The following is a 121,896-nucleotide window of genomic DNA, read 5'->3' as shown; positions in this document are numbered from 1 at the left end:
AGTCCAATAAAGACTGCTTTTTAATTTTTATTTTTTTCAAAAAAAAAAAAAAAATTCTCAACCTTGAGGTATCTTTCAAGTTTTCAGTGTCAAAATGGAGAACAAAAGCTGGCACCTGATGTATGTTTAAGTAAATTAGGACTATTTAGATATATATTAAGCATCAAAAAAATAAAAATCTATACATTTGTTCTTTTGGAGAGGAAATTCCTGCCTTCAGTCATTTATCTTATTTCTTTGAGCTTTGGTAGGAATTTAATGGGGGAAGGGGCTACTATAACTGATTCTGTTGTAACCACTTATATTTTTTTTTATTATTAAAAATTTTTTTTTTCACTGAAAAAATAAATAAGTGCACTCCCCTCAGTAGTAACTTCACTCATCATGTACATTCTTTAAAAAGCTTAAACGCAAACAGATCACTGTTAAAATATTTCAAAGCTCAAAGGAGATTTTAACCAGTTTTGTCGCTGTCTAAATAAGGAAGGAATGGGAAAAAAATATTATGTATGTAAATATTGGAGGCATCTGCCATTTATTTTATTATATGTTTTGAGCATTCAAATACTCCCAGACAGCGGGGGGAAATACATTTACAATGCTTCTTTGACTACTTATGCTGTGTAATAGGCAAATGCACATTTTCCACTTAAATCTTTAAAAAAAGAACATTAAAAATCCCCAATAAATTAGAATAAAAAAAAAAGAAAAAAAAAATTAAAAAAATAAGAATAAAATCTCCCCTAGTAAAAAATAAGCTGTGTCAAACAGACCAATAGTGTTATTGTGGTTGCATGGTTACATTAACAGTATTCTTACGATACTTTTATTTAACAATAATTTAATTAAAAAAAATACTCTTGTTTTCTTTTTCTTCTTGCTCAATAGTTTTCTTATTTTAAGCTCTCCTTTTAGAGTTAAAATAAAATAATAACAATAATAATAAAAAAAAATATATTAATAATCGTTGCAGTCTCCCTGCTCCCTTGGTTTTCAGTGAGGACAGCATGAAACTTGCATGCATCAGAGTGATATTATGAACAAACAAAGGCGTTCCTATACAGTTCTCAAGGACACAAGACTCTACAAAATACCTATATGTAGGTCATTCTTCCGTTATACTATTGTTAAAATACAGACTACGACAAAAGGACATGCGTTCCTAAAGATGGTAGGAGGGAGATTAAGAGAACAGAAGAGTGCACTTATTTGGATGCTTGCAAGGTGAGCTAAGCAATGGGTCGCTCAATTCCAGCGGAATGAAATATGCCTTGGGCGATCTCCTCCCTCTTTTACCAGTGGCTTATGGAACTCCCGGCCAGCACGTGAGTGGATAGCAGCCCAGCAATATTCACAGTAATACTGCAGACAGGTAACGTTCGCACAGAAGAACGGAGCAAATTTGCCACTACAACGAGCCCCCTGACACTCGTCACACAGCTGGTCATCCAAAACATATGGCTTCACTTCCACCTGAAAAATGCGGAAATTGGGAGCAATGGTCACAAAATGACTTTTGTCTTTTTATATTCTATATTGTAATAGCAGTAAAATGGTAAAACAAGAAAGTGGAAAAGAAACATTAAATATCTTCTAAAAGATAGATAGTTATATACATTAATATATATACACACACACACATCTCTCTTTATATATATATATATATATATATATATATATATATATATAATTGTTTAGTGAATAAGCGAGTGCGCTGGATTCTGTATTTTGTAAATATATATAGATATATATATATATATATACACACACACACACATATATATATATATATATATATATATATATATATATACACACATACACACACACACATATACATATGGAAGGCTGGGCCTGTAGTTGTTGGAGGGGCCTGATTTCCCTACTTAAGGACCGCCAGACCCCTCCTCATTACCATTGTTGGTCTGGCAATTTATCCCTCCCACCGCTCCCTTTAATAACAATAATACTCTGGGTGGGCCTTCTTTATTATGTTATCATAAGGTATAAGTTATATACTGTCATTACAGCTTTCTATGCCCTGAACACATATGCAAAATTATATCTATATCTATATTCAACTTTACATAAAACAAAAATATCAAAGTATTTAACCAAGGCTCAAATTAGCTTTTGATAATTCTCAAGAACATACTTGGGTCGAGTTGTTCACGCTTAGTTCTCATGCTGTCTACCTTCAAAGGATGAAAGGTTGAGCTGACCTTGCCAAGAGCCTCTGATATATAAAGCTAGAGCACCTATATAGAACTGCATGAGAGCAACTAGAGAGTTGTGTCTCGACATAAATCTGCTTTATCAACTTATTTAGAGCAGTATCTTTACATTGACAGACCTTATGTTAATTATAAATAATGAAAACACTAGTGTGGACGCACAATGAAACGTAAATAGCAGGGGCCAGACAAGTCCTAGTGAATCTGCAAGCTTCACTTACCTTTCATAAGAAGCTACTCCCTTTAACCTCCCATATTATGGATTTCTGGGTCAATAAAACTACAATGTTACTATTTATGTCAAGGCAGCTTCATAAACTTGTTGCCATAGCATACGTGGACTTCTGAAAAATATTCAGTGACTCACCCGTTTATCTATTTCTCCATGCTGAAGTTGGACAAAGCGGGCGCTTATAGCAGCTATGTAACTTTGTTGATTGGAAAAGGCAACCCGCCCGGCTCCTTTTGGATATTTTAACTCCGGGTCTGTATCTATGCCAGCGTAGCATACTCCACCATACAGACGATCCATTATCATCGCTAACTCAACTGAAACACAAAGTCAGAAAGACTTGGTTAGAAATGTTGTGTAATTCTCACATGATCAAGTAGACATGTATAGGAAAATAAAATATCTTAACTTTGAGTCTCAAGTTCTTAATTAGTAACTCAATGCAATTAGTAACTTACATGCTTCAAATTTTATCATATCTCATTGCAATAAACAAAAGGCCAGTTGTGAAGAAGAAGCATCTAGCAGCAACAACCATATGTTTAATCAGTTACTACAGAGATCCAAACTACTGGAAACATTAGAACACAAGGTATGCATCTGAAGCTACATGAAGTTTCCATGGCTGGGCAGCTGTACACAAGTGCCATATCAACATGCGCAGAGCAGAGCATTGGCTTGAATAGTGTAAAGAAAGTCTACACTGCTATGGAGCAGTAGAAACCTGTTCCTTTTTTATTTTTTTATTTTAAATCAGTGATCGACCATACTTCACGATCTAGCAGTCTGATGAAAGAATCTGGGTTGGATGAATTGGAATTCAGATTGTGAGCCAGTCCAACATCAGTAGCTGACCTCACAAATGCTCTTTTGGCTGAATTGGCTCACGTTCCCACAGATACAATACAAAATAGCCTTTCCCGAAGAGTGGCAGCTGTTTTAAAAGAAACACAATAGTCCCATCTTTATCTTTCTTATCCCCCAAATAGCAGGTCCAGGTGTTTTAGATTGCAGCATTTCCTTTTTAATAATAATTAAAAAACAAAAACAAAAAGGCAAATTGACCCGTTACTCACCTGGAATCCAGTACGGACGCAGCTTCTTCTGGGAAGCCTGATCCGCCTCTCTGAAGTTATGATGATTAAAGACATTTTCACCCGTCAAATGTTTCTGAAGAGCCAGATTTGACTAGGTTCTCTCTACAGAGGCATCCTCTAATGGCTGTCCGTGTTAACAGCCACAAGGTGTGTTTTTAGCCCCACAATGTAAACATTGCCAACATTTTCAAAACAGTAGTGCCGGTGCACTCAGACTACTTCATTGAGATGAAGTGGTCTCTGTGTTTATAGTGGTTCTTTAATGCTCATGGTTTTGGAATAAGATCTCAGATCACAGACTTTTGGCTGTACAGTGCATGGGTACGCAATGGTTGGCACACCTGGTTTTGTAGACTACATCTCCCATAATGCTTTTACAGCATCAAGGGAGATGTACTCCACAACATCTGGAGTGCCGAAAGTTGCTTACCCCAGGTACAGTGTGTAAATAACGTCTGGCGTGAGTATAGTTTGCATGCATTAAAAGAAGAGAGATGTTTCCCATCTGTCATTAATCAGCTAGTAGTACTATTTTGTGAAAATGTGTCACCACTCAAGATGAAGTGGTTTTAGCCCTTGAGCTAATTGAATAGATAGAGGGTGGTGGTGAAAAATCAGTTCTGAAACTAAAATTTAACTAAAATACGTAGGGTCGAGTAGTCTGGATAAATCTTAGACCATAACAGGGACCAATCAGCACTTGCACCCTCTCTGCAGCCTAGAACTCAAGATACTATATGCACATAGACTTAGGGGATCCCCATACCCTACCAACCTAAGAATTTATCATTATTATGTTTTATAATTATTGCTCTGACAGAAATCTAATCACCAGATAACAGCCTTTAGACTGAACTACTCAGCAATATTTGGTGAGTCATTGAGTACTTTATTAGATACTGCAACTTTTGAGAGCCTCTACCAACAGTTATAGCTTGTCTCTAATATATACAGTATCTAAGTTAAGAGTATCAATGTTCAGTATTATTGTTATTTTTTTTTGTTCTGTTTGAGTATATACACTCTTAATTTTGCATCATTGTTCTAAAATCCCAACACTTGGGAATATGAAATTTTTAAATCTGAGAAATAAACGTAAATTTTTAATTTCACAACTGATGTTTCACCACCACTCTCTATCTATAGTTTACATGTTGTATAATTGATAACTAGCAACAATCTATTTCCGTTAGGAGCCTCTAGTGGCTGTCTGTTAGACAGCAAGTAGTAGGCATAAAACAGCAAAATGTAAACACTGCAGTTTCTTAGAAATGTCACTAATTGAATTTGAAAAGCTGAGAAGAAATTATTTTGCTGTTTAGACTGTCCCTTTAAACAACATATGTGCATATAATTTGGGCCTGTAAATGCTTAGTACAAGTGCAGTACCATTTTTACCATCTGTACACCAGCCTAAAGAGCAAGTAGAGTGAATTTGTTAATTTCCATATGACCAGGCACATCTACAAAAGATAAAAACAACCTTCACTCAGGAAGTCCCATTGTTTTAGGAAATTCATCAGATCGATTGACTCTTTCAATTAATCATGGGGCTTATTTAATATTTGATGAGGGTATTTTATTTCCTATTCTGAGTTCAATGGATGGTGACATAGTGCTCTTTTCCATTACTTTGTACATACAGGATCATTTGTAAACGGTATGTGACACACAATTTGCCTAAACTCTTGCAGATGCTGTATTATTACTAATAATAGCAGGAATTATACTGCACATCGCCTACTAAATATTTTCTATATCTCTTGTTTGTCTCTCAAACAATGTCTCAGATCTTTAATTCATTTGCACTTCTTTGTGGATTATTCTCTCATTGTTCTCCTTTTTAAAATTTTCACAAAAGGGTTCTTATTGCTTTTACAATATTACAGAAATATGCAGCTGGAGTTTATTCTTCTAAAACGAATGTATGTATGAATAAAAACACATATTGTATATACAAAATATATAGCCACACATCCAAACCACCCAATGATTTATCACCCATCATGCACCCTCTCTCTTTCTCGGTGCGCCACAATGCAGCCATTTTTCCCATGTGTTGTTCTCACCCCATTTTCTCCATATACAGCCACATCTCCCCAAATGCCCTCTAGTTTCACAACTATTCACTCGCACTATGATAATGCTTCAGATGTCCAAAGTATCTCACTTATAGTAATAACGTAGGCAAAAATAATAAGTACACATTCATATAGAATGCATGGGTCTTGTGGAACTTAAAATGTAAAGTCATGCACTGTCCAAAGAACTAACCTGAGCAAAACCATTATCTATTTTCTTTTATTAATTTTTTATTACGCTGTTTTTGTTCGAAGTATGAAGAAAATGGGTGTTCTTATTTATGTACATGACAATGCTAATGAATCTGTTGCATGAGTCGCTACATAATGCCAAGAAAAACATACCAGCTCGCAAGGGTCGTGGGACGCCTCCAACAAATATAGTTTTCCGTGGGTCAAGAGGCTGTGAACCATCCATCACAAAGTCACTGTCACTAAGGTTCCAGGGCCGAATCTGAACCTGCAAAACAAGCAAGTAAAGTTAATTATGCACCAATCAAAATAGATCACAAAAATAAACATAACTGAGCCACGTTTGGCTTGCTGTGTTTATTGCAATAAATACATTTCTAATTATCAGTTGTCTAAATTTCTGCATTACAACAGTGTCACATTTATTTTAGTGTGTGTGCGCTAGATACACATCTTGCAAACATGCAGATTCACAGACATTTTAAAAATCCATTTTCCCCAAGGCCAGCTCCAGTGTATGACCGCACATAAATTCAGTTATCACTTCACCTCGCATACTGTCATTTGTCCTCGAATGCTTTACTCTTGGAAAAGGTCTCAGAAAATGCTGCCTGAGATGCATAGTGAGCATGTATATGCTGAATTGTGACACTATATAGTTTGTATTTCTTTTTGTTTTGACACCAATAAAATGCCTTTAATATATTCTCCTATATTGGTTCTGCTGTTGCTCCAATATGTTTGTCACACTTTTGCAAAGCATTAGGTGGTATCCTAGATCCTACCTTATGCTAGTAAGGGTATTATGCTTTTCAAATAATTTTTATTAAAGTTTTTACAGCAAATGGTAACGAATAGTCAAAGATACTATTCGGGGTAGGAAAGGAAAGGGGATCCATATTAGTAAACACATGAAATAATGTACAAAGCATTAGCTATACATGGTTAAGCTTAACAAAATATATATTCTATAAACAGTAGTATATACTCGTGTATAAGTCGATCTCATGTATAAGTCGAGTGCAGTTTTGTGGCCAACAATTGTGAAATATGCTATGAAATTCTGTGATTTTTATAATTTTATATACACACACACTGCATTATATATACACACACTCCTACAAACACACACTCTGTGTGTATATAATGCAGAGTGTGTGTGTGTGTTTGTATGAGTGTGTGTGTATATAATGCAGAGTGTGTGTGTGTGTGTGTATATAATGCAGTGTGTGTGTGTGTGTGTGTGTGTGTGTGTGTATATAATGCAGAGTGTGTGTGTGTGTGTGTGTATATATAATGCAGTGTGTGTGTGTGTGTGTGTGTATATAATGCAGAGTGTGTGTGTGTGTGTATATAATGCAGAGTGTGTGTGTGTGTGTATATAATGCAGAGTGTGTGTGTGTGTGTGTGTATATAATGCAGAGTGTGTGTGTGTGTGTGTGTGTATATAATGCAGAGTGTGTATATAATGCAGAGTGTGTATATAATGCAGAGTGTGTGTGTGTGTGTGTGTGTGTGTGTGTGTATAATGCAGAGTGTGTGTGTGTATGAGTGTATATAATGCAGTGTGTGTGTGTGTGTGTGTGTGTGTGTGTGTGAGAACTGGGTGCGGGGAGAGCAGTTTTATTATTTTCAATTTTTTTATTTTACTATTTAAAAATATATATTTTAATATTTTTTAAAAAAATATTTAAGTATTATTTTTTTTAATTTTATTATTGAATTTTTTTCATTTTAATAATTAAAAACATTTTTATTGTAATATTTTTTTTAATTTTTTTTTAATTTTCGGCCCCCCGCCCTGCTTGTTAGATGGCCAGGGAGGGGGGCTCTCATTCCCTGGTGGTCCCGTGGATGGGCTGTGTAGGAGGGGGCTGCAGAGAGCTATAACTTACCTTCACAGCAGCTCCTGTCAGCTCCCTTCTCTCACCTCCGGTCCGGTCAGCTCCTCTGTCAGCTCCCACTATAAGTCTCTCGTGGCTCTCGCGAGACTTACAGTGGGAGCTGACCGGACCGGAGGTGAGAGAAGGAAACTGACAGGAGCTGCTGTGAAGGTAAGTTACAGCTAGCTGCAAGCCCCCAACAGGACCGCCGGACTTGTAATGAGCCTGGCGGTCCTTGTCTGTATTATGGCAATGTAAGTTGCCATAATACAGACATTAACTTGAGTATACGTCGAGTTGGGGTTTTTCAGCACAAAAAATGTGCTGAAAAACTCGACTTATACTCGAGTATATACGGTAATTTTTTTTTAATATCTTCTTCCCATTTGTCCCAAATATGTTGAAGGTTTGCAAATAAATGTGTGTTTTTTTTCTATGACATTTAATTTGCCTTATTGTCTAAAACCATGTTCAAAACTTCTTTACGTATAGGTAGATTTTGGGAAATCCAGTATCGAAGTAAACATTAAGGAGCTGCGATTAGGATGGGGCCTATTATTATTCTATCGATTTCCATAACAGACTCCGGGAATTTCATAAATAGTGCTAGCTCTGATGTCAAGATACTTTTAGCCTTATCCACTTTAATGATCAAATCATGGATAATTTTCCAGTATCTAGCTAATTTTGGACAAAGCCACCGTGTGTGCCATATTCCCTGTACCTCCACAATCCCTCCAACACAGGTCTGAATACGCATGGTTCATGTTGTGTAGTCTAGATGGAGCCAGGTACCAATGATATAAAATCTTATAGCGGTTTTCAAAATTGTCAGTACAGTACGAAATTCCCTTAAGTGCAGTAAAAAAAACAAACCATTCTTCCAAACTATACTGTGTACCTAGCTCCGTCCCCCACGATAGCATGTGTTTCAACTTACTTGTTTAAAGGTTTAACATTATAAACTGAGTAACACAGAGAAATTATGCCTTTCCTTCACGGACCCAACAGTCAGCTGAGTGCTCTGGCAGCGAGTAGCCAGGTTTTGTGTCCAAATTGCGCCAAGTACCGCAAGTATTTGGCTTAATAATTAGATTTCTTAAAGAAGTTCCAGACATATGCAACTAGCTTGGTTGGCTGTCAGGGTCCCTGCAGTGACATTCCGTGTATAAGACGACCCCCCAATTTAAGACTAACATTTTTTAGAAAAAAAAAAAAGTCTTATACATGGAAAAATACTGTATTCACTAATTCCTAAATTGTAGTGAACTGTACTCCAAATGTAAAAATCTAGGTTAAAATGGCTTATTTTGGGGGGAAAAACAAACCAGAGGAAGTCCAAACAAAAGCTCAACATTTGGACTTGTAGGTCTTAAATATTTGCATGCTTTGCCTGGTACACAGATTAAAATTACCTAAACTATAAAGAATAAAAAAAAAATGCATTTTGCATATCCATTAGCTAACTTTAGAGATCTTGTGGTGTTAAAATAAATTAAATGACTTAAATGGAAAATGTCACTCCCTTGATCAAATGACCTGAGCAGTCTTTAGATAAAAATATTTTTATTGTTTATTTCGCAGGCGTTACCTGTACCAAATGTGCAAATAACTGCAAAGAGGATTTTGCATACGGTATTAAACATATACTACATATATAGATACAGTGCTAACTCACCGGTTTGTCTTTGATAGTAGGACTTGACACACATAGGTAGAGCTTGCCGTCCTCTTCAATGCAAGCATCAATTAGAGCCTGAACAGAGCTTTCATCTTGAAACAGCAAAAATGCATAACCTGGATTGAAGCAGAATGTAATATTATAACACATGGAATGGAAGATCATAACACAATACTACGAGTCGCGAGGAATATTTAAAATTACAATTGTGTTACTATTCTTTGCCATGTATGTAACTGTGTAATACAGGGATATAATGAAACCAATTGCTAAAGAAATGCATGTTAAAATCATGTATTAAAGTTTGGAAATATTTTTCAGGTTGATAAGTTACCACTCACAGGTAAATATTCTTCTAAGATATAGATTCATAGCAATGAGGTGGGTTCCAGAATGGACAAAAAGAGGGGATATGATAAACTTATAATATATTCAGGGCTAGTGCAAACAACTCGTGTAACCTGTTGATTAATAAGATTGAACAAAGGACAAGAAGCCAACCATTTACACTAGAAAAACAGTGTTCGTGTTTTATAGCTGAAAAGGGTCTTTACAGTAAAAACAATATGTGATGTGGAAATAGTTTTGTGTTGTTTTTTTGTATTCCACACAGATTTTTAAAAATGTGTAGCTGTTTGGGGATTTTTTTTCCTGTGAAATAAATAAAATCAGACAGAAGCCTCTTTTTCGGGTCTACGTAGGTCTCTCTTTAACCCTTAAACCCCTGTCTAGCTAAAGAACAACATTTCCATAGTCCGCTACCAATGTAGTTAAGAACTCACCTTTGGGAGGAAAATACGATTTGCTTTCAGCCTTATGGGGCCAATCCACAATCAAGGGGCCAAAGCGCCGAAAACTAGCTGTGATCTCATCTAAGATATAAAAGGAAAATAAACATTTAGTTGGTTCATCCATAAACAATTTATAAAAAGCAGCAAGTTAGAAATGGATTCAGTAACAAGTTGAATTGTAAACATATCAGTGGAAACCAAATAATGAGGCTTAAATTGACAACTCAGGCTGGATGTTGCACACATTTTTAATTATACAGAACTAAATTAAAAATAAATAAATACAAAGAAAAAAAAAAAAGGAATACTCTCCTTTTAAGTTCCTCTATTTGCAGCAAATGGCCAGCTTTTGACACATTAGCTGGGGACTTAAAGGGACACTATAGTCACCAGAACTACAGCTTATTGTAATTGTTCCGGTGAGTATAGTCAGTCCCTGTAGGCTTTTTATTGTAAACACTGCCTTTTCAAAGAAAAGGCAGTATTTACATTGCTGCCTAGGAAAACCTCTAGTGGTCACTCCGCAGACGGGAGTGCTGCACAAATGTCTCCAAGCTCTGCACAGAGACCCTGAATTTCCCCCCGTAAAGATTGATTCAATGCATCTCTATTAGGAGATGCTGATTGGCCAGGGTGGCATTTGGATCCGTCCCCTACCCCACCTACTTGGGTGAGGTCGGCAGAATTTACAATCTCATCCAATCCAATACTTTCATATAGGAAAGCATTGTGATTGGCTGAGAGCATCAATTCTGACCTGGGGGCGGAACAAGTGCCGGTGGACCAGCATGGCCCTGGAAATAAGGTTTTCTAGTTATTTAGAACATTTGTGTTCCTGATCCCTATAGTGTTCCTTTAATTTAGTAACTCAGCTATTCCTAAAACACCCATTTTATTTTTAAAGAATAGCGAATAATTGAGAATAGTGGTTTACGGCAAATGTAGGTAGACACGCGGCACCCCAAAGCATTCTATTAGCCTTCATGCACATATGAGGACACATAAGCACATTCTATATTGCCACGCCAGCATCTGCTCTGTAGCAGTGAGTTGCTTCTTATTCTTTATAGAACACGAGAACAACATGTATGATGCATAGAATGCAAAAGCAGCTTCTAGGATCTTGTTTTAAAGTTGTGCAGCTTTCGGTGTAATGATCTCCTTGTAATTAATCTAGGTGCATAGTCAGCACACCCTTAGAAAGAGATGGCCATGCCACTTTTAGACTGGAGAGAGCTTTCTGCAGAAACTACAATTCATTCACAACCTGGCTGCAGACAGTCAGAGAAACTATGAACAGGAAGCGATATCCTTAACTATATGTCTCCCTGGGTGTCCTCCATCTAATGCAGGTTGCTTTGTAGTTAAAAGGATAATATAGGCACCCAGATCACTTCATCTCATTGGGGGTGCCATTCGATTGCATTGGTGCCTTGAGTGTCCTCTTTCTGCTTACTGCAGTGGAAGCTACAACTCTGTATAAATATTACCACTTATCACAGTAGACTTTGATGTTTCAAAGACGGCCTTTGCCGTCAAACGCATACTCTGAAATTAATACAGTGTACTCAAATATGCCACACCCTGCCACTCAAAACAGAGGAAACCGCTTTACATAATGTGATCAGTCACCTTGCACTTGTCTTCTATAGACATGAATGATACAGCTGTGTTTATGCAGCAGTTCTCTGATTGGCCACTTGTTTTTTCTCAATATATAATATGTCATAGTAAAAATGCAATGCTCACAATTATCTCACAAACATTACATAACAATGCCTGAGGTTTTTTTAGAGTGGGCGATGGGATATGTTTAAAACCTCTCAATTAGATTGTCCATGTTTTATTCCTTTGCAAAAAAAAAGTAAAAAAAAAAGTGTAGCCATTAAACACTAAGACAACGGTCTAACTTCATAGCCTAAACAAAACCTAGCATTCTGATAAATGCTTTCTCAACTGTGATTTTCCGCTTTTGTATTCAAGTAACACAACAGGCACCATAACCACTACAGCTTGTTGCAGTGTAATGGTGTCATGAGTGCCCTGGCATCCTCCTTGTAATTTGAAAGTTTGGACAAAGGCAGGATAAATATTTTTTTATGAGTTATGTGCCAATCTGAAAAATCTGAATTGTGTGCTTTTTTTTTGGTAAAGCTGTAATTATTTTAAAAATGCAAGCATAATGTGCAGTTTTAAAATATTTCTAAACTTAAGCCTCCCACACTATTATGGACGATTTACATTATGGAAATAAGCACCACAAAATTCAATTTATTTTTTTACAGAGCTTTCTTTAAAACATTAAAATTAAAGGCAAATTAAACTAAAAAGGTTAAATACTATATCAGAGATCATTAGCTGTCCTGTTTACACTATTTAGTTTACATCCTGATTTTAGCACTGAATAACTGACTTTTTAAATCCTAGAAAGCATAGATAAGTAAATGTTATGAAAGGAGTTTTTTCTGCCAAATAGTTTAAGCAGTTGTGATATATAAGTAATGAATTTATGCAATTGCCCCTCAAACGACGTTTCACAACTCCAAGTCCTCATATGCCCTGTTCGGACCAAGCATGTGTTTTGAGCGTGACCCATTAATTAGGTGATGGGTGTTAGTGTGTGCAAACATTAAGAAAGGATTTGGAAGAAAAATATGCAAGTAAGGTTCTAAGATCAGGCAAAAAAAATTGTTGGATTTTAAACGAACACTCGAGTCTGTATATGGCGATTTAGGTTTCTGGATGGTTTGCATCCCCTTATACATCTACCATGGCTGCAAAATATAAGGTTAGGATAGGATGTATATCAAAAGTTCCACTGAAATTGATTATGTTTCTTTACAGGGACACTCCAGCCCATTGGAGTGGTATGGGTGCCAACTCCCACTACCCTTAACCCTGCAAGTGTATTCAGGGTTGCAGGGTTAACTCCTCTACTAGTGGCTGTCTACTTCCTGGTTTATAGCACAGGTTTTCTGTGCTATAGCGTCGCTGGACGTCCTCACGCTATGTGAGGACCTCCAGCGTCGCTAATATCCCCATAGGAAAGCATTGAAAGCATTTTCAATGCTTTCCTATGGGGAGGTCACCCCTTCAGCAACATGGGATGGGGGGTGGGAGGGAGAGGAGACCTGCAGTGCCAGGAAAACTGATTGTTCTTGGCACAAGAGTGTCCCTTTAACATCTAGTCAAACAAGAGGTGAAACCTGTTTTTAAACAAGCTTTGTCTTGTACTTTTCGTTGCCAGCGTGTCAGTTTTGTTCCCCGAGAGATATGCAAATTCCATTAAAGCGAACAAATTAGATTTTGAAATCTCTGGATACCTTAGTAAAGTGATTTCTAGCCACTGCTAATCAAGTCCTGCTAGCATAGTCTTTGGAAACAGACACAAAAGCCATTCTAACGTTTACTTTGCAGAGCTGTAGGTGGGGGTAATGTTAGTGATTCTTCACTATAGAAAGAAATGGGGATCCTGAAAGGAGCCAATGTTTTGTGTAACCGCGCTAACAACCTAAAAGCATTTCAGAGCAGCCCATTCATGACAGACACTGGAAAAGACACAGTGATTAAAGGTGTAGCCTCACTTAATCGTATACACAAAAGAACATTTTAAATGAAATCATCAAACCTGCCTGAGGTTTCAGATCTTGCCATTAACACAATTAATATATATAGCTGGTACTCCACATTCCAATGCATTAAAAAGCTTTATCCTTAAACAATTATTACATGCTGGTCTTCTACAGGTGCTCATAAGCAATTTCAATCAAAATTGCTATAAATAGGGTCTATTGTGCCCTATAAGAAATATAATGGCTTTTCTAAAACATTTAAAAAAGGCCACTTGGGGGGCGGGGCACTGCGGTCATGGTGGAGAGACATGCTTTAAATGTGTTCCTCTCCTATATAACCTGAAACAGCGGCTTACAGCCACATCAAGCTTGTATAAAACCTATTCTAGCGAGTTACCTGATCTCTAACCTGGCTGGTGTGACCTGCTGGAGTTGGAGAGGTATTTGAGGCTTGTTTACTACACCGTTGGAATCATGTGGGGCCCGGTGCGCACCAGATGGGAGAGGAGGCTGTTCTCCTGGTCGGAGATGCCCAGCCGCTGTCAGCATTGTGCAAGCGCCCTGTGTTATAAACCTGGTTTGCATAGGCTGACATGAGCTCCTGGGAAGGGCCAGAAAGGACCTGTGGCCATCCATTCTAGCCTCTCAATATTGCTTAAGTGGGGAGATATCAGGGCCCAACATGCAAGTACCCCCCCTCTACTACCTTTGAGTTTTAGTTAACCTTATACACCATGTTATGCTTTTAATCAGCTGAGGACCTCCTAGGAGACCACTCCTGTCAGTTCAGGTTTGCTTAATTCATACTTTTGTTTCTCCACAATAATCATTTTTATTGTAAGCTTGTATTGTCTCAAACTACATGTTAGCCTTCTCCGCTCACAAGTTTAGTACCTGACTTCACTGTAGACATGTCAAACTAGCCTGTTTCAGCCTTCTATTCATATACCTTAAGCTTGAATAACATGGATTTAAAAGTCTGTGTTTTAGTTCTGACATGTATGCCTAACCTGTTATTGTTTATTTTCCAAAACACAAGGTAAAGCCAATCGACTATACTCCATTACAATATATACAGTTTTATCATATTGTACTAATTTTAACTCGTCGCCTTAGCCTAACCTAGAATATATTTACTACCAAATACAGTAGCAGTTTAGTAGGTTAGCAATTTCCTTGTTGTATTATATTTAAATAAAAAAAAAAAAAATCTGTGCAATTTCTATGCCATACCAATGCATGCTCCTGTATGTCTTTACTAACCTTGCTAATGCTGTTGTGGTCTTGCAGGCAAGTTTGTTCACTTGCGCACAGTGAAAAATAAAGTATATTTAAAATAAAAAAATAAAAAGCCACTTGCCTCTTGAATTTAGGGATAAGCTATCTCCAAAAGCAATTGTGGAGAGACTGCAAACTTTGGATTAGAAGATATTAGATATACTAGGCTCCATAAATTGATGCAATTTCACTCACCCCCAAAGGACTAAGAGGCAATCATTTTTATGATACCAGTGTCACAGCTGTTTAACTGTATAGTAAATGTGTTTAGTTTATAAGTGTTCACAGTGTGTGAAAATTGTGCCTTGTTTACACGTAGCTTTTAAGGTTTCCATCCTAGAAATTTCTGCTGATAGCCCAACCCTTAAATGAATCTTCTAAATAGAATACTTAGCAGGATTTCAGAAACGTGTCCAGGATATGAAAAATGTAGCCACTCCTCTGTATATTTAGAAAGAATGAAGCATTAGTGATGTTTGCATTACTACTTTAAACATGGTGTCACTGTTTAAAATAGTTAAAGGGACATCATCTCAATTAAGTTATCTGGGTGCAGTGGCCTTATCCTTCTAACCCTGCTATGTAAAACAAGGCAGTCTTTTAGGAACCGTAGAGTTTAAATTGTAGGGTTAGATACACAGTTAGTTGTTGTCTCCCTGACAGTCACTAAAGGGGTTTCCACAGTCACGTGACTTGGAAGCCAAAAGGAAAGCATTTAATGCAATGCTTTCCTATGGTGAAGCTGGGATGCGCACTTGACCCTCATCGCACATGCAAGTCACCAATGATCCTTCTGTAAGAAGCATTGGATTGGACAATTGAGGAGGAGGTCAAGCACGATGACATTGCAGAGGCAGAAGGATGAGCTGCACTGAAAAAGCTTTGGCACGGGGAAAAAGGTTAGTAAAACTTTGATGTCAATTTTTATGGCACATGGAGAGGAGGGGGAAATCTACTTAGGATTATACCATATCTCTGTTACCAATGCTATAGTGTTCCTTTAATTTACTCACAAAGAGGACATGGGAAAATTACTGCCAGTTAATATTTTCAGCTATATCATTTCTGATTTATCTATTCTGTATGAGAAGTGTCAAGGTATTGAAACCTATAATAAACACTACTATATCATTCAAAACAAACCATGATGCCCGGTAAGTAAAATTCCTCTAATATGTTGTTTCTTCCCACATTCCAGCTTTTACATTTCTTCATTGTTGCACCAAAAGTGATATGTTAGACAACTTACCTTCATCAATATCTGGTGGAAGACCTCCAACAAATACTTTGCGTGAATACCGTTCCACTCTTTCTCCATTTGGATGTGGGAAGCAGTGAGGTGACCCCAAGCCACTGTGCAAAGTCTGCTCATTTCGACCATCATCCAGGAAACCATCTTCCATAGGGAACAGAGAGGATTGACCTACAAAAAGCAATAAATATTACACATGGAATGTATGCAGTAGAGGGGAAAAAAATGTACTGACACAAATTAGATGGCCTCTAAAAATGCATTCATTTTCAGATATAAACCTTAAAACCTTTGCAATGTTTGTTTATGAATTTAAAGCCTTATATGATGAGCTGTCTATCCTATACACCACACTGTCCTTTAAAGGCTACCATGAAGCTGGGGGGTACGTTCAGAATAAGAAACACTAGTGCATATTAAAATAGACATAAAAAATGTAATTATCCCAGGCACAAACAATGTATACTTTAAACTGCCGAAAACCTACAGTTATTTTATGAATACAGAAGACATTGCAGCATTTACAACGTAAGACGTTACTGAATGATTAGCTGGTTTGCAAATGCCCTTGTTAGTCAGAGTGGCCCTTTTACACCCCCATTGTTTGATAGTTTTGTAAATTAACAGGAGAGATGAGAAAAAGACCCAGGCACATTTGTGAATTTGATCCAGGAAAATTATAGGGGAACAGTCACTTCCCTGTATTTTGTTTAGATTACGTATGTTTAATTAGCCCTTGTATTTAACAAAAACGAATATATGAACATTTTGTGAAGTGTGAAAAACCACTCCTTATCCTGCAAATGGAAACCTCAACACAGAACACCATCATGAAAATGATCTTTATAAGGATACTGAAACTCTGTGCCATGTTAGAACCTATGGAACAGTCTCATAAATAATCTCAATTTGATGAAACCCATGAATTATGAACAATCAGGTGGTAATTTCACCCATGACTTGCACTCAGACTGTTCCAACATTACTTTTATAAATACTAGAAAATATTGGAGCAGGCAATGCAAATTCACAGAAATGGATGCATATTACCGCTGACATATTGCCAAGCCATTACACATTTACTACTCCTCCCTTTAAAACCTTTTTGCAAATGTCCTCACACTTCATGGATATGTAGGACCACCGGTAAAATTCCATAAATAATTTCTTGCCTCTTAAAATTATTCAAAATTGCATATATCCAAGAAGTAAAGGCTCCTTGGCAACCCTCTCTGGGTTCCCCTGTAATTTGCGAGTATTATTATGATGCACTGTTATATTTTCTAGATTTAGAACTAGATCAAGGTTCACATAAATTCAACAAGAAGATTGTGTTTAAAACCCCATATTGCACAGTGTTCTATTTGAATCATGAGGTCTGTCAATCTTAGAGCAGCATAACATATGTTGCAGACAGCCAAAGATAGCAGAGCCACAAATCTTGAGAACTAATAGCAGCAGTTGCCCATAAGTGTGACTATGATCAATCTCAGGCAGCCCAGGATATGTGCAAAGGTTGCACAAAGGAATAAACTACCATATATTCTATTTATATATGTATGCACAAGTATATTATACATACACATAAATATGTGTGAAAGATACACTCACAAGTTTCCATTAATGCAATATGTATTTACATATTTTACATTACCACCTTTATGAAAACCTGTGAGTGCATCTCTTCACCTAACGTTATTCCAGGGTGCATGTCCTGCTCAAGATTGCTCTCAGGGAAGAGTGTCAGACTTATTATTTGCATATCCATTCAAAGCAAAACCAGAAACCTGCACTCAGAAGGCTTGTTTTAAAGGGAAACTATAGTTCCGGGAAAACAAAGTTGTCTTCCTGGCACTTTGGCTCTCCATAGAGCCCCTTTCCTCCCCATGGTGCAGAAGGGGCTAAACACCTCTTAGGTGACTTACCCGAGTCCAGCACCGATGTCCCTCGGCGCTGGCTTTGCGTCTGCCTTCGCTCTAATGTGCATGTATAGGAAAGCAATATACAATGCTTTCATATAGACTTTCTGGTGATGCTGGATGTCCTCATGCATAGCGTGAGGTTGTCCAGCATCAGTTAGGCAAACAAAAGTCACCCGACATGGAAGTCCCTCTAGTGGTTACCTGGTAGACAGTCACTAGAGGTAGAGTTAACCCATGAAGCTAATTATTGTAGTTAATTAAAAACTGCAATAATTACTTTTCCAGGGTTAAGGTACCTGGGACAATGCACCCAGACTACTTTAATGAGCTGAACGGGTCTGGGTGCCTATAGTGTCCCTTTCAATATTACTCTGGAGCAGTTTGTAGCCAGGAGATAGAGAGCGAGCGAGCGACAGAGAGAGAGAGAGAGGGCGCGAGAGAGAGAGCAAGGGGAGGGGATGGGATTCTGGAGACAATTATAATGTTAACTGTTTTTACTGCTCTACTGTCTATTTAAACAAGAGTTTCAAAGCATCTTGCTAAAGTCCAGTAGTGGCTGAAATGTTGAATTATGTTATTGTAAAACTTGGTGAAATAATAAATGTGTGTTTCACTCAGCACTAAAATATTTCATTACTAATACTGCTGGTAGCAAAAATGCAGAAATCCAAATATTCAAAAGTGGACTCAAAATAAGTTCTGCTGCACTACTTCAAAAATTTTCTGGTTAGACAGTCTGGGATTCATGGAAATAATTTACCAAGACTTCATTTATCTCACAGATTACAAAAAAAAAAAAAAGTAATGGGTGCAAATAACTGCACAAAAAAAGAGTTTACACACTGCAATATATTATTTTTATTGCTGATCTGTACATGAAAGTAGGTGGGGTTCTTTACAATTTTACACATTCACTCAAATTGCTACACAGACAGAGCCACTTAAGTTATCCCTGCATAGTGCAGAATATAATTACCTCTATCAAAATCTAACCCAAGACAAATAAAATATTACTTATCTAATTAGAACACATTTTATTTTGATCACCCATTTCAAATGACTTTTAAAGGACACATAGGCACCAGAAAAACTTTAGCCTTAATTAAGCAATTTTTATAAAAATCATGCCCATGTAACATCGCTGCTCAATGCTCTGCCATTTTGGTGTTAGATCCCTTTGTTTATACAGGCCTAGTCACTACTTCCTGCATGTGACTTAGACTGTCTTCCTATACACTTCCTGTAAAGTGAGATATAATGTTTAAAACTTCCTTTGTTGCAAATTCTCTTTAATTTAGAATTTCTTATCTTCTGCTCTGTTCATAGTCTTCTAGATCTGACAGGAACCTCCTGTGTGCTTTTAAAGTTCAATTTACAGAGAAGAAGATAAAAACTTCCAAAGCAAGTTAACATCGGATTGAAAATTAAATGTCTATTTTCATACCGGCTGTCACGGCCAGGGGAGGCATGGCTATGGCTGCATAAACAGAAACAAAAGGGATTTAAATCCTAAATTGCAGATAATTGAGCAGAGAGACAGACTGAGTGAGGTAGGGGCATGATCTATAAAGTAAAACTACTCCATTAGCTAAAGTTATTTTAATATTTATATTGTACCTTTAATACTTATAAAGTCATTTTTAGTGATCTAAGACAGGACTGAATGACATGGAAGAGAATGGGAACCTTCACAGAGCTACTGCCCGGAAAGCATTTCAAGAAAACTGATGGAGGATTGCCCTGCTTGCTAAAAATGTTATAAATAAATATATATATATATATATATATATATATATATATATATACACAATAAATACACAAGATCCAGCGCACTCTCCTATCTACTAAACAGCAACTTCAATGTCGACAGACTTTATTAGTCTGTAAAAGTTTTTTTTAAAAACACCTAATCTAGGCAAAAAAAATGGGGATTTAGTTACATTATATGATCATACATTGCATAAGCCTGCCACAACGTCAATGTACCCCATCTTTGGCACTGCAGAGAGCCTCAGATGGAATTTTTTCCCAAGTAAGTGGTTAGTCTCATAAGAGCAGACATTAGACTGTGAGAGTAGGACCTGCCAAAGATGGGGTACATTGACGTTGTGGCAGGCTTATGCAATGTATGATCATATAATGTAACTAAATCCCCATTTTTTTTTTTTGCCTAGATTAGGTGTTTTTAAAAAAAACTTTTACAGACTAATAAAGTCTGTCGACATTGAAGTTGCTGTTTAGTAGATAGGAGAGTGCGCTGGATCTTGTGTATTTATTGTATAATATGGCCCCCAGCAGCACCCCATTTAAGCATGTTTAGGTGAGTGCAACCATCCCCCCATGTTTCCTATATATATATATATATATATATATATATATATATATATATATATATATATATATTTCCAAAGACTCTAGCTTTGGAGCAGGGCAGACCAATATAGTTTATATTTCTTTACAAGATAAATACTAAAACTTTATGAAAATGAAAACAAATCCACAACAGAAAAATACAACATTATTCAACCTTACATCAGCATATATGATCTATGTAATTAAATAGTTAGAGGCCTGCAAGAAAATTGCGTCCATCAAGTGCAGCCTCGCATCTGTTTTTGCTGTTGATCCAAAATATTTAATATTTTCAAGGCTGATTTTATATTTTAGGGATGGATACATTTCTAATGACAAATACTTCTCCCCTGCTTCAAAGAGATGAGTTGGTGAGAGTCTCCAAGATGTGGTCAGAGGGTACAGAAAGCAAAAAAAATGCATCTAACAAATTCTTGAGCTGAAACAATATGCTAGTTTGTAAGGAATGATAAAATACTTAAATATACTGTATCTGAAAACTTGGGTGGCCTAGAAACCTTCTCTTAGTCTAGTAAATGCTTGCTATAGTTTGGAAAGGAATCACAGTGCAGAGTCAGCCATACTGAATAAACACACAAACAATATATACTTCGTTTCTGCTATATTTTTAGTTTGAGATATGCCAGAAAATAAATGAAATATTGGGAGTTTTTGTTCCTTGCTTGATAGATGAATGTTTCATTCTCATATCCTAATTTATTTCAAAACGAAACTTTGTGCTAGCTGTAGATTTAAAAACTATCAACCACTTCCATGTGTGGACGTAGCTATGTGCTTTAGGAGACAGATTGCAAAGCATACCGGTTAAGGTGCATGCATAGGCAGGACTTCCTTTTTGGTCATGCCTTGAAACAGCAATCATTTCAATCTCATCGTATCTATACATTTACCAGCAGTTTTAATGGTTGCAATAAATATCAAAAAGAAGGAAGGCAATCAGACCTCTCTTATGTATCAAAGAATCTTATTAAAGCACTGTCACTTTCTGAACTCTTGTTGCTATATATTCCTGGCAAAGTGCAAGACGTTTGGAGTTTTGCAATCGGTAGGGAATAATGATGGCAAAAATTGCACTGCTATAAATGAGCAGTAGTTGCTGTGACTAATGGCAGTGCACTGCTATAAATAAGTGGTAGTTAGTGATGCCGCGAACATGAAATTTGCTGTTCGCGAACGGCGAACGTGAACTGCCATAGACTTCAATAGGCAGGCAAATTTTAAAACCCACAGGGACTCTTTCTGGCCACAATAGTGATGGGCCCTAAACAAGAATAAGGGGGGGGGGACCTATTGTCCTCCCCCCCGGCCCCCACCCATGAGCGGCGGGTGGGGGCCCTAAATACCAATAGGGGGGACCTATTGTCCTCCCCAATGAGCGGGGGGTGGGGGCCCTAAATACCAATAGGGGGGGGGAACCTATTTTCCTCCCCCCTGGCCCCCACCCATGAGCGGCGGGTGGGGGCCCTAAATACCAATAGGGGGGGGACCTAATGTCCTCCCCCCGGCCCCCACCCCTGAGCGGCGGGTGGGGGCCCTAAAAAAAATAAAATGTCCCCCCCCCCAGGCTTGAAATCCACCCAATCAGAGTGCTCTGTGTCATTTTACATAGCGTGGGAAAGTTCTTTGGAATTTTCCCACGCTGTGTAAAATGACACAGAGCACTCTGATTGGCTTAAACCAACCAGAGTGTTCTAAGCCTAATTGCAGGGTGTGGCAAGGCTTCATAAGCCTTGACCCGCCCTGCGGAGCTCAGTTTTTTTTTCCAAAGTGCGACGGTTATATTGGCTTTTTATTTGGCCTTTTTGGGGGCTGAAGAAAGAAGATTTTAGAAAAATGAAGACATCTAATGGTAAGTTTATTTGTATTTATTTACAGGTTTTTAGCTTTATTGACTCCCCCCTCATTAATTTTAGGGTGAGGGGGGTATGTAGGGGGACCATTTTGTTTTGGGGGGAGGGGGTGACTAGGGGTTTGGGGACCCCTAGTCACCTGGGGGGGGATGACACTTTTTTAGGGCCCCCACCTGCCACTCAGGGGTGGGGGCCGGGGGGGAGGACAATAGGTCCCCCCTATTGGTATTTTGGGCCCCCACCTTATTGTCCTCCCCCTTTCTTTTTTTTTTACTTTAGGGCCCCCACCCGCTCAGGGAGGGGGGACCCTTTTTTTTTTTTTTTTAAATTTTTTTAACAGTGAGCAGCCACAGGCTGCTCACTATTTAATAGACATGCTCCTACTCGCGGTATTGCGAGTAGGGGCACAATTTACTAATACTAAGTAATTTTTACTTCGTATTAGTAAATTTGGCTGAAAGACCACAAAAAAAAAAAAAAAAAAAAAAGGGGCGGACCGAACATCGCATATGTTCGCCGTTGTGGCGAACGCGAACGCGCTATGTTCGCTGGGAACTATTCGCCAGTGAACCGTTCGGGACATCACTAGTGGTAGTTGATGTGACTAATGACAGTGCACTGCTATAAATAAACAGTAGTTGCTGTGACTAATGGCACTGCATTGCTATAAATGAGCGGTAGTTGCAGTGACTAATGACAGCGCACTGCTATAAATGAGCCGTAGTTGCTGTAACTGTAGGCAATGGAAGCACCGTAAGGAGTATGTTCAGGGCACTGGCAAGGTTTTCTGATGGAGATCAATGTGGAAGCACTTCGCATAAGTATATCACACACAGGAGCACTGTGATGTCATATTTAGGTCAATAGTACAGTCTCTTTGAAAAAAGAAATGATTGGCAGAGCTTTGAAAATTTAAGACTATGAGTGGGTATCTAGACCATTAGAAAATATGTAGACTGAAAATCTAATTCTCATGAAAAAAAAAATATTTGACATATATTCATGAAAAAGTCATGGGAATAAAATGTTGATCAACAAATATTAAAAGCTACAGAAAAATCAGCAATTACACTTTCATGCTAAATGTACTTGTTAAAAGCTAGTGAACCAAGGAAATTACTAGCTTTGATACTGCATGCTAAAATGTACTTTATGTCATCAGTAAAAGGAACTTTACAAAAATCTGTTTCAATACTATTTGAACATGTTATTCCTAAATTAGAGATTATCTTCTTTATCTTGTGACCTCCTTAAAGACCATCTAAGTGCCAGACAGGTTTGACAATACAAAGTAAATGCATTGCTATATTTTCCCACTTAACTCACTAAATGTAACTTGACTGGTGGCTCTTTTCAGCCACCAATCAAGTTACAAAACAGGGAAGTCTTATTACAATGTAATATTGACAGAGAGAATAATAATAAGAAAGATAAGAATTAGTAAATTTTAAACAAGACATATTTAACATTAAACCAAATTTTGTGTAAATCCAGTGTAAGAGCTACAGATTATGCTATGATCAAAAACAAAATAAAGAATATGTATCAATTCATAAAATAACGGTTTACCGATCTAGTTCTCTACTCCTGTATGGTATTTCTTTGTTCTGGGATTAAACCTGGCAATTTAATGTTGCTAAACCCAAGACTCTGAATCGGTCATCGACCAAGATTACAAAAATGATCGTTTATACATTTAAAACAAGGGGGGGAAAAAAAAGTAGAAATGTTACCTCGCCTTCGCCCATATGTCCTTGCTGCGTGTCAGAGAAAGAAAAGAGCCTATCAGACAATGTTATCAAGATCAGAAAATGGAATTAAATCACGTGTGCAAGCTTCTCTTCATGTGGCATCTCTGCTAATACAGCAGATTTATTACAGACATTATTATGTTCCATTGCTACACTCATCACAGGGCATGAGGGAAAACACAAAGCTCTTTGTTGTAGGTAGTGATAAGAGAAAGGAGGGAAAAGTGTGTATTATGTACATGCATTCATTAGTCAAAATTGGCAGTCATTAAACATTTAAAAAGTAATCATCTGTTCTAAACTCACTAGATAATTCCTTCACTCATCACAAGGCACACATACATAATTTACATAAAATGTTCAAGAGCGGTATACTAAGGTATACAGTATGTACATCATTAAAAATCAGTTTTCCATATATACAAACATAGACATGCAATATAAATATTAAATACACACACACGGCTGCACTATAATAGTATTGCAGTATTAGTAAATTGGAAGCATTGATAAAGGGAATATCTCCCTAAATGTGATTTCAAAAATCTGTTTGTTCGACAACAAAAAATGTACAATTAAAACTAATACAGCAATACCTAATACTTCAGTATGTATATTACATATTTTACAAATCGTGAATATTCAGAAGAGAACGGCAGTACAGAAAGCATCTCAAATTCTAACATAGCATGGGACAAACAGATATACAATGATTACAAAATCGTTTTTGGATGTTGCACACAAAAAAAAATAAAAAAATAAAAAACAAACACCAAGTGCTAGCCCCAGTAAAACAAATAAATGCATTAGGAGCAAACATGGGTTTACCAGTAACCATCCACTTCAAAAGAAAACAAGCATATCAGTGATAGTGTACCATAATAATGTTTACTGTCAAATAAACTTTCCCAAAGAGAAACTCCAGGAGTGGATTCATTTTTGTTTTTATTTAATATATGATAAACAAGAGATGCTTGTTTGCAAAGCATGGCGTTCTAGAAAGTTTCAGTGAGGTTCTGAGTAGACTTCCATTTTGCCAGGGCTTAAACTGATTGCATTATTTGTGTATTGGATATTACACAAAACAAAAACAAAAAAATGTGTATTTAAATTACTACACATGTTGTTGACAATTGTTTTGCTTAATTGTTCATTTCAAATAACAGTTCTGATCACCATCCAGCATTGCTATTCCATTGATGTTTTCCAAATATAACTTTGTATTGTTTGAGTGTTATCAATGCAATCACAATTCAAACCTTACATACCCCTATTCTACCAGTAACTTTGCCCAAGTTAGACAACATTATTGATTTGTCAATTGTGTAATCTGGATCTCTAAAAACAAAGATCACAAGGTTAACTACAAACAAAATGGTCATTTTGCAGGCTTCTTGATTACATCACTGGCTGAATAAGATTAACACCAGTGATGATAATAAGTGACATGTCATTAAAGGGACACTGTAGGCACGATTATTATTATTTAAAAAGCACCAACAAATTACGCAGTGCTGTACAACAGGTGGACTGGACATAAAGGGACAGAAAGTGCTGAGAACACTTATCAACAAGCTTACATTATACACAATTCTAACACTTTCATCTCATTTAATAGGTGATCGTGCCTGACGTTCCCTGGCACTGACGGTGTTAAATCATTTTGAGAAGTTTACCACTGAATGAGGGTCCCTGGCTTCCCATAGCCAGCACCAACTGGAGGTGTGGCTAGGACGGAGATTACAAACTTCCTTCTAGCCATACTTATTAATACCAGACTAAGCACTGTGACAGGATCAAATCAGTCATCAATATTGAATATTTCAGTCAAGGAGACGCAGCAGCAGGATGGAGACTGGCACAGCGAGGGCTCAAAGATAAGCAAGTCTCGCCTTTCATTACACACAGACATGCAGGACACCTAATTAGGTAGGTGTCCTGCTCAAGCTCCATATGACATCGCATCTAATGCGGATTTTACGAACAAAAGCTGCCTTATATTCTTGTCATATTGGGGAAACATTTGAATAATAGAAATAACACAGGGTTCCTGAGATATTGGGGATTTGTTGTTGAGGGAGCGTGCATATAAGATAGCCACCTTGTTTGAAGATTCTTCCTCCAGGAGTTTGTCACTCACTCAAGATGATCAAGTTTATGGAGTGCTGGTTTTTAAATCTACATCTACCTATGTTGTGGTAATTTATGTATAAACATAGCATCACACTGGGCTGCCTGAGGAACAAATGGAGTGCCGTTCATAAAGCCTCACTTAACCCAAACCAAAAACTAAAGGGCCAAGTCACTACTTGTAGAAGCCATCCCCACCATTAGAAATACTGGGACTTTGTGTTAGATTGCAACCACCAATTCAAAAAAATATTTTTTAAATGAAGATGTAAACTGTCAGTTAACATTAGATAAAGACTTACTAAAGTGTTTATTCACTAAATTGAGAATCCAAAGTGAATTTATAATTTAAAGATGAAAATAGCCAATATAGAAAATTCTCTAAGCCAGCTATGCTTTCAGTAGCCTTGAAGGGTTACTTCAGTGGGCTGTAGTGGTTATGATGATTGGAGTAACTCTTTAAATTTGAAATTCACTTTGAATTCTCCTTGAATAACAGGCTCCATGGACTTACACTGGAATGTTAACCACATTTAAATCCTACCAAGCTTTCAATGTTTAGTTAAACCTCTGCGCAAAGGCTTCCAGTTTAAAACAGCACAGGCTGCCGTATTTACATATAATGTCAAGTTGAGCTACATAATATTATTTACTTTTCATTGAGTTAAACAATGAAAATGTCAAATAAAGACTCAATACGCTAGCTTAGAGGAAATGGATTGATTTAGAAAGGGGTTCTTAACCTTGTGTTTCTATAGTTAGAACTACTTTAAATACACCAATTGTATGCACAACATAAAATCTCTACAAATCCATACAGAATATCATCTAACACTTCATCATCCTATAAATATATATTTAGCAGAGATGCATCACATTTCTCTGGATCTGTGAGGTATTTATACACTTTGATTGGAGTCCACCTGTAGCATATTCAATGAACTGGACATGATTTGGAAATACTTTTGGAGGAAACCAGACATCACCATGTCAACAACATCTCAATGGAGAAGCAGAATGATGGTAGCATTATTTTGGTGGTGTTTTTCAGTGGTAGGGACTGTGAAACTGGTGAGGGTAAGGCAAAGCTGAACAAAGCAAAATGTAGAGATATCCTTAATGAAAGCCTTGCCCAGAACACTCAGGACCTCAGACTACTTTCTGAATGCACTGTGTATATATATCTAGATAGACACATGTAATAAATATACCTTCATAAATTACATTTTGCTCTATTACCTCCTTTTTATTCTGTACAGTGATTTCAGTAAAACAACTGCTCCTTGTAACAGAATTGCGGAGATTGTCTATATTTAAGGGCAGTTGCAAATATGGAAAAACAGTGTCATTTCGCATGATTGGATATGAATATTGGAATAAGCAACATTGAAGCTAAGTATAGATGAATAGCAAGGATGAAAATGTGGCTGTCTACATATAATTTGAATTCCGTTAGACGGAAATGTTAAAGTGTTATAGTTTTCTTCGGGAGAAGAGGATCTGATGTAATAACCATAAATACAACACTTGCCTTTTCATAACAGATGTTTTTTTTCCTAAAATTTATAAAAATATAATATTGCAAATAATATTGGGAGATTCATTCTCACCTTTGGATTTATAAAGTAAAATAGTAAATACAATATATATATATATATATATATATATATATATATATATATATATATATATATATATATATATATCCCTGTGATTTTTTTTTTAAACATTGCTCTATATAGTTGAAATGGGCTTCATGACAAGTTGTTCACTGAATATTGTAGATCAATGACAATCCTATGACACGTGTGCTACAATAAGCACACAGAGGCATCTGCTGGCACGTGAGCAAACAGTATGCCACATCACAAGTATTATCGGGTACAGTGCTACTGTAAGGCAGCATGGGTTGTTACCTTACTGCTAGCCCCATCAACATTATATAATATATATATATATATATATATATATATATATATATATATATAAATATAAAATAAAATAAAAACCTTTTCTTGTGGTCAGCTGCTGTTGGAGTGCATAGTCTGCACTTCCGCCTGGTACTGACCATATTAATCACTCAATTTCGGTTTCAAAATTTAATGACAGAGTCAGAGCAGTCTTCCTCATTGGACAGACTGATTTATATGGTCTGCACCAGGCAGAGGTGCAGACCATGCACTGGACCACCAACAAATAGTTTTTAAAAGAAGTGGACCACTAAGGACATATTAACCCCCCACTGGACAACCAAATGTTCATTATTAACCTCCATTGGGCACCCAGGGAAGACAGCCCCTGCAAAAAAAGGTAAGCAGGAGAGGGGGCAAAATATTTTTCTATTTTATTAATGCAGTTAAATTAAAATTAACACCAAGCACACACAGAAAACACAAGTTGACGTATGTCTTCATGTTTAACTGCAGTGTTGGCACTTTGAGATCATTTGGTTTCAAGTTACAGTTTAAACATTGGGCTCAAAAAGGTTCACCATCACCATCTAGGTGCAGTAAGTAATATAGTAAACAGAGTTATAGAACATAATGTCCAGAAGGTGGCGATAAAGAGTATAATTTTTCCATGACCAAGTTCCTCTTTCTATTAGGCAAACCAACCAGATTCACAGGGACATAAGTGTTTTTGTAACAGGCAGTAGAGGTATTATTAAACACAATATTATACAAGATGTTTAATACGTACGCACCATTTTATGTATTGCAGGTCACTCTAAGATATTTCATTATGGATTTGCCAGTTAGCCATTAAAAATGGATTTAAGATCCAAAGAAAAAAAAAATCTTCCTAATTTAAAGAAAATCACTACCGTCTCAAGCTTCTGCAGTAAGGTTTGCAGAGACCAGGAAATGGCTGTTCATAGTCAATCCTGGTCTTCCCACTGCTTTCAGTGAAATGCTTCCACATAAAGTCCTACACAGCATGGGACTAATTAAGTAGGTACAGTGAGCAATACATGTGCAAATAGATCTGCTGGCTGCTTTGTGTTATTGGAATAAAAAGGGCATAAAATGAATGATAAACAGCCCACAAATGCTTCTCATTACATTATTTCTTAAATGAAGAGCAGATAGGGGGTCTGCATATATTTTCATTGAAAGCCTCTGGGAGACCGAGCACTTCCTAAACACCACAGGAGTCTACAGAAAAATAATTTTTTGCAAGTTATTTCACAACTTCCTCCTGCAAAAAAATAATAAAAAAATGCATCTGGCACCATGCAGCCACAGAAACAATCCGAATGCATCTGTGCACCTTAGGTCCCTGGAATATCTTTTTTATTTACCCCTGCATAGCTAACGCCAGATAACATTAATCCAGACACTATGTGTATGGTCTTCTTCTGCATACCTTGTTAAGGCTATGACCAATCATATTTAAACTACTAAAGCTACCATTTTCACACAAAACATTTCAGCAAGCTAAAGTGCTTCAAGGTTCCGTAATGTCCCTTTAAGGACATCATACACTCATATATCCAAAAAACTGCTCAAATTCTCGGCACAGACTGGGTAGATATTGCAGTATTTCATTGAGTTAGCGACAAAAAAAATTTAAATCCAGCTTTAGCAACCATAAAATACCATGTATCCAAATGGAGGAAAAAGCATGTTTCATTTGGGCTCATGTTTTCTGAATCTTCCATTAACAGTACTATTCCTGTAAATGAAACTGCCTTTCTAGAAAGGATTGCGCAGCGTGCATGCCATTTGTGGCTGGATTCAGCACAGAACGCTTGTGTCTACAAAGCACTGCCACCTGTCAAGCAGGCTAGCTATTATATATAGTGACAGGCGTAACAATAATTGTCAAAAGGCAGGAATCCTCGCAGACTACAATAATTGTGGTTTTACAAACTGTCCATAAAAAAAAAAAAAACATACACTAATCTAATTATAACTACAATACACAACAGTACAAATGAATACATTTAATTTTATTTGGTTACATAATCTCTATGAACACTATATACACACAGATAGAATTTGAGACAACCCATGTGGTGTCTCTTTACAAAAAAAATTGATATACACTTTTCATGTATTTTGTATAGTCTGTATAATGTGTATGGATGCCAATTTATTAGCATTTAAGCTATAAAAAATAATAATAATATAAAAAATTAATTTATCATTCAGCTGTTCCAATTAACCCCTTAACCCCTTAAGGACAGAGCTTCAGAAGCTTGACTTACGCTTAATGACACAAGCAATTTTTGCATTTTCTTGCTGTTTGCGTTCAACTGCAATTTGCATCTCTCTCATTTATTGCACCGACACATATTATATACTGTTTTTTAAAGGACAGAAAGGGCTTTAATTTGATATAACATATAAATATATAAATGCTTACTTATTATAAAAAAAATACAGAAAAATGCAAAAAAAATGAAAAATATTGTTTTTTTTTTACAGTTTTTGCAATCATAATGTGTGCATAATTAGTGCAGGTTAAGGAAAGTAATTAAAAATAAATTCATTTATTTGTTCTGATTTACAGAATATATAATGTGTCTGGGATTTTACGTTTTTTTTGGTAGTTACAGGTCACAAAGCACAAGGAGTAAAATAAAATTTTAATATGGAGCGATTTTAGAATTTGGTATGTTTGTCTTGTAAGCCTAATAGCCATAAAATAAAACAAAATTGCCACACAAAAGTATATATTTATATAAAGTAGACATCACAGGCTATTTACCTAAGGTTGTTTTGACACTTTCTACGTAGCCATTTTACCGCCAACCTCTGCTAAATATTGGAGTAAAATTGTGTTTTTGGGGGGTTTTCGCACACAAACGTATAACAAAGAACTTCTCATGTGTATTTTGTAAAGTTGTTGTGTGCTATTCCTGTACAAAGTTTTATTATGTGTTCAGTTACTTCTGCTGAGTACAACGGTACCCCCATTGTATGTCTTTGGCACTATTTTGTGAAGCTACAGTGCCATATAGGAGACCTGTCCTTTTCAGTATTCACAGTAGAATTTTGAGAGACGGATATAATGAGCCTATGCTTCCATTTGGGGTATTATAACAGTTTGACTGTTCAAAAACCCCCACAAAGGCCTACCATTTGTAAAAGTAGACACTCCAGGGTATCTCATAAGGTGCATATTGTGCCTTAACATGCCCCCATTTTTTTACCATTACATGCCAAAGTATGTGGTAAAAAATAATTGTGTGCATTTTTTACATACGGATTGCATTTTTGCTGGGCATTTTGTATATTTCATATGTGCCACTAAGTTCAAACCCCCCAAATTATGCTCAGCTAAGTCTTCTGAGTAAAAGGACACCCCCATTGTATGTCTATGGCACTATTTCGTGAAGCTACAGTGCCATACAGGAGACCTGTCCTTTTCAGTATTCACAGTAGAATTTTGAGAGACGGATTTAATGAGCCTATGCTTCCATTTGGGGTATTATAACAGTTTGACTGTTCAAAAACCCCCACAAAGGCCTACCATTTGTAAAAGTAGACACTCCAGGGTATCTAATAAGGTGCATATTGTGCCTTAACATGCCCCCATTTTTTTACCATTACATGCCAAAGTATGTGGTAAAAAATAATTGTGTGCATTTTTTACATACGGATTGCATTTTTGCTGGGCATTTTGTATATTTCATATGTGCCACTAAGTTCAAACCCCCCAAATTATGCTCAGCTAAGTCTTCTGAGTAAAAGGACACCCCCATTGTATGTCTATGGCACTATTTCGTGAAGCTACAGTGCCATACAGGAGACCTGTCCTTTTCAGTATTCACAGTAGAATTTTGAGAGACGGATTTAATGAGCCTATGCTTCCATTTGGGGTATTATAACAGTTTGACTGTTCAAAAAAGAAAAACCACAAAGGCCTTCCATTTGTAAAAGTAGACACTCCAGGGTATATCATAAGGTGCATATTGTGCCTTAGCATGCCCCCATTTATTCACCAATATATGCCAAAGTATGTGGTAAAAAATAATTTTGTGCATTTTTGCTGGGCATTTTGTATATTTCATATGTGCCACTAAGTTCAAAACCTTCAAATTATGCTCAGCTAAGTCTTCTGAGTAAAAAGACATCCCCAATGAATGTCTTTGGCACTATTTTGTGAAGCTACAGTGGCATATTGGAGACCAAGCCATATCAGTTTTTACAGAACTTTGAATTTTGACGCTGGACCTATGTGCAATTTCCAAGCATCTTCGTAAGTTTTAAATTCAAACTACCCCACAAAGGCCTACCATTTCTTAAAGTAGACACCCCAGGGTATTTCAAAAGGCATATTTTGAAAATTAGTGTGGGATAATTTTTCCGCTAGCTTGTACCAGGTGTAGTGGTAATAAGCGTTTTTTCTGCCTTTTTGACACACAAAGTGAGTTTGCACAGTATATTTTGCAAACATTTTGTGTACCACCACTCTATAATACTTTATATGTTGCTCAGCTATGTCGGCTGAGTACAAAAATACCCCCGTATGTACCTTTGCCAGGTATATGTGGACATCGGAGGGGCACATTTGGGACACAGCCATTCCATTTTTTTCAAACTTTAAATTTTTACACTGTGCCCATGTCCCATTTTAGAGTATTTTACCAGGCTATATAATCCAAATACCCCATAAAGCCATACCATTTCTTAAAGAAGACATCCCAGGGTATTTCAAAAGGCATATTTTGAACCTTAGCGTGGGATCATTTTTCCGCTAGCTTGTACCAGGTGTAGTGGTAATGAGCGTTATTAAATGTATTTTTTTACTTTTTAAAACTTTTTTTACTTTTTAAAACTATTTTTTAAACTTTTGTTTTGCTTATTCATTTTTTTAAAGTTTCCTAAACTTTCGTAAAACTTTTTTTTACAGATTTAACATTTTTCTAAGCTTTTTCTTTTACCGTTAACCCCTAACTAGCAGTAAGCAGCACTAGCCGTAAATTCCCCATTTTCCCATAACTCCCACCCACCCCAGCTAGCAAAATATTGAATTATACAATATTTAAATTAGTTAATTAAATTAATTTACCCCCTGAGGGTTAAAAAATAAATAAAAGTTAATCGTCAGGGGTTAAAAAAAAATTAGATCACAGTATAATACTGTGATCTGTATTTTGATCACTGTAGGCAGTGATAGACTGGCAGGCAATGGGTTAATTTTTATTTGGACTGGGTAAAGGGTTTATTTTTTTTTTATTTTTTACTTAAACGTTATTAAAACTTTTTTTTTACTTAATGTTTTAACTTTTTAAAGCTTATTTTAAAACTTTTTTTAACGTTAACCCCTAGTTAGCCTAACACTAAATCCCCCAATTCCCCACTAACTTCCACCCTCCCCAGCTAGCTAAATTTATAATTTTAAAATATTTAAATTAATTAATAAAATAAATTTAACCCCTGAGGGTTAAAAAAAAAAAAAGAATTAACCCTCAGGGGTTAAAAAAAAAATCAGATCATATTAAAATGTAATCCCTGCCAATTGATCACTGTAGTCAGTGATCAATTGGCAGGGAAGGGGTTAATTTTTTATTAATATGGGTAAAGGGGGGGGTGGGATTTTAATTTAACTTTTTTTTTTAACAGCAGGGGGCAGGATCACTGAAGATCCGTCTCCCTGCACTTCACACTGAACCCGGAAGTGCAGGGAGGCGGAGGTGAGTATAGAGAGCACATGTGCCCGCTCTGGCATGCTGTCAGAGCGGGCACATGTACTCTGACAGCCCGATCCGGTGCTCCCGGTCTGCCTCTAATGCAGAGGCAGACCGGAGCACCATTAACCCCACGATCGCCGCGATTGCGGCGATCTGGGGTTAATTTTACCGCGTGACGGACGAGGTCCATCACCCGTCGTTAAGGGCATCCCCAGGATGACGGACCTCGTCCGTCACCCGTCGTGAAGGGGTTAAGGACTGAGCCAAATGTACACGTTGTGATCAAAACAAAACGTAAACAAAATCTGGAATTTGACTACGTCTGTTCAACCGTAATTCACCCCTTTCATATTAAGTGCACCCACACTTATTATATATCACTTTATTCATGGGAAACAGGGCTTTCATTTAACATCAAATATTTAGCTATGAAACATAATTTAATTTGAATAAAATGGGAGAAAATAACTTTATTTTTTTAGTTCTACGTGACATTTTAACTGTGAATGTCATAATACGGTTTGCTTTTACTGCAATAAAATACACATTTGTATTCAGCGATGTCTCACATGTAAAACATTACCCCCTATGTACAGGTTTTATGGTGTTTTGGGAAGTTGCCTTTGAGACCGTATGGTAGCCCAGGAATGAGAATTACCCCCTTGATGGCATACCATTTGCAATAGAAGACAAGCCAAGGTATTGCAAATGGTATGTCCAGTCTTTTTTAGTAGCCACTAGGTCACAAACACTGGCCAAAGTTAGTGTTAATATTTGTTTGTGTGTGAAAAATGCAGCCCGGGCATTTTTCAATCACAGCGGCCCCCTGAGAAGGGGGCGGGGCCAGAGAGGGTGCATTTTGTCATCAAGAATGACAAGCATGCCCCCTCTCAAAGTGAGCATGTTGGTTCAATGCACAGAGCCCCGCTTAAGAGCTCTAGCATGAGAAAAAAGGCCCTGAATTTGTTCTGCACAGCACAAGCAAATTTAACAACATGCTTGCGCTGTGTTTGCTTTAAACTTGTCTCTGGTATCTCCATAAGTGGGATACCAGAGGACAAAAGGGACAGGAAAGCGTATTGTGCATGTGTTTGGATAATGCTTGTGGGATTGCGTGTGTGTAAAGTGAGCTGATTGTGGTGCGGTATTGTGTAAATAGGTTGATTTCATTTGTGTTTGTGGTGCAATATGTGCTGCCTAGGGGCTGTAGAGAGTGTGTGTAGAGGGGTCATAGTGTGTGTATAGGTTGTAAAGAGTGTTTAGAGAAAGTAGTATGTGTTTGCTTACAAGGAATGCAGTGTGTGCATAGGGGATCCAGAGTTTGTATGTCAGGAATGTAGTGTAGGGGATCTAGCGTGTAAAGGACCCAGAGTGTGAGTGTGTATAGATGATAGAGAGAGGAATCAGAGTGTATATAGGGATCTAGCGTGTGTATGTGTGTAAATTACATCATCCAGAGTTGGGTAAGGGATCTAGCGTATATCTGGAGCGTAATGTGTGTGTATATATATATATATATATATGTATATATATATATATATATATATATAAAAAAGGTGAAAATCAGGAGCACTCGCTTGGATTTTTCAAATGTGAATAAACTGTTTAATCACAACTCATCATCAACGTTTCGACCCTTCAGGGTCTTCATCAAGATCTTGATAAAGACCCCGAAGGGTCGAAACGTTGATGCTGAGTTGTGATTAAACAGTTTATTCACATTTGAAAAATCCAAGCGAGTGCTCCTGATTTTCACCTTTTTATCTATTGGCCTGGAGGCACCCTGGTAATACACATTTTATATACTTTTTTTGGGGTTGAGTGCCAGAGTCTGGTCTCACATATACATATACACACACACATATATATATATATATATATATATATATATATATATATATATATATATATATATATATTACACACACACACACACACACACACGGAAGTATTGCATGCGTGAGGGGTTCAGTGGGTATGTGTGAAGGGTGCAGCGTGTGTATGCGCGAGTGCGTGCGTGTAAATATGTTTGGAGGGATTGTGTGTGTGTGTGTGGGGGGGGGGGGCAATTTAAATATATTAAATGTATTATTTTTTTCATTAAAAAAATAAAAATATATTTTTTTATAACCAACCCTCTTACCTTCACCCTGGGGGGTGCCTCCGTGCTGCCATTCCTAGTGGTGAGTGAACACTAGAGTTCACTCTCGCAAGATCTGAGCGTTGCTGTGGTAACCGCGGCAATGCTCCGACCTCGCGAGAGGAACCCGGCGGAGCTGCAGGTAAGAGCTCCTCCAGGTCCTCTTCTCCCTTGCCGGCGGCCACCGGCCCATGAAGGTACAAAGCAGGGCCGGTGTTCTGCCTGGGCCAAGATCCTGTGATCTCCCAAGCAGGCCCCGGCCCATGGCCATCGCGGCCATGACCACTTGCAATCACTGAAGTTTGGAATAGCCCTTTAATATATCATGTCCAGCCTAATCCCTGCTGTCAAAAAAGCAATATTCATCACCTAAGAGATACTTGACCACCACCTCCTCTATTAACAAAACGTGGCTTTAAAAAAAACAAAAACTAAAACAAAACAAAAAAAACATATTAAAACATTCTATTTAAAATAATAATCTTACAGAATTTGATGAAGTATGGATTATGAAATAGAATACAAATTTTACAGTAGTGTAGCATCCATGGGTAAAATAGCATTTTTATGGTCTACTAGCCTCACATTTAGTTCTGCAGTCACGTGTATGAATCTAAGATTAGTGAAAAATTGCACATGTTAAGACATCCCTCAATATTTTGACAAAGCATATATAGCATGCCACCATGGTTACACCAACCAAAGAACAGTGGGTTATTTTTCGTTTTTTTAAATAAAAATAAAATGAAGTAACCCCTTTTTTTCTTGTTTAACTGGCTTTGGTCTTGTCTATAAAAGTCCTAGAACAAAAGACTGTTTTATTCTTCAGAAATAATACAAGACTCAATTACAAAAACTATAAGCAAGCAGGCCCCAACAATCTACATTAAAGACTCTGAACCTAGGTGTGCAAACATAACACTTATACTGGAATATGGCAGCCTTCAGGTATTTTATACATTAACTGAGGTAAAGTGTTGTAGGTACCACAAAACCCAATGCAGTGCAGTGCAGTGTACTTCTCAAAAGCCTCAAACCAGCAGGACACTATTATGGCAGACCTCTCCCATCATGCAATTGTTTTTGACATCCTGAATTTAAATGAGGTTAAGATTTCTTTATCACTGAATGCACTACATTCTTTTGCCACTACTATTGGAGACTCAAACACCTATTACCCATGCCTGTTATTCCACTGTAAAATGAAAGGTTTTGGAATGTGTTGCAATTTCATGAAAAATAAAAGATTAGAAGTAAACAGTCACAAAAGTGTAATGTGCACAAGTGGTAACTACTTAATTTCTGACATTTTTGGTTCTTCAGTATAAATGAATTTGGTCTCTTTCCAGGAGCCATTAAGAAAAAAATGTAAACAGCTCCATGTGTACAACATATTCAACCATTCTACTGGCTGCCAACAGCCTATCCCAGTGCTATCTCCCTGAAGACTGCACATTCTTAACAGCAGACGGTAAGATAACAGTTTGTGAGGCAACGCATAACAAACCTGGTGATTATTTTCAAGTTAAATTTAGAAGCTGGGGAAGCTTTCAAAACCAGATAAACTAAACTAACCACAAAAAAAAAAAAAAAAAGTTTTCAGTCTGATTTACATACGGCCTGCACTTTACTTTATTCCAAAGTCACCCAGATGACAAGCATTTTATTTTTAGCAAGAAAAGTACAGCGCAGATATTTACTAAAACAAGTATAAATATATGTCCCCTCAAAAGTCCCTAAAAGGAAGACTAAAATAATTAGAAGGCGCCCTGGAAGCTGAAAATAGTCACAAAAACCTTAGTCTGCTATGCTTGGTCTTCTTGGCAGCTGCGTGAATGCAGTTTTTGTCCTCTGTCCTAGGACACCACTTTATGTGGCAATTAACATTCATCACATAATGAACAGCTAGTTGTTCTAACAATTTATAGCAAAGGTTTGCAAACAGCCTCTCAGTGTAAACCTTATGGGTCAGAGGTTTTTTCCTGGGCAGAACATTGACAAAAAATGTGAGAATTGTGGAAAAGAATCAAAGGCTTTCTCAGACAGATATTCTCAAACTCCGTTCCGAATACGGGACTGGATGAGTCATCGAGTCAGAATAGAGTTTGGACCAGAGCAGCAGGTGAATGGATTTCTAGGAGATAATAGTAGAGACATCATTTATACCAGAATCATTTAGTCACTCAGTGTCCTGCTCCCCAGTATAAAGGGTTAAATATATTAGGTTACTTTATCCAAACAAAGACTGAGGTGGGGGGGTTAAAAACAACAAAATGTCCTTTCAATGGAAGAATTAAACCACTCTCTGTTTTCTGGCCCTATTGACATACAAGGGATTAACACTGGTGCTTGGTTTGCATAGACTCAATGAGCAACGGACTATGAACTCAGAGTAAAAACATTTTAACGCAGAAGACACAGTGTATTGAGTTTGTGCTATTCATATAATCAGATTTTTATTGATTTATTTTTAACTATTTAACAGGATTACATATTTCCATATCCAAGTGTGTCTAGAAGAAAGATCAAATAACCAGTGACAATGAAGGAATACAGAATGCTACATCACACAAAGTACGTGGGTACCTGCTGAGAAGTCACATTTCAGTATTGATTGGAGCTGGTTTCCCCTCTCCTATGACAGCCTTTACTCTTCTGGGAAGCCTTTTTGGAACATAGCCAGGCAAGTGGCTTGCTTTCTGATATAGTCATCACTAGTAAAGGCAGGCACTGGTTTTGAGAAATTAGGCCTGGTTTACAGTCCTCATTTCAATTCATCCCAAAGATGTCAAATGGAATTGAGGTCAGAACTCTGTAAAGGACTTTAATAAAAATCCCCATAGTCTATTCCTGTATGGACCTAAGAATAGTAGAGCCAGGTTGAAACTCTTATGTGCCTTACCTAAACAGATGACAAAAATCAAATCTAAAAACATCCTACTGTGCGCCTCTTTATGCAAGTATAAAAGCTATTCATAGATAGCTGTGTAATCCCCATGTGTATCTGGGAAGTGCTACACAGAAAATGCAGTGGGCCTAACAAAAAAACAAAAACAAAACAGTGTTAATCAATACTTAAATGATTACTAGTTTGATGGGCACAAAAATACAGTAAATTACATAACATACGGTGGTGGCATGGCCTCAAACGACTCCATCATTCTGAGAGGAAAACATCTTGATCACCTTCCTCCTATTTGAAGTAGGGTTTGGATCTCCCTAAGGAGATACACACCAGAGCCATTTTTTGTATATGGCTCTATCCTTGTGAGTGTATATTATTGAGATCTAAACAACATATGTTTACTTAAGTGTAAACTGCACTTTTGTGTATCCCTCGGTTTCTATTTCAGCATATACTGTTGTATTAAGAAGAGAGGGAAGTATTCTTACAGCTCCATCTATTGTGTTTTTGTATCAAAATGTAAATGTATGCCCTTAAAGGGACACTCCAGTGCCAGGAAAACAAATCGTTTTCCTGGTACTGCAGGTTCCCTCTCCCTCCCACCACCCATCCCATGTTGCTGAAGGGGTGACTTACCTGAGATCCCCGCCGATGTCCCTGGGCGGTGGTTTCGGGTCCGCCCTAATGCGTATGCGTGAGGCCGTCCAGCGACGCTCTAGCACAGAAAACCTGTGCTAGAAACCAGGAAGTGCCCTCTAGTGGCTGTCTACTAGACAGCCACTAGAGGAGGAGTTAACCCTGCAATGTAATTATTGCAGTTTATGAAAACTGCAATAATTACAGCTGCAGGGTTAAGGGTAGTGGGAGTTGGCACCCAGACCACTCCAATGGGCAGAAGTGGTCTGGGTGCCTGGAGTGTCCCTTAAAGTCTTTCAGATGGTTTTCCATAGTGTGATGAAGACACTATTTACGTGAGAAAATACTATGCAAGATAATAGTATGAGAACAAGCAAACGTGAAGAGACAATCCATAGTACTATATTATATACATTGACCCTTACTTTCGGATTGCTGATGTAGTGCTTTATCTCATGGTGATCATAAGTGCTGTTCGCTAGCTGAAGAACAATTTTTGGATTTTTTTTTACTGGGATTTCTATAACTTGCTCAGTTTCCTTCAAATTTGATTAAACTCTGAAGTGTGTGACATGACAACAAGTGCTTGTTGGTTTTCAGTCCATGAGCGGTTGATTTTTTTCTAACCCAATTCACAAGCTTGCAGACGGTGCAAACGAGAAATGCAATTTGGCTTTGTTTTCAATCAATACAGTTTTTGTTTTATCACGTGCAGCCTTTATTATCACTAAACATGTAAGGACATATATATATATATATATATATATATATATATATATATATATATATATATACACACACATATACACATATACATATAGTGTAAATAGTGTAGTTTTACTATTTAAATGTGTGTGCATTTGAAAACACCATACCTAATGACAGTTTTGGTCATCAGAAATGATCATTTATGACATCAGGCATTAAAGAGTGATTAATCAGATATTTTAAGTTAAATGCATCACAATAGCCAAGCTTGTCTATCAAACATCAGTTTTAAAAAAAACTGTATATATATATATATTTTTTTTTTTTTTTTAAAGCAAATTGGTGGTGGGAAAGAAAATTCACATGCCAGTTATTTGGAATAGTACAGCATGGAAAGTCCAATTGCCGTCAGTTAATTTGTAATCAGCACTATCCCTTATTAGAAAAGGCTCAGAAAACCTTGTATTCATTAAAACACTGCTGACATTATGCCTAATTTATTGCTTTTATAAAGGTTTAACAAAGAGGAAGTGTAAAATAAACCAAGACAGAGAGAGGATTGTTCTCCAAACATTACAGGGAAAGCACAGTTGATACACTTTCACAGTCAGAACACAATTTGCCCTCTCAATATATAAACAGCAGAAGCACTACCTCTTTGGATTTGGTCACATTTCCCTTCTCTACCTGAAATGTACAAATGGAAAATAACTGAATGTTTATCATAGTGTAGCGGCAGCTACTGGTGCAGGAATCTAGTCTCATCTTGCAAGTGTGCATGCAACCATATTCGGTCACTGAGATTGTAGTGACAGACACATATGATGCTGAAAGCAACCAAGAAAAAAAAAAAAATACATGGCAGAGAGCAGGCTTTAAACAGAGGGACATTTATAAAAACAAACAGTGTGTTTGGAATACATGATCAAAAATGTTGATTTCCCCTTCATATCATTTTCAAAGTATTGATGTAGATATTACTCAATTTCTGCTTCCTGCATTATTCTTGATGAGAGCATCTGAGCCTGTCACAGAGGATACTATACAAAAATGTTTTGAGTTATCAAACGGTACAAAAAAAAACCTACAGCAAGAGGCAGTTATCTACATCCATAAAGTGTTGTAACAAAGGTATATCATTCCGAGACACCGTTTTACTAAAGGGTTCCAAGTATGCCATTGCAGGGGATATATTTGCTGTTGTCGGCAGAGGAACATTTGATTATGTAGTTTAAGAAATTTTTCTCCACCCCTTAGATTACACAATATTGAAATTTTTTACAGAGATCGTAGATGTCAGAATCTCACAATACTTACATAACAGAACCAGGGAGAGTATATACCTGTGTGCATATGTATGAACACCGGCATTCGATCAGCATTTTATTTTTGACATGAGGGGGGGGAAAGAGGGGGAGAGAAAAGAGCGAGAGAGCGAGAGCGCGAGAGAGAGACTCTGCTGCTGAAAAGTGGATTTAACACTAAAGTGTCAGGAATACAGGTTTGTGTTCCCGACACTACACTACACTACAGTGTTCCTTTAAAGACTTTACATTTATCTTCACTAGGTCACATGGCTTTCCTTACAAACTTTGCCCTGACTGGTGTTGCAGCAATGTGTTGAAATCCAAATAGCCATTGCTACACTTTACTTTGCCAACAGTTGTTGCAACCATGTATTAAACCATTATTAGAGACAAGTACAAAATAGCAGGTTCTGTAAAAATGTATCTGGCATAAAAGTAAGCAAACCCTTATGGTTTCAATTTCCAATATTTAAAATTTAGGAGTTTCTATGAGAAATAGTAGAGAAGAGTGCATACACAAAGTATACAGACCTTAATTTTTTTTTTTATGTTTTTATGTTTCAGTTTTAGGCTACAATAGTTTAATATTTTGTCATATAAATCTACGTTAGGTTTACCATAATGACAAAGAAAAACAGATTTTCGAAAACAATATATATATTCGTATACATATAACTATTCAAGGTAAAACCGTACCATTTAGCAAAAATGGCAATATTTACCATGAAGGGATCAGCACACCCCCAGTGGCTGTTACACTGACTGCCACTGAATGCACTTCTACTGCACTGACCGTGAAACTGTCACATGACACAGAAGACCCCACAGGAAACCATTTATTCAAGAGGTAAGTAGCGCTGAGGGAAGCTCAGTGGAAAAAGGTAATTAAAAACCTTTATTTTATCATTTTTATGGGACACTCATGGGGGGAGGGGTGGGGAGTTGGGACGGGGACACTAATGCATCAGAAATACAGGTTTGTATTCCTAACACTTTAGGGTTAGTTTAACTCAGTCCTTCGTTGAAGAAACTTTGCACTCCTGGAGTTAGGGTGTTTCTGCCATTCATTTTTGCAGATCCTCTCAAACCCTGATAGGTTGGTTGGGGACCATCGTTGGCTGCTATTTTCAGGTGTCTCTAGAAATGGGTTCTTGGTCACCTCTCTTACCAAGGTCCTTCTTGGTCACCTCTCTTACCAAGACAGACAGCTCTAGGAAGAATCTCTTGGGAACTTTGTAGCTTTCCCTGCATCTGTGTCACCACAATCATGTCTCTGAGATCGGCAGTTTCTTTAACCACATGGCTTGGCGTTTGCTCAGATGTGAATTTAAAGCTGTAAAATCGTATATAGATAGGTGTTCAGCCTTTCCAAATCATGCCCAGTCAGTCAAATTTACCACAGGTGGACTAAAATTTCAGAATTACATCTCAAAGATGAAAAGAAATTGGATGCATGTGCACTACATTTAAATTGTTACAGCATATACTGAATACTTATGTCAATGTGATATTTCTTCTTCTCCCCCCCCCCCCCACCCCTATATTTTGAAATGGTTTTCAAATAAAATGTTTTGCTTAATCATAGTCATTAAAAGTTCTATGGATGGGACCCATCAAGCAGGAAGTACTACCAAAAGAGAGCTACTTTAGAGTTTAGAGGAGGGTCATGCTCACTCAACAGAGGCTAATAAAACTCCAATAGATAGAAAGGAATTCGGTTTTTAAAAGTGTTGAGATCAATTTGAGGTTTGTACCAGCTCTTTGTGCAAACATGGCATATTCTATGTTTATATACTTTGTTCACCCTTTATATATTTTTGTCTACCTTACTTTTCTATTCTGTACTCAATCTGTCATTCGGACACGTTTTATTAATTAATACATAATCCCTAATTATGGCTCTAGAGCCAATATATAACATATAACTGGATAAAACCAGGAGGGTAGGTGCAGCGCTTCAGTAATCCTTGACAAGGTATATGTGAAGAGAACCAGATAAGAAATAATAGTGTAGTATTTAAAACTGTAGTGGTGATTTGTAAAATAAAAGATGTGCATTCACACTTTCTTGGAGCTTCAATACAGCTCCAGTGGTAGGGGGTATCCTCATAAAAAACAAACAAATACAAATCGTATATGGTGAAGTATGTAGAGTTATGAAACAAGGGTAGGTAAAAACTAAAAAAAATGTACACTCACGTGTAATGGAGCCGTAAAACCTGGCTCCTCTGATAGCGCTGGAAGTGTTATGATCACCACTCAAGGATAAACATATAACTGGCCTCAATATAAAATTTTAATAATTCTATCATATAAAAACACATCACTAGAAAATTAAAATACAAAAATCTAAATAATAAAACTTTTTTTAATATATATATATATATATATATATATATATATAAATAACTTTTTAATATATATATTAAAAATCAAGGATAGTACTATGAATTCCATCAGAAGCTAGTAGGAAGGGGAAGTTGCAGTACCACGGAGACCCAGATCCATTGATGTTAATACTTGTTTTGTTTGATTGTTTCCATGTCTGAAATACTCCTTTAACAAACCTGTTTTAAGCACACCCCATGCTATCGCCACTTCTACTTTACACCTAGTGCCTGAATAAGCAGGAAACACTGCAGAATCCCCTCCCAGAGCCCCCTTGGTTAGGGGCACCCCAGCACGACGTACTACTTGTCGTCACTAGCAAGTCAAGCCTACAGCAAGGCCCAGGCCGCGAACTACTGATTAACAGTACCTAGCCACCAGCACCCACCCTATAGGTGCATGGCCAGACACTTGACCCCACCTGGGCCACAACACCACATATAACTGATACCTAGCGATACCCGCACAGCATGGTTCACTTATCCCTTACTACCCTTATGTAATTCGAGCAGCGACAATTGCCCATCCTGAATGTAATTAATACCTATCATTAAGATGTTTCACACCACTTTGGAGCTGCACACAGCCCAATCAAAAATATTGAAATCTATATAAATTTGTTTATACAGCCCAGTTTCCGCTTCTTGTAAGGAAAATAGCTAGCAGGCATTTGATGTTTAATTGTAATATAAAATGGTGCCAGTTCCTCTGAACACATGTAAAATACTGCTCATATGTCTTCTGAAAACCACACTTGTAAAAAGTTATAAATCTGTTTAATTGTCCATGCCTGCACCGCAAATATAAGGAATAAAAATAAATAAATAAAACAAAAAAAGTAAAATTAGTATCAATAAAACAACCAGGAGGTAGTTAACTGAAACACACACATACTTGGTGTGGCCATATTCAGACACACAGTGTCTGAAACCTAATTTACAGTAAGAATAGACTGTGTCCTCAACTATGGCAGGTTTCCACAGACTTTAAGCAATATGGTAACATTTAATTTTCCATGACAATCACAGGTTCCATCAGTCGCAGATCATCAAAGTGGGAGGACTTGACAAGAAAGAATCAGCATCAACATGCACAAGCTATAGGAGTTGACAGATAAATGGATCCATACTCTCCCTATAATTGGGCACACTCTTGTACTGTACAATCTCCTGCTATCCTGAATGTCACACCACATTTACTGTAGGAAATGTGAGAATAAAAAGTCAAAAATGTCTAATTGACTTGACATGAGAGCACAATTTAATGTATAGCACTGAATACCTCCCCAATGGATACAGAGAATTAGGTTTTACTATAAATTTCTTTCTATAGATTCCTTATAACACATACAGGCACTGTGAAGGCATAACAGGAGGGATGGTGACATGAAGTGTAAACAACTCCAAAGGGCACAATTATATGCAATCTGTTCTAGTAACATTCCCTCTGTGTCAGCTGTCACTGTGAATATAACATTAAAGATAAAACCAACAAGTTAACTGTAGACCTGAGAAGAATTGCACAGTTAATTAAAATAAGGAAGAGGAAGGAGTCATGACAAAAGGTTAATGATACAGTCAAATACACTTAAACACAGTTATAAATACCAAAGTAATCCGTTGCAGTGCTAAAAAAAAAAAAAAAAAAAAAAAAAAAAAAACCTCACGTTTGATACATTCTGCATCATTTTTCTTTGCCCAAAGCTACACAGAGATATGAGATATTTCCCTTATTAGTATGAACAAATGATTAGATTCCTTTGATGGGCTGGTATGTTTGTTATACATCAAATTCAATAAATCATCTAGCTTATCTCCAAAAACATTCATATTATACAATTTAAAAAATAAATTAAAAACAAGTTTAGATGTGCTCCATTCTTACACTAATGAAATTAAAGTGCTTATTCACCTGGATTGTCCAATATTGATCACTGCGCAATTCAGTCATTGGTCTGGTATATGGACAGATCGCCAAGTCCAAAGTAAACCATATGGCTACACATATCTACCTTCACACCCACTTCACTCACAGACCAACCTTCTACCATTGCAATCTAATTTCCAAATTTATTAGAAATCAATTTGGAAAATTATTGCTCACGAACAATGCTCCATAAGATCCATAACTGTGCCCTTCACCACTTAAATCCTCACAAATGAAATACATCTCACAGCCCCTCCACTCTGCCAATAACCTTTCAACTATTCTGTTTGTAACTCCAACTATTGCCCTTCATTGCTTCTGTAGGGCTGATTCATTCTTATGACATACAATTCCTCACTGCCTTAAAAATCCACAAGGAAAGCTTCCCACTTTCTCAATGCTTTCACTGCACCAGTTTCAAATTCTAACCTTATGTTTATATACTTTGTGCGTTGGTTTTACCAACAATAGTATATCCTCCTATAAAACACTAAATATTATGGTAACCTTTACTTTTGCACATGTATGTACATCAGCAGTTGTATGCAAAAAATGAAAATCGTGTGTGCACCTGAACTAGTGCAATACACCTGGCAGGTGTAATCATGACCATGCCTTGCAGGAACATCACATGCTAAAACAGTCTTGGGTACAGACATTAAGGAAATTAAGGAAAAGGGATGGGCTAGACTCTGTAAAGACTTTCTACACAATAATTAATGTTTTAGTAAAAGAAACCTTCTCTGTGTAAAATGCCCTATCTGGCACAACGCATAAGGTCACCCTGCTCAAACTAGGGGGGGAGGGGCAGGGAGGAGAAATAGCTGACACCAGATGCTAAATCAGCACAGAATGGACATTACGCAGAAGCAGAAAATGAGACACATGACTTGTGCAATGATATGAAACATTACATGTGAGATAAGAGGTTAAGGAAACTGGCAGAAGACCTTAACATATGTCTAACTGATGTGCTGTAATATATTTCATACTTTAACTTATTTAAGAGCCAGCATCTAACTAGCTAAGGTCAGAATAAGCTACCCTAGATTATGAACAGATCTGCCCATTTGTCCATGCAATAGTGGTTTACATGAGAATGCCCAATACACCACCTTAATTAATGACAATCCTTAAACTGATCAGATAACCAAAATTAATCTCAACATTTGAGTTTGTAGTGTGTCTGAATGAGTGAGTTCAGATAGATGCAGGAAGACTCAATGCCAATAGCAGATGAGTTATGAGGAAGTGATGCCCTGTTTGATTTATGGAAGGTTAGCTATGATATAACATATTTAATTTATTTACAAAAAAACACATTGATATGGGTTGAATTTAAAATTAGAAATTTGCAAATTCCTATAAAACAGGAGCTTTATACAATATGTGCTTGAAATCAAAATCCCATTTTGCTTTTAGAGTAAATAGTGTGCCAAACTTGAAAGTCACTTTGTGTCCCGAAAATCCACATTTTAGTAAATAATCCTGTGCTCAACATATGCATACATGTGTATAATAATTACAGTCTTAAGAACTGTTTTACACCATTCTCATAGCAATCTAAGCATGTACATCAAGCATGTCAAACTTGCGGCCCACCTGCCCACATTGTGTTGTGGCCAGCCGATCTTTCCTGTGTCCTACCACGGCCAATCACGTGCTGCGGTGGCCGCAAACGCGCTAAGCATTAGTTCACACCGGCCACCGGATCCATGCATGCAGCATGTGAAGTCATATCTGGGGGCTGTGCTACAGTGTGCAGAGTTGCTGGCTGTCTGCAGAGCATGCCAGCCACTCCCCTTTCCCTGGCCTGCTTGAACAGAGAAGAGCAGGGCTGGAAATGGATGATGGGTGGCTCATCTTAAGGTAGGGGAAGAAGGGCAGTGTGTTAAATAGGGAAAGGGAGGGACAGTGTATTAATTTTGGGGAGGGAGGGAGGCAGTGTGATAAATTGGGGGGAGGGTAGTGTATTCAATTAGAGTGGAGTGAGGAGGGCAGTGTATTAGATTAAGGGGCAGTGTATTAGAGTGACAGTGTATTGTATTTGGGGGGGAGGGAGCAGTGTATTAGATTGGATCTGCATGGAGGAGTTGAACACTCCCCATGGAGATGCTCATTGGCCGTGTAGCGTTTTGCCACACATGCACAATTTCTCCCAATGATTTCCTATGGGAAAACATTGGATTGGCGGAGATCATCAAGTTTGATGATCTTAGACAAAGTGAAGAACACACTCATTGGACTTCAAAATCAACAAGATAACGTCATTTGTATTTTACAGCTGTGGAACAGCATACATTCAGTCCCATTGTCAAACGTTTCTTAATATGTCAAGGTAGTTGACTGAAACATTTGTTATATGCAAATGCACATCTCTTTACGATTAATTTGCGCTTTTGTTTACTTTGAAGCCATACGAGCGTGAGGACATCCAGTGTCAGTTAAACATTTATTTATTTTTTAAACTATACTTTTCTAAATAGACCTATGTTTCTATGAAAACTGAAGTTTTTGTTTTTGCGGCCCACATAAAGTTAGATCGTGTTTGCTTTTGAGTTTGACGTGCTTGGTGTACATCATACACACAAAACAAATAAAGTGCTAGAATACTGAATTGCCATACTAACCTTACAAAGAATTTGCTACAAATAAGTAGCTAAACAGCCCTTAGCGACTGTAATAAAAATGTAAAAGATATGCATGATATACTGAAGAATGAGCAATTATTTAAAGAGTTTATGTATAGTACTGGCCAGAGAACATAGTTATGAGCCTGCAAGCTGCCTTTTAAACACTCTTCTTAGCAGTTAGTATAACTTACTGTATATGAAAAGTGAAAAGATATTTACACATCATTACAAATCTAAGAGCTTTAAGCCCTGAGGTCTTGACTCACAATTTGATGGGATGGTCTCCGGAGAATATATAAGTGTGTTCTCATATCTATAGAGACTCAGAGAAAGAATAATCAGTGGAAAAACAAAAGCAGTCTCATTGGACTTCCTGTAACAAGACTACAATAGAAGTCTCTTATACATAAATGCACACTTAACTGCTTTGGGATCCCCGACCTGACAAGGACAATATACACTATATAGCAGAGGGAATTTTTTTTTCCACATTTTAGTTTTGTGTTAAAGGGACACTGTAAGCACCCAGACCACTTCAGCCCATTAAAGTGGCCTGGGTGCCAACTCCCATCACCCTTAGCCCTGAGCATGTAATTATAGCAGTTTTGTAAACTGGAATAATTACCTTGCAAGGTTAAGTTCTCAGTCCCAGGGTTAAAGGGAAACTCCAGTGCCAGAAAAACGATCCGTTTTTTTTTTGGCACTGGAGGGTCCCTCTCCCTCCCACCCACCAATCCCCGGTTACTGAAGGGGTGAAAACCCCTTCAGTCACTTACCTGGGACAGCGGCGATGTCCCTCGCCGCTGTCTCCGCCTCCGCGACGCTCCTCCCAGTGATTGCGTCGGCCAGTGGGTGAGACTGATCTCGCCCACCGGCCGAGGAGACGTAATGCGCATGCGCGGAAATGCCGCGCATGCGCATTACGTCTCCCCATAGGAAAGCATTGAAAAATAATTTCAATGCTTTCCTATGGGGTTTTGAGCGACGCTGGAGGTCCTCACACAGCGTGAGGACGTCCAGCGACGCTCTAGCACAGGTTTCCTGTGCTAGAACCCAGGAAGTGACCTCTAGTGGCTGTCTAGTAGACAGCCACTAGAGGTGGAGTTAACCCTGCAATGTAATTATTGCAGTTTATGAAAAACTGCAATAATTACACTTGCAGGGTTAAGGGTAGTGGGAGTTGGCACCCAGACCACTCCAATGAGCAGAAGTGGTCTGGGTGCCTAGAGTGTCCCTTTAAGCCCTCCTCTAGTGGATGTTTACCAGACAGCCACTAGAGGGACTTTCGGATTATGGACGTCCTCACGCTATGCATGGAATCCCCATAGGAAAGCATTGAATGCCTTCCTATTGGGGAGATTCTAATGCGAGCATGGCAATTAACCCCTTCTGCACCACAGGGGTGGGCATTGACAGAAGGGGAACCTATACTGCCAGGAAAACTAGTTTGTTTTCCTGGCACTATAGTTTCCCTTTAATGCCGCGCATGCACATTAGAGCTCTCCATAGGAAAGCATTGAAAATGCTTTAATACTTTCCTAGGGGGAATTGAGCGACGCTGTAGGTCCTCACACAGTGTGAGGACGTCCAGCGACGCTCTAACACAGAAAACCTGTGCTATGAAGCACGAAGTGCCCTCTAGTGGCTGTCTAGTAGACAGCCACTAGAGGAGGAGTTAACCCTGCAAGGTAATTATTGCAGTTTATGAAAACTACAATATTTACAGTTGCAGGGTTAAGGATAGTGGGAGTTGGCACCCAGACCACTCCAATGGGCAGAAGTGGTCTGGGTGCCTGGAGTGTCCCTTTAAAGGTGGCACTCTCACCCTCCCACCCATGCAAAATTAGTATTTCATAAGGATACAATCTTCATAAAATACTCATATTGACAGTGTCGGAATTTCACTGAAATTACCTCCCAGTCAAAAGATATACTAAGACAAACTATAGACTTTGTTGTCATGAAGTGTCTATTCCGCACCTATCACCAGTAATGGCTGTGGGAAAATGGCTCTATGGAGGATCCCCACTGTCTCCTTCATATGAGTCAATGCTGTACTCTTGGGCATGAACAGTCAGGCCAGGAGCAGAAAAAGAGCGGTCGGAAGAGTATGGTGGCACCTGCGATTGACATGTTCAGGTAAGTCCCCCTGGCTACCTGACAACCCCACGGTGCAAATTCTCCAGACGGTGACTGTTCCGCTTTGAGTATTGCTCTATTTACAAGTAAACTGCTTCTGTGTTTTCTGAGAATCGAGATATATAAACTCAAATACCTTTGATTCTGTATAAAAAGAAACAAAGATGCTGTGTGATTATTCTAAATGTGAAGCAATTAGCGGGAATGCACTACTTTCAAGAAGTTACCAGATTAACTTTTTTTATAGCAATTTTGAGTTTTACAAAAACACATTTACGGAGGATGAGCTTTATATTTAGTTATAGCCTCTTTTTAATAGGTAAACATGCCTATACAGATTTTGGCAGCAGATTTCATTTAACTTAATGAAAATTACTGCATTCGATGCTTTAGGGAAAATGAAACAAAATGAGCTTTATGTTTTGAGAGATTATAAACAATTATTCTGCAAGTTTTCAGACACCCTTTAACTACTTAAGGGTCACATGACTGCCTATGCAGTTATACCGTACAGCACTTTAATACTCAGAGATGGCATTGACCAGTGGTTCTCAACCCAGTCCTCAAGTAGACCCCACCAGTCAGGATTTAGGGATTACCCGGTTGTTTCTAAAAACACCTTAGACACAACTGGGTAATCCCTAAATCCTGGACTGCTAGGGGGTACTTGAGGACTGGATTGGGAACCACTGGTATAGACCGTCATGAAGTAAAAGTACCAGCAGGTGATACATCACTGCGGTTACAAAGTAACCCCAGGTATTTTTTTGAAGCTGAGGCCAGAATGAATGGGCTTAGATTGAAATATTCACTGTTAGCAGATCTCAAAGTGAGCACTGCAATCAGGGATTTAAAGCCCCATTGTTACAATGCAATGTGAGATGTGTTAAATTAGCTCATATCATGTTTACAAAATAACCAAACTGCCATGTGCAAGTAAAGAAATGCAAAAATAAAATAGTACCATATACTTTGAAAGAATTGGTGCTAAAGCAGCTGTATATTAGGGCTCAAAATATACCATATGACGTACTCTGTGGTGTCTACTTTCACAAATGGTATACATTTATGGGGTGATTTGAGCTGTGAATGTGTTACAATACCCCAATATGCAGATCAGGCTTCAAAATAATCAATGAAAATTCTTATTGTAGAAAACAATTTGGGGGTTTGATCACAGTGGCACATATCCGATTTTAGAGATGCCCAGTTATACTGTAGTAAGTATGTACAAGTATTTTAAAAAATCACAAACTTTGACAAACTGGCAAAAAATGGCAGCATACAAAGGCACAATATATACCATATGAGATACCTTGGAATGTCTAGTTTCACAAATGGTAGGCCTTTATGGGTTAATTTCAACAATCAAACTGCTATAATGCCCCAAAATGAGACATAGGATAGTCAAATCCATCTATAAAAATTCTAATTAAAAACTGAAATGGTTATTCCTCTTATTTGGTGCTGTATCTTCACAGGATAGTGGCAAAGGCAGCAGCAATAGTAAAATATCTTATTCAGCCACAACAAACTACATTGTCCATGGGTCATAGCACAGTAGTCTCGAGCATCACAGAACCTGCTTTAAAGCGGCACTGTAATGCCGAACTTTCCTTTCCCCAATCGATTCCTCTTCTCTCCCTCTGTCAGGATCTGTTCTTCATTTCTTTCTTTCTGCTCTAGTTTGCTTTAAATCTTAAGACAAAAGTAGGGACTATTTCTCTTATGGAGGTTTCCTACGCTTGACCAGCGGAGGAACAAAGTGTGCTCCGTTGTCTGTGGTCAAAGCAATTTTCACACATTTCTCACCTTTCCTCTGTGATCTTGCGTTGCCTCCTGTCATTTTAGACAGAACGCCGGTGAAACTAATGAATTTCGTCCTAACAGAATGAGAACAGTTTCTCCAGTCGTGTTAGGACGCAATTCAGGACTTTGTTCGGATCGGAATTTCATTCAAATGAATGAAACTCCAATCCTATTCGTGCTGCGGCTGCATCTTGCAACTACTTAGTAGATAGCTCCCTAATACCATGGGAATTAGGGAGCAATCTTCCAAAAGGCTGAAAAACCTAAATTGGTCTTTCAGACAAATTTACCAATACTAAGTAAAGATTACTTAGTAAATTCTGCCCCTACTCACATATCGCGAGTAGGGGCATGTCTAGTAAACAGTAAGCAGCATGTAGCTGCTCACTGTTGTAAAAAAAAAAAAAAAACATAAAAAAAAAAAAACCTAGTGTCCCCCCACCCGTGTTGCGTGAGTGGAGGCTATTAAACTGAATGGGGGACCTAGCGTCCCCTCCACCTTCCCCTCCATCCCCCACCCATGAGCAGTGGGTGGGAGCCCTAAATGAATTGGGGGGGGTGACCTATTGTCCCCCCTGACCCCAACCCATGAGGGTCAGGGGTCCTAAATGAAAATAGGGGGGAGAAGGGGGGAGAAGGAGAACCTATTGTTTTTACATTTTACAAGGAGGGAGCTGCGCACCGGTAGCTCCCTCCTTGTAATAAACTAAACGAACAAACAAACGAACACAGATATTCGGAGTTTGTTAGTTCGTCTGACATTTCGATTCATTCCTTTGTCTTTTTGACGAATGAATGAATAGATGAAATTCCCGTTTGCATTCCCAAGTGTTTCACAGCACTATCTAGTGTGGGTAGATGACGTGTCGCAAAGGGACGTCATCTACCCACACAAAGATGGCGGCACCTAGTAAGTCCGGGCACAAAATAAAGTAAAAAAAAAAAAATAGGTAATATGGGGGCTTAGGAGCATTTGGGTGGTTGACTAGGGGGACAATTAGATGTAGTGGAGTCGGGAGGGGGGTGGGGTAAAAATAAATAAAATAAACTGGATTCGGCCATGACAGTACCACTTTAAGATAAATTTTTACTATGTTTAAGCCCTTGTTTTTATTTCCCCATATTTTTAACATGCTTTAATACTTCCCTATAACTTAATACATAAAGAAAATGTATTTACATTCTGTTTGTATTAATGTCACATGATGATGACATTTTGGTGCCTTGGAGCTGGTGAAATGGTCCAATCACAGGCTTGTTATGAAGCATGTGATTAAACAGTGCGCTGCCCCACTGCCGTCAGGAAGAGGCGTGGAAGAGCACCACCAGAAGCGCTGCCCGGTGCTGGATTCAAGTTGAGTAAAACATTTTTTTTGTTCAGGTTTTACAGCAAATTGAGAGCAAGGATCTTCCCCATAGTGCCCATTATGGCATAACATGTCAGAAAGGTCTCCCCTATCAAAATAGTAAGTCTTTACACTTATTTTTTTTTTTATTTTGGTCAACACTAGCACATTTAAAGGAACAATCCAATCACAATAGTCACTACAGAATGATGTAGTGGTTATGGTGTTAAAAGTGCCCTGGTGTCCCTTAAATATAAGGAGTCAAACCAATTTAGAACCGCCAGTTGCAGGTAGCCTACTCCATATCAATCACCTGAAGCGATCAGCCAATGAGCTGGCCTTGCAGAGCAGGGCTTACCACAGGAGAGCTAATGGAAGCTCTGTGCAGGGGCTTACAGCTCTAAGTGATTGAAGTGACTGCCACCCAGGAGACTCCAGGTAAGTTATGAAAGGCTTTGACTATTTACATGGGGGACTAGCCTGGGAACTTCAGAAAAGGCTATGATGCTTGGAGTGTTCCTTTACACAAGAACAAAAGATTACCCACTGGTGCATCAAATATGTTCTTTGCAGATATTTACTTAGCCCTTTCCTTAAAAGAACTGCGTTAAATTACGTAATGCGCAAGTGTAGAGTGTAAAATCCATCCTCTAATCTCCTCTGATGTACACTACACCCTGTATGCATATGCTGACAATACATACCAACTGTGAATAGGATTGGTGGGGCTAAATAGCTCAATATTGACATCCTGTAAATGGACCTGTGCAGTGAATTTTCATCTTACAGCAGTAGGAACCGCCAAGGGTCATGCTGTCCAACCCAAGAAACATACTTTGAGCATAAGGATAAACCTGTTTGGTGTCTCTTGCATACAGACACCTAAGGGTGAGTTTCCATCAATTATTCTAATAAAACGTTTGCACGCCCTTTCTAAAATGGGTGTTGGAATATAAGCTCCACAAAGACCCTCTGAATAATGAGGAAAAAAAACGGTCAGTCCACAACTCCAATGGTGTCAGCATTATTTTAATACTACAGCATTATCAATGAATAGAAAAATATGACTACAACCATGCGGATATCAAATTTAAGGATACTTTAACATGACAGCTTACTTAAATTAACAAAGTACAGGAGCAATTATTTATCAAGAGAGGGGAAGTCCCCTGAATTATATAGAAGGGTTCAACTGCACATGAAGTAGTTACCCAGTGGAGTTCAGTCCAATTTCCATTTCCAGCTGGTATCGCACTCCTGGTGCACTTCCAAATAGATGTTCAGTCATGCTGAACAGATTTGTAAACAGAAGCACCAGTGTGAGCTGGTTTGCACAGGTCAGAGTTATGCTTTCTTGTCATAAAACCCTCTATATTAATAAGAGACATTTTCCATTTAATGGCCACTATAAATTGCTAAAATAGAAAAATGTTAATAAAAAGTGGGACAAGTAGGGATTTCTAAAGTGTTCCATTAACTGTGCAACCAGTCAATTTCACTATTCCCAGAAACAAACACTTCTTTGTTTATTCAACTTTTTTTTTTTTTTTTTTAGGGGTAATGGGGGAAGAAAAAAAATAAAAAGATATAAGAATGCAAGGTGAAGGGTTATATCAATGAGACTGAACCTCAGAATTCCAGCTGTCAAAGCAATTTGCAGTCTCTGCTAACTGGTGTCATGAAGTTAAGATTATGCTTTTCATCTGAAGCAGACAATTCAAGCAACGCCTCACATTCATCTCTTCCAAAAAAATGCAGATAGCAAAACAAAGTGTTGCGTGTAGCATAGGCCAGGGGCCAGAGTGAGAAACAGTGAAGGGAAATGGAAGGGAATGCAGACGTCCACGTGCCAAGGTACACATATTTCTAGATAAACAGCAATGCAGCACAGGCCAACACCCATCCAATTTGGGCTAGCAATGTGACAGTCCACGCCTGCAGAAAATTATTTTAATTAAACCGGTTTAAATTAAAGCAATTCATCTTTCCCGTGATACAAATAGCCAAAAGGAAACTTGAGTTAACATATACAGTAATTTGTGAGTAAACAAAGCACAGACACTGTGCACTATTTAGGAGCACTGGGATTTACATTCATTAGAGGAAAAAAAAAAAGCTATTTGTATTTACCTTTCAGTGAATCATTCTCTGCTCTCATTATGTCAATCAGGGAACTTTCCAGTGAATGCATGTCAAATGTCCTTGTGCGATCCTGTGAAATAAAGGTTACAAGAAAAATTAGCAGGCAAAAGAGAACCCAAAACCTTTAAAGCAGATATTGTCACCACAAATGTCTAACGAAAGAAAAAAAGGGAAGTGTGGTAAATGTACTGAACAGTGTATTGAACATTTTGTTTTATATTTTAATGGGACACTACAGTCACCTAAACAATTTTAACTTAATGAAGCAGTTTTGGCGTGTAGATCATACACACTTAGGTCTTACTGCCCAATTCTCTGCCATTTAGGAGTTAAATCACTGTTTATGCTGCACTAGTCACTCCTCCCTGCATGTGACTTACACAGCCTTGGCAAACACTTCCTGTAAAGTGAGATCTAATGTTTACACTTCCTTTATGGCAAATTCAGCTTCATTTAGAATTTATCTCCTGCATGGTTAATAGCCCGCAGGGGCCACCGAGGTCTGATTAAAGTCCAATTTACAGAACAGGAGCTAAAAACTTCTAAAGCAAGATAACATCAGATTGAAAATTAAACCATTTTTTCATTTAGGCTGTGTCAATCACAGCCAGAGGAGGTCTGGCTAGGACTGCACAAACAGAAATAAAAGTGATAACAGAGACATGAAATATACATAAAAACTGCTTCATTAAGCCAAAGTTGTTTTCGTGATTATAATGTCCCTTTAAGGCTTAACAGAGATCTTAAAAAAAACAAAAAATACACAAGAATAAAATACATCTAGAACTTGGGTGAAAAAGCAATTATGAGAAATACTGGAAAATGTTAAGCATTAAACTCCACATTTCTCATTACCAAGGCAATTGCTCCCACATTTAGCACTTTACCACACAAGGGCAGACATTCTAATTACATTAAACACACACACACAGATAGCTAGAATCTCAGAAGCAGTGCCATTATATATAAACATATTTTATTGGGGTGGGGGAGGTTGGCAGAACAATAAAACACTTCACTTCATTTTCAGGCTCTTTCCAAATCCAAGCATTCTTAAAGGGACTCTCCAGTGCCAGGAAAACATTAATTTTCCTGGCATTGCAGGACCATGTAGTGCCCCTCTCCCTCCCACCCCCCTTCCCAAGTTGCTGAAGGGGTTAAAACTACTTACCGGAGTCCAGCGCCAAGGTCAGGCTCCGCTTACTCTCCTCCCCCGCCGAAGTCAGCCGGCGGGGGAGACCTAATGTGAATGCGTGGCAACATGGGGATTTCAGCAACCCTGGAGGTCCTCACATAGCGTGAGGACGTCCAGCATCGTATAATACACTTTTCGTGTTCTAAGTACACGTAAGTCCCTCTAGTGGCTGTCTGGTAGACAGCCACTAGAGGAGGACTTTTTTAACCCTGCAAGGTAATTATTGCAGTTTGTAAAAACTGCAATAATTACACTTTTAGAGTTAAAGGGAAACTCCAGTGCCAGGAAAACAATCCGTTTTCCTGGCACTGGAGGGTCCCTCTCCCTCCCACCCCCCAATCCCCAGTTGCTGAAGGGGTGAAAACCCCTTCAGTGACTTACCAGAGGCAGCGACATGTCCCACGTCGCTGCTTCCTCCTCCCCCGCTCCTCCTTCTGCTTACGTCGGCCGGTGGGCGAGACTGATCTCGCCCGCCGGCCGAGGAGACCTAATGCGCATGCGCGGCAATGCCGCGCATGCGCATTAGCGCATGCGCATTAGCGCACCCCATAGGAAAGCATTGAAAATGAATTTCAATGCTTCCCTATGGGGAATAGAGCGACGCTGGAGGTCCTCACACAGCGTGAGGACGTCCAGCGACGCTCTAGCACAGAAAACCTGTGCTAGAAACCAGGAAGTTCCCTCTAGTGGCTGTCTAATAGACAGCCACTAGGGGAGGACTTAACCCTGCAAGGTAATTATCACAGTTTAAAAAAAAAACTGCAATAATTACACTTGCAGGGTTAAGGGTAGTGGGAGTTGGCACCCAGACCACTCCAATGAGCAGAATTGGTCTGGGTGCCTGGAGTGTCCCTTTAAAAAGGCAAAAAGGGGGGTGGTGAACAGCATGTTCGACAGAACAAATGTGCCAAAATCCAGTGTAGCATCCATAGGTGTAGAGGACTAGGCAAATGACTTGTTAGTACACCTATACAAATACTGCATATGTTCCATGCACAGTGTATAGATAATACATTTTAAAATCTAACTTCAAAAGTGGATCTGCTCACCCATATCCTTAATGGAGAACAACACATTAAATTAATTGCTCTCAGCTACCATATGGTCTCAAGGCAACATAACCAATCTGGCGAATTTCTATGTGAAAAAAACAGAAAAATGTAACATACTATATTTGACCCTGTAACTTCCCAAAACACCATCAAACCTGTACATTGGGGATACTGTTTTACATGTGAGACATCGCTGAATCCAAAAATGTGTATTTTATTGCAGTAAAAGCTAACATTATTATGACATTCACAGTTAAAATGTCATATAGAACAAAAAAAAAAAAAAAAAAAAAAAAAGGCTTATTTTCTCCAATTTTTCTTATATATTATATATCAGAGAAACTGCTATGTTTACATTAGGGTTAATCCAGCCTCTAGTGGCTGCCTCATTGACAGCCGCTAGAGGCGCTACCGCGCTTCTCACTGTGATTTTCACAGTGAGAAGACGCTGCCGTCCATAGGACTAATTGAAATTGCGCGTGTTTCTTGCTACGCATTCGGCGGATGATGTCGGAAGAGGGAGGAGATTCCCCAGCGCTGGAGAAAGGTAAGTGATTAACCTATTCATCCCGGCAGGAGGGGGGACCTATTAACACTTTGTTGTCCTGGTACTATAGTGGTCCTTTAATATGAACAAGGTGAATTACATTTGAACAGACAATGATACTTTTACCAGACAGATGTGTATTAGAAAGAATTTTGAAGACTGTAAGAGTCAAGCAATTAAGTTTGGGATATTGGAGGGAAGTCAAGAGTAGATATGCCATCTCAAGTATAAGATTAAACCCATCTAATATTGCATGACAGCAGGCAAATACAATTTTGCTGACCTAATAAAACAAAATTTGGAGTGGGGGGTGAGGAGGAAAAAAATATGGAAATTCATATCAAGAGTTTCTTACAAATCATTAGCAGTATGTTTTGGTTTTTTGGTCCATTAAGCTTTTTAAAAGATCTGCCGTTAAATTTTATAGCAGATATCTGCGGTAGGGTTTAAAATACCGGTAATAATTTCAAATAAATAAGTTAAATATTAAAAAAAATGACAAGTGCAAAAATTAAAACATACAAAAAAATGTAAAAATATCAAACAATAAAAGATGGAATAAAAACAGGCAACGGGGAGGGAAAACATACCAGGTAGGGCATATTGTTCAGTGTTCTTTTTTATTAAATTAACATTACTCATTTGTTTTTATTTGTAGGGGCAATTAAAAAGTGAACTATGCATAGTATACAGAGATTTAACCCATGTCACATTTAATTTCACATTAAAGGAACACTATAGTGTTAGGAATACAAAGCCGTCCTCTGCACCCACGGCAATTAAGAGTAAACAAAACAAAAAAAAAAAGTAAAACCTTTTCTCATTAACGTTATTCCAGGGCTGAGGTCCCTCGGCGCTAGCTACATCTCCGACCGCGACGTCATCACAAGGGGAACCCAATGCACATGCGCGGCGAGCACCCCGTGGAATTTCCTGGCGCTTTATAAGTAAGGATGGACGTCATGCAAAGAGGGAGGACGTCAAGCATCGTTTCATAAAGTTAAACCCTGTGAAACAGCCGGAAGCACCTCTCATGGCTGTCGGGTAAAGAGTCACAAGAGGAAGTCATAACACTGCAATGCAAACACCGTAGTTTACCTAAAACGCAATGTTTTCACCTGCAGTGTTAAGGGGACATGGAAACTGTACCCAGACCACTTCAATGACATTTAGTAGTCTGGGTGCCTACAGTGCCCTTTCAAGAAATTCAATAATTGCAGTTTTAATAGTAAAATGTAGGTTATCAACCAACAACTATTCAAACAATTGTTCCATTATAGAAATAACTAAAAAGGAACACCAAACATAAGCACGTGATCACAATGAAATGCGAAGCCAGACAGATTCCTTTGCGTTCTTAAATGGAACAGTCAAGAAGTGAATTTCTGCCATTTTACAAAGTACTAACACACATTTAGGAATAAAAAGGGAAGGAGAGGGGTAAAAAAGAAATCCCTTAAATTTTATTTTACCTCCTCTCTTTTTCCATTTTTATTCCCTTAAATGTGATTGCACTTTATAAAATGGCAAATATACTTTGACTAACTGAATATAAAGCGCGAATATTGCAGTTTGCACATCATATCAAACACTGAGCTAGCCTAATTACAAAAAAGAAAACCAAAACTTACAGATCAATATGAAATCTATAAGGATACAAGGGAAGCTTTTTTTTTTTCTTTCTTTCCTAGCCAATCTAAAAACAATTCTTCAATTCTCATATGTTGGCACAACATTTGCAATTCCTTTGTGAACATTAATTTCCGGTTTAGTGCATACACCCCAATGTGCACTGTTACTTGTGTGACCGAGCCATGTGAAGTTTTAAAGCTGGTCTGTCACATGGAATTGTTTTTGTTTGGTTTTTAATTGTTCCCCGAACCCATTTGTCCTAAATTACATTCATCAATGGAGAAAACAAAACATCTTTGAAAAAAAAAAAAATGTAGAGCTTTTCCATATCTTAAGATCAATTTCCTAAAAGATGCAAATGATTAGGAGGTTGCTGTGCCCTATAATAAGAAGTGATAATGCATGGAAAAGCTTAGCACACTAGTGTAATGAGCCAACACATTTTACAGGCACATGAAAAGCACCAAGGTGCAAGAGGGCACATCAGGAATGCATCAGATAAACTCAGTGAACTTTGACAGATTTGCACTTCTCAAGCAGGAGCTAGTCAAATTAATAATGCTGATCTGTGTGGTCAGAAAACAAAGTTCATATTAAAAGGAACACTCCAAAAATATTTTTTTTTAATATGTTTTAAATTTAATTTAGGGGGACCCTTCATCTAACTATTAGGGAAAAAAAACAATGTTTATTCCTTTAAACTACTGAGCAGAAAAAAACAAAAAGGAAACATTTTGATTGCGTTCATTACCGTTTTGCGCAAATGTCACCACTAATAGTTAAAGGGGCACTTCACTGGCCAAATTTAAAAAAAAAATCCAAAAAGCAAAACACGTTGGTCGATGTACCTCGAATTAAAACATGTATGCATTTAATGATGTATTTGAGATATATCTAAAAAAAGAACTTGAAAAAGCTGCATACCTCTGTTCTGTTGCCGTTGTAAGCCCTTCTGTTCTAAAGACTTTCTGTGGCTGTCCAGTTAAATACATTCCAAAGTAGCTCAATTAGAAGAATGTGCAATACAGGTGCTTTGGGTAATTGCTGCCTCTTGAGTTTAGCTCCACCTAGCTAACCAATCCAGGAAGTAACAGGATCTGTTGTCTGACTAAAAGCCAGGGTGGCATTACAAGGTTAATTTATAAATTGAAATCTGCAGTATGGATCTTTCCTGTTATCTGAACTCCACTCTAACCCTCACAGAACCCTCCCTCTGGATCCCTGTGTCTGAGACTGCTCACGAGGTCCCGCAAGGTGAGTAAAGTTACTGTCACCTTCAGCTTAAAGTTAAGGGCTTCACTGCAGTACCGGGACATTTAGGGTTAAAGTGAAGGTAAAAATTAGGGTGAAGATTTTGCACTTAATATCACCGATTCAACAGGGTACCACAATCATTTGTCATATATTTTTTCGCTGAAAACTCTACCCCAGACATGCCGCAGGCCTTCAAATGACAGGCTCATAAAGAGGTAGCCTGTGGCCTTTTAATCTGTAGAGCGTCTTATCTCAAAATACACTCAAACCCAGTTGAAGGAGTGGCAAAAAAACGTTCTATGATTTGACGAGACCAAACCAGGTCTCGCCATCACCCTCACTACAAGACAAAATCGTCCAAGTAACGAGGCAGCTCAACCAGTTTGCCCTGGAAAAAACAGGGAGGGAATAATCTAAAATGACTTAAAGCAACGCAATACTCACAGGGTAACAAAACAAGTCAGCTGCTGGCATCCAGACTGCGTGCAAACCAATCCCTAGAAACATAGAATGTGAAGGCAGATAAGAACCATTCGGCCCATCTAATCTGCCCAATTTTATTTTTTTTTTTTTTTTTAAATACTTTCATTATTCCCTGGCCTTATCTTATAGTTAGGATAGCCTTATGCAAATCCCGTGCATGCTTAAACTCCTTTACTGTGTTAACCTCTACCACTTCAACTGGAAGGCTATTCCATGCATCCACTACCCTCTCAGTAAACTAATACTTCATGATATTATTTTTAAACCTTTGTCCCTCTAATTTAAGACTGTCATCTTGTTGTGGTAGTTTTTCTTTGTTTAAATATAGTCTCCTCCTTTACGGTGTTGATTCCCTTTATGTATTTAAATGTTCTAATATACCCCCACCGGTCTCGTCTTTCCTCAAAGCTATACATGTTAAGATCCTTTAACCTTTCCTGGTAAGTTTTATCCTGCAATCCATGAACCAGTTTAGTAGCCCTTCTCTGAACTGGCTCTAGAGTATCAATATCCTTCTGGAGATACGGTCTCCAGTACTGCGTACAATACTCCAAGTGAGGTCTCACCAGTGTTCTGTACAATGGCATGAGCACTTCCCTCTGTCTACTGCTATTACCTCTTCCTATACAAACAAGCATTCTGCTAGCATTTCCTGCTCTATTACATTGTCTGCCTACTTTTAAGTCATCAGAAATAATCACCCCTAAATCCCTTTCCTCAGATGTTGAGGTTAGGACTCTATAAAATATTCTGTACTCTGCCCTTGGGTGTTTATGTCCAAGATGCATTAAATGTCAGTTGCCACAACTCTGACCATTTTTCTAGTTTACCTAAACCATTTGCCATTTGGCTTATCCCTCCTGGAACATGAACCCTGTTACATATCTTAGTATCATCAGCAAAAAGACATACCTTACCATCAAGACCTTCTGCAAGATCACTAATAAAAATATTAAAGAGAATGGGTCCAAGTACAGATCCCTGAGGTACCCCACTGGTGATAAGCCCATGCTTCGAATATACTCCATTGACTACAATCCTCTGTTGCCTATCACTCAGCCACTGTCTTGCCCATTCAAGAATATTGGAATCCAAACTTAAAGATTGCAGTTTATTGATAAGCCTTCTATGTGCAACAGTGTCAAAAGCCTTACTGAAATCTAGGTAAGCAATGTCCACCTCACCACCCTGATCTATTTTAGTTACCCAATCAAAAAAATCAATAAGATTAGTTTGGCATGATCTCCCTGAAGTAAACCCATGTTGTCTCTGATCTTGAAATCCATGTGTTTTTAGATGTTCAACAATCCTATCCTTTAAGATGGTTTCCATTACTTTCCCCACTACTGAAGTAAGGCTTACTGGCCTATAGTTGCCCGACTCCTCCCTACTACCTTTCTTGTGAATGTGCACAACATTTGCTAACTTCCAATCTTCTGGGACTACCTGTTAACAATGATTGGTTAAATAAATCTGTTAATGGTTTAGTTAGTACACCACTAAGCTTTTTTTAATAACTTTGGGTGTATTCCATCAGGTCCCATTGACTTGTCTTTACTTTTGACAGTTGAAATAGAACCTCTTCCTCTGTAAACTCACATGTAACAAATGACTCATTTGTCCTTTTTCCTAACTAAGGCCCCTTTCCTTCATTTTCATCTGTAAATACTGAACAAAAATATTCATTGAGTCAGTCAGCTATACCATTATCCTCTTCTACATACCTTCCTTCTTTTATTTTTAATCTAATACTTTGTATTACTTTCCTTTTCTAATTTATGTATCTAAAAATGTTTTGTCCTTTTTTTTTTACTGACTGTGCTATTTTCTCTTCTGTGTGAGATTTGGAAGCTCTTATAACTTGCTTAGCCTCTTTCTGCCCAATCTTATAGAACATTCTGTCTTCCTAACTCTTTTTTTTTTATGATTACTATATGCCAACTTTTGTTTTTTACTATTTTGGCCACATCTGCGGAGTACCACAGTGGTTTCTTGAATTTTTTGCTTTTACTGACAAGCCTAACGCAATTTTCTGTTGCCTTCAGCAGTGCAACTTTTAAATAATCCAATTTCTCTTAGACTCCGTTTAAATTGCCCCAATCTGATGACTCATTTACACATATTCTAATTTTAGAAAAATCTGGTTTTCTAAAGTCTAAAACGTGTTTTTGTGTGGTGTGACTCAGTGACTGCTCTGATGATCACTGATGATCACTGACTGATGATCACTGGATCCTAAAATTTCACCTACAGTAATATCTGATACCAAATCTCCATTTGTCAACACTAAATCTAGTATGGCCCTTCACGAGTTGACTCCTCAACTACTTGTTTTAGAGACAATCCCAGTAGGGAGTTTAGAATGTGTGTGCTCCTGGCACAAGCAGCTATTTTGGTTTTCCAATTCACATCAGGAAGATTAAAGTCACCCATGATGATAACTTCCCCCTTCATTGTCATTTTAGCTACTTCCTCAACTAGTAGATTATTTAAATCTTCTATTTGTCCTGGGGGCCTATAAATCACACCTACACGAGTTACTGTATGATTACCAAAATCTAACGTAACCCAAACGGACTATGTTCGCCTCACTAACTTTTATTAGGCTAGATTTTATGCCATCCTTCACATACAGAGCCATCCCTCCCCCTTTCTTGCAAACAAACTGCATACTTATCGCCCAATGAGGATAAAAAAAAATTACCCCATACTGGGGATAAAATCATTTGCAACATACTACTCCACACTATATAATCTTTGAAATGATGCAAACACGCATCAACCACCATGATCAGACATAGCTGCTTACCTTTACTCTATCCCTTTACCCACAATCACGCATTCGCAAGCCCAAGACCTCTCCTCGCCTGTCATGGAGAAAGAGGTCCTGGTCCAGATGGATTCGCAAACTGCCACTACAAAAAAATTCAGTCCCACACTATACTCACATGTTCAATGAGGCCGCACATTCAGCCCAACTCCCGGCAGACACACAATTACACTACCAAAAACAGGCAAACAGCCCAGCCACCCGCAAAATTTTCGTCCAGTCTCCCTTCTGAACACGGACGCCAAATTATTTGCAAACAATCAGTTTTGCAAACAATCAGTTTTGCTACCAGACTTTTCACATGCCTGCCCCATATCATACACACAGACCAAGTAGGCTTTATTAAGGGTCGACAAGTGGGAGACAATACACATAAATTGCTAGACATCTTCTAGGGCCTCAAGCACTCCAATCAGGAGAGCCTGATACTCTCCATAGATGCAGAAAAGGCCTTTGATCGCCTCCAATGGGGTTTCTTAGAGGAAGTACTGATTACTTTTGGAGTCCTACAAAGTTTTCTTTCAGTTGTTCAAGCTCTATACCATGCACCCTCGGCGCAGGTCCATAATGCAGGGTTTCTGTCTGCCCCCTTCCCCATAACAAATGGCCCCAGATAAGGATGCGCACTGTCACCACTACTTTATGTTTTGGCACTAGAACCATGATCAGAACACAGAGTCATCCATGGAATGCAAATTAGGGGCAAGGAATACGCTGCGAATCTCTTCTCATATTATATTCTACTCACTATCAGAACCCCACATCTCCCTACCACATTTACAAACAACCATAGAGCAATATGGTGACCACTCCTATTATAAGCTAAACCTCTCCAAGATGCAAGCAATGCCAATAGGGGTCCAAGCAGCAACATTAGCATTAATACGTGCCTCTTTCCCACTTGACTGGTGAGAAGACATCAATCTATCGAAAAACCCTTTCACACCTGCATAAACATAGCTATGAATGGCTCTTAAACGAATTTGCGACCACAACAATGGGAAGGCAAATACCGATCATGGTCAGGGAAGATGGCAGCGATAAAGATGATGTTAATACCAAAATATCATTACCAATATCTCTACCTAAAACGTTCTTGGACAAATTGCAGAGAATCATTGTACACTTTGCTTGAGGCAACCGCCAGGCCAGAATAACCACACATGTTCTGGCTTCCCAATGTCAAACAATAGTACAGGGCGGATCAACCATTGATGCTGCTGGCCAGCAACCATCCCTCTAGTATGATACAGATCTGGGGAAATCGGACAGGCAGTTCTCTGCTAGCGAATAAAATCCACCCTCTACAAGACGTGTGGCACGGCGAACCCCCTGGCCACTCCAGAAAACCCGATTAGTTTTACTCCCTGTCGAACCCTCCATCCCTCTCCCCCCATTGTTGGGCGCACCCAGAGCCGGTTTAACAGTGACTGAGGGAGCTCCAGGCCCATTGATTACATTTTTATATATTTTTTTAAATAAAAAAAAAGCCCAGAGGGAATACAGTATGAAAACTAAAAAGGGAGATAGGGAAACAAAACTTGTGTAGACAGGCTGACAACTAAATTAGTTAAGGTAAAGCGGACTTTGCACAGAGTGCAAATGCCCTTGCTGCTTCAGTCTCTAACACTGTGGCTTGTTCCCTTTCTTCTACACTCACTGCATCTACCTTTTCTCTGTCTCAGACTGCATACCAGGAGTTTCTGCCTTCTAGTAAGAAGGTAAGGAGAAAAGTGGACAAGTGAGTGCTAGGGGACAGTCCACAGAAGGCGTATAGCGAGTACATCACTAAACGACTAAACGCATTTGCACCCAGCTCAGGGTGGGGTCTGCATAGTAGCCATTCGATGGCTAGTCTACGTGATAGGCGGGCAAGTCTGACATGCATTCATGTCAGACTGGCCTTCCAATTCTCCAGGCACATCTGGACATATCTGCCCGTTGGGGCAGTGCTAGTAACATGATTCGAGTCAGTTGCCCACCCTTTTACCTCGTCCACCAACATCCTGCTTCACCAGACACTGCTGTTAGAGGGTATGGATTTGCTTGAGAGATGAAATTTAGGGATTAACATAGGGTATGTGTTTTTTCTTACAGCTGCATCCTATGAGTTTATCTCCAACATCACCTCCTACGGGATACTTGGGAGGTAGAACGGTTATTGTGTTTTCTGTCAAAAAGATTCAGTAATTAGACCTTTCGTAATTGTCAGTACCGCACCCAATGGCCTGTTAATCTGGCCCTGGGCACACCTCTCAGTTTTTATCAGTCCTCCCCTCCCCCTCTCTTGCACACTCAACTACGTTTAATAGCAGTCCACTAATGACAGAAACAGGGCATCATTGTGCAGCAGCAGGAGAGAGAAATCCAATACAGGAGCCTGCTCTCCTCTCTTCTTCCCTTCAGTATGTTGCAAGGTGAAGAGATCGTAAATCTGTCAGGCATGCCCAGTACACTTTTCTACCATACCTAAAGATAGGACATGGATTAGTTAGATCAGTGAGCCACACCCAATTAAAGAAGAAGCAGGTCAATATAAAAAAAAAAATAAAAAAATGTAAATGTTTTTTTTAAAAATCATATTGACCTGCAGAGTGAGACGACTGTCTCATTCAAAGCTAAAACAAGTGAATGACAGTTGTCTCAAAGTGATAAATGTCCCTTTAACTTGAATTGTGTGTTAGTAGTGGAACTTCCTCTGGCCCCTTTCTCCTCCCTGCTGTAACAAGGCTGCATCACTAGAAGCTCAACTGTAACAAAAGTTAGAACAATGAAACAAAACAAACTGCTTGCTTTAACAATGTTGACTCCATTCGAAAATGTAAATGACTTGTATTCCAGCATATTTGTTACATTATAGCAGTGTAGTCTTACTTTCTGTGAAGGCCTTATTTCCTACTACTTAAGGGCAAAATATGTTCAAGGACAAAAGTTTTGAAAAGGGCACAGCAGGCCCAAATGGACCCATTATTTTTTAATAAATGCATGGCATAAACCTATGTATAACACATAACTAGCCAATCGGAAAATATAATATGGTAAAAGTGCTCATTTTCAAATGTATTACATCCTTCAAGTCATTTCCTATTCATTTCCTATTTTTTTTTTGTAATTCTTTTGAAGAATTAAAGTTTCTATACAAACTGGTTTAAGTAGTCTTCTGCTGTGATGTCTCATTTAAAACAGGATATATATTATTATTTATGCAGGGCGGGGAGGCATATTTTCGATAGTCCTTTCTATTAGCCAGACAATGAATCATGTGATGCTTGCCTATCAGTTGGCTAGAAATCTTATATCATAGATTATCCTTGCAGAGGAGAGGTTTCACACTGCAATCAATATATTGGCATGGCAACATTGCAGTTTCATGGCAACGAAGGAAATGTGATACCCATAACAACCATCCCCTGGAAAAAAAACAAAAAAAATGGATATTGAAAAAGAAAAATTTAAAATACACTTTCCTTTGCAATCCTTGAGGAATCAAAACTTGCATTGTATCTAAGTGAGAAATGCTATTTTATAAAAAAGATTTCAGAATGCATAATTTAGACCTACACTGGACAAAACAAGAATGCAGATTGTTATCTAAAGCTTTCTGAAACTCGCTGCTAAAAATATGATTTTTCTAAGCATTCCCAGCAAACCCTAGCAACAAATTATCATATAGCAAGATCTGTTAACAAAAAAACAAAAACCTAATCTAAATTACATGGTGACATTTTACATTGTTTCAAATCAAATTATAAACTGGACATAGCAGGGGACTGAGTATTTGTAAAAATGCAATAATGAAAACACGGTCCTTTTTTGTAACTGCATATTTATTATTTAAATCGAATATGATAGTATTAGCAAAGTCCCAAAGTGGAATAAGCATATAGCTAGATCTATCATATAATATATATCTATATCGTATACTGACAAGTGGAATGGATTTGGGAAGAGTACATTAAGAATATGGAAGATTATTACCTTTATGGATGCTTGAGACACCCTAGGACTTTCTACCTGCATGACCCACAGTTATAGAATGTCTCTTTACAATCTATAACTGTGACCTGATTAATTACTCTAACAACATTCACTGCTCCTATTGAGCTATCCTATGTACTACTTCGATTATTATGTTGTATACATATTCAGTTGTATTTACATAGATTATAAAACAAAATGGTGGTATGGGTAACTACGAGAGTCAGAATTTGTGTAATTTTTTCCCCACTGTCCTAGACAGGTCAGTTTGATTAGCAATTACACACTACAGTATAAGAACCATTTCACAAATGATGAATTAAGTGTGTATAGATTTCACAGCAGCAGTGCACACCCACGGGTAATACTGTCCGGGTTTTTACAAAACAGGATTTTGTGCAAATTGACAAAATACAGTGAAAATAGGCAAATCATTAAAAACAAGAAAATTATGTATTTTTTTATTATTTATTTATTTATTTTTAAACATCTTGGCAGTACAAGGCTTAACCATATGGTGGTTGGCAAGCACTTGCTTGGTGGGAATATCTACTAAACATTTAATACTAGCAACTATGCATCCATTGCTGTCCAGTCACTAGAAATAGCAGAGGGGGGGAGGGGGTGGGCATAGTCCACCTTAAAATAAACTACCATTAAATAATGGGAGGAGGATAAATCACTGTCCACCCACCTACCCCCCCCCCCCCCCCCCACCAATGACCAGGAGGCATGGACAAAAATGGGTAAGAGTGGACTCAATGTCCCCCATGCCCCCACTTGACATCAGTAGGTGGTGACTACTTATTAAACAGTATACTCAATGCCCCACCATAGACATTGGATGGTGGATCTAAATAAACTATAAAAAGGGGAGGTCCAACCACCAAATATTTGTAATTTTTACGTGCACCTATACGCACAGAATTCACAAGTGCCCCCCAATCCCATCTACTTCCAAAACAAAAAATGATATAACCATATTGAATATGATAATAGTTAATACATAAAATCGTCCACTTAAAGGTATGTCCTCTCCGGTTGACATCAGACCGAGGGACAGAGAGAGAACGGATCTGGATTACAGGCAAATTTAAACTTTTTCTTGGTTTGGTTTAAAGGGGGGGGGGGGGGAGGGGGGGGACTATTAGCAGTGCCCAATAGGTTATGTAGTAATTACATAGCTCTCAAGTATGACCCTAGACCAAATCACAAGGAAGGCAGGTTTAAAATTCAGTAATGGGGCACGAGAACTAAATTTATAGTTTTTGGAAAACATTATAAAGCAGTACATGTAGTATCTAAAATAAAGGAATAACTTCAGCTGCCTTGTAAATGAAATTATAGGAACATACAGAGCATTTAAATTTTAATGCAAAACATGTATGACACAATATTTAAAAATGGAGTTAACGAGGTTGAGTAGCTAGAACTTATGATTCACCAACAAGACTCAGCATGGTTCCTTAAACGTTTCATTTTGTTGGTGAAAGAAAAATAAAAATCTGACACGCCTAACCGGTATAATGTCATTTGTTCTTCAGAAAATGTATGCAAATATTACGGAATAATATACTAATGTTTTCACATCCTTCTCCGATGTCTCAGCCTCAACAGATAAAGTGAAGTTATAACTAGCCAACTTAGAAAATTCTCCTGGTCAATTATGTTTTGAGTTTGGCTATTTTGCACTTAAATCTGAAATGAACATTAAATTCCTTGCAATTCTCACTTTTGTGAATAACCCTGCAATTGAGTGTGGATGGCCAGTGTCTTACATTACCATGCACAAGTACATTTTATTCACCCTATTTACTCCATAAGAATTTGAGCTCTTCTACTGCAAACTAATGAATTGTGCAGAGGGTTTAAAGGAAGTGCTTACCACAAGCTTACCGAATGGATATTAGTGCATTTGTTCAGAAATGTACTTGATCTTTGACTTATTCCCCCCTATGATGCAATTAAACAGGAACACTCCCAGCACCATAGCCACTACAGCATGCTGTATTTGTTATGGTGCAGGGAGTGTCCTGTCCATCCTAATGTAAGTAGCCAAACGGTTTGCTGGTGGTTTGACAACTTATCTGTCTGCCAGGTGCAGGTCACCTCCTCCAAAATAGATGGAAGCCCTCTGCAATTAAGTCTGGTAGTGTAGGACGTGACCAGCAAATGGCAAACCTCAAGTAGGCTGTCAAACATATTGGACTATTTATTGTGGTGTGCCAAGGCACTCCTGGTATGATAACCACTACAGCATGTTTGGAGCATTCCTAAAAGTGGACAAGTGTAGATAAATCCCCTTAGTGATATACAGGTTCTAATAATAATCATTATCAGTTACAGATCAGAACAGTCAAAATAGAAGAACATGGACCATTTGGTCCCACTGATTGCAGCAAGGCATCGCTATTGCCAGAACTATATATGGTCATGGTGTCAAGTGGTAGATGCTACCCTTGGGGCAGCTGGGGAATAGAAAACAGATTGTTGTAGTAGTGAGAGTCTTTGATGATGAAGTTAAATGAAAAAGATCAAAATTTGCTTGGCTAAAAATAGATTTCCACAAATATATACTTTTGTGTACAGTTTTTGATTTCTATGACTGCTAAGTATTGGCATAACAAATTTACTAAAGGTTTAGCTTTATAAGAAAGAAAAAAAAAAAGTTATTTACTTGCAGTATATGTCCTATAACTAGTAATAATAATAAAAAAAAAATATTAAAATTAAAGGATCACTATACTTTAGTGCCCTGAGGGTGCCCCCAACCTCATGGTCCCCCCCCTCCTGTGGAGCTGAAGGGATTTAAACCCCTTCAGCCGCTTACCTTAATCCAGTGCCGGGCTCCCTTGGCGCTGGTGGCCTCTCCTACCCCGCCGATGTTAGCGAAGCCGAATGTGCATGTGCAGCAGTTCCGCGCACGCATTCAAAGTGTCCATAGGAAAGCATTTCTCAATGCTTTCCTATGGACGCTCTGCGTGATGGAGCCATAATATGCCTCCATCATCGCAGATGCGCCTCTAGTGGCTGTCTGGAAGACAGTCACTAGAGGCTGGCTTAACACCAAATGTAAACGTAGCAGTTTCTCGGAAACTGCTATGTTTGCATCTGAAGGGTTAAAACCTGAGGGACCTGGCACCCAGACCACTTCATTGAGCTGAAGTGGTCTGGGTGACTATAGTCTCTCTTTAACAACCTCAACTTGTTTTTGTTTGTTTGGTTTTTTTAACCTATACTAGTTGTGTAGAAATTATATGCAATATGTCAGGATAACCGTAGGTTGGTCTGGTATGCCTAAAGCAACACTCAGGGATGAGGGAGTCTGACTTGGAATGGAATGCTCAGAACTGGGTATAGGCAGAAATTTCACCAAAAATCTGTCCCAAAATGTAGAAGTACAATTTATATCATTGTTGGTGCAATGATATAGGTAAACCCAGGAGCTAGTTCCACTTAAAAAGGCTTGAGTCACCAGTATAGATATGCAGTGTGAATACCAAGCAACTGTTATATATATATATGGTGTGTATACCTTTAAATCTGTCAGAAAACAGGATAGGGTTATAACACACCAATTGCTTATATTTAGTGAAAAGAAAAAAGACTTTGTATACAAAGGAACAGTATAAAAGACTGTTCCCTATATTGGTGTGGAATTAGTGCAACATCAAGCATATATCTAGTGTATATCCCTTTAAATCTGTATATGTTAGAAACAGTATGCTCATGAAGATAAAACTTCAAAGTATATGGATGACTGTATTCTATATAAAAAAATTACCAGAATCCAATAGGTTAAAATTGATAAAGAATTTATTAGAAGAAAAATAATGATAATAGTAATAACTGTGTCAAACCATAATAACTAATATAGAGTGACAACGAAAAATTTAAAAATATGTATATCAAAAAATATAAAAATATATATAAAAATATCAATTGGGGATGATTAGCAAGAATATTACCAGCAAGTCTGTGTTGGTATTTCAGAGAAAATCCTTAGGACCGATCAGGATGGCTGTGGATACAATATTGCTAAAAATAGGCAGCAAATGATACATTTTTAGCAATATTGTATCCACAGCCATCCTGATCGGTCCTAAGGATTTTCTCTGAAATACCAACACAGACTTGCTGGTAATATTCTTGCTAATCATCCCCAATTGATATTTTTATATATATTTTTATATTTTTTGATATACATATTTTTAAATTTTTCGTTGTCACTCTATATTAGTTATTATGGTTTGACACAGTTATTACTATTATCATTATTTTTCTTCTAATACATTCTTTATCAATTTTAACCTATTGGATTCTGGTAATTTTTTTATATAGAATACAGTCATCCATATACTTTGAAGTTTTATCTTCATGAGCATACTGTTTCTAACATATACAGATTTAAAGGGATATACACTAGATATATGCTTGATGTTGCACTAATTCCACACCAATATAGGGAACAGTCTTTTATACTGTTCCTTTGTATACAAAGTCTTTTTTCTTTTCACTAAATATAAGCAATTGGTGTGTTATAACCCTATCCTGTTTTCTGACAGATTTAAAGGTATACACACCATATATATAACAGTTGCTTGGTATTCACACTGCATATCTATACTGGTGACTCAAGCCTTTTTAAGTGGAACTAGCTCCTGGGTTTACCTATATCATTGCACCAACAATGATATAAATTGTATGTCAGGATAACCGTTTTGTCTTTTTACCCCATTTGGGAAAATGGAAATAGAAAAACCTTACCTATTTTGTACAAACAGCTGAAAAGTAAAAAAAAACAAAAACAAAACAAAAAAAAAAACGCTCCAAAGGGTAAAACCTACTCACATTAGCTGACTGCAGATCTCAACTGTGGACCTGCCATTGTATTTGTATTTATTATTTTGTCTTTCTGCACAATAGAATATTTTTTTTTATATTGGTATTTGCTGGTGTGTGCACATCCATTTTGCTTGCTTTGGATTTGAATAAACACAACGAAAATGCCAAAAAAGCCTTACATTTTGGGAAAAGACTGTCACATAGGGGTTAAAGATAAAGCTGGTCTTTATTAGAGTAATGTGTATTTACACATAAAATAATAAGGAATTTATAAAAAAAAATATTGATATATATTATATACACACACACTTCTCTGTTTGCCTATACATTTTTGTACAAATGTACATGTAAATGTATAATGTATCAGTAACATATCAGTAAATATTTATATAAATTATGTATGTTCTGTTTTATTTATAAACAAGGCTTTAAAGGAGCACTATATGGTCAGGAACACAAACATGTATTCCTGACCCTATAGTGTTAAAACCACTATCTAGCCCCCTTTGACTCCCTAAAGATAGTACAATCTTACTTGTATTCAAGTCTGAAGCTGCTGCCTCTGCCTGTGAACTTCCTCTGACATCATCAAAAGGGGTGGCTTGATCCAATCACAATGCTTCCTTATAGGATTGGCTGAGATTTACAAGGAGGCAGATCAGGGGCAGAGCCAGCACAATTCAAACACAGCCCTGGCCAATCAGCATCTCCTCATAGAGATGAATTGAATCAATGAATCTCTAGGAGGAAAGTTCAGTGTCTGCATGCAGAGGGAGGAGACACTGAATGTTTTGATGCATTTTAGGCAGCCATGAACCAGGAAGGATCTCTAACAGCCATCTGAGGAGTGGCCAGTGAAGTTATCACAAGGCTGTAATGTAAACACTGCATTTTATCTGAAAAGACGGTGTTTACAGCAAAAAGCCTGAAGGTAATGATTCTACTCACCAGAACAATTTCAACAAGCTGTAGTTCTGTGACTATAGTGCCCCTTTAAAACAAAACGTACAAGTAATAACAGTAGACTATAGTCTACACAATAAATATGCTTAATTTATGCAGTATTTGAAATAGCTGCAAAGACTAAAGTTAGAATTTTAAGCATAGGCCTAAAGCAAGCTTTATTTTTTGGGTAAATACATATTCTCTATAAGTGGCTTTCAGCACATTTATGGGCAGAGAATTCATGACAGATCTTAGTACTCATGCCTTAAAGTCTGAATGTTTACACATGCTGTGCGAGTTAAAGACTTGCAAATATATGAACCCTCTTCTAAACACTATAATCAAACTTTTGTTTTTCTGATGTGCCTTGAATATTCTGACTCCACTTTAGAGAGGAACGGAATAACTCAAATATTTCTGCAGTTCCACTCTTAAAACAAGTGGCTGCTATGAGTGAGTTCATCCTAACATCTTCATTTCTAAACACCTTTCATCAACAATCTGCACTGTTACACAGACATTCTTTACAGGTTTCAGGGCTGCCAATAAGAAATGTACCCATTTCATTCCAAGCAAATACAAATGTTGCAGGTTTAAATTTAGAAGAAGGTTGCCGAAAAGGGCAGGGCTCGCAGGTGGGTGAGCCAGTGAAGCAAAAAGCATGCATTGGGGCCGCAGCTGAGAGATGCTAAAGCAATCGTGTATGTGGTTAAATGTCTAGAAATTCATCAATGTTTTGCTGCCTGCTTCCCAACGAATGCTGTGCAGTCCACAAAGGCATCATTTATGAAGAATACAAATGAAGAAATAGGTGCAGAGCTTCTTTGACTTAGCACAAATAGCTGGGTTTTATGAATGAACTCAATTGCAGGCTGTACAGCCATTATTACTAAGCAGCCAGGTGAAATAGGTCCATAAACCCATGCAGTATCCAGTAGAGATTACTGCACAAGCTATAAATCCTGCTGATTTACATAAAGCACATCACTGCAAGCCTTGCAGTAGTGTAAATTGCCTAGAGCAATACAGAGGCATACAAAAGCTCCTACAGACAGATGCTGATTTTTTTTTTTTTTGTTTGTTGATTATTTGTGTGTAGCTGGGTGATTTAATATAGATGCATTTTGGAGGCGGAGCCTAAATGATCAGACGCATCTTGAGAGAGCTGTGAGAGAAATTAGCGAAATTTTCATTTTATATCGACTTGCCTAGCCGCCCAAACCATCAACTAAGCCTTGGGAGGCGAGTCTACTCTAGAGGTTTTTTTAATTATATTTTTCTTAAACAGTTTAACACTAAGGTTTCCTCCAGCGCCGATCTTAACTCCCACCCCCACGGCAGCATCTGGCTTCTGAACTTTCAGTTCAGAAAGAGTGGAGTGCTGCCGGGCAGGGGGGCTACTGATTGATGCTCTCAGCAAATCAGTTACCCGCCATTCACAAAACTGGCTTGAAAAATGAATGAGGAGTCACTGATTGGCCGAGAGGGTCAACTGACCCTAAAAGTAGGAGTGCTCCCGGGGACCTACTGGCACCATAACAAATTCATTTCTAAAATATTTTATCCGGAAGGATACATTGAGATTTCTCTAGTTTTCAGGTATGTCCAAGATGATTTTATGGTGCATAATATGCCTAAATTGTCCCTTTAAGCTAAAGATATTCCATTGCAGTAGACATGGATGTCTGAAAGAAGATAAAAAAAAAAAATTAAAAAAAGCAATCAAAATTGTAATTAAAAGGAAGCCAAGGCTACAAAATATCACCATCTCCTTTACACTGCATGCTTTAAAGCGGCACTGTCATGCCGAATTCCGTTTTTTTTTTAACCCCCCTCCCGCCTCAACTACATCCAATCGACCCCCTAGTCACCCCCAAATGCCCCTATGCCCCCCACATTACCTATTTTTTATTTTCTGCCCGATCTTTATTCAGGGCGCCGCCATCTTTGTGTGGGTAGGTGAAGTCCCTATGGGACACGTCATCTACCCACACTACACAGACTGTGAGATTCCCGCACATGCCCAGTGAAACACCTGGACATGCGAACGGGAATTTCACCTATTCATTCATTCATCAGACAGACGAATGAATGAATAGAAAAAATCAGACGAACAAACTAACACTGTGTATCAGTGTTAGTTTGTTCGTTCAGTTTATTACAAGGAGGGAGCTACCGGCGTGCAGCTCCCTCCTTGTAATATGTAACTATAGAAGCGGCAGGGAGCAGAGCTCCCCACCACTTCATAAGCCCCCCAGGTCCCCCCCTCACTCTATGGGGGTCAATATGACCCCCATAATAGCACAAGGGAGATTAAAATCTCCCCAATGCCCCTACTCGCTATATCGCGAGTAGGGGCATGTCCACTAAACAGTGAGCAGCCTGTGGCTGCTCACTGTAAAAAAAAAAAAAAAAAGGGTAATAAGGGGGGGACGGGGGGCCTACTGTCCTCCCCCGCCGGCCCCCACCCCTGGACGGCGGGTGGGGGCCATAATGGGAATGAGGGGGGACCTACTGTCCTCCCCTCAGGCCCCCACCCCTGGGCGGCGGGTGGGGGCCATAATAGTAATAAGGGGGGGGGACCTACTGTCCTCCACCCCCCGGCCCCCACCCCTGGGCGGCGGGTGGGGGCCATAATAGTAATAGGGGGGGGGGGGACCTACTGTCCTCCACCCCCCGGCCCCCACCCCTGGGCGGCGGGTGGGGGCCATAATAGTAATAAGGGGGGGGGACCTACTGTCCTCCAGCCCCCGGCCCCCACCCCTGGGCGGCGGGTGGGGGCCATAATAGTAATAAGGGGGGGGACCTACTGTCCTCCAGCCCCCGGCCCCCACCCCTGGGCGGCGGGTGGGGGCCCTAATGGAAAAAAGGGGGGGGGGACCTACTGTCCTCCCCCCGGCCCCCACCCCTGGGCGGCGGGTGGGGGCCATAATAGTAATAAGGGGGGGGTCTACTGTCCTTCCCCCCCCCCGGCCCCCACCCCTGGGCGGCGGGTGGGGGCCATAACGATAATGGGGGGGGACCTACTGTCCTCCCCCCGCCCCCACCCCTGGGCGGCGGGTGGGGGCACTAAGTAAATTCCCCCCCCCCCATCAAGGTGACTAGGGGTGCCCAAGCCCCTAGTCACCCACCCCCCACACAAATAAAAAATGCCCCTTCCTACCCCCCTCACCCTAAAAAATAGTGAGGGGGGAATAAAATTGCTAACCTGTAAAGTAAAATTAAACTTACCATTCGACGTCTTCTTTTTTCTAAAATCTTCATTTTTCAGCCCCAAAAAAGGCCAAATAAAAAACCATCATAGCCGTCAAACTAAAAATAAAATAAAAAACCCGTGCGCAAAAAAAAAACCCGACGAAAAAGAAAAAACCCGAGCGCACACAAAAATAATCCATCTTCACCCATGGAGGGCTCCGCGCAGACTGAGCTCCGCAGGGCGGGGCAAGGCTTATAAAGCCTTGCCCCGCCCTGCAATTAGCCTAAGAACACTCTGATTGGTGGGTTTAAGCCAATCAGAGTGCTCTTTGTCATTTTACAAGCGTGGGAAAGTTCTTTGGAATTTTCCCACGCTTGTAAAGTGTCACAGAGCACTGTGATTGGATGGCTTGAAATCCATCCAATCACAGTGCTCTGTGTCATTTTACAAGCGTGGGAAAGTTCTTTGGAATTTTCCCACGCTTGTAAAATGACACAGAGCACTGTGATTGGATGGATTTCAAGCCATCCAATCACAGTGCTCTGTGTCATTTTACAAGCGTGGGAAAGTTCTTTGGAATTTTCCCACGCTTGTAAAATGACACAGAGCACTGTGATTGGATGGCTTTAAATCCATCCAATCACAGTGCTCTGTGTCATTTTACAAGCGTGGGAAAGTTCTTTGGAATTTTCCCACGCTTGTAAAATGACACAGAGCACTGTGATTGGATGGATTTCAAGCCATCCAATCACAGTGCTCTGTGTCATTTTACAAGCGTGGGAAAGTTCTTTGGAATTTTCCCACGCTTGTAAAATGACACAGAGCACTGTGATTGGATGGCTTTAAATCCATCCAATCACAGTGCTCTGTGTCATTTTACAAGCGTGGGAAAGTTCTTTGGAATTTTCCCACGCTTGTAAAATGACACAGAGCACTGTGATTGGATGGATTTCAAGCCATCCAATCACAGTGCTCTGTGTCATTTTACAAGCGTGGGAAAGTTCTTTGGAATTTTCCCACGCTTGTAAAATGACACAGAGCACTGTGATTGGATGGCTTTAAATCCATCCAATCACAGTGCTCTGTGTCATTTTACAAGCGTGGGAAAGTTCCAAAGAACTTTCCCACGCTTGTAAAATGACACAGAGCACTGTGATTGGATGGCTTTCAAGCCATCCAATCACAGTGCTCTGTGTCATTTTACAAGCGTGGGAAAATTCCAAAGAACTTTCCCACGCTTGTAAAATGACAAAGAGCACTCTGATTGGCTTAAACCCACCAATCAGAGTGTTCTTAGGCTAATTGCAGGGCGGGGCAAGGCTTTATAAGCCTTGCCCCGCCCTGCGGAGCTCAGTCTGCGCGGAGCCCTCCATGGGTGAAGATGGATTATTTTTTGTGCGCTCGGGTTTTTTCTTTTCGTCGGGTTTTTTTTTTTGCGCTCGGGTTTTTTATTTTATTTTTAGTTCGACGGCTATGATGGTTTTTTATTTGGCCTTTTTTGGGGCTGAAAAATGAAGATTTTAGAAAAAAGAAGACGTCGAATGGTAAGTTTAATTTTACTTTACAGGTTAGCAATTTTATTCCCCCCTCACTATTTTTTAGGGTGAGGGGGGTAGGTAGGGGCATTTTTTATTTGGGTGGGGGGTGGGTGACTAGGGGCTTGGGCACCCCTAGTCACCTTGATGGGGGGGGGGGGAATTTACTTAGTGCCCCCACCCGCCGCCCAGGGGTGGGGGCGGGGGGGAGGACAGTAGGTCCCCCCCCCATTATCGTTATGGCCCCCACCCGCCGCCCAGGGGTGGGGGCCGGGGGGGGGAGGACAGTAGATCCCCCCCCCCCTTATTACTATTATGGCCCCCACCCGCCGCCCAGGGGTGGGGGCCGGGGGGGAGGACAGTAGGTCCCCCCCCCCTTTTTTCCATTAGGGCCCCCACCCGCCGCCCAGGGGTGGGGGCCGGGGGCTGGAGGACAGTAGGTCCCCCCCCCTTATTACTATTATGGCCCCCACCCGCCGCCCAGGGGTGGGGGCCGGGGGGGAGGACAGTAGGTCCCCCCCCCCCCCCCTATTACTATTATGGCCCCCACCCGCCGCCCAGGGGTGGGGGCCGGGGGGTGGAGGACAGTAGGTCCCCCCCCCCCTTATTACTATTATGGCCCCCACCCGCCGCCCAGGGGTGGGGGCCGGGGGGGAGGACAGTAGGTCCCCCCCCCCCTTTATTACTATTATGGCCCCCACCCGCCGGCCAGGGGTGGGGGCCGGGGGGGAGGACAGTAGGTCCCCCCCCCCTACTACTATTATGGCCCCCATCCGCCGCCCAGGGGTGGGGGCCGGGGGGGAGGACAGTAGGTCCCCCCCCCCTTATTACTATTATGGCCCCCACCCGCCGCCCAGGGGTGGGGGCCGGGGGGGAGGACAGTAGGTCCCCCCCCCCCTTTATTACTATTATGGCCCCCACCCGCCGGCCAGGGGTGGGGGCCGGGGGGGGGGGACAGTAGGTCCCCCCCCTACTACTATTATGGCCCCCACCCGCCGCCCAGGGGTGGGGGCCGGGGGGGAGGACAGTAGGTCCCCCCCCCTCATTATCTTTATGGCCCCCACCCACCGCTCAGGGGTGGGGGCCGGGGACAATAGGTCTCCCTCCCTTATTTTACTTTACGGCCCCCACCCGTCATTTAGGGGTGGGGGGCAATATTTTTTTTATTTTTTTTCTACAGTGAGCAGCCACAGGCTGCTCACTGCTTACTAGACATGCCCCTACTCGCGGTATAGCGAGTAGGGGCATATTATTTACTAATACCAAGTCATTTTTACTTGGTGTTAGTAAATTTGGCTGAAAGACCAATTTAGGTCTTTCAGCCTTTTAGTAGATAGCTCCCTGATACCGTGGGAATTAGGGAGTTATCTACTAAGCGGCTGCAAGATGCAGCCACAGCAATGAATAGGATCGGAGTTTCATTCATTAGAATGAAATTCCGATCCGAACAAAGTGCCGAATTGCATCCTAACACCAATGGAGAAACGGTGCTCATTCTGTTAGGATGCAATTCGGCAGTTTTGCCGGCGTTCTGTCTAAGTGACAGGACTTTCGGCAATACTGACAGGAAGTATTGTGGGAACTGGGAGGAAAGCTAGGGATCATGGGAAAATTGCTCTGACCAGCGGAAATGAAGCACACTTTGCTCCTCCGCTGGTCAGAGCTGGTCAAGCGGAGGAATCCCATAAGACAAAGAGTCCCTACTTTGTCTTATGGTTTTAAAGAAAACTAAAGAAGACAGGAAGAAAAGAATAACAGATCCTGAGAGAGGGGGAGAAGAGGAAGAGATTGAGGAAAGGTAAGTTCGGCATGACAGTGCCGCTTTAATGCAGTTTGCGTTAATATGTAGCTGCATAGTAGTATCCATAGATTTTGAAAGTTCAAGTAAATGGTATCTTATGTGTTATGCACACATAGGAGAACATGGAAAAGGAAGGCATTTAGAATTAAATGAGAGATAAGGACTGTGCCAAACCCTTATTAGAGATAATTTGGCGAAGCCCTTATCTCTTATTATTCTTGTTGTATTTTAAGGTTTTTTTTAGGGATTCCCTTATAGGGTTGCTGCCGAGCGCTTACTTTTCTCTCTTGTTGTATTTAGAATGAAATACTGCAAGTGAATTCAAACACGTTTAAAATACCTGAGTATTGCAGTATGTAATGCAACCTCTTTTTATTGGACTAGCATACTACTTAAAAGATAAGCTTTCACTGTATCATTGCATAAAGTGTGTACACCTACACACACACACACACACACAGAGAGAGATGGATAGATATATTCAATATAAAAAATGAGAGCACTCACATTCAAAATAAAATATTGTGTTGCAAAAAAAATGAACATTTCACTTTATAAAGACTGCAAGGTCGAAATGTAAATTTTTTTTGCAACACAATATATTATTTTGATTTTGGAATCCAGTAAGTGCTCTCATTTTTGATATTGGATATTATTTCTGCACTGTGCAGCATCTTGGTTTATATATTATTGATTTCTATTGCGAGAAACACACACACACACCATCAACACACTATCATTTTAAAAGAAGCTGCATCATGTTACTGCACGATAATGGTTCTTTTAACCCCTTAAGGACACATGACATGTGTGACATGTCATGATTCCCTTTTATTCCAGAAGTTTGGTCCTTAAGGGGTTAAAGCTAATAAGTCAGCTGCATCAGCTAGTTCCTTTTACCTTTGATACTGCACTACTGCTATCAATTAATGAATACCAAAATTACAATATTATGCAAAGGGAAAAAATAAAATAAAAATAATACTACACCAATATGGGATTTGACAGTGTAACAGTGAACGAATGCACGTTTAATGTCAGGTCATCAATGTCACCAAGCCATGAATGCCAGTGCTGCAGCAAAGATGAATTAGTAAGGAATCTCTAGCCTGGACGCATTCATGTGTTCCGCCATCAATACTGCAGAAACGAGAAGATACTGAAGAAAAAGGAAGGAACGGAGCGAGTGCTGCTCTGGTAAACCACTGCAGAATCTGCCTTCTCCATTGAATATACACACACTAGATAAAAGAATCATACACTGAGAACACGTGTAGTGTGTACCTGCAATTTTGAGCATTCTATGAAAAATATATAAAAGATGAGCATAACATTCAAAATGTGTAATTGAAAATAACTAACAAGCAGTATGAGAAATGAGCGGGGGCACACCAGAAAACGTTAGAGCTAAGTTAAAGAAGACTATATCCTGACTCACTGATTAAACCAATATTTAGCATTAAATAATTTCAAGGTGATATCTGAAGCCAAGGAGCAAGTTAATTTGTTGGTATTATTTACATAAATATTTCATTCTAAACGGAAAGCATCTCTGTACCATGGAAAATACTAGCAATTGTGAAAACAAACAGAAATGGTAAAATAAGTAATAATGGAAAGGGGGGGGGGGAGGGGGGGGATTAACAACAAAAAAAGTAGAAAGAACACAATCCAAACATGTTTCTTCATCTGTTACATAGTGCAAAAGGGATCTGACGTCTGGTTTACAGCAAGCACTGAACTAAATATAGTCATCACTAGACTGAAAATTGCTGTGCTGCAAACAGTACAGTGACATGTATAAAAAGCTATGCTTGTATCTATGGAGAATGGTAACCCCTCAGCTACCACAGCAATCAGATTCCCTGTCAGCTCACTGATAATATTAACATTTTGAGTACTGAAGGCACTGTATCCCTTAGGTATTTGACTATTAGCATGGTAAATGCTCTTTGGCAGACAGTTCTATACAGAAGGAGATTATTTAGGGCACATGAAGAGAACCAGCCAGTAGAAAATAAATAGTGCAGTACATACTATTTATATCCCGATATATATATATATATATATATACACACAAAGTCAAAATAGTCCAATTTGAAAAATAGTCAGTCATCTATGCTTTCAGTTCAGCTACTTTGGCCTTAAATTTGTAATTCACTTTGATTCTTACCTTGAACGTTTTAACTAGAAAGCAGTATCTTAAGTAATGTATATCGGTGTATACGTTATACTACTGTAATTAGTTGGCCAATGTATTTTGGAGTCACATATTCAAAAAGGTTCAATTTTAAAATGAAAATATATTAGAAAGAGTTGTAGAAAGGCGTCACATGAAAGCTCTGTCGTGGGTGTGAATCACATTTTGGCTTTCTTTGAGGTATACAGCGCACGCATAACTAAACAATAAACACACATTTAACCTGCACCATCTAATGCGCTTAATGAATTTATCAACATAAGGGACCTTATGGTAAAAAGATGCTTCGATTTCACTGCATAACCATAAAGGGCATAAGTTATTTCTAAGGAACAAACTCCTATAATGTGTCTTGTTTTAACATCTTTGTTTAAAATGTACTTGCTTCTGCATTATGGAATGTCACCGACTTGTATCAAATCTCACACATGAGAAATTGCTGGGGGTGGGGGGGAGAGGGGTAATAGAGAATACCAGAAGCCCTAAAAAATTTTTATTAAATTCTAAAATGTCCAATTTAGGCAGTCACACAGGCAAGAATGAGAATGACTTAACTTACTTATGGTTTAGCAACTGGGAAGATATGGTGTCATTTATCTTAAATAATGACAGAACATTTTTTCCTTCAAAATATCAAATCTGTCAAGATAGTTAAGTTTGATTTTTGGCTATTTTAACCAAAATGTGCAAAAGCACTTTAATCTCTATGGCCATGACATCCCATGCCCCTCCCTCATCTTGTCTCAACTCCCCTTCAATTTACGAATTCAGTAGCCATGTTGCAAATTATTTTGCATAGAATTGCTGTCATTGCTTAGCTTTATAGCTCACAAGCAGCGTGTCGGTTCCTTCTTTCCTGGTATGTGTATAATTTAGCCTCTGTATGCTCGCAATAGAACAGCGCTGTGGAATAGGTTGATGCTTTATAAATACTAAATAACTCTCCACAATTTGCAGATGAGGAAATAACCTCCAATATCATTGCTTTCTGAAAATTGGCTGGTGACGGTTCTTAGGGCCTGGAATGAAGATAGATTTCTGAAAACCTTAAAGTCATCTACATTTAAATGCAACAATTTTATCAGCTGTCACCATATTTACTATTGTGGCGTTTGAAAAAAGCAAAGAAAGCGGTTTGTAATTTCATACAAACAGCTGATAATAGTCAGACTAAAAATAAAACATTATATATACACTTATAAAAAAAAAACCTGCGCTTTATATTTCTCATCAGGTAATCATTTTCACCTTAGAAAAAGAGAGCTTATTGTGTAAATGTTACAAGACAATGCAAGGTAGACTTGGAAACAAAAAGGAATTTCTTATCCATTCTAAAAATGACTACAATAGCCATTGCCAGCAGCTAATATCCTTAGTGAACTGAAAGAGAAGGTCGTCAACTGAACAATTGCTGAGCAATGGACAAGCATAGTGCATTGCTGCAATATTTCAAGGTCAAGCATTACGCAATCACTGATATTAGTAAAGATATCTTAAAGGGAAAAAAATGCCACCCCCCATTATACATTACTAATGCACCAAGCTATACTTATTGATATGAACTAGAGTGCTACCCACCAGGCCTAAACCAGTACGCCGATAACAATTAGAAATATTGGTTCAAAGCTATAAGACATTTAAATAAAATCCACACTGAATAAATTAACAATTCTATTTAATTTACGGAAAAAAAAAAAAAATGAACCTACACATTAATTCCAATTCGCATTCTCTAGACCCACTGCCATTGGAAATAATTGTACTGATAAAACATTTGATGCCCCCACCCTCAAGCATTACAAAGAAGTGGAGAGTGACCATTTTGCAACAAGAATAGCTCCAGTAATGCAGATTAAGAACCTGTCATTTTTCAGAATGGTATCTTTAAAAATGATGGCTGAAATACAGATTTAAGAATGGACAATTTACACACCAATACGTCCACACACACACAACCTGTTTTCATATACAGTATATGAAGAAAATATAAAATAACATGGATTACGTTAAAACCACCACGTCACTTATTTTTCATACTAATGGTTAAAAAAATCTTTACCATTCAAAACACAGATATATATATATATATATATATATATATATATATATATATATATATATATATATATAACCACATATTATTCTCACCGCAAAAGGAAATATGTTGTCGGCTCTGTTCAAGCTGTCATCTATCCAGGATTTCGGTGCAAAGGCCGAGTTGGGCCTACCATATTTCTGCAACTGGATGTGGTTATTTCCAAAATTCTTCTTCAAGGGTGAGATGGAATTTAACGGTGTTATTCCTCCATTTAGTCCTCGGCGATGGTCCCTACCTTGGGATCCACCCCAACCACCATATCCACTTCCACCAGGGCTCCATGAAGAAGATGGAGTAGGTGATGGGCTTTGGTAGCTGCTCCATGGTGAAGGTGGTTTGTTAAGATTATTAGCCAAGTGTGGCAGTTGGTTAAATGCAGCATTTCTGTGAGTGAATGGGGGTGGGTGCGGACTAGCAGGAGACCTCCTTTGCTGTTGGTGTTGGTTATGATGATGTTGGAAATGGGGATGATGGGGATGATGCTGTGACATGGGTCCAATCTGTGAGGAAAAGCTACCGCCAAACCCTGGGCTCACGTGATGAGGGAAATTCTGGAACAGAAGAGCACCATTATTTGCTGAAGCAGCAGGGACACCTCCCTGGTGAAAAAAACTTGCATCTTCATTAATAATTGTGGAAGATGATGGGGCAATAGCAGCTGACCAGTTGCTGAAACCAGTTAAAGGGGATGCAGAAGATGTTAGGGTTTGATTTGATGACCCAAGCCCTGGTGCATCTTGATAATCAAATCCTGTCAACACAGGGGACTCTATTCGTATTTTCTCCTTGCCATTTTCTGAAGAGCTATCTCCCTGGTTTTCCTCTGACTTCACCTTCTCAGGGTCAGGTAGAATTCCTGTTTCCTGGCTTTGGCTAGGGGAATGCTGCTGTTTTTCTAAAGAATCTTGCTGTTCCTGCTGTTGTTGCTGCTGAGATTTGGATTTTTCTGACCCCAGAATTTCATCCTGAATGTTATGGGCAGCTGGAGCAGGAAAAAGCCAAGCTGACCCAGCACTGCTGCCATTGGCAGCGGAGTTATTTATAAAAGCAGCAGGGCTCGTTGTTGCATTTTGATGATGGTGAGCAGGCTGCAGATGTGGATGAAACCTGACTGGAAAAGCAGACTTGTTCCCAGTATTATTTTGCACTAGCACTCCAAACCCGTAATCCCCCATTACAATTTTTCAGGACGTAAAAATATATATTTAAAAAAAAAAAAAAGATTGTTGATGCCAAATTGTGCTTAACGTAGACAAGCCACTCTTTGTTTTCAATATTTTCTGATCACGTCTCCAACTGTAATGTAGATTATATTTTATCTTAGAACAAACCAAAAAATAATCTAATGAAAATCCTCTTCAGACATTTAACAGCAACTAGCCTGCCTCTTCTGGCAAGGGGGAGGGGAGGAAATATTGGGTGGAATACACCAAATATTCTTTGGTTTAGTGAAACTGGGCTGTACCTAGTTTACCTTAAATCCATTAAGTGCACAGAGATTAATGTGGATTTTGGGGGGTGGTCATTGAGAGCCTCTTTTCTGGTAGGCAACCCCTTTCTACTAATAGCTGTCAAATAAAATACAAGGAGGGTGTCAGGGATATCTTCTCTTGCAGGCTGCAGCTGGCTGTGTGTCCTCCTCCTCTCAACACCCTGGCTCGCCCATCAATTCAAAGGGAAGAGAGAGAGAGAGAGAGAGAGAGGAAAATAAGATGACGTCTCAATTTTTTTCTTTTACATAGCAATAACCCCTATTAAACCTACAAAATAATCATTCCCCTCCCCCTCTCAATAAGTAAATAAACCACAAATTAAATGTATCTCACCAGCAGAAAATTTAAAGGCTACACTTGTCAACTAGATTGGCTCAACCATGAAAACAGAACATTATTGAGAATATAATTACCTCATGAAGCCAGCATTTCAGTGACACCAGCTGGTTTTCTTTAGCTATATGGAGCTGGTGCCTTTGGTGCTCCCTGTCTCTGTGGATATATATATTTATATATAAAAAGGTAAATAAAGCTAAATCTATATAAGCAGGGGGATTTTTTCCAGTGACATTACAGCAGATGGTTGTTGTTGTTGTTATGGTGTGTAGTTCCCCCCCCTTGGTCTGTCAGAGATGGTGGCTATATAGGGGTGTAAAGTGCTTCCAGTGTAATGGTGCCTGGGTTTCTATGTGTGTGAGGAGGAGGAGGAGGATGGCTGTGTCATTGCTCGGGAGCGGGGGTTGTTTTTCTGGCTCTGATCCCCCCTTGCCTGCTTGTGTCGCTCGCTCTCTCACCGCCGCTCCTCCCCGTCCTTCCAGTCAGGACCGAGCACAGACTGAAAATGACAACCAGCTGGAGCAAGACGGAGCTTCCGGTTCGCGTCATCAGTAGAGAGAAACCTCCCATCGAGCCGACACGCACGCACACACACCCGTTACGGATGTCACGCCGGCCAATAGCGTGCGGCAGCAACCTGCCGGAAGGCGTGACTAGCGGTGAAGTTGACCAATCGGAATTAAGAATGGAAGAAAGGCTTTGAAGCCACGCCTTTGAAGGTCAAAAGAGGAATAGAAAGTAGGGGAAGATATAGGCTCCGCCTATGGAGGTCGCCGAAGGTAGAGAAGGGAATCGGTGTTTCCGCCCATTAGGGTTCTTGTAGCACCGCCCATTAAGGTCAGGGTTTCCCAGCTAGGTATGTGTATAATAAGCTGGCAGAGGTCACTCAGTGAGGGGGGGGGACGTTGCTAGGGAGAGTGTGAGAACACCTTATGCTTATTTTATCCTATTGCATAAAGGCAAATGTATTTTTATTAAGAGGAAATTATAATACACATCTACACGCAAAAAAAGCTAAGGACCAACCTCTGTTATCAGGCATTCAGTCAGCTTATTTGACTGTCAGAAACTTTTTAAAGAGATACTATAGTGTTTGGAAAACAAATCTGAATTCCTAACGATATCATGCCTTCTGCCCCCCTCCCTCGCAAGCCCCATACACCCACCCTTTTCTATAGGGATTTTACTGACGCTGGATGTCTTCATACAGAGCGCGGAGACGTCCAGCGTCAGTTAGGCGACTTGCAGTCTGGCAACATCCAGGAAGTGCCCAGCCTGTTGAGATAACCTTAGTCCTGCAAAACGGCAACGATTTACATTGCAGGACTACGTCGGTCAGGGACACTGCACCCAGACCATTTTAATGGGCTGAAATAGTCTGGGTGATTATAGTGTCTCTTTAACTTTTATGTCTTCTCAGGGCCGGCGCATTCTACAGGCAATTTAGGCAGTTGCCTAGAGCGCACCGGCCCAGTAGGCGGCAGATTTGAGTGACCAGCAGGAGGGAAGCGCACAGCGTTCCGTCCTGCTGGTCACTCAATGAAGCGTGGCCGGGCTGCGCGGACCGCAGAACAGGAGCTTCTGTTTTCTGTACCCGGCTGCCGGCGGACTGACAGGATAGGTACTGATAGGTAGGAGGCTAAACAGGGAGGGAGGACCACCAAGGGGGAGGGGGGGGGACTAAGGGAAGGGGAGGAAGGGAAGGACCCCCTGAGGGGGGGAAGAGGGGAAGGATCACTAAGGGGGGGGAGAACCACTAAGAGTGGAGTTGGATAAGGGGGGGAAGGACCACTAAGGGGGGGGGGGAGAGGGAGGACCATCAAGGGGGGGAGAAGACCGCTAAGGGGGAAGAAGGGGACTCGAGAGAACCCTCTTGTCCTCATCTGGTGGTAAGTAGTAATCCAATATATTATTAGTGGCATTGATCTCTAATTTACCTCACATTAAAGGGCCACTATAGTCACCAGGTGTCTATAGCCTGGTTCCAACAGAATGTTTTTGTTGTGGCTGGCCCAAGGCATGAGTTGTTTAAGTAGAAAAGGGGAAGCAAAAGCTAGTCACTCAGCTTTTATAGAATTACAACTCCTATGATGCATTGTCAGCCTAAGGGTAAAAAAAGCATTTTGGGTGTTGTAGTTCTTCATCAAATGGAGGGCCTACTGTATAGATGGTGTAGGTGCTGATAAGAGGAATTCCATATCTGGCCACCTATACTCACTGCTTGACACATTTTGTGCTATTGTGTGCTTAAATCACAGTTTCTTGTTTGTTTTTAATTTTTTTGATATTTTATATGCCACTTATAAAATTGTAAAATTTTCTGTGGAATCATGACTAATGGAAATACTAAGAAGATTGTTAATTTTCTGGTAAAATCAAGTGACTGTAAACTGAATAGGATTACTACAGAATAAGAAAGAGAGGTAAAAAAAAAAAAAAGGCCATGGAGGATGATGAGGGCAGTGATACGCCAGGGTCAGGAAGAATAGCTCCCAACCATCTGTCACAATCACACACAGATAAATCTGATTGTGAGTCCCTGGTCTTTTGTCCATATATCCCAAAGCACTCTCAGCTAATGTTTCATCCTAGATTGTTAAGGAACCAGAATGCTATAATTTGGTCACCCTTTCCTGCCAGGTGACATGGAATGGCAGAAGAAAGGTGTGTTAAACAAGCACTATACTTAGACTGGAGTCCAACAAGCAAAGGACTAGTCACCCAAAAAAAAAAAAAGATGTACAAGGCATATTTACCGGAGTGCACGAAACGTTTCGGATCACAAAAGCCTTGTTCTATAGTGTACTTAGACTGGAAACCACTCCTGATAGAGGGTCTATATTTATCATTATATACACAAATATATTCTGTATTAAATATTTTTATTACAGTTTTAGTATGTATCGGTATTAAATGGACAGAGGTATGATGTATACAGTTTGAAACAAATGATACAGTGATAGCTTGTAACATTTACTCTGCTCACAATATAAGAAATTAACTTGTCAAAAATGTGCAGATAGACAGACTGTGTGAAGGAAGGTTTGCTTTGGTGGAACAGGGTCTCATGGGGACTCAACAATGGCTGACCTACTGGGTGTTTCAGATAGGGGTCTCCATTGGCTCCTGATGTATCAAAACGTGTTAAAGGTCAATGGCAGTATGTACTAATTCCTCTAGAATACTTATGTCCTCCACCTTTCAAGCCATTCAACCCGGTGTTTTTAGTTAACTGGAATGAGGGACTTGGCTGGAAAGACTAATGGAGTGGCAGCTCCAGGCCCATGCCCATAGAGAAAGTTAGGCAGTGAAAACCTTAAGGTTTGTAAGATTAACACACTGGGTAAGAGAGATTGACATGGAGTATGTGTAGGATTAAAATGCAACCTGCAAGTGTCCTTCTGGCACCACCTCCATCAGATATACTATTGGTGTTTTAGTGTTTTCTGTCTTTATGATTCTGTAATTAAGTCCATAAGTTCCTAATCCAGCACTGCTCCTATTAAAGTCAGTATGGCAGAGTGAACCTTTTCCCACCAAACATGCAGCGGTGTGCTCTCTGCTTCATGACATCACCAACATAGAGAGCTAAGTCTTATGCACACTTGAGAAAGGCAAATGGAATCACATATCAGTAAGTGAGAAGCTTGTTCTCATGATTTCTCGGAAATCAAGCAGTAGTGTGTGTATGTGAAGATTTTCTTCCATTTGGCCAGGTAGAGGGAGATTGAGAGGTCTTCTTCACATACGCATATATAATATATTTTTCAGAATATTTGAGGTAAAAAAACTGCATGCATCCTATATGCCAAATGAATCCTGTATACTGTATATACATAGTGAGTTAGAGCCGCAATCTGACCCTGTGACGGAGATTACAGATTTCTGTCATCGGTCCAGTGCAGGGTTCTATAGCTGTAGAGAGAACCCAGGAGACTATCCGTCTGCATCTCTGCCTTGTCCTTTCTCTGCCTGTTAGAGCATTGCTGAGGATTACCTCAAAAACTACATCCACCACACACTGAATTCCCTACAAACACAACACTTTCCCTACACACATGCACATATACTACATTCCCTAAACACATGCACTACATCCCCTACACAGAGGCGTAACTAGAAACCACGGGGGCCCTGGTGCAAAAATTGCCCTGGTGCCCCCCATACGTCTACACCCACCCCATACATCTACCACCAACCCCATACATCCCCATCCCCCCATGTCCCAGCCCCCCCCACACATGCAGACAAACAGATACACACTCAGACACACATTCATGTAGACACGCACAGACACACGTACAAACACACATACACACAGAGACCCATACATACAGACAGACACACACATACATACACACGTACAAACACACACACGTAGACACACACACACATACAGACACACACACACAGACATACAAACACACATACATACATACAGACAAATAAACACACACAGACACATACATACAGACATACAAACACACACACATACATACAGACACATAGAGACACACATACATACAGACGCACATACATACAGACACACATACACACAGAAACACATAGATACAAGCACACACACACATACAGACAGACACGCACAGACACACACACAGATATACTCATACAGACATTCTCTATCACACACACACACAAACAAACTGTTAAAATAATTTAGTGACTTACCTGGGGTCCAGTGACTGCCTCATTCAGATGGGAGTCAGAACTCCCACTTTGACTCCCTCCTCTCCTCCTGTGCAGCGCTCTGTTGGCTGGGAGGAAGTGATGGTTCCTCCCAGCTCTGACATCATCACTGGAGCCCGGTCGGGCTCTTAAAGCGCCGCAGCGCTGACCGGGCCCCAGGAAATCCATTGCCATTGGGTAGCCCCAAGAGCATGGGCCACTCGAAGGGCTCCTTCAACGTGGTCGGGGCCACACCAAATTGCTGGCGGGCTCCCCAGTTGCAGGGAGGGACCAGGCCCCCTGGAATGATGGGCCCAGTCGCAGCTGCGTCCCCTGCAACCGCAGTAGTTCTGCCAGTGCCCCTACACACATACACTGCCTTCCCTCAAGACACACCACAATCCCTATACACACACAATCTACATCCCCTTATACCCAAACACACTACATCCCCTTATACCCATACACACTACATCCCCAATACACATAAATAGTAGGAATTCCGACGCTCAGAGCAATATGGAGGAGGGAAGGAAGAAGACATGGATATAGTGTAGTATGTTAGGATCTTAAGTGGTGATAAGTGAAGAGAAAGGAATTGCACTTACAATTTTTGGGAGCTTGTGCTCAGCTCCAGATATGTGCGCCTGGACCGTATAATCCCCGTCTATGGATATGTAGATGGTCCTTGGATGTCCTCAAAAGGGGGTCTCCAGAGGTAGTAGGGTATTTCTCCTTTCCAATAGAAGTGTGCCGGTATTCGAATAGTTAGTGATATATAAAAAAGAGAATAGAAACACAAAATAGTGGTCTCTGGATGATACAGAATAAAATTATAAAAGATGGAGGTATTCTCACAAGTGAAAAGCAAATGGGATATTGCTCAATATATGTAGGCGTAGGTGGTATGATCCTCACCAAGGATGTCACTCCTCGAGTCCTCCAGTGGGGGTGTTGGAGAGAGTTGACGGGAATTATATTTAAAAAAATAATAATAATAATAAATAAAGTAAACTAAAATAGAATAAAAGGATAGGATTAGAGGCTCCAATAGCATAAATGGGCACAAATCAGTAACATAAAACAGCTTTAAAATCACTAACGCGTTTCTCCTGCAAAGAGGCTTTATCAAAGTCAATACACATAAGCGGACGTTTACTGTTATTATGGTACAATATGTTTTATTTTTTTTTCTTTGAAGTATATGGGTACATCTTTTTTTATTTTTTATTGTGTATTATTTTTTATTTTTTTTTAATTCTTTATTTGTCAAGTCATGCACATACTGGGTAAAGAAGTGAGCATTGTGCTCGTTTCGTCAGGTACATAGGGAAGCATATCAAAATGGTTTTACTTAGACTCCGAGATGGTCACATAGAGATATCGAAATGGTTATATACATACACCAAGTCGGCTACATATAAATATTAGGGTGGATATACAGAGATGTCAAAGTGGTTACATATACATATCAAGTCGGCTATATACAGATAATAGGGTGGTTACATAGAGCTGTCACAATGGTTATACACATATACTATGATGATCATACACAGGCATTAGAACATCTATGCACGGACATCCAGGCGGCCATACACAGACACCAAGATGGCCATGCACAGCCACCAAGACGGCCACGCACGGCTGGTAATATGGTCCCACTCCGTTACCTGTTAGAGGTACCTTACAAGATATATATATTCAGTTCTTCAGGTTGTTGTTGGTGGTACTTTCGCTAGTACATGGTCATTACATCTCGTTGTAGTGGATTAGTGTCGTTCCCTATCCGTATTTTTTCTGTACCTATGCCTCGATCGAGGGTGCTGAGGTTGAGGCATGGATTTTCTTTTTATTAGGTGAAAGGTGTTGTAGGGTGGTGAAAGATAGAGAAAGAGAAAGAGAAAGAAGTGGGGGGTGGGGAGAGGTACGAGAGGAGGGAGCAGGGTGGGCCTACTATTAGCAGTCAGAGTTTATTGTGTATTTTTGCAGTGCATAGTAAGATTACAAGAGGCTTGAGGTACCCCAACGGCAATCCTCAGGCATATTACCCCGCTCAACATTTGGGGTTATCGAAGATAGATGCACAATTTTATATTTTTAAACAAGCTAAAGGCATGAAGGTACAGTGTTTAGTTATACAAACAGAAGATATTCAGTACTAGTGCTGGTCATATAATTGTATAGTAAAATAAAATACATTGGTGCAGTTATATAACATGAATACATTCTCTTAGATTGGCTTTCACAGTAAGGATTTAACAATGTTCTGCAGGTGCCAAACTTTTTGCAGATTGCACCATTTTATACTAATAAAGATCAGAACAGAGCTCTATCATGTCTGGTTACTGATAAAAGTAGAAGATTTAGGGATAGAACTGTAGCTTAGCTGTGGGAGATAAAATAAAACATTCACCCTGGAGGCCCTTGTGCTCAAGCTCAATCACGTTTAATAAGGGTGGCTTATCGTGGGAGCTGGATCTCGCCTGCGTATTACCCATATTGTGCGGGTTTGTCTCAGCGGGGCACCTTGGCAAAACGTCCACATGAGTCTCTATTCAGCAAGTTTCCTCTGTGTGCTTCTCATAATCCTGCTGCAAGCCGGCTGTCAGGTGTGCGTCGCGGCTCTGTCAGGGCTGGCTGGAGAGAGTTGTCTGGCAGTCCGGTAGGGGTGTGCGGCTCTTTACGTTGGGGACCATTTCCCTGTCTCGGCTGAAAGGTAGGATTTTGTCCGCGGAGTGTCGCATGCCTTTACTGCGGAGCGAGTGGTGGCTTGCTGTGCCTCCTTCTGTTCGCTGGCTTCTGGCCCGCTAAGGCGCTATAATGATTGCAGGTGGCTAGCTGCGGTTGATTTTTGGCCAGCTGGTACCTGGTAACTTTGCTGTCAGTCTTGTGCGCAGGGAGAAAACATTCCTTCCCTCTACCTTCTGTCAGGATCGGGACAGGGATCCAACACGCAGAGTACAAAGAGTGGAAAGGTACGTATACCGGGCCTTAGAATGGCCGGACTAACGTACCGAGAGTAAAGAATAGTCAGAGACAAGCCGAGGTCGAGGGAACGAGAAGACAGATAAGCGAGAGACAAGCCGGGTCAAGGGATAACAGAGAAGCAGGGTAGTACAACGAGCCGAGTCAAAACCAATAGAGCAAACTAGAATACCAGAGCACTGAGTGACTAGACAAGCTAGAACCACGACAGGGCAATGAGCTGAAGTAAGGAGTAAGCTTAAATACCCTGGTTCTGGATGGAAATCACGCCTCTGACAAGTACCGATTGGATATCGGACACTTGAGTGACAGATTGCTCGTGATAGCGTCATGACGTCACGTATCGAGCGTCCTGCTAGAAAAGGACGTGGATTCCTCGCGGCCGGTGTTTAAGTGACTGGATGAACCGCGAGGAACGGAGGAAACAGCTCGCCTGGACGGATAAACCACCAAGTCTCTACCTCCCTTAGAGGTAGAGGCCTCAGGTACCCTGACAGTACCCCCCCTCTCAGATACGCCCACCGGGCGGAATGAACCGGGGCGAGATGGGAAGCGGAGGTGAAATGCTCTGCGAAGGCGAGAAGCATGGACGTCCTCCTGAGGTACCCAACTCCTCTCCTCAGGACCATATCCCCTCCAGTTGACCAGATATTGCAATTTTCCCCTTGAAATTCTGGAGTCAATGATGGAGCTGACCTCGTACTCCTCCCGACCCTCCACCTGAACAGGACGAGGCGAGGGGACCTTAGAGGAGAATTTGTTGCAAATGAGGGGTTTCAACAAGGAGACATGAAAAGAGTTAGGAATGCGTAAGGCAGGTGGCAGAGCAAGGCGATACGCAACCGGATTGATACGAGTGAGAACCCTGTAAGGACCTATGTAGCGAGGAGCAAATTTCATAGATGGAACTTTTAGGCGAATATTCTTAGTACTCAACCATACCCTATCCCCAGGAACAAAAACAGGAGCCGCTCTTCTATGTTTGTCAGCGTGTTTCTTGAACAGCGAGGAACTATGTAATAGAATTTGCCGAGTCTGATCCCATAATTTCTTCAGGTTGGCGACATGATCATCAACCGACGGTATCCCCTGAGAAGAGGAAACCGAAGGAAAAATCGAAGGATGAAAGCCATAGTTCATGAAGAAAGGGCTAGAGCGAGTTGAATCGCAAACAAGGTTATTGTGTGCGAACTCCGCCCAAGGAATCAGACCGACCCAATCGTCCTGGTGTTCGGAAACAAAGCAACGCAGATACTGTTCGATCTTTTGATTAGTACGTTCAGCAGCTCCGTTAGACTGAGGGTGATAGGCAGAGGAGAAGTTCAATTTGATGCCCATTTGAGAACAAAAGGATCTCCAGAAACGTGAGACAAATTGAGAACCTCTATCAGAAACAATCTCTGAAGGAATCCCATGTAGGCGAAAAACCTCTCTCGCAAAAATCTCCGCCAATTCAGGAGAAGTCGGAAGTTTAGGTAATGGCACGAAATGGGCCATCTTAGTAAATCTATCCACCACCGTGAGAATAACAGTCTGTCTCTTGGAAGCAGGCAAATCAACGATAAAGTCTATGGACAAACAGGACCAAGGTTTCTCAGGAATGTCCAAGGGGTGTAACAGGCCACATGGATATGCATGAGGTAGTTTAGTCTTGGCACAAGTCTCACAAGCTGCGACGAACTCCTCAATATCTTTTCGAAGTGAAGGCCACCAGAAATCCTTGGATATCAGAGAGTATGTCTTGCGAATCCCAGGATGACCAGCTATTTTACTTTCATGAAAACATTGTAAGAGCTCCAGTTGAAGTTCAGGAGGAACAAAGTTTCTTCCCTCAGGAGTGTTTCCGGGAGCTAGATGTTGTGACTTCAAGATCTGGTCAAGTAGCGGAGAATGAATTTTGAGACTGGTATTAGCAATAATATTGCATTTGGGTACAATGGAGGACAAAAGTGGTTCAACTGAAGCAGAGGGTTCATATTGGCGAGATAGCGCATCGGCTTTAGAATTCTTTGACCCAGGTCTGTAAGTCAGAACGTAATTGAAATGGGTAAGAAACAACGACCAACGAGCCTGCCTGGAGGACAGACGCTTGGCCTCTCCGATATAAGACAAGTTTTTGTGGTCTGTCAGAATGGTAACAGGATGTAATGTACCTTCCAATAAATGTCTCCATTCTTTCAAAGCCTTGATAACCGCTAGTAATTCTCTGTCACCAATGTCATACCTGCTTTCAGTACCGGTCAATTTTTTAGAGAAAAATCCACATGGATGTAATGGTTTATCAACACCCAACCTTTGAGACAGGACAGCACCTAAACCAGTCTCTGATGCGTCTACCTCAAGCAAAAAAGGCAGAGAAGTGTCAGGGTGAACTAAAATTGGAGCGGAAGCGAAAAGCTCCTTGAGAGTCTTGAACGCAAGGAGAGCTTCAGTAGTCCAATTCTTAGTATCAGCCCCCTGTTTGGTCATGTTAGTGATAGGTGCAATAATGGAAGAATAGCCCTTAATAAAGCGCCTATAATAATTGGAAAAACCAATAAATCTCTGTATGGCTTTAAGACCTGTGGGTAAAGGCCACTCTAGAATGGATTGGAGCTTATCCGGATCCATCTTAAATCCCTCCCCAGAGATCACATAGCCGAGAAAGGTTACCTGGGTTTGATCAAAGCTACATTTCTCCAACTTGCAGTACAAGCCATGCTGGAGAAGCTTGTGCAAAACCCTCCTGACTTGCTTGTGATGAATCTCAATCTCACTAGAATGAATGAGTATATCATCTAGGTATACAATGACGCACTCTTGCTGAAATTCCCTAAGAACCTCATTTATCAGATCCTGGAATACAGCTGGCGCATTGCATAACCCAAAAGGCATAACAGTATATTCATAGTGACCATATCGAGTATTGAATGCCGTCATCCACTCATGTCCCTGCTGGATTCTCACCAAGTTATATGCCCCTCTGAGGTCTAACTTGGTGAAAATTGTAGAGCCCTTCAAACGATCGAAGAGTTCGGTGATCAAGGGAATCGGGTAGGCATTTTTAATGGTTATCTTATTCAAGCCTCGATAATCAATACAAGGTCTCAGAGAACCATCTTTCTTTTTAACAAAAAAAAATCCAGCCCCGGCAGGGGAGGAGGACCTCCTGATGAATCCCTTGTCTAAATTCTCGTGAATATATTCCTCTAGGACTGAGTTCTCCTTTATAGATAATGGGTATACATGACCTCTGGGAGGCATGGTGCCAGGGAGTAGGTTAATTTTGCAATCAAAGGACCTGTGTGGGGGTAAGGTATCGGCTTTCTTTTTGTCAAATACTGCCTTTAAATCTAGATACTGAGGCGGAATTTGTGTCTCTGTAGGATTGTCAGAGGTATTCGATGTATTAGTTAATCCGAGAGGTAAGACCTTCCGCAAGCATTTTTCTTGACAATTCTCTCCCCACGAAACTATCTCCCCTGATTCCCAATTAATAATAGGGTTGTGTCTCCTCAGCCAGGAGTACCCCAGGACTATGGGAATAGACGGAGAAGAAATGAGCATTAAGGATATATCCTCTTTATGCAGGATGCCAACAGTCAAGTTAATCGGTATGGTCTCATGGAAAATAACAGGCTCAAGTAACGGTCTACCATCGATGGCCTCGACAGCCAGAGGTGTCTCTTTTAACTGGGATGGAATAGCATGCTTGGCAGCAAAACCCTGATCTATAAAGCTCTCAGCAGCTCCAGAATCGATTAGTGCCATAGTCTTAGCTACTCCCTTCTCCCACTTTAAAGAAACGGGTAACAAAAGCCTGAGCTCCTTGTAGTTGTGAATAGAGGACAAAGTAGAAACACCCAAGGCCTGTCCTCTAGAGGAACTTAGGTGCGAGCGTTTCCCGAACGATTGGGACAATTTAGGCGTAAATGACCCCTGACTCCACAATACATACATAAACCCTCCCTTCTCCTGTACTGTCTCTCCCTTTCAGTGAGATGAGTACTGCCTATCTGCATAGGTTCAGGAATACGTAAGTCTTCGAACTCAGAGATTTGAAAGGTAGGCGCTAGTTTAAAGGAGGGTCTACGGGTCCTATCTCGAGTGTTCTGCCTCTCTCTTAAGCGTTCATCAATACGAGATATAAAAGAAATTAAATCCTCCAAATTTTCAGGGAGTTCTCTAGTAGCGACCTCGTCAAGAATTACATCTGATAACCCATTCAGAAACACATCTATATAAGCCTGTTCGTTCCACTTAACTTCTGCCGCCAAGGATCTGAACTCTAGTGCATAATCCACAAGTGTTCGATTGTCCTGTTTAAGGCGCAACATTAATCTAGCTGCATTGACCTTTCTGCCAGGGGGGTCAAAAGTTCTTCTAAACGCAGCTACAAAGGCATTATAATTATAGACTAGTGGATTATCATTCTCCCATAAAGGATTGGCCCATCTCAAAGCTTTTTCAATGAGTAGAGTAATAATAAATCCAACCTTTGCTCTATCTGTAGGATAAGAGCGGGGTTGTAATTCGAAATGGATGCTAATCTGGTTTAGAAAGCCACGACACTTCTCCGGTGACCCGCCATAACGTACTGGTGGGGTAATACGGGAAGAAGCACCTACAGTGGCTACCTCTAGACCTGAGACTGCAGGAGAGATAGAAGGAGTACGTGTCTCCTCAGGTGGATTACTAGCACGAGACAAAAGTGCCTGTAGTGCCAAAGCCATCTGATCCATCCTATGTTCCATGGCGTCAAACCTGGGATCCGAAGAACCAAGCTGACTGTTTGTACCTGCAGGATCCATTGGCCCTGTCGTAATGTCAGGATCGGGACAGGGATCCAACACGCAGAGTACAAAGAGTGGAAAGGTACGTATACCGGGCCTTAGAATGGCCGGACTAACGTACCGAGAGTAAAGAATAGTCAGAGACAAGCCGAGGTCGAGGGAACGAGAAGACAGATAAGCGAGAGACAAGCCGGGTCAAGGGATAACAGAGAAGCAGGGTAGTACAACGAGCCGAGTCAAAACCAATAGAGCAAACTAGAATACCAGAGCACTGAGTGACTAGACAAGCTAGAACCACGACAGGGCAATGAGCTGAAGTAAGGAGTAAGCTTAAATACCCTGGTTCTGGATGGAAATCACGCCTCTGACAAGTACCGATTGGATATCGGACACTTGAGTGACAGATTGCTCGTGATAGCGTCATGACGTCACGTATCGAGCGTCCTGCTAGAAAAGGACGTGGATTCCTCGCGGCCGGTGTTTAAGTGACTGGATGAACCGCGAGGAACGGAGGAAACAGCTCGCCTGGACGGATAAACCACCAAGTCTCTACCTCCCTTAGAGGTAGAGGCCTCAGGTACCCTGACACCTTCAGAGCACATGGCAATCGCCATCTTGGACGAGGTGCCCAGGCTGCCGATCAGGGTGGTATCGTTGCTGGGCCTTGGTTGTGTTGCAGCGGTCGGGGATCCAGGGTGAGGACCGGGATCACCCCCACCGGTCCAAAGGGGGGGGGGAACAGGGCCGGTTCCACTCAGGTTTGGGCCTCAGGTCAGGCATTGTTAGGCAGGATAGTGGAGTAGCGGCCGTCCGCCCCACTCACCGCCAGAGTAGGCCCCAACTGGGGCATCGAAGATTCCTCCTCCAGGGGACTGAAGCTCGAGGAGCCAGCCCCTCCCTGGATCCAGTGCCCCCTTTGCACCAAGGACCATTGCTGTCGGTCTGCTTTTAGGTCGATAGTCTTAGATTTAGAGGCTTAATGTTTAAAAGTTTGCAGGAGCTGATCATTCTTGTGACCGTCCAGCTCGGCGGTCCGGCCCCGCCCCCATGGGTACATCTTATATTCCAGATCATCCTAAAAAAAAAAAAAGTTAGGGATGGATTAGGCATATCATTGGTGTCATGTTTCTGGAACCAAACACGCTAACAGGTCACAGAGAGGAAGGGTGCTATACCGGTCCTTAGAGTGGCCGGGCTAAGCACACTAAGAATGGTCAGGAGACAAGCCGAGTAAAGGGAGCCAGAAAACGAGAGAACGAGAAACAAGCCGAGGTCAAAGGAGAGAGGATAATCGGAATAACGAGCAAAACAATCGGTAACCAGAGAGCAACACGAGAAAACTGTACTACAGGTAACACAAGACCACAACATGGCACTGAGAGACAGGAAAGGTAAGTATAAATACCCTAGGTTTAATTCTGATTGGATAACTTTCAATCAGAATTAACAATCACACGTGGGAGATATCTAAGCCTCCCACTGTGATTGTGGTACTGTTGCTTTAACGCCGGGTCACTCACGTGACCTCGGCGTTTGCATAAATTAACGACCTTCCAGCAGGCAGCGTTATACATGCTGCTGCTGGGAGGCGTGGAGGATGCGAGCGGCGAGCGGCGGAGAGGAGACGCCGCTCGTCGACAGGTGGACTGAGGGTGAGTGCTGAAAGTTGCGTGCAACCTCCCCTCTTAGCCGCCCCTGGACCCCTGACATAGCCCCCCCTCGAGGACCGCCCAACGGGCGGGAAGCCGAAGGCTTCAAAGGAAACCGCGCATGAAAGGAGCGTATCAAAGAGGGCTTGTTCAAGTCAAAGGCAGGACCGCTCCTCAGGGCCGTATCCCTTCCAATCAACCAGATACTGCAAGCGACCCCGAGAAAAACGAGAATCAAGCAGAGCAGCCACTTCGTACACATTACTAGAGACAGCGCGGAGGGAATCCGGACGCCTGAGAGGACCAGAGAATCGATTACAGAGCAGGGGCTTCAAAAGGGAGGTGTGAAAAGTGTTAGGTATACGCATGGAAGGAGGCAAGGCCAGGAAGTAGGACACAGGATTGACCCTACGCAATACCTTGTAGGGGCCAAGGAACCAGGGCGCGAATTTCATCGAGGGGACCCTGAGGCGGAGATTCTTAGAGGACAACCAAACCCTATCACCCGGGACATAAGAAGGAGCAGCACCTCTATGACGATCAGCAAATCTCTTCTGAGTAACAGCCACACGAGAAAGAGTAGCATGGACCTGATCCCACATCTTCCGTAAGGAGGTGAGGTGCTCGTCCAAAGCGGGTATTCCCTTGTCGGAGAATACGCCGGGAAGGACAGAGGGTTGGAACCCATAAGCAACCAAAAAAGGACTTAAGCCAGTGGACGAATGAGTCACAGTGTTCCTGGAGAATTCAGCCCAGGGAAGGAGGTGAGACCAGTTGTCCTGGTGTGCGTTCGTGAAGCAGCGTAAATATAACTCCACAGATTGATTCGCCCGTTCGGCAGCTCCATTAGATTGTGACTCATAGGAGGAAGTAAATTACAAGGAAATCCCCATCTCAGCACAAAAGCCCCTCCAAAACCGAGAGACAAATTGAGGACCCCTGTCGGATACGATATCCTGTGGTATACCATGCAAGCGGAAAACCTCTTTGGTAAATACCTGAGCCAACTGAACCGCAGAAGGTAGTTTTTTAAGTGGAATAAAGTGTGCCATCTTAGAGAACCTATCAGTCACAGTCAAAATTACTGTCATTCCATCGGATGAAGGAAGATCCACAATAAAGTCCATGGATAAGTGGGTCCATGGTTTCTTGGGTACGGATAGAGGCATTAGGAGTCCCGGGGGTTTAACAGTAGGGGACTTACACTGTGCACAAACACGACAAGCCTGCACATAATCCACTACGTCTTGCTTAAGTGAAGGCCACCAAAACTGTTGAAGGAGACCCTTGTAAGTTTTGGTAACCCCTGGGTGACCAGCCGTTTTGGCGGTGTGAAATAAAGCTAACAATTTATTTCTATATTTTTCTTTCACGTATAATCTATCAACAAGTGTCTCAGAGGGTGCTTGGGTTTGGTATGCCTTGATACCATCAAGGAAAAGGGACGAAATAACCAAACGGGTAGCGGCTATTATCTTAGACGTGGGTACAATGGGTTCAGGAGCGGGGGCAATAGACTCCAAAGGTTCGTATTGTCGAGAGATAGCATCAGCCTTGACATTACCGTACCCAGGCCTATATGTGATAATGAACTGAAAGCATGAAAGAAATAAGGACCATCTGGCTTGACGAGAGGACAACCTTTTAGCATCAGCTATATAGGAGAGATTCTTATGATCAGTTATAACCAGGATTTTGTGTCTGGCTCCTTCTAATAAGTACCTCCACTCTTTAAAAGGCATCACAATAGCTAATAGTTCCCTGTTCCCGACGTCGTAATTCTTTTCCGAATCAGATAGTTTTTTAGAAAAGTAACAACAGGGATGGAGGGGTTCGTTATAGGATAGTCTTTGTGATAATACAGCTCCTACACCTGATTCTGAAGCGTCTACTTCCATTACAAAGGGAAGGGAAGGATCGGGATGGTGTAGCACAGGGGCAGTGGCAAATGCCTTTTTGAGAGTCTCAAAGGCTTTAATGGCTTCAGGAGTCCAAACCCTGGGGTGCAAACCCTTTTTAGTCAGTTTAGTGATAGGAGAAATGACTGATGAAAAGTTTTTAATAAACCTGCGATAATAATTGGCAAAGCCTATAAATCGCTGTATTGCCTTAAGGCCTTGAGTAAGAGGCCAAGACAACATGGCTTCTAATTTTGAAGGATCCATGCTGAACCCCTGTTCAGAAATGATGTACCCTAGGAATTGTACTGATTTTTGATCAAATAAACATTTCTCCAATTTACAATAAAGAACGTTTTGTAGCAATCTCTTAAGTACCTTCCTCACATGGGCATGATGAGACTCCAAATCAGGAGAATATACAAGTATATCATCGAGATAGACCACGGCACAGACGTGTAGTAAATACAGATGTTCAAACAGCTACTAGATGCATACTTGCAAAGACAGAATATTCAAGGATATAATCTTTCAGTGTAGGGTAATAACTGCTTGATTCAAGGATAAATCTGACTGCCATTCTGGGGTCAAGAAGGAATTTTTTGTCCTAGCTTGTTGCAAAATTGTGCTTCAAACTGGGGTTTTTTTTTTGTTTTTTTTTCTTTTGGATCAACAGCAAAAAACAGGTGTGAGGAAGGCTGAACTTGATGGACGCAAGTCTCTTTTCAGCTATCTAACTATGTAACTATGTAACTATGTAACTATGTAAATCTCTAAGGACATCAAACAACTCAGTAATGAGAGGGATAGGATAAGCATTTTTAACTGTTATATTATTCAGGCCCCTATAGTCTATACATGGCCTCAAATCGCCCTCTTTCTTGGCAACAAAAAAGAAACCAGCACCAACCAGAGAGGAGGACCTTCTGATAAAACCTTTACGTAAGGATTCCTGTATGTACTCCTCCATGACCAGGTTTTCTTTCTCAGAAAGCGGGTAGACCCCCTAGGAGGCATCGTTCCAGGTAACAGGTTTATGGCACAATCATAATCCCGGTGTGGGGGTAGTTTATCAGCTTCCCTCTTTTCAAAGACCAATGCGAGGTCTGCATACACAGGAGGGACAGAAACAGAAGGTGGTTTAGCCGTGGGCACGTTGAGTAAACAAACAGGACGTACATGAGCCATACAGTCTCGTTGACAAGATTCCCCCCAGGAGAGTATATCTAAACAACCCCAATCAAGTACTGGGGTTATGCTTAACTAACCAGGGGAAGCCCAGTATGATGGAAGCTGTAGGGGAGTCAATTATTTGGAAGGTTATCCTTTCTTTGTGTAAGGCACCCACGGCCATAACCATTTCTTGGGTCTCATGGGTCACCAGAGGTTTCTCAAGTGGTCTACCATCTATGGCCTCAATGGCCAAGGGTGTGGCCTTTTGGATCAGATTCAAGGCTGCGGTTTTAGCAAAGTTCTCATCGATAAAGTTGTCTGCAGCACCTGAATCGATCAAGGCTTTAGTTGTTACAGTGATTCGATTGACCAAAAGAGTAACCGTAATGAATGGTCTGGAGATGGACACATGAGGGGAAAAAACCATAACACCCGAGGCCGACCCCTCTCTAGGCCTTAGGTGCTGAAGTTTCCCTGCAAACTAGGACAGTTTCTTCGGAGATGCCCCCTCTTTCCACAATAAAGGCACAAGCCCTCCCTTCTGCGGTACGTTCTTTCAGCTTCAGATAAGCCTACAGAACCTAATTGCATGGGTTCGGGAGGTGGTTGATTAGGGGGAGGTAATGCTAGAAGTGCAGTACTGGGTAAAGCAGGTAACCCCTGTGTATTCATCCTTCTTTGACTACGCCTCTCTCTTATACAGTTGTCAATAAGAATTATATAGTCTATAACATCACCTAGAAGAACAGGCAATTCCCTGGATGCTATTTCGTCTAATATGTAAGCGGCCAAACCCTCCTGAAAAGCTGTTACAAGAGCGTCGTTATTCCAAAGCACTTAAGCTGCCAGAGTGCGGAATTCAATGGTATAATCCGCTACTGATCTATTACCCTGTCGGATCCTAAGCAGAGCTTTGCCAGCAGAAGCAACCCGGCCGGGCTGATCAAATGTACGTTTAAAAGCTGTGAGAAAGTCTGCAAAGGACATTGGGGACGTATTCTCCCACATGGGGTTGGCCCATGCTAGAGCTTTCCCGGACAAATGGTTGATCAGAAAAGCAATTTTGGTTCTGTCAGTGGGGTAGGAACGCGGATTCATCACCAAATGAATATCAATTTGGTTGAGGAAACCACAGCACGATGCTGGATCACCGCTATAGCGCTGAGGTGGCGTCATGTGAACCACGTGAGCAGGAGCGGGTACTTGATCAGGACTGGGTTCTGGCCCAGCAGCAACAACTTCTTGAACGGCAGGTTGCAAGTGGGCAGTACAAGCCATACGATGGTCTAAACCATCCATTCTAGCCTCCTGATTAACTAGGAGCTGTGGAATGTCAGCAGGTTCCATTATGGCCCTGTTGTAATGTCACGTTTCTGGAACCAAACACGCTAACAGGTCACAGAGAGGAAGGGTGCTATACCGGTCCTTAGAGTGTCCGGGCTAAGCACACTAAGAATGGTCAGGAGACAAGCCGAGTAAAGGGAGCCAGAAAACGGGAGAACGAGAAACAAGCCGAGGTCAAAGGAGAGGAGAAGACAGGATAATCGGAATAATGAGCAAAACAATCAGTAACCAGAGAGCAACACGAGAAAACTGCACTACAGGTAACACAAGACCACAACAGGGCACTGAGAGACAGGAAAGGTAAGTATAAATACCCTAGGTTTAATTCTGATTGGATAACTTCCAATCAGAATTAACAATCACACGTGGGAGATATCTAAGCCTCCCACTGTGATTGTGGTACTGTTGCTTTAACGCCGGGTCACTCACGTGACCTCGGCGTTTGCATAAATTAACGACCTTCCAGCGTGCAGCGTTATACATGCTGCTGCTGGGAGGCGTGGAGGATGCGAGCGGTGAGCGGCAGAGAGGAGACGCCGCTCGTCGACAGGTAGGACCCCTGACAATTGGGAGCTTATTAGTGAGTCATAGAGAATGGAGATACTGTGAGGTTTAGGCTATAGCCTGCAGCTCTTTTTCAGTGAAGTCGTATCATATGGAGGTGTAAAGCATCACCTTGTGGTAGTGAGAAAAATTCTTAAAAGACATGAGAGCGAGGTCCAAGATAGACTTAACTAGGGATTGTGAAGGACATATTGGGTCCTCCGTATTTCTTTAGGTGAATTAGCTGGGTCTCGTACCTGTGTGAGCGGGGAAAAGAAGGATGTTGGATAGCAGGGAAGGTGCTGATGGTCAGTTATAAGGTAGGAAATTTAGGAAAGGATTCAGTTCAACTTAGGCAAGATTAAGGTATTATATTTCAGTCTGGTACTCCTCCCCTCGCCCCCCCCCCCCCACACACACACCACATAAAAGTAAGAAAATCAGATTTCATATTTAAATGAAGCAGCAACAATTGTCTTGGTAGGATATTAATATTCAAGAACACTATCCATACTAGCTAAGTATGTGTTTTTTTCAGTGGATTGCTGGAGTGGCAAGAAAAAGGCTGAAAATATGGAGGAGGGGCATGGGGTCAAGTTTACCCCTACATACTACACAGAACAAAACTATAAACGCAACACTTTTGCTTTTGCCCCCATTTTTCATGAGCTAAACTCAAAGATCTAAGACTTTTTCTATGCACACAAAAGGCCTATTTCTCTCAAATATTGTTCACAAATCTGTCTAAATCTGTGTTAGTGAGCACTTCTCCTTTGCCAAGATAATCCATTCACCTCACAGGTGTGGCATATCAAGATGCTGATTAGACAGCATGATTATTGCACAGGTGTGCCTTAGGCTGGCCACTCTAAAATGTGCAGTTTTACTGTATTGGAGCATTCGGGGGGGTTCCAAAAACCAGTCAGTATCTGGTGTGACCACCATTTGTCTCACGCAGGGCAACACATCTCCTTAGCATAGAGTTGATCAGGTTGTTGATTGTGGCCTTTGGAATGTTGGTCCACTCCTCTTCAATAGCTGTGTGAAGTTGCTGGATATTGGCAGGATCTGGAACACAAAAACAAAAGTGTTGCGTTTATAATTTTGTTTAGTGTATATATAGGATATGTACCAGTGTAGAGGTGTTGTAATATGGAAGGTGGTAAAAAATATTTAGAATTTCTGACTCGTTCAGGTTTACCTTGTGATTACTTCAAAATATTGTCAATTTAGTATTTGAGTTAAAATAAATAAGAAATCATCTTCATATATGACTATTTTATGGTGCAAGTTCAAGTAAGGTTGTAATGTGAGGGCAAAGAGGTGGGTGATAGACAAAAGAGAGAGTGATCCATTTAGGATGGTGGTCATTGGTGTAAAGTAGATGAAATGCAGTGTATTCGTTTCGATCAAGCTTGAAAAGTGAGGCAAACAGGAAGGGCAAATAGACCTTTTCAAATGCCTTTTTAGCCTTAGTTGATAATTGTAGCAGGCCCGGACTGGCCATCGGGCATACCGGGCAAATGCCCGGTGGGCCGCGATGGCCGTGGGGCCGAGGCCGGCAGGGGAGATCACAGGATCTCCCCTGCCAGCCCCTGCAGGGCCAGCGCTACCCGAGCGCCGGCCCTGCTGTGTGTCTCCATGGGCCGGTGGGGAGATCAAAGATCTCCCTCACCGGCCCAGAGACACAGAGATGCGGCCGCCAGCAGGAGAGGGAAGGAGGGAGGCAGGAGAGAACACCGGCGGAGCTCTAGCAGCAGCTCCGCCGGGTCCTCTTGCGAGGTCTGAGCGTTGCCGCGGCAACGCTCAGATCTCGCGAGAGTGAACTCTAGCCTCCAGGCTAGAGTTCACTCTCACCACTAGGACCACCAGGGAAAGAAGCTGCAGTAAGGATCCCCCTCCCAGGCCTGATGTAAGAAGGGAGGGGGGATATTAAGCAATCTGCCCCACCTCCACTAGGACCACCAGGGATCAGGCACCCCCCCATGGAAACCCGGCTTCCCACCCCCTAAAGGTAAGAAGGGGGGGAGGGGGGGAATATAACTTTTTTTTTATTATTATTAATAAAAAAAATGTTTTAATACAAAATACACTCACACTAACAGCCCCCCCAGCCACACACAGAGCACCCCCAGACACACACACAGCACCCCCATACACACACACAGCACTCCCAGACACACACACAGCACTCCCAGACACACACACAGCACTCCCAGACACACACAGCACCCAGAAACACACAGCACCCAGAAACACACAGCACCCAGAAACACACAGCACTCCCAGACACACACAGCACACCCCCAGACACACACAGCACCCCCAGACACACACAGCACTCCCAGACACACACAGCACTCCCAGACACACACATCGCACCCCCAGACACACACAGCACTCAGAAACACACAGCACTCCCAGACACACACAACACACCCCCAGACACAGCGCACCCACATACACAGCGCACACAGCACCCTCAGACACACAGCAAACAGCACCTTCAGACACACACAGCACCCTCACTCACACACAGCACCCTCAGACAGACAGCATCCTCGCTCACACACACAGCACACTCCCACACATATACAGCACACACACATATATATATATATATGTTTTTTTTTATATATATATAATATATATATATATATATATTTATATAATATATAAAATAACCCTCAGTGAGTTAACAAAGAAAATTAGAAACCTAGAATGTGACGGCAGAAAAAAACACCCTCACACACAGCTCCCCTCTTACATACATACACACACACACACACACTGCGCCCCTCACACATACAATACGTCCAAATATAAATATATATACACACACACACACACACACACACTACAGCACCCCTCACACTGCACCACTACATACATTACGCTCCAGATAAACGCTAGATCCCTTACCCTATATGCACTCTTAATCCTCTACACACACACACACACACACACACACAATCTCCTATACACACACTACATTCCTTGTCAGCAAACACATACAACATTCTCTAAACACACCCTCTCTACAACCCCTACACACACTACGTCACCTATACACACACACTACAGCCCGTATGCACACACTCGCTACATCCCCAATAACACTATGCCCCCTAGCCACACATATTACACCACAAACACAAATGAAATTGACCTATTTACACAATACCACACCACACTCTACACATACGCAATCCCACAAGCAGGCTCCAAACATATGCACCATGCACTCTCCTGGCCCTTTTGTCCTCTGGTATCCCACTTGTGGAGAAACCAGAGACAATTTAAAAGCAAACACAGCGCAAGCATGTTTTAAATTAAATTTGCTTGCGCTGCGCAGAACAAATTTAGGGCCTTTTTCTAATGCCAGAGCTCTTCAGCGGGCTCTGCGCATTGAACTAACATGCTCACTTTGAGAGGGGGGCGTGCTTGTCATTAGTGATGACAAAACACACCCTCTCTGGCCCCGCCCCCTTCTTAGGGGCCGCTCTGATTGAAAAATGCCCGGGCCTAATTTTTTTCCCAGTCCGGCCCTGAATTGTAGTATTGATATGTGAGAGGATCGTGTTTATGTGTGAATGATGATGACTGTAGTGATGTTATTTTGGATCTAACTCACCAGAACAAGCCTGCACTTGTCAGGGCACACCTCCTTGATGTTATTCTGATGAGCACTGGATCCTTGGTGGTCCGGTGGAGGAGCACTGTGAACTCTAGCAGGACTGGGTGCAGATCACTAAGAGCTCCCTTGCAGTTCCAGCATTCTGCTGATGACTCAGAGCACCTACTGTGATTCTCTGAGTCATTCAGGATTCCTAAGAGAGCTCTTAAAGCTAGTTGCTCCAGCTAGAGATGCAGACTAGGTCTGGGTCCTAGGAAGCTGGCCAATGGGTGATCTGGCTCTGTTTAAATTTGTTACTTTCTATTAGTCACTCTCATCTCCATTTAGAAGCCTGTCAGCTGTATACTTATGAAAATTACTTGTACAATTTTTAAAAGATAATATTAGTCCCGTTTAAATTTACCTGGAATCCAGATGCACTATTCATATCTCGAATGTTCATGTGCACTTAAACTATTGCATTTGCTTTCCTGTAAACTCCATAATATAGCTTCTGGTCTTCCAAGCAGGGCTGCCCATTTCATACTATCATGTAAGTGACCTATTGCACTGTGACCCCATGCACCTGCACTGCTGAGCTTTGTGTGTTAATTTAAGTATTGCAGATGATATCAGAAATAGGCCTGGAAGCTGATATCAGTTCAATCTTCTAATTAGAACATACTCAAAAGAGTACATTTATCATCCCCAGACATGAGGCACAGTGTCTATTTATCTAGGAACCCATACTTCAGATTGCTGATTTTACAGTTGTTTGCTATGATGCATAGAATACTTATTTACCTCCAGTATACCCTTTACTAAAATTGTAAAGCACTGCTAAATATATTGGCCTTTTGCACTATATAAATGGTAGTAATATTAATAATATATTGTGGGTATATATTTATTAAAATGTGAATGGTGGCAAGTTTATGATAAACCTGAAATATTTAGGAGAAAAGAGTACAAAGGAAAAGTAGTTTCTGTTTGGCAGATTTAGAGATATTTTCAAACATGACTTGTCATGTATAAATAGGGGAATAAATTCTCGGGATGAAAATATAATTTTGCCGCTTTATAAATCGCTGGTAAGACCATACCTTGAATATGCTGTGCAATTTTGGGCACCTGTTCTAAAGAAGGATATCATGGCACTTGAAAAAGTGCAGAGACGAACTACAAAATTGATAAAAGGAATGGAGCATTTTAGTTACGAAGAAAGGTAAAAAAAATGTAAATCTCTTTCATTTGGCAAAAACGGCACCTCAGAGGGGATATGATAACATTAGGGGTGCACCGAAATGAAAATTCAGGGCCGAAACCGAAACCGAAAATTCAGGATGCCCTTGACCGAAAACCGAAACCGAAACCGAAACTGCTTTTTTGCCCAAATACTTTTAAAATACTTTTTTTTTTCTTTGATTTTATTAATATAATTCTTTTACATGGATTTATAAATCAAATATGAAAAACTACACGCCAATAAAATAAATAACCACACTTATTGAGAGCAACACACCAAAATTGGACAGAATAGCTTTAAAAAACAATATAAATAAAAATCTGTTAACCCTGTTTGCTATATATGACTGAATAATATATATATATATATATATATATATATATATATATATTTAATTAAATACCATACCAATAATATTTATTAATAATAAAGATTTAGAAACGTGGACTAGGGACTTGAAGAAAGCACTTTGGGCAGATTGGCACGTGCAGAATATAATTAATAAATGAATGTGGCTATGTTTGCAGTAGGATAGGTTTTCTTAAAGTGTATTTCTTTATACACTTGTGGGTATAGACGATGTGGGTAGTTTTACAGGAGGTTGCCCCACTGCTCTCACGGCACGTCTGGCACTTCCGGTTAGAAGGTTGCGCGGCGGCAGTGTGCGGTCTTCTCACAGCGGTACCAGGGTGGATGGTGAGCAATGGCGTACACATGACCAATGGGGCCGCAAAACATAGCGGCGGGCACCTGGTCGCAGGGCTGCGACCGCGGTATGTACACCAGTGCATGCAGATGCACACACAAAGGACCACTACAAACACCAAGATCACATCAGCTCAATGAAGTGGTCTGGGTGTCAAGTCCCTCTAGTTTTAACCCTGCAGCTGAAAGCATAGCAGTTTCAGAGAAACTGCTATGTTTTACTGAGGGTTAATCCAGCCTCTAGTGGCTGTCTCACTGACAGCCGCTAGAGGAGCTTCCGCGAACTGAACGTCTGAACGTCCATAGGAAAGCATTGAGTAATGCTTTCCTATGGGCGGTTTGAATGCGCGCACGGCTCTTGCCGTGCATGCGCATTCGGAGCTGAGCGGCGGAGGGATCCCCAGCGCCAAGGGAGTCCGGCGCTGGAGAAAGGTAAGTGCTGAAGACACACACACACTCTCACGAACAGATGCATACACACTAGCTAACAGACACACACATTTACTGACAGAGAAACACTCAGCGACAGACATACATACACACTCACTTACAAAACATACACTCTCACTGACAAACACACACTCACTAACAGACATCAAACAGACTCACTAACACAAACACACTCAGTAACAGACACACATTGTAACACACTCACTGACACTCACAGTAACACTAACACTCACAGTAACACTAACACACACAGTAACACTAACACACACACTCACAGTAACACTAACACACACACTCACAGTAACACTAACACACACACACACACTTACTAACACACACACACAATAACGCTTTTTTTATTTTATTTATTTAATCCCCCCAGCCTCCTTACCTTTTGGAGTGCTGAGGGGATTCCCTGGGGTCCAGTGGTGCTGCTGGGCTCCAGGGGGGCCGGTCACCCGGCGGGCGGTCAGGCTGGCGGGCGCGCGAGGGAGCACTCTCCCCTGAGTGCTTCCTCTTCAGCTCCCTCGCGCGCCGCGTACTGATACCAGCGCCGGAAGATGACGTCATCTTCCGGCTCCGGTATCATTGCGGCGCGCGAGGGAGCTGAAGAGGAAGCACTCAGGGGAGAGTGCTTCCTCGCGCGCCCGCCAGCCAGACCGCCCTATTTTCTGCCGATATTTGCCAATATCGGCCGAAATGGATTAGGTCCATTTTTGGCCGATACTTTCGGCTGCCGGAATTTCGGTGCACCCCTAGATAACATTATACAAATATATTCGGGGCCAGTACAAGCCATTATCTGGAAATCTATTCATAAACAGGGCTATACATAGGACACGAGGTCACACATTTAGGTTGGAACAAAGGAGATTTCATCTAAGGCAAAGAAAATTATTTTTTTACAGTAAGAGTAATAAGGATATGGAATTCTCTGCCTGAAGAGGTAGTTTTGTCAGAGTCACTACAGATGTTTAAACTAAAATTGAATAAATACTTGCAAAATCATAACATACAGGGATATAATTTCTAATTAGTGGGGTATAGCTGCTTGATCCAAGGAGACATCTGACTGCTATTTTGGAGTCAAGAAGGAATGTCAGTAAGCAAATCTACCCAAATATGCAAGTGGGTTGGGGATCTGGTCCGACTACCCAAAATCCAAGGATTACCCTAGGATTACACTAGTGGAGGCTGTAGTCCACTCCACCATCACTGGGGAGTGAGGCCAACTACAACTACCTCCGCTCCCTTGGTTGAGATCTGCCACTGGGAAGGGAGGCTGGCTGCCTCTATCTCCGCACTCTGGGTTCCCATCTGCCACTAGGGAGGGAGGCTAACATCCTCGGCTGTAAAGTCAATTAAATCTGTGGGCACATCCTCCCAAATCAGTTGCACCACCTCTGCCGAAGGGCTGCTGCAAACCTCTAGCTGGAGACCTCCTCCCCTCATCTTAGCCATCAGGAACTCGTGGTCTCTCTTGGCTTGTATATTGATGGTTACATGGTTCCAGGTGGCCTGGAAGGTCTCCATCAAAACATTAGAGCCATACCAAGCCAGTCGCTGCCGCACCTCGAACAGAAACTCTAAATAAGAGTCAGAGGATGCCATGCTTGCCTGCTCCAAGTCTGTGGGCACCTCTGCTTATGGATTGCCTCCAAAGAAAGTTGGTAAAACTTTGCCATTGCGAGGAGTGAGTATGGGTCAGTGAACTATAGGGGTTTTAGTGGCCACAAAAGGTGGGATAAACAGTAAAAAGTGTGAAAGGAAAGACAAACAGGATACAATATGCAAAAAGTGAAAAGAGGAGCAAAAAGGTGTCAAGATGCATAAAAAGGGCAAAAGGGTATGTAAGATGGACAAAAGGGGGGTTAATAGACTCACAGGTGTAGACAAATATTGGGGGAAGCAAAATGCGTCTTTGCCTGTGTAGACAAAAATCCTTGCACCGGCCCTGATTTTCTGGCCATCTAATCAATTAAAAAATTCTGGACATTTGAAATTCCTACCCTAACCAGTACAGCCTTTTGTAGTGATTATGATGGAAGAAGTCTTTGAGTGCAGCCAGTCAGATCTTTTGTTGTCATAATTTGTTAGGCAGGTAGACATGGGTTAAGTCTAAGACAAACCCAATGATTATCACAACCTATCCTTACTGTCGAAATATGGACAGATTTATATGGATAAATGGATACTGAGAGAGGTGTAGCATCACAGAAGTTCTGTATGTTCCTTGTACAACATCCGATACTATGCAACATTCTCTGCAATATGTCCTGCAATCTCTTCCTCCTAGTTAAGACTTTTATGTCTTCTGTTTGCTGGTTATCCTGCTTGTTGAGCAAATATTACAGATTTATGCTTCTTGCCTGCAAAACTGTATACATCCAAATATTTTGAGATATGAATGCGCCATAATGGAGGGAGGACCACAAGAGTCATTCCAGTTATTCCACCTAAAAAGGGGGTATGTCAGACTACCTCAATGCCCTAGATCCCAGAATCCTGAGAGGCAGAAGTACCCTGAAATAGCTTTCTGTATGGTTTTAGTCATTTTATGATTTGCAATATTGGTCAGAGATTTTCTCAAAACTTTATACTTCAAATGCAAATTTAGAGTTTACTGAATAACCCTGACAGAATTGCAGCAAATAGACATACCGTATTTATCGGCGTATAACACGCACTTTTTTTCCCTAAAAATAGGGGGGAAATCGTGGGTGCGTGTTATACGCCGATATCCCATAATTACTTACCTGTCTTGAAGCGTGGGCCGGTGTTCAGCGCGCACCGCGGTACTGGAACTTCAATTTCAGGTTCCGGTTTCCGGCGGGACTGAAAGGAAGTGTGCACACTTGTGCACACTTCCTTTCAGTCCCGCCGGAAACCGGAACCTGAAATTGAAGTTCCTGTACCGCGGTGCGCGCTGTGAAGCCGGCCCACGCTTGAAGACAGGTAAGTAATTATGGGACAAGGGAAAGTACACTATGGGAGGGGAGGGGGGGAGAATGCTATGGGTGGGGAGGGGAGGGGGGGAGAATACTATGGGATGGGAGGGGAGGGGGGGGGAGAATACTAGGGGAGGGGAGGGGAGGGGGAGAATACTATGAGAGGGGAGGGGGGAGAATACTATGGGAGGGTAGGGGGGAGAACACTATGGGAGGGGGGGAGAATACTATGGGAGGGGAGGGGGGGAGAATACTATGGGAGGGGAGGGGGGGAGAATACTATGGGAGGGGAGGGGGGGAGAATACTATGGGGGGGAGAATACTATGGGAGGGGAGGGGGGGAGAATACTATGGGAGGGGAGGGGGGGAGAATACTATGGGGGGGAGAATACTATGGGAGGGGGGGAGAATACTATGGGAGGGGGTGGAGAATACTATGGAAAGGGGGGGAGAATACTATGGAAAGGGGGGGACGACACTATGGGATGAGGGGGGGGGGATACTATGGGAGGGGGGGAAATTTCCTGGAATTTCCTTCTAAAAATGAGGTGCGTGTTATACGCCGATAAATACGGTATATTTTTATTTCTTCATTAAATTGAAATGCCTCATGCTACATGAGAGAAAAAGTGAAACGCTACAAATTTTAACAACTAAACCAGCAATTGTAAAAAGAAATGTAAATTTAAAGACAATAAAGCCAGAATGAAAACATTTTGGCCTAAAATTTCTGCCAAGTCCTAGATTATTGAATAATTCTGTGAAGTGTAAATATATGTAACAGAATTGTGTTGACCGACATGTGAAAAGTAAAATTTGGCTCAAAAAAGCTGAGCAAGAAAAAAAAATGCATTAACTGGAAATTTTTCACTCCTTAATGCCTACATTTTGTAAATTTCCCTTTTCAGTCCACACAGAAATCCCTTTCAGTGAATAAACCCAAATGATGAATTATTGTTTTGGTGTATAATAGCCTTGGGAAATGGAGAGGTTAACTTTAAGAGTTTTCCTTGGCCTGCCACCATTTAAAATATCGAACTATTTCCAAAAACCTTGAGCTGGGTGCCCTGCAGAACAGAGCAGAAACAAAAATAAATATTTAATGAAAGCAGTCGCCATTAAAAGGACATCCCTTTCTTTAGCTGTTTGTTCATTGGTGGAAGCTGTCTGTGCCACCTGCTTCAAGCCTATTTTTGGTCCCCCATTAGGTCAGCACAGAGATCAGTTTAATATGTGACTGGGGGAGGGATGAAAAAGAATGTGTACACGATAGGTTTATGTTCCAAATGCAGTGAAATGAGCCATCGGTCCTGTGTGCGCTAAATCTGAGTATTCTGTATAAATGACAGAGTATCCTAGATGTGTAAACACACAGTGATCTGGTGTAGTTAACCGCATGTAACGTGATCATAGCTGAAAGTTAGAGTTGGAAGGATAATGATACCCATTGAGAGTACTACAGTACTTCATTTATAGCAGCTGACTAACTGCAGACATATCTTATTTGGGAAGATGCTAAAACGTTTTGTTTTTTCCATTTAATATTTGATCGCAGGTATGGAGTCACAGCTCAGATTCATCTTGTGACGTCAATATATCCTGGCATTTGGATTTTTATTTATTTATTTATTTATGTTGAATTTTCAAAATATAGGCTCAGATGTTATTTTGCAAGGGATGCAAAGTGCAGATATGCATGTTCCATTTTTTTTAAAGCAAATTTAAATCAGCCTTTTTTATTGTGGTGTATATTCTAAGGCTGGGCTGCTGTTTTTCTTTTTTTAACAAGATTTTTTTTTTTTTTTTAAAGGAATTATTATTTTTACATTTTTTTAGGATGCCTTTAATTCGTCAAGGGCTGCATTAAACGGGACGTAGACTGCCTTTTCAGTTACTGATTACGGTCCTGAAGTTGATTGCATGTTTCTGTGTCCTGACTCTGCAATATTAACAACAGGACCATTTATTATAACTGGCACACTGTGTAACTATCATGTGTCTGACCTCTGTTTTTATTATTAATATTATTATTTTTGCTTGACACAGCACATTTCTTCTTGGTTTGCATGGTGACCAGTGCAAACAATGTGTCACAAGCATGGGTGGAAGATATAGAAAAATTGGGATCCCTTATCAGTGATGTATTTTCGTAAATGAAAAAAACACAGGCTTCTGCTCACTCACAGCAATTAATGTGTTTATGTGATATTTTATTTGATGCTATCAGCTATTTTGCCATATTTGATAGGTAATTGGTTATTGCTAGATTACAACTTGCTTTTCTGGTGTATAAGGTGCCCTTTCTATGGGCAATAGGTTTTGGATTGTTAATTCCTCTGTAAAGAAGCATTGTCACGTGTGGGTCTTTACATTTTATATAAAGAGTCCCTCCTGGCAACATGTTATCTTAGAGAAAGAGAAAAGGGACGAAAAATAGAATATAAAAGTATCCCTTTTCAGTAGCATCCTTCTCCACTTCAGGAACCGTGTCATTTTTTAGCAATATAAGTACATAGCTTAACGGACGTTGACCCTGGTCTCATGTGATGGCTGCTATGAAATGGTAATGTAGTCAAGACAACGACCTGTGGTGTGAATTTTGTCAAAACTTTACATGTGTAAAATGCAAAGCATTCCCTACTTTATCTCATATATATCCTCTGATTGTGCTGAACTAACTAAACTAAAAGTGCTCCTCTCACCCTTTATACTATTATGACTGCACATAAATAAGTCTGTATTGCTGGGGTTCCCTTGACAAGATTACAATGAAGCTAGCAGGCCTCCTGGAGTCACGGAGATTAAAATGTCCATTAGCCAGATAAGATATAAAATAGTTGTAGACAGCAAGGCCTCATACAGTATGTGCAGGGTTCTTGTAGGCTTGCTATGTTCACTTGTATGCAGTCTCTGAGTTAATTTTACCTCCAATGTGTGGTAGCATACCCCTCGGCTCAGTGTTCTATAATTGTGTATATTGTTCTCATTGAAGATCAATGAACGATTAATTAATTTGCGGCTCTGAAATGAATGCAAAGGCTAACAATTGTTGGACACTTTTATTCCACAATCACATGTATAAGGATTGAAAAAGATAAACTTTGATAAACAAAAAGAACTGGATAAATGGTGAATCTGACATCATATTATTATTATTATTGTTACCTACATTTAAAAAGCACAAACATATACTGCAGTGCTGTAAAATTGGTGAACAAAACAAAACACCAAAAGAAACAGTACAATACAGTGAGGAAAAAAAGTATTTGGTCCCCTGCTGATTTTGAAGGGTTGCCCACTGACAAAGAAGTGACCAGTCTATAATTTTAATGGTAGGTGTAATTTAATAGTAAGAGACAGAATAACAAACAAAACAAAATATCCAGAAAAACGCATGTCAAAAAAATTATAAATCGGTTTTGCATGTCAATGAGTGAAATAAGTATTTGATCCCCTATCAATCAGCAAGATTTCTGCCTCCAAGGTGTCTTTCATACAAGTAACGAGCTGAGATTAGAAGCACTCTCTTAACCTCTTAAGGACCAAACTTCTGGAATAAAAGGGAATCATGACATGTCACACATGTCATGTGTCCTTAAGGGGTTAGAGGGAGTGCTCCTAATCTTAGCTCGTTACCTGTACAAAAGATACCTGTCCACAGAAGCAATCATTTAGATTCCAAACTCTCCACCATGGCCAAGACCAAAGAGCTGTCCAATGATGTCAAGGACAAGATTGTAGACCTACACAAGGCTGGAATGGGCTACAAGACCATCGCCAAGCAGCTTGGTGAGAAGGTGACAACAGTTGGTGAGATTATTAGCAAATGGAGGAAACACAAAATAACTATCAGTCTCTCTTGGTCTGGTGCTCCATGCAAGATCTCACCTCATGGAGTTTCAATAAACATGTTAGAACGGTGAGGAATCAGCCCAGAACTACATGGGAGGATCTTGTTAATGATCTCAAGGCAGCTGGTACCATAGTCACCAAGAAAACAATTGGTAACATACTACACCATGAAGGACTGAACCATCCTGCAGCGCCCGCAAGGTCCCTCTGCTCAAGAAAGCACATGTACAGGCCCGTCTGAAGTTTGCCAATGAACATCTGAATGATGAACTCAACTTGCCGTGTTTGGAGGAGGAGGAATGCTGCCTATGATCCCAAGAGCACCATCCACACTGTCAAACATGGAGGTGGAAACATTATGCTTTGGGGGTGTATTTATGCTAAGGGGACAGGACAACTGCACTGCATCAAAGGGAAGATGGACGGGTCATGTACCATCAAATCTTGGTTGAGAACCTCAGCCAGGGTATTGAAAATGGTTCATGGATGGGTATTCCAGCATGACAATGACCCAAAACACACAGCCAAGGCAACAATGGAGCGGCTCAAGAAGTAGCACATTAACCCCTTAAGGACACATTACATGTGTGACATGTCATGATTCCCTTTTATTCCAGAAGTTTGGTCCTTAAGGGTTTAAGGTCCTGGAGTGGCCTAACCAGTCTCCAGACCTTTATCCCATAGAAAATCTGTGGAGGGAGCTGAAGGTTCGAGTTGCCAAACGTCAGCCTCAAAACCTTGGAGGGGATCTGCAAAGAGGAGTGGGACAAAATCGCTCCTGAGATGTGTGCAAACCTGGTGCCAACTACACGAAACATCTGACCTTCCCAACAAGGGTTTTACAACCAAGTACTAAGTTGAAGTGGTCAAATACTCATTTCACTCATTGACGTGCAAATCTTTTTATAACTTTTTTGACATGCGTTTTTCTGGGTTTTTTTTGTTATTCTGTCCCTGACTGTCACAATATACCTAGCATTAAAATTATATACTGATCATTCTTTGTCAGTGGGCAAACGTTCAAAATCAGCAGGGGATCAAACACTTTTTTCCCTCACTGTATATACACAGACCAATACAAAAGGTAAAGGGGGCCCTGCTGTGAGCTAAGATTTAGCCATTGAAGCTCTTTTATACAAAGTGTCTAGTTTGATAGCCATTAATCTTACAATCTAAAGCATATCATGGGGTTTTGAGACAAGAGGCAGCAAAGGGAATTTGGAAGTGATGGCCAGAAAATATTAGAGAAATGTTGCAGCTACTGGTAACAAGTAAAGGGAATGAGGGGGTAATGGAGTATGATCTCAAGCAGCTGGTGGAGTGGCCTTTGTGGGCAGGAGGAAAATCAAGTGGATGGATAGTACTTACAGAAAATGAAGATTCTGAATTTTTGCCTGTGAGGCTCGGTTTATGGATTTAGGCCTATGAAACAGGAATGAAGGTATTTACAGCTGGGAAGGTCAAAGGATGGAGAGAGAGGGGGTGGGTAGATCAAACATGTTGTATACATGTGAATAGTTTACAAACCAAATTCTGTTACCTTAAATATTAATAATTACATGAAATATTGGTGGAATGCATTCACTGAAAATAACAGTGAAAACCCGAATGTACAGAAAAGGAAAGTAGTATAAAAACAGGTATAAATGGTATCAGTAAAAAGTATCTTCCAAGGTTCAGTTAGTACATGAAAGTTGCAGTCTACATATACTGCAGCCAGGGCCGGACTGAGTATACAAGGCAGCCCTGGAAAAAAAACTATGCCAGCCCCATACTTCATTGCACCATGTAATATGCAAGGCTATGTCTATTATTGGTTTATGTATATTTATTTATTTATTTATTTATTTATGTTTCTAATATAAAATATTGGTCCTTTCAGAATAAAACATTTAATTATACAGTAAGCATACTCACGTGCAGACACAGACAATCTCACAGGCACACACAAGCTCATTAATACACAGCCTTATAGACAAACAATCTCACTGATATACATAAGCTCATTGACAAAAAAACACAAGCTCACAGTTGAACACAAATAGGCTCACTGACAGACAATCTCACTGACACACACATAAATGCTTATTGGTATACACACAAACCCAAACAAACTCTGACTTGCTCAAGCTTACTACAGATAAGCTCACTGTCACACACACACACATGCTCACTGACACACACGCTGACTACAGATAAGCTCAAACACACATGCTCACTACAGAAAAGATCACTGATAAACACATGCTTCCTACAGACAAGCTCACTGACACACACAAGCTCATTACAGACAAGATCACTGACACACAAATGCTCACTACAGACAAGTTCACTAACACACACATGCTCCATACAGAAAAGCTCACTTGCACACACATGCTCCCTACAGAAAAGCTTGTTGACACACACATGCTCACCACAAACAAGCTCACTGACACACACATGTTCACCACAGACAAGCGTACTGACACCCACATGCTCACCACAGACAAACTCACTGACGCACACATGCTTCCAACAGACAAGCTCCCTGACACACACACAAGCTCACTGACACATACATACAAGC

General features: G+C 40.4%; 1 protein-coding gene across 3 annotated transcripts; it reads right to left on the bottom strand.

Moving 5' to 3' along the window:
* Nucleotides 1–322: 322 nt before the first annotated feature.
* Nucleotides 323–87,962, bottom strand: CPEB4 (cytoplasmic polyadenylation element binding protein 4). Of its 3 annotated transcripts, XM_063447367.1 has the most exons (11): nucleotides 87,919–87,953; nucleotides 87,538–87,616; nucleotides 85,682–87,284; nucleotides 56,029–56,110; nucleotides 24,172–24,195; nucleotides 16,291–16,464; nucleotides 10,183–10,272; nucleotides 9,398–9,516; nucleotides 5,990–6,104; nucleotides 2,602–2,783; nucleotides 323–1,473 (listed from the first exon to the last, which is right to left on the bottom strand). In XM_063447367.1, exons 3-11 carry the CDS (start codon nucleotides 86,804–86,806, stop codon nucleotides 1,246–1,248), a joined length of 2,139 nt encoding a protein of 712 aa, XP_063303437.1. In that variant the 5' UTR covers nucleotides 86,807–87,284; nucleotides 87,538–87,616; nucleotides 87,919–87,953; the 3' UTR covers nucleotides 323–1,245. The 3 variants fall into 3 exon arrangements, with proteins under 3 accessions (XP_063303437.1, XP_063303436.1, XP_063303438.1); XM_063447366.1 differs by having other exon boundaries at nucleotides 87,538–87,962; XM_063447368.1 differs by lacking the exon at nucleotides 24,172–24,195 and having other exon boundaries at nucleotides 87,538–87,962.
* Nucleotides 87,963–121,896: the final 33,934 nt, after the last annotated feature.

Source organism: Pelobates fuscus, chromosome 3, assembly GCF_036172605.1.
Source record: "Pelobates fuscus isolate aPelFus1 chromosome 3, aPelFus1.pri, whole genome shotgun sequence".
In the NCBI taxonomy this organism is placed as follows: domain Eukaryota; kingdom Metazoa; phylum Chordata; class Amphibia; order Anura; family Pelobatidae; genus Pelobates; species Pelobates fuscus.
This window is presented reverse-complemented; position numbering and strand designations above follow the sequence as displayed.

Bases quoted from the DNA above. Each gene is read 5' to 3' on its own strand.
- CPEB4 (XM_063447366.1), bottom strand. From the start codon at position 86,806: ATGGGGGATTACGGGTTTGGAGTGCTAGTGCAAAATAATACTGGGAAC. The intron at 56,111-85,681 runs GTGAGAATAATA...TTTATTTCACAG, and splicing joins ACAACATATTTCCTTTTGCG to GATCGCACAAGGACATTTGA. The intron at 2,784-5,989 runs GTATGTTTTTCT...TTTGTGTTTCAG, and splicing joins CCCACGACCCTTGCGAGCTG to TTGAGTTAGCGATGATAATG.